Source organism: Mus caroli, unplaced genomic scaffold (assembly GCF_978045245.1).
Source record: "Mus caroli unplaced genomic scaffold, Mus_caroli_1 scaffold_1, whole genome shotgun sequence".
Taxonomy (NCBI): domain Eukaryota; kingdom Metazoa; phylum Chordata; class Mammalia; order Rodentia; family Muridae; genus Mus; species Mus caroli.
In genome coordinates, this window is record NW_028227256.1 from 130,830,688 (window position 1) to 130,965,131 (window position 134,444).

Genomic DNA, 134,444 nt, shown 5'->3' on the forward strand with positions numbered 1-134,444 from the left:
GTCTGAATTTCTAGGCATCGTCTTCAAGTCTGGGGAACTTAAGGTGAAAGAAAGTTGTGCTCTCCCAGAAAACAGCCTGGCCAGGTGTCATGATGCATGCTGATAACCCTAGCACTCAGGATGTAGAGAAAGGAATTCTAGGGCAGCCTGGGCTACCGAGTGATGCCGTTTCAGAATAGCAAAATAACAGGAAATTGGCAAGGAGGAAGGGTGGGGAAGAGAAGAGGAAGAAAAAGAAAGAGAAGGAGGAGGCACCTACTTTCCTAGAAGTTTAGAACGCACTGGATAAGTCCCAGAACCTGACCTCCATTGTTCTTGGGTCCACTTTTCTCTAGAGTGAAACCCACCCTGAGCACCGTCCTGGTGAGGGTCTGGAGGTGCTCTAAGCACACTCTCTGGGTTCCACTTGTTACATTGTTACACATATGTCCTCGTGGACTTCATAGATCGCTCTCTCTCTTTTTGTTTGTTTGTTTTGTTTTGTTTTTTTTGTTTTTTGTTTTTCGAGACAGGGTTTCTCTGTATCGCCCTGGCTGTCCTGGAACTCACTCTGTAGATCTCTTAAGTCCACCCACATCTAACCTGGATCTACAGGAAGGCCCTCTGTTTGCTGCTGCTGAATCCAGCTCTCTGGCATTGCTGCTAAGAGCCCAGATATTTGCTCAACCAGCTTCACAGCAGTTGTTAATTTTTAAAAGTTCCAGACATCAGTCCAGCAGGGTAGCAGAGTAGTTTATCGATTAATCCTCTCAGTAGAGACAACAACAAATACTGGGCAGAATATCTGAAGCCTCTTTTTAAATGCATCAATAAACCAGGACAGAATGAAGGATAAATTCCAAATCCTAAGGTTATGTGAAAGACAAGTGTTATACCAGCATGATACGCATTGATTTTTGGTTTTTACAAACTCTCAAGGCAGCAAGAGTTGGTCACTGATGGAGTCTCTGATGAGCAGCCCCATGCTTAGCATTGTAAGACCCCCGAAGCTGGGCCTCTGCTCAAGTCCTGGGACGAGCTGGCCAACATCCCAATGACTGGAGAGAAAACCACACCCGATGCAAACTGCAAGAGGTTTTATTATCAGCTAGCGAACCCCTCGCGCCTAGAAGGGCAGGGGAGTTCGACCCTGAGCGGTGACAGCAAGGGGCTTTTAACAGCTAGCTGAGGAGTTGGGAGGAGTTGGGAGGAGAGTTCTTCTCTTCCCGGTGTCCTTGGTGAAATTTACAAGGCAGGAGTGGGGAGTGAGTTCTTTCAGAATTTTTATCTCTGTGTCCTCAGCACAGGAAGGCAGGCATCTCTGGTTGTAAAGTATAGAAACAAAAAGGCTTTTTGCTGGCTATAGAGAACAAAGAGCTTCTTTCTAGATGTATTTCTATTTATTTATTTGTTTGTTTGTTTGTTTGTTTATTTTGGTTTTTCGAGACAGGGTTTCTCTGTATAGTCCTGGCTGTCCTGGAACTCACTTTGTAGACCAGGCTGGCCTCGAACTCAGAAATCCGCCTGCCTCTGCCTCCCAAGTGCTGGGATTAAAGGCGTGCGCCACCACGCCCGGCTAGATGTATTTTTAAAGAACAGGGAAAACAAGCTTGGGGAAATGTCTTAGGGGCTCTATCTTTCAGGGAGAAATACTTTAAGCCGGGGTCTCACAGCATAAACCAGGAAACCTGGAACCTAGAGGCTACAATTCAGTGTAAGAGCAAATTCAACCTGAACCAGCACCCTTTCTGCCAGCCTGGAGCCTGGAACTGCGCATACTCGTGAAGAGCCTCTGTGCCAAGAAATAGCTGCCTGATAACCTTGCATAGGCATGTGGTGGTCACAAGTATAAGTCAAGAATTCACATTCCTGTGATCCTGGGCTTGCAGCACCCATAGGTGTCTGACAATATCAACAAAAGACACTCAGGGAGCAAAAGAAAACCCCTTCAGATACAGTGCCAAGAACCATGAGGATGTGATCCAGCTGCCTGTCATTGTTACAACGTAAAAAGAGGAGGTGTTTATTTTCGCTCATGTTTTCAGAGATTTGAGGTTGTGTATGCTCAGCCTGCTCACTTTGGAGTTGCAACCTGGGACGAAGAGTGTGGTGCAGTGTGGTGCGGTGTGGTACAGTGTGGTACAGTGTGGTACAGTGTGCCGAGGCAAAGCTCTTTATCACATGGCAGCCTGGGAGCAAGGGAGAAAGGAGCCAGGATCTTAGGATCTTAATGGGTGTCTCTGTTAGGGGTATACCCCCAACAGTTTAACTTCTTCTATTAAGCCCTGCTCTAAAAGGTTCAACAACATCCCCCAAATCACCATCAGCCAGAGACCAAACCTTCAATATAGGAGCCTCTAGGGGAATCATTAAGATTACAACCACAATAAGGAGCTTACAGTTACTGAGTAAACAAACCAACCTCAGGGGCTTGCTGACATCCAGCCTCGCTCCAGGCTCAGTGAGAGACCCTTTCTCGAGGGGATAACACGGGAACTGATGGATCTGGACTTCTGAAGTTAGCCGCTGGCTGCTGCATATATGTGCCTGCACACACACACACACACACAATAATAATTATTATTAATATTATTGTTATTATAAAATGTTTTAAAATACAAGGAAACAAAACCATGGAAAACAAAGCAAACAAGCAAAATACAAATCTAGAACCTCTACAAAAGAAAAGCAGAGCACAAAGGTTCACAGCACACTAGTTCATAGCACAGTAGTTCACAGCCCAGGGCAGCTTGCACGCCATGCCTGGGAGAGTAGGGAGAAGTGCTGCTGGCATCTGGTGTATAAGGATAAGGCTGTTGTTAAACATCCCACAATGCACAGGAAAATCCTTCAACTATCCTGAGACAGTCATGTCCAGGTTGAGAAAAACCTAAGGCTATATATGATATACAGCCCAAAGATTCATTTATCAATTATAACTTAGAGGAACTCATGTACATTTGTTCAAATATAAAATAATGTTCAATGAATATACTGTCCTTCAAGAAAAGTAGAAAATTAACTCAAATATCAACCAGGATAAATAAGTTATCCTTCCTGGCTGTGGTCAACCAGACACATTATTGGTGATGGTCTTAGATCAGTCAGGGCAGAGCAGATGGCAGTCCTCTGTTCATCCTAGCTTGATGCCTGGCTTGGTGGCCAAAGCTATCTTATGCCTAAGACTCACAAAAAACCAAGTCAAATCAAATCCAGGCAACATAGTGCAGGAGAAGGAAGACAGAGACCTGTGGACCACTGTGCCACCCACAAACCTGCCCTCCAGTGCATGGCACAGGCAGCCCATAGACGCCCACTTGCCACCACATCACGCAGCACTGATAGAGGACATCAACCCAGGACCCACCAGCTGCTCGGCCAGCTTGCAGCAGGAGCCAATACAATGTATGAGTATACAGTTGACAGATGGGAGAGACAGAGAAGTGGGGAAGTTTCAGCATTATGAAGAGAGATGGAACTGGAGACTCAAGGAAGTAGCCTGTTCCACTGTTCCTCAGTGGCCAGCCCTGCCACCTGAGACTATGGTGAGGTCCCGCCCCAAGCTGCCTCTGAGAGCCATATCTGAGTTCACGGCTATGCGGCATGGCTCTGATATCCATGGCTCATATTACCAATAGAGAATACGGTGATATCTTTAGTCAGGGCAGCTACCAGGGGCCACATGGGTGACCAGGGTCTGTGCGTAACAGGCTCTTCTCCTCACTGGGTGCAGCATCTTGCAGAGCTTGCCCCATCTCTCAAAAGCAGCAGCACTCAGAAAACCAGGCCCTGCACCTTTCCCTGGCAGCACAGTGGAGCTGGTGTCGGGGCTGTGGGTGAGCTGGCCCTAAGGGTGTGAGTATAGGAGAACTAAACCCACTACTCATCTGCTTTGGGGTGGCATAGGCACAGAAGTGATGCCCCACACACACCTCCCACCACCGCCAGCAGTCAGGAAAGCTGCCCACAGGGTCTGCTTTTCTAAGGACTATACCTGGTGCAGGGCAGGGTTAGCCCTTCTGAGCTGCACCTCACCTGGACAACACAGCAGAGCTGACCCTGCTGGCAGGGGCACAGGTGAGCCAGCTCCATCCCCAACAGTGAGAGTATGGGAGAGCTGCCCCTGCCTCCCCTCTTGTGTAATGTGGCTTGGGAAGGAGGCAGAGGGGGAGATGCCCTCTGCCCTCATGTCCCTGGTCACTTGAAGCAATAGGGAGAGCTGACCCAGGGTCACAAGAGTGGGTGAGCTGGCCCTGGCCCTCACTGGCTGTAGCACTCAGGAGAGCAGGTCCCACACTTTGCTTGGGCAACACAGTGGAGGTGACCCCAATGGCAAAGCACAGGTGAGCCAGCCCCAAGTGCCAGACCTGGCATGGCCACAGAAGGGACAATGGGACATGGTTCCCACTCCTGGAAGAGAGCCTGTGGGACATGGGTCTTCACGAATGCTGACAGTTGCTATAGGCGTAAGGCTTATTTGCATAATAATGTACATATTTTACTTCCTGTTCCTTCTTTGAAGAATATTCTCCCTGCCAAGGTTAATGACTCCATGATAATCAGAGACAGCATGATTCCAGGAAGTGAGAATGTGTCTGATGTTCCTCAGTAAAATGGTAAATGCTGTGATCTTCAGGGCAGCCCTTCCTTAAGGCTGTGGGAAAGATCTCTGAAAACATGAGTTCAAGAATATAGAAGCAGGATTTCTCAACTATGCAAATAGAAAAATGCAATATGAATTGTACAAGGGGCTTCACAGACCTGAAAGAACAGAGGCAGCTACACTAATGAGTCAGTAAAGGAAAAGGAATAGTTAAATAATAAAGGGGCACCAGGAAGTAAGGGATTGATGATCTCAGGGTGGGATCCCACCCAGCTAAGCTTATTGTTTGTGTTTGCAAAGGCAGGACTATTTCTGAGTTCAAAGCCAGTCTGAGACAAAGCGAGTTTAGGTCCAGAGGTGGTGGTATACACCTTTTTTTGTTTGTTTGTTTGTTTTTTGTTTTTTCAAGACAGGGTTTCTCTGTGTAGCCTTGGCTGTCTTGGAACTCACTTTGTAGACCAAGCTGGCCTCGAACTCAGAAATCCACCTGCCTCTGCCTCCCAAGTACTGGGATTAAAGGCATGCACCACCACTGCCTGGCTTGGTATACACCTTTAATCCCAGCATTCAGGAGACAGAGTCATACAGATCTCTGAGCCCATGGTCTGTTTACAGAGCAAGTTCCAGGACAGCCAAGCTTAGGCAGTGAAGGAGTTGGGAAACAGAAAACTACATTTCTCACACTTTCTCATATAAAAATAGCTTCTATGTCTAGACTTAGCAACCACAGTGCTGTGCTCAGCAGAACCGCATAAGACTTGCTATGTTTTTGTTTTTGCTTTTATTTTTGTTTTTGTTTTAAGTGTACTTGCTATCTTTTTCTAAGCACCAAAGGGCTAAGGCCATAAAATGGTGATTTGTGGATAATCAAAAGGGATCCTAGTGTAAATGATTAAACTTATAAGGAAATAGTTTATGCAAATAAAAGACTAGGCTTTGGTCTGCAAGAAAGAGCTATCTAGAGGGCTCTCTGGAGAGCTACCTCAAGCAGAAGACAGAGCTGTCAGCTTGCATCCATCACTGACTCGAGCCATTTCTTCTGCCGGTCCTACTCACTCCTTCCTCAGGACTTTCTCCCAAGCCAAGGCTGGTTCTTGGCTCCCAAGTGTGTGAAGGCAGGATAGTTGACCCAGCCCCTCACAGGCTGCAACACTTGGAAGAGTGGGACCCACACCTTTATGAGGCAGCATAGTAGAACTGGCTCTGGAAGCACGGATGCTGGTGAGCTGGCCTCGAGGGCATGAGAGTAGGAGAGCTGACCCTGCCTCTTTCCAAGGCAGCATTGGGTGCCCTAACAGGGGCAGTGCTGGAGAACTCACCTTGGTAGTGTAGATAAGGGAGATCTGTGTAGATAGGTTGACCAACGTAGCTACCACCCAAGCTCAGATCCAGAGCTCTGAATTGGCCCACCTCAAAATCTATATAATCTGTGAATGGCTGGGACATATGAAAGGCCCAGTCTTGTTGTTCCAAAGTTGCAGGATCTCCATAACACAAGGCAACAACAGGATAACCAGCAGGAGTCCTGGTGAGGATCCAATATTGATGACATCACAAAAGCCAGAGACCCTGAACCAGACCAAATACAACGAACATTTGCAAGTGAAGATGTGTGGACAGAGGAGCATACTGTCATGCACTCTGACATGCTATAGCATCCACGGGGAGATGTTTTTCTACACTTTGTTGTTGTTTGTGTATGTTTTATTTTGGGGAGCGGGATGCAAGGGTGAAAGGCAGGTATGAGGTGACAAGGAGATGAGCAGGATTGAGGTGCATGATGTAAAACTTACAAAGAATCAATAAAAATGTTTTTTTAATAATAGTTATAATAATCACCCAACAAAATGCTTCATAGTAGTGAAAAAACAATGAAATATGGGTGCAAATGTGGATTAGCCTTTTAAAAAATAATGTTAAATGAAAGAAGCAAAACACAAAACACAGCCAAAATATAAGCAAAAACAATTGGAACACCTGGTTGAATTATGGTCAAAGAGGAAATAAATGAACTCCTGACCATTATTAGAGCAGTGATTCTCAGCCTGTGGGTCATGACCCCATCATGAGTCGATTGACCTTTTCACAGAGGTCACATAAGGCCATGGGAAACACAGATACTCACAACCATAACAATAGCAATACTGCAGTTATGAAGTAGCAACAAAAATAATTTTATGATTGGGGGGGTCACCACAACGTGAGGAACTGTATTAAAGGGTCACAGTATTATGAAGGTTAAAAATCACTGCATTAGGTCACCACAACGTGAGGAACTGTATTAAAGGGTCACAGTATTATGAAGGTTAAAAATCACTGCATTAGGGTTTCTCCCACTGAAGGAAGTATTAGGGGTTAAGAGGGGTTTTTTTTTTTGTTTTTGTTTGTTGTTTTGTTTTTTAACTATTCTTTTTCTCCTATCACAGGATTTTGAGTCTTCGTGGTTCATTGAAATCAGGAGATCCTTAGAGATCACTACTCCATTTGGACTTTCTGATTTAACTGGCTTGGAGTATAACCTGTCATGGTCTTCAGGGCTACTGGCGATTTTTTTATTACTCAGGTAGTGACTTGGGTATTTGCTTTATAATTATTTGTCAAGGCCTAGTGTAATGGTTCACACCTTTGATCCCAGCCTTTGGGAGGCAAAAGAAGATGGATTTCTGTGAGTTCAAGGCCAGTTTGGTCTAGATAGAGAAACTGGTTGGGGAAAAAACATTGAAGGAAGGATGGATGGACAGGTAGACAGATGGATGCACTGGCAGGCAGACAGACTGACAGAAGGCAGGCAGGCAGGCTGGAGGTACCTGGAGAGATGGCTCAGTAGTTAAGGCCCTTACTTTTGCTGAGACCCTGGTTTGGCTCCTAACACCAAGAGCAGCCTGGATGACCTAGCACAACCTTCTGTAGCTCCAGTTCCAGCGACCCAGCATCCTCTCCTGGCCTCCAGGGGCTCCTTCACACATGTAGTACAAACACATACACGCAGGCAGTACACACCCATACACACAAAATTAAAGTAAACAGATAATTAAACAAAAACATTGTCAAGCTGACATTTATGGTCTCATACTTTTCTGGATGTTGTTGTACTTCCCCATTAAAATATTTCCAAAATGAAGCGAGAAAAGCTAAATTGATCACTTTGTACTAGAAGACAGATCTAAATTACCCAGAATACAGCTCAGAGAAGCAAGGAGATAGGATAATGAAAGAAAGATCAAATTGGACTCTAGAAGACTAGAGATAGAGAAAGGGCAGAGGCGAGAGATGGAGAGTAAATGACAAAGTTTCTCAGAACAGAAAGGCAGGTAACTGGTGATGCGGTCTGCTAACCTGGGGGAGCGATGTAAATGAAACACAGTACCTAAAACTTCATAGTGAAATGTCCAGGATGTCTAACATGTTACACATCAAAAAGAGATCATACTAAAGTGCAGTCACAGAGAAAAGCACACAGTATGCATCACTCAGGTGGAGAGGCGTTTTGGAGGCTGTATCGCTAGGATGACGTCATCACTGTGGGACCTTCACAAAGCACCCAACCGGCATCACTCAGATGGGGATGTGCTCTAGAGGCTGGATCACTAGCATGATGTCATCATTGTGGGACCTTCACAGCATCCTTGTCTATGAACTAGACAGATATACAGGCCGATCACGTGGCATGGCCTCTTGATGCAAAATTTACTAGAGGATTTAATAGCAGATAAAACACAGGAAAAGAGAAGACTGGCAAACTAGAATATGAATCAATTGAAAATGTGCTGATTAAATTCTGTAGTAAGGGGCCTGGAGAAATAGCTCAGTTGGTAAAGAACCTGCTGCTCAAATGTGAGAACCTGAGTTCAAGGCCTGGGAATCAATGTTTTCAAAAAAGCCAAAGGGGGGGCACACATTTGTAGTCATTATGCTTTAGAAATGGAGGCAAGCAGGTTCCTGGGGCCCACAAGCTGGCCACCTAGCCTGCTCAGCAAGCTCTAAGCCAATGAGAAATAGTGTCTGAAAAACAAAAGAACACAAAAAGCTCCCAAGGGACAAAGCCCACACTTGTCCTCAGGCCTCCCCATGCCCTTTCACATGCACACATAGTGCCCATGCAACACATAGACACCAAAATCATAAACAGAATTCACAGTGAGACTATGTGAGAGACATGGGAAAAGCCCAGTGCACACACAGGGAACCAGAGTGTAAGAGAAGACGAAATACACGCAGGATCTAGAGATACCTAGATTGTTCCAAAATGAAACCCCAGGCTCTAGAATGTCTGTGACAGTCCCCTGCCCCCGAAATACCTAGGTACCGCATAGTAGGACTAGGAAGAACCCTAATGGAGGGGAATCCTTAAGAACAGAAAGTCAGATATTGTGACTGTCCGGTGACAGAAATAAAATGGCATCTTTAAAGTGTTCAACATGAACATAACGGGGGTTGGAGAACGCAGGGCTGGAGAATGGAGGTCTGGAGAGATGGCTCAGTAAAGACAACTTGCTCTTGCAGAAGGCCCAGGTATGGCTCATAGCTGCTTGTAACCCCAGCTGCGGGGTACCTGCCTCCATGGGCATGCGCAGACACATGGTACGCATACAGGCAAACACATGTAAAGTAAAATAAAATAAAATAAGATGAATCTTTAAAATGCTGACCACCAGTAGCCATAAACATAGAAGAGAATAAACGGCAAAATAATAATAATAACCTTAAAAGATACAGTTTAAAATTCTTCAAGCAAAGTAGAGTTTATCACTTACAGACCAACACTTAATGAATACTTGAGAATAAAAGCTAACCACCTAATTGGAAGCTGTCAGAGCAGGCAAAGACATCCAAGACCAAGAGGAATAAAGTATGACCACCTCACCAACAGTGCCCCTAAGAAAGTCATGTCTTGGAAGCTGTTACCATGGTGAGCTGGCCACAGGGCCTGTGGGTTTGGTCCTCAGTGAGCCCTCCTCCTTCCTCTTCCCAGAGCCTTGCAGTGCCAGAGCCATTCATTCACAGCCTGTTTATGCCACTGCTCCTGGGGCAGAGAGAAGCAGCTGTTCCACACAGCTCCCCCAGAGTGCTGGCTTTTAAAGGTCCCTGCCTGGTTCTGCTGCTGCTGGGGAAATCTCTGGGCCAGGCTTCCAGCTCCTGACAGTTTCCCACTACCTCAGGCCAAGATTTCCTAAGGTCTGTCTAAAAACAGTTATATCTTGTGTGGCTTTATGTATTAAGATACATGATTCATGTGTGTACGTGTAGCCCTAAGATATGTGATAATGGCATAAGAAGGCATGCGTAAAGTGGCAAGAGATCTTCATCACCTTGATGAAAAGCATCAAACCCACTGTGATGAGAATCTGAAATGCACACCCTCCCTGGAGGGGTGGGAGGTTGGGGGAGGTCTATGCTTTGGAGGCTTGTCCTCCAGTAAGTGGCAATGTAGAAAGGGGATAAGAATCTCTGGGGACCAGCTAGTGGGAGGAAGTGCATCTCCGGGCAGGCCTGTCAAGGCTGGGACCTGATCCCTGGATCTGGTCCCTACCCCAGTGAATAACCTGTCTGTCTAGTTGTGTAGGAATATGCTGTGTGATGTGAGGAGCCTCCAGCATGAGCCGTGAACTCCACCAGCCTTCCTTTCTATGATGGGCTAAGACTCTCCAAGGCCATGAATCAAAGACAAATGTTTCATTTTTAAGTAGGCATTCTATCACAGTGACACAAAGCAATGGACACAGACATTAGCTGAAGGTAAAATACAGTGAGCCAAAGCTGTGAGCACACCACAACCAAGAGAATAAAGTAATACAATATTGATAAGCCATACGCAGGAGAGAATGATGGAATACATTGACTAAAAAGAAAACAAGAAAATTTTGTACATACATCAGAAATAGAATACATATGTTAGCATACATATGTTAATATGATAGTTTAACTCCAGACCTGTAATTGTTTTGAGTAATAATGAACCAAATACTTAAGCAAAGTTCAACTTTTTAAATGCTGTGATATACTTTATAAGTTCAAAGAAAAAATTAAAAGGATGGGAAACCTATACCACACAAACACTAATCAAAAGAGAGTTGGGAGGTCAGACCCAGTGGTGCATGCCTCTAGTACAAGTTCTTAGGAGGCAAAGGTAGGGGGATCTCTGTGAGTTCAAGACCAGGCTGGTCTAAACAGTAAGATCTAAGCCAGTCAGCACTTCATAGTGAGACCCTGTCAAAGAGAGAGGGATAGGGAGGCAAGCTGTGTACTGATACTCATATCAGACAAAATAAGTCTTAAGACATCATAAAGAGGTGAACGGTAATTTAAAAGAAAGATAACAAGACATCTGTTTGTGTGTCAGCAATACAGCTGAAATGCATTTAGTATCCCTCCTCTCCAGTGAGCAGACAGACAACACAACTGTAGGTAGACAATTTTGCCATCGCTCTATCAGCAGGTGACTTTGCTGATTAATTTTTATGTCAACTTGGAACAGGCCAGAACCATTTGGGAAGAGAAAATGTCCCCACCAGACTGGCCTGTGGGCAAGCCTGTGGTACATTTTCTTGATTGGTGATAGACATGGGCATGCTTAGCTCACTGTGGGTGGTCCTGGCTTGTATAAGAAACAGACTGAGCAAGCCAGCAAGCAGCATGCCTTCATGGGCTCTGCCTTGTGTTTTTGCCCTGACTTCCCTGGATGACGGACAGTAAACTCTTTTTCAGATATCTATTTTATTATTTTTATTTATATGTGCACATGTGCTTTCACGAACATTACTACAGTGCCCAGAGGGTCAGAGGCCTTGGATACCCTGTGTGGATTCACGGGTGGATGTGAACCACCTGATGTAGATGCTGGGAACCAAACTCAGGTCCTTTGTAAGAGCAAAGTGTACTCCTAACTGCTGAGCCATCCCTCAAGCCCTCCTCCCCCAAATCTCATTTATAAAGTAAAATCACTGTAAAATGAGGCTAGAAAAGAATTCCATTAATTTGATTTTTTAAAGTCTCTCTATAAAAGCAACATCAAATGTCTTGCTTGGTAGTAAAATATACAGAGATTTCTCCTTTGAGATCAGGTATAAGTTAGAATGTCTGCTACTGGGACTACAACATTACACTAGAGCCAGAAGCGGTACAATAAAAAAATACAAAATTAAAATGGATACACAGTGTAATGAAATGTGGCATGTGCCTTTAATTCCAGCACTTGGGGAGCAGAGGCAGGTAGAGTTTTGTGGAGTTCTAGGCCAGCTTGACCTACACAGTGAGTCCTCGGCCAGCCAGGGTTACATAATGAGACCTTGTCTTGAGAGAGAGAGAGAGAGAGAGAGAGAGAGAGAGAGAGAGAGAGAAGGATCTAGACAGATGACTAAGCAGTTAATACTTGCTGTACAATCAGGTTCAGCTAGCAGTACCTCTGTAACTACAGCTTCAAGTGGGCAGAGACAGACTAGCTGGCTTTCAGCCTAGCAGAGACAATGAGAGCCTTGGACTCAGGGAGAGACCCTAACTCAAAGCAAAAGGCAGAGGGTGATAGAGAAGGACACCGATTGCCCTCTTCTGGCCTCCAATCATGCAGAGGCACACAAATGTCCCTGTCACCTGTATAGACACGCTCACTCACATATACACACTAATTAACTAGAAAAAGATTTTTAAATCAAAGGGGGGGGAAATGGAGTTAAAATGTAAAAGGAAAATCTTGGTATTAACCAATAACATGACTGTTAACATAATTTTTCTCAATAATGTATATGGGAACTATTAAAATTTTCAGGCTCATTTAGCACTCACATAAAATGATTATTAAAAACCGATTTTTTACCTCTATGTACAAGCAATAAACCCGCCATGAATACGGGCAGCATTATCCTGTGAACCTGGGTCCCAACCTAAATGAAAAGGACCTGGGCATTCAGCTCTCTCTGCTTCCTGTCTAGATGTAACGGGACCCCATCCTTCTCCGCCATGACAGACCTTCAAACTGTGAGCCAAAGTCACCCTTCCTTCCCTGAGTCTCCTTTGCCAGGAATTTTGTCATAGCTCTGAGAAAAGTAGGTAATCTACCATATTATAATGTTCTGCCTTGCTACAAGCACCCAAACAATGGAGCGCAAAGCCATGAAACCCCGAGTGTGTTGGCTAGTTGTTTTTGTCAACCCGAGACCCACAAATAGAGTCACCTTGATAGAGAGAACCTTAATGGAAGGATTGCCTCCGAGAGATAACCTGGAGGCAAGTCTGTAGGGCATTTCCTTGATTGGTGATTGATGTGAGAGGGCATAGTCTATTATGGGTGGTACCACCCTTGGGCAGGTAGTCCTAGGTGATATAAGAAAGCAGACTGAGCAAGCCAGGAAGAGCAAGCCAGGAAGCAGCCTTCCTCTGTGCTGTTTGCTGTTTGCTGTCTCTGTTACAGGTTGAGTCCAGGGCCTGACTTTCCTCAGTGCTGAACTAACACTGGGATAGGTAAGCCAATAAACCCTTTCCTTCCAGTGTTACCTTTGGTCATGGTGTTTGATCACAGCTACAGAAAGTGAACTAGGACAGGGAGCCAAAACAATGCTTTCCTTTTTTTAAAGTTCCGTTATCTTAGATATTCCGTACAGTGACAGAAAGTTCAGTCCAATAAAAATAAACAAAATATCTTAAAATGAGTTTCACAGAAAAATCTCCATGACCCATAAGCATCCATGCAAAAGCTTGGCTAGAAAACATTCAGACACTAGACAAGAAACTACCCTATTCCCTTTGGGGAATTAACGATAGCAAAAATGTAAGTCTAAGGACAGGAATGGCGAAACGTGCTTTTAATCCCAGTACTCTAAAGGCAGAGGCAGATGGATATCTCTGTGAGTTCAAAGCCAGCCTTGTGTAGATATTAAGTTCCAAGGTAGCCAGGGCTAAATAGAGAGACCCTGTCTCAAAGAAGCAACAAAAAATCAGAATATAAGTCTGACAACATCATTATCAGTCGATTTATCTGGCTGGGAGGTGGCTCAGCAGGTAAGAGATTTGCTAGGCAAGCTCGGGACTTGAGCTTGAGGTTGGAGTGATGTTTTTGTACATTGTGTGAAGACAGGTCTCTGTCCTTCCTTGGCCACCTAAGGCACCTTCTGATTGGTTAAAGTGAAAAACCTACAGCCTATAGTGAAAGGCAGAAGAGTAAACTAGTGATGGGGATGGCTCTGCCACTGCTTGTATTTTTATGTTAATTCTGCTCTCCAGGAAAGGGTTGTCTGGAATGAGGAATGAGTCACGTGACTTCTTGTGAACCAATCCCCTGATGGATAAAGGAGGCAATTACTGGGCGAGTAGGCAGGACATCCGGATTGGACGGAGAAAAAAAAGGAAGCAGGAGAGAGAGAGAGGGTCTTTTTGGATGGGAATAGGGTGAGGATTAGATGTAGCTACGAGTGTCTCCTGGTTCAGGATTCGCCACCAGAGGATTTAGATTTAATAAGGCTTACAAGATTAGGATTCAGTTGTTGTGCCCAGTGGTTGAGTTATCGTTGTTTCTGAACTAAGTTTCTGTTGCATTTTCCTTCACGTGGTGGCTCATCTGGGTTCAAGAGAGAAGGGTATGGTGGCAAAGTGTGGGTTTACCTGATGTGCACCACAAAGGTCATAGGGGTTTTGAAGCTGGCGTGGTAATGGCCTGCCAGTGGGAACCTAGTGAGCTGGGTGGAGAGATTTTGGAACACTGAGTCAGAGTTTCCTTGAGATAATAACAGGTCGGCCATTGCCAGCCAGTGCATGGCCGGCCAGGCCTCTGGGGCAGAGAGTTGCCGACTCAAGCACAGGGACAAGCCGGTTCAATTTTTAATAGTTCCCACAACAATGTGGAACTCCCAGATAGAGAGAGGACTCTGGGAAAGAGAGAGGCATGGGAGATTTGCCACCAAGACACGGGGAAAGTTGGGCATTTGAAATGGAGGAGAGGTAAGCAGCCATGAGACAGACACAGAATACTATAAATGAGTTAATGTGGATCATGAGCTAGTTGGGGAGCAAGCTAAGCCAAGGACAACAGTGTTGTTAACAAATATTAAGGTCATTAGTAAGAGCTGGGGTGGGCATAGAAAGGCCCATGGTTACAACTTGGATCCGCATTACCCATGAAGTCAGACATGGCTGCACACATCTATAACTCCAAAGCTGGGATGGGTGGAATCAAGATGTTAGGGGAGATGTGCGAGCTGCCAGCCTAGATTAAAAAAAAAAAAATGCTGAGCTCCAGTGAGAGAGCCTATGGCTCCAGAAGGCAAGGAGGGATAAAGGAAGACACCTTGTACCCTCCCTGGCTTCCAGGCATGGGTCTAGACACATACACGTGCACACACCTGAACACACCACACACATGAACACTCAAAATGCATGCATTATATAAACAGTAGGTACAATCACTTTGGGAAACAATCCCTACATAATTTAGCAACATTTCTGGGCCTCAGCACAGAGATTCTAGATAACTCTTCCACACAGAAAACCAGGCAGCTTGAAACTGAAGACTCACTGAAACATAGTGTCCAGTAGTCTAAAATTGGGGGGAAAAATTCAAAATTCAGTAACCGTGGTGTCAATCCCTTCCCAGAACTCATCACATAGCAAAGAAAACGGTTGTACCACACAGCACAGATGAAAGATGTTAGTCATAAAAGAAAACACACTTGATTCCATAATAAATTATTTAAAAATGCATCAACTGAAAAATGCACCATTTGGAGATAAAAATGGGACAATCTTATAAAAGAATCATAAGCACAAAATTAACCGAGTCACCCTCCCCCCTACTCACAGAGGGATCAGGAGAGAATCACTCGAGCAATGGTACCGGAGATAGACCCTTTCCCAAACCATATCAAAGGATGTGAGCTGTGATGCCCAGTCTGCGGGGTCAACTGAGCAAGGCCTAAGAGATCAGGAAAACATGTCTCTGGCCGTGTCTATCAGGGCATTTCCACAGACCACTGGATTCCTTGCTCTTACCAGACACCTGGGAGAAACACTGATGGCAGGAAGAGAAATGCAAATTCAGGTTTCCTGAGTCAGAGGGTCACTGATGGGTTCCAACTTTGATTATGTAGAGCGTGGGACCTCTCTGGAGAAAGTCCATCACCAGGGGAGGGTAGGTGTTGCCTGAGTCTGTCCTGCTTGGCTCTGCCTCCCATCCACCATCGCAGGAGCTACACCTGCCCCACCTTCTCTGCTCATGGATGGAAAGCTGAGCTTACAGCTCTTCCTGCTGACATTGTTTCTCTCAGGTATCTGGTGACAGCAAGGAAAAGGTTTAGTTAACCCACGATTATTATTGACTTGTTATTCTGTGTATCGTGATTTACAAATATCCTTCCCTCTTTTTAGTTAAGCTTTTAAACACTGGGATTTTTGCTTGTGTTGCTGAGCATGAGACAAAAGCATGGCTTCCTCTGCACTAGGCTTCACTAATGGAATGGTGACAGTCATCGGCACTGAGTCCAGGAAGCCCTTGGTAGTGTACTAAGGACACACAGTGACCTGACTTCTAGAGTTATTAGTTATCTAGAGTCATTAGTCATCCCAGGCTGCCATAACAAAATACCAGTGACTGGGAAGCTTACGCAACAGAAAGTATTTCTCTCACAGTGCTGCAGCCTGGAACTGGACATCGTTGCTCCTGCCTGCTGAGGTCATGGTGAGGCTTGGGAACTGCCTGCTTGCCTTTCCCGTGCGCACATGCAGAGAGAGCAAGCTCCCGGTGCCTCTACTTATTAGGGCACTAATCTCATTGTGAAGGACTCACCCACATAATCTTACATAACCATAATAGCCTCTCAAGCTTTTCCCTCAAATACCATCCCACTGGGTGATGCGTCAACAAGAGAATTAGAAGAGTAATGCTGTCAGTCCACAGCCTGCAGCCACTCACATCAACGGATTGTCCAAAGGGCCCAAACACACTTGCTTAGCATGAGAAATGATGAAGAAGAACAAGCCTAAGGGTTCCTATTAATTTACTTAGTTTTGTGTTATGTGCATTGGTTTTGCCTGCATGTGTGTTTGTGCTAGGGTGTCAGATCTCAGAGTTAACAGTTGTGAGCTGCCACGTGGGTACTGGGAATTGAACCCAGATCCTCTGGAAGAACATTTGGCATTCTTTTTTTTTTTTTTAAAGATTTATTTATTAGTATAAGTTCACTGTAGCTGTCTTCAAACGCACCAGAAGAGGGTATCAGATCTCATTATGGGTGGTTGTGAGCCACCATGTGGTTGCTGGGATTTGAACTCAGTACCTTTGGAAGAGCAGTCGGTGCTCTTACCCACTGAACCATCTCACCAGCCTCATTTGGCATTCTTAACTGCTATCTCTCCAGCCCTGGGCCCAAGGATTCTTATCTCCTCTCCCAGCAAGGTAGAGGAGGCACTCAGCGTTGGAGACTCACAAGGGCAGTCTCTGTGCCCTTTGCTGTGTGTGGTCTTTGCCTCACAGACCCTCATGTTTTCTGAGCACATTCCACCTACTTTACAGCTGCCACCCTGCCCGCCATGGGCTGAGGAGGGAGGGAGTACATCACTTCTATGTAATTTCTTTAAATGGGCACTTCCTTCCCAGAGAAGTGTTCCCGGGAGATTTCCTCCACATCTGCTGTGATGGAGCTTCTGCACACAGAAAGCAGCACAAACAAGAGCTTTTACATCTTAAAGCAGAGAAAAATAAAACTCCTGCCAGAATCAGATCAAGACGGGGACGGATGGCAGCAAAGATCTAGGAAACGTTTGCTTTGGGTCTAACTATGAGAGTTTCATAGACAGATGGCCTGCGGTTGTTTGAGTCCTAGCAGGAGAGATCTGTGAAGTGCAAGAGGCTTGGCTAACAATGGGCTGGTCCAGGGTAGGGCTGAGACCTCCACAAGGACCCTTAGATTGCAAGGTGTGTGTTTCAGGGGCAGTAGCAGGAGTGTGTGGTAGATACCTGCAGGCTGGGAAGTCCTGCAGAGAACCACTGCCCTCAGGAAAAATTACAGTTCTGTCAATAATAAATATTGGTTAACATTCTATTAGCTAGTGGTACACCAGGCACCAAGCCAAGTGCCGTATTATCCTTGCTTCCAAAATGAAAAAAGCTAAGGCTTAATGGGAATGAGTAACCAGTGTATGGCCTCATAGCTGTAAGGCTCTCTGCCTGTTCTGTATAGGGAGGAGAAGCAGCCAAGGGGAGGAGCCTAGACATCCTCCAGGTCTCACTTGTCTTTTGCCACCTAACAGGCAAGATCCTCTATGGTTTAATTGGAGAGATCTGGCTCTTTAAAAGGTACAGAAAGCCGGGCGTGGTGGTGCACGCCTTTAATCCCAGCACTCAGGAGGCAGAGGCAAGTGGATTTCTGAGTTCGAGGCCAACCTGGTCTACAAAGTGAGTTCCAGGACAGCCAGGGCTATACAGAGAAACCCTGTCTCGAAAAACCAAAAACAAAAAACAAAAAACAAAACAAAACAAAAAAAAAAACAAAACCAAAAAAAAAAACAAGGTACAGAAAAAGAGGGGGGAGAGACAGACAGACAGTCGACAGACAGACAGACACAGAGAAACAGAGAGTGAGAGAGGTGTTCATGTGCGACCATCATCCAGGTAAAGGCAGTATAATTTCTTGTGGAAGGCATGAGACATTTCCTGGCTCTTAAGGACAAGGCAGGCCAACTGCTGAAGTCCAATATGGCTCACACCACTCTGCCATCTGTCGCCTTAGGCAAGTCACTCCCTAGCCCGTTCTCAGTTTCTCCTTGTTAAAATGAGACCATCCATTTAAGATGTTCCCTGGCTCTGATGATTTATGCATCTATGATTTCAATGTGGTTAACAAGTGTGTGCGGGTGGGGTGGAGGGGTACCTCAAGGTGTCAAAGGTCAGAGGTTGGCTATCAACTGCCAGGGAGGGCCAGGAGCCAAGCCTTGGTGAGGCAGCCAAACAAGAGCCTAGCAAGACAGGCCATCTGCTATGGGCTGTGCTCGGAACAGCATGAGGCAGTAGTGAGGTTGCATCAGCTCTGGCCCCACCCATAGGACTGCAGCCTCCTCTCGTGGGAGGATGGAATGTTCAGAAATTCACTACTCTGGAGGACTATCTGCCTCAGAGCAAAGAAAGTCCCAGCAACCTGATCAGTTTCCCTGCCTTTGAGGTGGCACCTCCCCTAATGATCAAGGCACTGGTCCCTGACTCTCTTAGTCCACCATCCTGTGTCCCTCTGAATGACACCCTCAGTCTCTCTAGTTGGTGAGTGCCACCAAGTCCCAAAGAGCAGGAATTTAACCAAGGTTTGCGAGAGGAGGCTGCTGTGAGATGGGCCTGAAATTCTCTAAATAACATGGAAGGGACTTGTCCTGATACCATAGATCCTCGCTGAGCTTGGCTAACTAACAAGTGTGTATTGAATATCCACACTCTTGCAGGGTGCCTACTGCAAATACAGTTTTTTTTTTTTTTTTGAGACAGGGTTTCTCTGTGTAGCCCTGGCTGTCCTGGAACTCACTCTGTAGACCAGGCTGGCCTCGAACTCAGAAATCCGCCTGCCTCTGCCTCCCAAGTGCTGGGATTAAAGGCGTGCGCCACCACGCCCGGCTGCAAATACATTTTGAAGAACAAGCTGGTCACCAAAGTTGTCCAAGGTCTGAAGCAGAGTACTTTAATGAGGAACGCTGTCATTGCCTGGGGCAGTGATTCTCAACCTTCTGAATGCTGTGACCCTTCAATATAGTTCAACGTGTGCTGACCCCAAGCTATAAGATTATTTTCATTGCTACTTTATAACTGTAATTCGGCTACTGTTATGAATGATAATGTAAATTCTGTGTTTTCCAATGGTCTTAGACGGCCCTTGTAATAAGGCTGTTTGATGCCCCAAGTGGGTCGCGACTCACAGGTTGAGAACCACTGGGCTAGAGGAAGCCAGCCTGTGCTGAGCGGGGACTCAATCTTCCGTTAGCAAACTCCTAAGCCATGACTCTCAGTCTGAAAATGGTAATGAGACCCAGCTCGTTGGCTCACTGTGGGAAAGAGCCAATGTGTCTAAAGCATTTACTGTGGTGTCCAGTAAACAGGAAAGCCCTAAATGATGACATAGGTGTTGCTGATGATATGTGAAGATGGCACATCATCAGTGTCCCCTGCCCCCATGCACCCTATGCCCAGGGTACATTCCGGGACTCCCCAGCTCCTATCATGTGACAGCAGACGGAGAACACAATTGATTCTGGGTTGAAGAAAACATTGCTCTTTGCCCTTGCAGCAGGAAGTGTAAGCACCTCCCTTGCCAACAGAGGAGCAGCTCCTTCCAGCAGCCGACTTTCCGCTGGCTGGAGCACAGCAGACACCTGGTGTTGGAAGATTGGCAGTTCACAGGCTGAGGGTGCCAAAGCTCGGCCAAGAAGATGAAGTCAGGGTTTTCGGGAAGATGGGGAGAGAGTGTGAGCGTGTGAGTGAAGGAGTGAACGCCTGGCTGTGTGAACTCCTTCTGTAAGCCTAGAACTGCTTCTGTAAGCCTAGAAGCAAGCACAGCCAGTCACACACCCCCACACTCCACCCCAAATGCCAGGAGGCCATCTGTGCTTTCAGAGGCAGAGAGGGCCTTGACACCGGCCGCCTAAGTCCTATAGGAAGAGAATGCAGACAAGCAAGAGGCTTGGGGAAGAGACTTCAGACCTCAGGGTCAGGAGGGTGGAACGCAGTGTTCCCACAGCCAGCTATGCAGGGAACGCAGCAGATGGATGGCCCAGACTCCAGAGGAACATTTGGTCTCACACCGACTCACTGAAGAGGACCTGGGAAGAGACAAAGGGAAGACTTGGGAATCATAAGGAGGCTGAGCCAAGAACCAGAGGAGAAATTTCCAGAATTTTTTTTCCCCATAAGCCTGGTCAGAACCTTCTAGAACAGTGACTACAAACTTCTTATTCTACAGACCAGGAAACTGTGGTCCCACCCTGGAAAGAGGCTGTGGTGTCAGGGAGTGTTCCATGCAGTCCTTAGTAGCTGTGCGATCTGGTGCAAGTGCCTACACCTCTCTGATCCTTAGGTTTCTCCTTTGTAAGAGGGGGAGATGGCAGACTCCCCCACAGATAGATACATTGTGAGGCATGAATAAGCTAATACTGAATAATACTAAGCTAAGAACGTTTAACCTGGTGGTCAGCAAGCAACGAGGCTTAATAATACCAGCTTCCAATTCCCAAGGTCACATAGGGGGTTAATGACAGGGCTGGATCAGGAATTCAGACCCAGTGAGTTATGCCACATTCCCCATTCCAACTACAGAAGAGTCAAAGGAAAGACATGCCTGTCACTGACCGTGGGGGTGGTGGTGACGCTGGACGGGATTTTCTCATGACCAGAGCTCAGGAATGCATTACCAAGGGTTCCATTTTGGGAACTTATTTAAGTGTGTGCCTGGGATGGATTAAAGGCTGAGAATGAACTAAATGTCATGTTGGTGACCTGTCCCTCCCACAGACACTAGAACTTATCAGAGGCCAGTTAGACCACGCCCAAATTCCCCCCAAAGAAAGGAATCAAATATGGACTCTTCCACTCAGCCTGCATTCCCAGAGTACATGATACGCCAGAGAAACAACCGGTCCTCTAGTTAGCGTTTGGCCTGTGAGAAAATACGGTTCCAAGATATTAAATAAAAAGGTCACTCAGCTAGCAAGTGGCAGAGCCGGGCTCCACGGCATCTGGCATTGCTGTGCCCTTGCCTCTCAGCATGTTCTGTCTTCTGCAGAGGAGTAAGATGGATGTGAGGGACCAAAAGGGTCATGGTCATGGGAGAGTGCTCCAGCTTACCCTTCCTGGGGGAGAGCAGCCCCTGGTGCAGTTTTCTCTCTCAGCACAAGCTGCTTGGCGCACTCTACCCTACTTGCTGCCCTGGAGAGAAACCTCTGTCTAAGATCCCATGGCTCTTCTCCCAGGGTGGAACCTCCAGGATGCTTCCCTCAGCATCCCCACTATATTCCTGCCTGATCCCCAGGAAGTGCCAAGCAAGGTAAATTCAGAGCCCGATGAGAGAGACAGCCCCTGTCTTTGAGGAGACATGCCCTGCCATCCAGAACACCCACACTTCAGGAAAAACTTGGCCCGTCTCACCAGAAAGTCCCAAGAATGAAAAGATCTACTACTCTTGTTCTTTAGACTGTCCCATCTGACAGAGGGCAGGGCAGGAGGATTTGAACTCACTAATAAGGGAACTAACCAGGAAGGGTGGGACACACCTATTTTCTCAGCTCAAGCTAAACAGTCTGGCTCAAGAGTCTCTTGAGCCAGGCAGTGGTGGCGCACTCCTTTAATCCCAGCTCTTGGGAGGCAAAGGCAGGAGAATTTCTGAGTTTGAGGCCAGCCTGGTCTACAGAGTGAGTTCCAGGACAGCCAGGGCTACACAGAGAAACCCTGTCTCGAAAAACCAAAAAAAAAAAAAAAAAAAAAGTCTCTGGAGTGAAATGAGTGAAATAAAGATAAAGGGAGACCTGGACAGCGCTGACCAGAAGGCAGACATTCTGACTCCCAGTGGACTCTGGGTAACCAGGGGTAGTTTGGGCTGGAAAGGCTTACCTGACCTGAGTTGTTTGGTGTCTCAGGTCTTACTTGGAGCTCAAGGCCCAGGAATGAGGGTCCTCAGACCCTGTCTGGAAGAGCAAGCCTGCTGAGCTGATAAGAACGTCCAGCCAGGAACAAAGGCAGTGGGTGAGACCCTCAAGGATGAAGGAAGTGAAAGATCTGTATAATAAAAACTTCAAGTCTCTGAAGAAAGAAATTATAGAAGATCTCAGAAGATGGAAAGATCTCCCATGCTCATGGATTGGCAGGATCAACATTGTAAAAATGGCTATCTTGCCAAAAGCAATCTACAGATTCAATGCAATCCCCATCAAAATTCCAAATCAATTCTTCAACGAATTAGAAAGTGCAATCTGCAAATTCATCTGGAATAACAAAAAACCTAGGATAGCAAAAACTCTTCTCAAGGATAAAAGAACCTCTGGTGGAATCACCATGCCGGACCTAAAGCTCTACTACAGAGCAATTGTGATAAAAACTGCATGGTACTGGTATAGTGACAGACAAATAGACCGATGGAATAGAATTGAAGACCCAGAAATGAACCCACACACCTACGGTCACTTGATCTTCGACAAGGGAGCTAAAAACATCCAGTGGAAGAAAGACAGCATTTTCAACAAATGGTGCTGGCACAACTGGTTGTTAACATGTAGAAGAATGCGAATCGATCCATTCCTATCTCCTTGTACTAAGGTCAAGTCTAAGTGGATCAAGGAACTTCACATAAAACCAGAGACACTGAAACTTATAGAGGAGAAAGTGGGGAAAAGCCTTGAAGATATGGGCACAGGGGAAAAATTCCTGAATAGAACAGTAATGGCTTGTGCTGTAAGATCGAGAATTGACAAGTGGGACCTCATGAAACTACAAAGCTTCTGCAAGGCTAAAGACACCATCAATAAGACAAAAAAAACACCAACAGATTGGGAAAGGATCTTCACCTATCCTAAATCAGATAAGGGACTAATATCCAATATATATAAAGAACTCAAGAAGGTGGACTCCAGAAAGTCAAATAACCCCATTAAAAAATGGGGCTCAGAACTGAACAAAGAATTCTCACCTGAGGAATACTGAATGGCAGAGAAGCACCTGAAAAAATGTTCAACATCCTTAATCATCAGGGAAATGCAAATCAAAACAACCCTGAGATTCCACCTCACACCAGTCAGAATGGCTAAGATCAAAAATTCAGGTGACAGCAGATGCTGGCGAGGATGTGGAGAAAGAGGAACACTCCTCCATTGTTGGTGGGATTGCAAGCTTGTACAACCACTCTGGAAATCAGTCTGGCGGTTCCTCAGAAAATTGGACATAGTACTACCGGAGGATCCAGCAATACCTCTCCTGGGCATATATCCAGAAGATGTCCCAACCGGTAAAAAGGACACATGCTCCACTATGTTCATAGCAGCCCTATTTATAATAGCCAGAAGCTGGAAAGAACCCAGATGTCCCTCAACAGAGGAATGGATACAGAAATTATGGTACATTTACACAATGGAGTACTACTCAGCTATTAAAAAGAATGAATTTATGAAATTCCTAGCCAAATGGATGGACCTGGAGGGCATCATCTTGAGTGAAGTAACACAATCACAAAAGAACTCACACAATATGTATTCACTGATAAGTGGATATTAGCCCAAAACTTAGGATACCCAAGATATAAGATACAATTTGCTAAACGCATGAAACTCAAGAAGAATGAAGACCAAAGTGTGGACACTGTGCACCTTCTTAGAATTGGGAACAAAACACCCAGGGAAGGAGTTCAGAGACAAAGTTTGTAGCTGTGATGAAAGGATGGACCATTTAGAGACTGCCGTATCCAGGGATCCATCCCATAATCAGCTTCTAAACGCTGACACCATTGCATTCACTAGCAAGATTTTGCTGAAAGGACCCAAATATAGCTAGCTGTCTCTTGTGAGACGATGCCGGGGCCTAGCAAACACAGGAGTGGATGTTCACAGTCAGCTATTGGATGTATCACAGGGCTCCCAATGGAGAAGCTAGAGAAAGTACCCAAGGAGCTAAAGGGATCTGCAACCCTATTGTTGGAACAACATGATGTACTAACCAGAACCCCGGAGTTCTTGTCTCTAGCTGCATATGTATCGAAAGATGGCCTAGTCAGCCATCAATGGAAAGAGAGGCCCATTGGACTTGCAAACTTTATATGCCCCAATATAGGGGAATGCCAGGGCCAAAAGAATGGGAATGGGTGGGTAGGGAAGTGGGGGGGCTCTATGGGGGACTTTTGGGATAGCATCGGAAATGTAATTGAGGAAAATATGTAATAAAAATATTAAAAATTAAAAAAATTGAAACCATGAGATTTATAGGTCAATGGATGAAAGCCTAGTAAGATAAATACTGCATGGTTTCTCTCATATGTGGATCACAAAAAAAAAAAAAGATGAGAGAGAGGAAGTTGGATGAACCACTCAAGGAAATGAGTGAGAGATCAAGAGGAAGCTCGCTGAACAGACAGGCGTAGCTGTAGGGAGGACCCTAGGCACATCCACCAGGAGCCTTTCTTCCCTTGGCAGCAGGGTGAGGGTGGGGTGGGGGGCGAGGCTGCTAGAGTACAGGCTGCTGGAGTACAAGCCTGGGATGAGATGCAGCTAGGGACCTGGTAACAACACACCAGTCACTGGGATCCTGAGCTTAGGATGGGACGGTCCCCTCTCCACCACATTTGCTAACAACAGAGTCTCAGGAATCCCACTCTGAGCTTTGGCCTGAGACAAATGTGAGTTTCTGCTCCTACATAGACCACACCTATCACATTGCCTGGAGTCATCAGGACAAATCAGAATGAGACACGGTTTAGCACAATTCCTAGTCTACCCAACTGTAGTCAGGACGCAGGATCATTGCTATGAAGACCTGGGTTTTTGGTTGTTTGTTTGTTTGGTTGGTTGTTTGTTTGTTTGTTTGGTTGGTTGGTTTGGGGGGGTTTTGTTTTGTTTTGCTTTTTGTTTTTGTTTTTTTCAGCTTGGTGTACGATCTTGAAGAGTGTCGCATGTGCATTTGGAGGGAAAGAGTATTCTATTACTGTTGGGTGGAATATCATGCAAAAATCAATTGATAAAACAGACAGGCCTACATAAGCCCTTCTGTTTTCACACTTGCTTCAGCTACTTGCTCCATCAATTACTGGAGGAGTACAAGATCTGTAAATGTCTGTATTTGTCTATTTCTCCTTTCAGTTTTTGTTTGATGAGTATTGAAGGCATATTTTAGATACAGAACCATCACACTCTACGGATAAATGAGCCCTCCTATCGTTACACAATGTGCCTCTTTATCCCTAGTGACTGGAGAGAGTGTATTACTGTTTCCACAGCCAATAGTTCACAGGAGCAACTTAATGGAGGAGGGCTTTATTTTAGCTCGTGTTTCAGGAGGCATCAGTCCATTGTGCTGGGGTGAGGGTACCATGGGGTACACAGCAGTGAAGGAATGAAGCCAGGGCTCTGCAGGTCTTCAAGAGCTAGAGACAGAAACAAAGCAAAGCTATATGCTCAAGGCCCACCCCAGTGGCCTACAGAAAACAGCTTCAAAGGCTCCATAATTTCCCAACAGCATCACCACTGGGGATAAGTATTCAAATACTTGGACCCACGGTTGCATTCCACAGTCAACCACAACACCCGGCAGAATCCCTCACTCAAACCTCCTTTTATCTGATACTAATAACGCTGTTACTCTCTCTTCTGAATGGCATTTGCATTGTATATACCTCCTCATCCTTTGGCTCTCACCGTGTCTACATAGTTACCATAGTTTCTTATGGACAGCCCAAAGCTGGAGCATGCTCTTTCAAATCCACTCTCTTCATACTGGTGCGCTTACACTGAGGTTTGGGTTCAAGCCTACTATCTCACAAACTGCTTTTAACTTGTCCCATCTCTCCTCTTCTTCCTATTCTAGGTGCTCCGTGTTTAAGCATCCCTACACATCTTTCAGCACATGCTCCTTAGCTAGAACCCTGTGCGTTTTCCTTTTGAGCAGCTACTTTAGTGTTACAACACGCATTCTTAATGGTCTACTCTCACCATACGCACCATGTAGAACGGAGAGATGTGATCACAGTATGCCGCCATTTCCCACCTTCAGTTTTTGTACTATTGTTATTATATATTTTGTTGCTATAAACTTCTTAATGCATTATTATTTTGTTTTAAATATGTAACTATATTTTAAATGTATTTTGAAGTCAAGGTAATAATAGCTTTTTCATGTACTTATTTACTTACAGTTACCTTCATTCCTTTAGATACATTTAAGTCTCTGCTTTTTTTTTTTTAATCAATTTCTCCTTCTCAAGTTCCCTGCAACATTTCTTGTAGTAAAGGTCTGCTGGTGACAAATGCTGCCAACTTCTCTTGGCTGAACAATCCTTTAATCTCATCACCATTCTCGGAAGCAATTTTCACAGACACACATTGGTTGATGAGTTTTGGTTTTTTGTTTTCTTTCAACTTTTGAGCCTGTTCTGCCTCTCCTGGCCTTCCTAGTACTTAGTGAGAAATCAGCGGCCATTACTCATTTTCGTTCCTCCATATAGAATGCACTTTGTCTCTCCAGCTGTCTACATCCTTTACATCTCTGGGTCTTAGCAGTTTGGTTGTGACATGTCTCCGTGTGGTTTTCTTCCAGTTTATTCTTTTAGGGGTTGGTTGAATGCAATATATAAGTTTATAATTTTCATCAACTTTTAAAAATTCCATTTTTTTCTCCTAATTTTCTCTTCCCCTTTCTGGGACTCAGTTTCATAGATGTAAATCTACTAGATATGCTATTTCCCATGGACCACTGAAGCTCCTTTTTGATTTGGCTGATTCTTTTTAGCCTTTTTCCCTGTCTCATTTTATACAGGTTTGTGTTCTTTTTTTCTTTTCTTTTCTTTTTTGTTTTTGTTTTTTCCGCTTCACGAATTTATGTGTCATCTTTGTGCAGGGGCCATGCTAATCCTCTCTGTATGTTCCAGTTTTAGTATATGTGCTGCTGAAGCGAGCACAATGTTCCTTTTCAATAAACCTTATTTGCAGTGTCTAATCATATATTTGTCTATTATGGATTGAGTGATTCATATGTTTCCCCCTCCCCCAAATTCAACTTGAATCCTTAACCCCAGTATAATAGGATTTGTAGATGGAGCCTTTGAGACACAATTAGGTAATGATGGTGAAGCCTGTTCCAATGGGATTAGCGCTCTCAGAGAAGACGACTCCGGCCTGGTGTAGTGGTGCATGTACGTAACCCCACACGGAAGAGCCAGAAGCAAGAGAATCAGAGAGTTCAAGGTCATCTTGGACCACATAGAGACAGTGAGGAGGGAGAAAAGGAGGAGGAGGGATGAGTGGAGAAAGAGAGAGAGAGAAAGAAAGAACACTCCATGAACATGCCAAAAAACAGGCCACTAAAGCATGAAGGCAGTCATTTTATAAGATACCAAGAAAAAGAAAACCCCCACGGGAACTCAGCCATACTGGAACCCTACTTTCAAACTGAGCCTCCATGCTGTTGAATCCTTGAGTATATCGAGCATATTTACAGCAGCTCTTCTAAGGGCCTGAGTGCTACTCTGCCACTCTGTCATTCTTGATGTATTTGAATGAACTGGTTCTTCTAGGGAACCACATTTTCCCTTGTTTCTTAGTTTGGTTTAGTTTCATGTGTGTAAGCATTTTGCTGACTTGTCTGTATGTGCTCCACGCACACACCCATGCAATGCCCACAGACACCAGAAGAGGGCGTTGGATCCCCTGGAGCTGGAGTTACAGACAGTTGTGAGCCGCTGTATGGGTGGTGGGAGCATACTGGGGTCCTCTGCTGGAGCAGAAAGTGCTCTTAACTACTGAGACATCGCTCTAGCTCCTGTTGTCCACTAGTGTTGATAGAATGACCATTGATAACTTCATCCATCTGATTGCTAGACTTTATAACACCATGTCAAAGAGTACTGGGCATTATTTTGCAGGCAGTCACATGAAACTGGAGCCTTTGAGGCTTGTGGAGTCAAACCCAGGGCCTTATGCATATTAGTGCCCTATCACAGAGCCACACCAGTGCTTTTATACTTTTGAGGGAAGATGTGGGGTAGCCTTCACTTTACTAAGAAGGTGAATCCCTGCTGTGACTCTGCCAAATGTCCATGTCTTCAGTGAGACGTCTCATTCTGGTTGATTCCTGGTTCTATGTGAATCAAAAAAATTGCTAAGATGGAACTTACTGATTATAATTGGATTTAAAAAGTGAAGATAAATTATTGATGAATGGTGGCTTCAGTCAGCAATAAAGGTAATATCAGAACAGAGGAAATGTTTAACCTTAGAAGCCTGTAAGACATCTTCCAAAACCATGCATGTGTGACTTGTGACCCAGGGAAGTGGTAGCAGCAGAGAAGAGAAGTGGGAGTCACCAGCCCGTCACAGTTAGGCTCACAAGACGGTGTGCTCACATGGTCACTATAGCCTAGGAAGAGGGTGGGGTTGCCAAGAAACACAGTAGATAAGAACACAGGAATAGAGGCAGCCTTCTAAAACGTGGCCAGAAGGAAAGCAAAAAGAGAAAGAAGAGGCAGAAAAGAAGAGAGCAAGAGATCAGAGGAAGACCAATGCTGGAAGGCTTTAGGGGCACAAAGGGTTTCAAGTTTCAAGAATGGTACCGTCCACACCTCCAGAGGTCACAGGGCAATACAGTGAGATACAGACAGAACCTCTGAGGGTCTCTGTTCAGCCTAGGAAGAGTAGTCTCAGTGACCCAGGGGTGACAGGTGACAGTGGGCAGGCAGGTGAACGGGAGGTGAGAAAATATTAACTCCTCTTTCTAGAAATGTGGGAAGGCGGGGAAGGCTAGTGAGGAGACACGGTTGAGAGATCTTTATAACAGAAAGGATCCCAGCACACTTCTTAGCTTAGAAGAAAGGGCAGCAGAAAAAGACATCCTCAGATCAGACAAGAAGAATGGAAGACTTCCCTTAGTCTCTACAGAGGTAAATCAACAGGGAAGAGATTAGTCATAGCCTCCATCTCAAAGACAGGAGCATGAAACCTAGTGTGAAAGAAATTTGCAGCAAAACCACACAGCTCTGGAGTTGACAGAAAAGATCCCCCCCCCAACACACACACACACACACACACACACACACACACACACACGCACGCACTCACGCACGCACGCACACACTGAGTTTCTGTGCCACAAGACTCCCTTGAATGACTCTGGAGTCCTGGGCAGTCCTGCAGAAATCTAGAGAAAGCCAGTGTCGAGGCTGCCAAGAAGACAATGTAAGATGCATTCTGGGAAGGGGTTACTGTCAGCAGAGGGATGGGGCAGAGGGCAGAGCCAGGAAAAAGCAAAGACATCTCCACCCAGGCAGCAGCTGCTCTCAAATATGTCACAACTTGTCAAAGAGGCAGAAATAGAAGCAGTTTGGGGAGTGGAAGGGGGTGGGGTAGCATGTTATGGCTTCTGAAGCCATGTAGAGGGTGACCAGGAAGGAAGGGAGACAATCAGAGAGGTTGAGCCAGAGGTGAGTGTGTGAGGTTGAGCATGGGAGCAAAAATGAATTGGGGACAACGTTCCCTAAAGAAACCTGTCCTACCTTACCCTAGTGGTTCAGTCTTCCGGTCAAGACTGCTTCGAACAACCGACAGAGCAGGCCTCTAGCTGAGAGAGTGGAGCACTGGCTCAGCGGTGGAGCACTTACCTGGTGTGTGTGCCCAGGTCTTGGCTTCTGAGCCTAGTACCTCAAAACCAACTAATGAACAGCAGCCACCAAAAAACGTTGCCTTCCTCCCCCAAGTACATATTCCCCACAGAGAATGATCTATGCAGCCGATTTCCAGTTTTGAAAGAGTGTATCAGGTATGCACCAAACAAAAGTAAAAGAAGTTATCAAGCAGAGAGAAAAACATCATCAGACTGGGCACTTCCAGCATCCGCAGAAGTGACTGAGGAGGCCTTGGAGAAAGAATTGTGCTGAAGTTCCCGACTGAGAGATTTCCGGGCAAAGCAAGACATTCTGTCCATTTTGGATGTCTCTGGCCTCCTGTTCCCACTGCAGACATTTGTCTACCATGGGTTAGACAACAACAGCCCCAGTTGGAACTGGTTTACCTTTATCCAGTCTCCAGGGCACAGTATTCTTCTTAACCTTAGTCATTTGCTACACTCTTGGCTCCCTGTTTCAGATCCAGGGGGCCAGCCTGCCCTAGGACAGAGAGCCTTGAAGGACACTTGAAATCAACATGGAGTTTGAGGTGGAGTAGGAGAGGCTCCTCACTCCCAGAGTCTGCTCTTGACAAGTGCAAAGTGCACATGACGGTTCACCCATATGACTTCTCTTAAGCCCACCAGCACTTCCTCCAGGTCTACAGGTTGAGCTGAGGGGAAAGGGTAGTTGTTTAGATCATTGGTTCCAGCATCTTGGTTTCCAGGTGGGCAAACTGAGAACCAGAGGGGAACAAGACAGCATCATGCCCCATCTCGTATCTCTTTATCCATCCACTTCCCTTAAATTCCTAACAGCTTTTGCCCCAACCAGGAAGTAAAGAGCCTGTTGTGATGGGGGTTGGGAACGCTCATAGTCTTCACCCTTATTCCCAAAGGTCCCACAGTACCAGGCCCTGGGTTCCCATTGCTGTGTGCTCTGCTATGCCCTGTTCCAGTTATTTGGAACACCAGCTCTCTGCTTTGTCTCCAACAATCACCTCTCCTGACCCCAAGTCTCCTGGAACCCAACTTCTTCTGCCTCCAGACCTGCCCCTTTCCCCACCCCAAAGCCAAAGATTCTTGAAGGATGATCCTGGCTCTGAGCTCCAGATTCCAGGCAGGGCTGGGATTTCCCAGTGGTTACCTGATACTTAGCCCTTATGGAAACAATGTGGTCCAAGCAAGGCCAGGGTCCCTTCCCTGTCCCAGTTCTAAGCTCTGTTCCCATCTACCTCCAAACCTTGTCCCAAGGCCCCAGTCTCTCTTCTCATTTTCCTCTCTCCATAAGCGCTTCCCCTGAGGTCTCTCTGAATTCTCCTGATGTACACAGGCACATAGCCCTGCACTCTCCCAGAGGCTGTGTACACACCTGCTGCACCCCCTCCTCACTTGTAATGTCACAGAGGGAGAGGGGTCCAACCCCAAGGTCTAAGCTCAAGTCTTCAAATCAGAGACACCCCTGGTCCTCAGCATTCTTGAACAAGTCTCTTTTCTGAGCCTCCGTCTCCTTCTGTGTAGAAGGAGGATGGAGTAGTCAACCCTCAGCTGCCATGCAGCTTTGATGGCCTATGATGCTGTGATCTGGTTCCACCCTGTTAAAAAGCTCTGCCCTCAACTGTAGCTCTGATGGCCTGTGATGCTGTGATCTGTTGGGACCCTGCTAAAAAACTACTGCCTCATAAATAGTGTTGGTTTGCACATCGTATTTATGTATACTTACTGAAGCATATACGTACATATTACCAAGACCCAATCCCCACATAGTCCCAATAATAATTCTCTTGCCTGAGAAAACAAAAGGGGAGGGATGCTTGGAGAGGCCAGGGGCTCCCCTCTCTATACCTGCTTGCTCCTCCGTTCCGAAGCCCATGAGACTCCAGAGTGGCAAATGTGCCTTGATTTTAGTCAAGCAACCTGGCAACCCAGGTCAGCCTATCAGTAGAGACTAGAACGGGGTTGGAGGCCAGACCGCCATGTTGGTATGCAGCTGAAGGAGAAGGAAGAGGGAGCAGGTGAAGGGGATTTCTGAAACCTGATGCTACCATGCAAATGAGGTCAGCCCAGCATGCAAATGGACAAAGTCAAGTTGAGATGGTCAGGGTGGGAGGCCCACAGCCTGGGTCTGAAGCCTTTGTAGGGGCTGGGGGCTTCCTCTGGAGAAAGCATGACTGCCTGAGGAGGCTACAGTAGGGGCAGGGGACCCCTCTGTGCCCATGCAGCAGGGGTGGGGATTAAGCTTGGACGCCCTGCTGTCAGGTCAGAGCTGATGGATCACCACTGATGGTGGAACACAAAGGAGCTCTGTGCCTGGCACCAATGTGTTCCCGTCCATCAGAGGGCAGCTAGTGAGGTGTTGAGGTATACAGGGGAGGAAAACCAAGGACGAGGGAGGCATGTCTCACGGGTTAGTGAGGGAACAAGGTGTCCAAAAGGCCAGTACCCCCACCTCTATATTGAGATTTCGGAAGACTCTACCACTTCAGTTCCCAAAGTATCTTTGCCTTCAGTGGAACCTGGCATGATCGTCACCCCACATCATCCAGACATACACAAAGAAAGACATCGACAGATAAGGATTCACTGAGACCCAGAGACACAACTCCCAGCCCCACCCGCATCAAACAGGAACAAACACCACACTCACATCCTGGGGTGCTTCCTGCAGACCAGAGCTATGTCTAGTCACTGCCCTCGTGCCCACCCAGGGACCAACACGGAGCAGGGTTGAATAGAGGAAGGAGAAAAAGAAGCGATTTCTCTTCTGGGTTATATGTGTCCTTTTTCTAGCCCTCCCCCTTGTCGCGCAGCACCCTCTACCTTGGAAAGGTGAATTTTAGTACACAATTGTCACTCAACTGTGCGCACAGGGTAGCAGGTAGATAACATTCTGTTCATGTCACCTAGCACCCAGTGCACAGTACACAGTTTCTTGATTGAAATCATGGGGGGAGGCAGTGGGTAAGCAGGGTATGATAGTGTACAACTTTAATCCTAGCACTTGGGAGGCAAAGGTAGGGGGAATCTCTGTGAGTTTGAGGCCAGCCCTGTTCTACAGAGTGAGTTTAGGACAGAGGTACACAAAGAAACTGTGTCTCAAAAAAAAAAAAAAAAAAAAAAAGGGAGGGAGTTCCCTCCCCTGATCCTGACCCCGGTCCATAGGGTCAGTATAGACACTTGATTTGAGGAGCATGAGGCTAAGAATAGGTGAGAACACAGAAACAGATGGCCATACAGGGAATAAGTCTTGTATTCATTGGGTGTTTTGATGCGCTGGGTACACACAGGTGCACATGGGCGCACACACACACAAGTGCACATGTATACACACACACACACACACACACACACACACACACACACACACACACACACGGCATCTGCTGCCATTTTGAACCATGAGTTTTTTACCCAGTCAAATTCACCCTCCTCCCACCCGTGAGCCGATGATGGTTCATGCCTTTATCATCTCACTCCTGGATTACTGTCAATCGGGGTTGGATGGGGTGGGGTAATGAGGTTTTCTTGCCTCAGTTCTCAAGTCTCTCCGTACCCAGTCGAGCCTCTTACCCTCACAGACTCGTTTTCAGTCGTCACCACCCTGAGATCCACACACTCTGATCACCCACGCACCTTCCTCTTCTCACCTCTTCACAGCCTCATTCTGCTGATTCCCCAAGACCTGGTCCAGGACTTGCCTCCTCCATAGCCCTCCTCGGAGGCTTAGCCTCCAGTGACTTTGCCATTGGTTTGCAAGCGATCCTCGTTGTCCCTGTTAGGTTTTGTTTTTTATTTTGTCTGAGACAGAGTCTCCCAACTAGCCCAGACTAGCCTGGAACTGGCAATCTTCCTGCCTTGGCCCTTCCAAGTACGGAATTAAAGGTATGTGCCACCATGCCCACCCAGCTTTCAGCCAACTCATTGGCTGCAACATTAACAGCTTTGCAATGGGGCATTCGCTGCTAAGGGTCCAGGCTCTTGAACCAGGCAGCAGGAACCTGCAAGGCATCAAAGAACAAGTCCTTTCTGCTCCCACTTCAAAAGAACACAGATTGTTTAGGGTAAGTGGGATTGAGTCCCCCAAGAACAAAAGATACAATTTGGCAGTTTCCATAGCAGGTGTGACATCCCTCTCTTTTTAGGGCTCACAGGGCTGGAGTATAACCTAAAGCAAGGTAAATTTTTGTTTGTTTGCTTCTTCACTTTGAGGAGGTGGAAAGTGTGTTGTACATTTAGAACCCACAATAATGTGCTGTACTTTGTATCCCCTTTGTAAGTAAAGTCAAGAACTGACTTAAGGCCTCAGTGTGTCCCAATTTGCTTGGGGCTCTTTTATTGTCCAGTATGTCCCCTCTCACACACCTGTTTCCTCCTTTAAAAGACAGCACTTTCTTGGCTCGTCTATGGCTTAAGAGAGGAGAGAAGGCCAGTCCTTCAAACCCCACACAGCTCTCACAGCTGCTATGAAGGGAGCCCTCCCTGAGTCCCCCACCCCACCCCATCCCCCACAGGCAACTCCACCCTTCTCCTAGTGGCCTGACTGGTAGTTATAGTGTATCCACCTCCTCCTGCACTGGAGCAGGGATAGCAGAACAGATCACACCTGGTCTGCAGGGTCCGGGGAGGGGGGGGGGGTGGTGGTGGTGGGGGGGATTCTGAGCCATGGGTGAAAGTTTGTGGCTCAAAATCCAGAATTCCTGAAGCTTCGGGTCACGTGACAGCCACAGGCAAAGAGATTTGGGAATCAGAGGCTGGGTGAAAGGTGGCCAGAGGCCTGCACACCGCTCTTTAGAACTGGTCCTCCCTGGCTACCAATGCCTCTCCTGAGGTATCTTCTGGCTGACAGAGGCCAAGATTCGATGGGAATGACCCCTCCCCCACCTGACATTCTAGAGTTGTATGACGCAGGCAAAGGTGATGACTCAGGCAGGAAGGAATAGAAGAGGCCAGCCTGGTGGCCCAGGACAGACAAATGATGCAAAGGACTCTTTCTCCTTATCGACCCTTCTACAGAAAGGAAAGAGTCAAAATGGTTCTAGTGCCAGAAGGCATCATTGAGATGAAAGCACAGAAGAGATGATTAAAAGCGTCAGACAGGGTCCATCCCATAATCAGCCACCAAACGCAGACACTATTGCATATGCCAGCAAGATTTTGCTGAAAGGACCCTGATATAGCTGTCTCTTGTGAGGCTATGCCAGTGCCTGGCAAATACAGAAGTGGATGCTCACAGTCATCTATAGGATGGAACACAGGGCCCCCAATAGAGGAGCTAGAGAAAGTACCCAAGGAGCTGAAGGGGTCTGCAACCTTATAGGTGGAACAACAATATGAACTAACCAGTACCCCCAGAGCTCGTGTCTCTAGCTGCATATGTAGCAGAAGATGGCCTAGTCGGCCATCATTGGGAAGAGTGGCCCCTTGGTCTTGCAAACTTATATGCCCCAGTACAGGGGAACGCCAGGGCCAAGAAGTGGGAGTGAATAAGGGGAGCAGGGCGCGGGAGGGTATAGGGAACTTTCGGGATAGTATTTGAAATGTAAATAAAGAATATATCTAATAAAAAATAAAATAAAAAAAGAGCGTCAGACAGGGGACTGAACAGCTCTTGACTAGGGGAGAAGAAGGCAGTGTAGAGTAGTCTGTGAGTTCTAATCCTTGCTAAATACTGACTTCACCTGAGCCCTACTACTTAAGGCCCCCCCTTACTTAAGAAGTCCCTGTATTCTCTTACTTCAATCTACCCCCAACATCATGAGACCTGGTCAAAGAAGCTGTAGAAACCCAAAAGGTGAATCCATTTGCCCTTCTGGGTTTCTGTCTTTGCCTCCATGGACGCTAGGGATACACACACACACACACACACACACACACACACACACGCACACGCCCCAAATGTGGAGTGGTCCTGATGTGGTAGTGGTAGGTCTTTAGGGGTCTCATGGGACTGACATAGTACGGTTTAAGGTGCTGCTGAGCAGGAAAGAGAAGGCTAAGTGGATTCTCAAGACCCCTTCCCGTCCGTCCAAGACAACCCCTTTCTTGTTCCCTTCCTGCCCTGTCCACCAGCTGCCTTGGACCATGGAGGAGAGCAGGCAGGAGGCCCGGGTAGGAGTAATTGAAAGGAGCAGATGAGATGGGGGAATGCACCCACCCCCACCTTCCCTGCCCCACAGGGGCTGTGGAGAAATGAAAACTAATCAAATTACAGCCGACGGCCTCCCGACCCGTGCACAGGAGCCGCCTGGGCCAGGGGCAGGCCTGCAGGGTGGGGTGGGGGCAAAAGGAGAGGGAAGGGGAATCACATGTAATCCACTGGAAACGTCTTGATGTGCAGCAACAGCTTAGAGGGGGGCTCAGGTTTCTGTGGCGTTGGCTATATTTATCTCTGGGTTCATGCCAGCAGGGAGGGTTTAAATGGCACCCAGCAGTTGGCGTGAGGGGCTGCGGGAGCTTGGGGGCCAGTGGCAGGAACAAGCCTTTTCCGACCTGATGGAGCTGTATGAGACATCCCCCTATTTCTACCAGGAGCCCCACTTCTATGATGGGGAAAACTACCTTCCTGTCCACCTTCAGGGCTTCGAGCCCCCGGGCTATGAGCGGACTGAGCTCAGCTTAAGCCCGGAAGCCCGAGGACCCCTGGAAGAAAAGGGACTGGGGACCCCTGAGCATTGTCCAGGCCAGTGCCTGCCGTGGGCATGTAAGGTGTGTAAGAGGAAGTCTGTGTCGGTGGACCGGAGGAGGGCAGCCACACTGAGGGAGAAGCGCAGGCTCAAGAAAGTGAATGAGGCCTTCGAGGCCCTGAAGAGGAGCACCCTGCTCAACCCCAACCAGCGGCTGCCTAAAGTGGAGATCCTGCGCAGCGCCATCCAGTACATTGAGCGCCTACAGGCCTTGCTCAGCTCCCTCAACCAGGAGGAGCGTGATCTCCGCTACCGAGGAGGGGGCGGGCCCCAGCCCATGGTAAGTGGCTAGTACACCAGATCCAGGGATAGGGCCAGAGGGAGGTGCCTGGTCAGCCTCGGGCCACCAGAGCTAGAACAGGTGCAAAGCAGGGCCCTTGGGATCCCTGGACCCCTTTCCTTGTCGGCTAAACTGTCCAGTGGCCTTCTGGGCTCATACTGTTTCCAGACCAGACAAAGGTAGTGGGTATAAATACAGATGGGGTGGGATGGACTGGCACAGGAGAACAGAAGGGGCCCGGAAACAAGCCTGCTGTAAGGGCTTTGGTGAGCCTAGGCAAAAATGAGGGGAAAGTGGCCAAAGAAACTTGCTTTGTCCCAAGTCCACAGCCTTCATTTTTGACCTGACAAAACACATTAGAATGCCCACAGGCCTGCTCAGGAGCCACCGTAACAAAATACTCTGGTTTACCACCCTTACCGCCCAAATGAAGGCGAAATTCTCATCCTAGAAGCTAGGAAAGACCTAGAAGTAGGATGTCTATGATAACATTCTAGGGTAGGTAACTGACCCTGTAACCCAGGCAGAGAGAAATACCTGAGACTGGCAGTAGACTTGACCTTGGACCTTGGCCTTGTCTTGCATGCAGGTGCCCAGCGAATGCAACTCCCACAGCGCCTCCTGCAGTCCGGAGTGGGGCAATGCACTGGAGTTCGGTCCCAACCCAGGAGGTAAGTGAATCCTGACCCTGGTAACATGGCTCAAATCCCTTAGTCCCTAACTAGGCTGGGCTTGTACCCTTATCATAAGCCCTGTCCCAATCACCCTTCAGCAGCTTTTCTAGGAACTTGCTGCCCTGAGGGCCCCAAATGGTGGGCTGGAGACCCTGTGCCTCCCGGTAGCCTTGACCAGCTAGAGTAGTCAGAGCCTCCAGCAACTTCCCTGCTGGTCTCTGACCTCAGAGAGAAGAGCCTGCTCCTGCCCTAGGGGTCCCTGGGGATCGCTGAGTCAGTGTTGTAAAACTGTGCCCTGTGCCCCAGGATATCCTGGCTTCACCTAGGGATAGCCACTTCCAAAACCTAACTGTGTTAGGGGATTTCAGAAGCAGCCCACAAGCACACGCACAGCATGGGGAGTGCTAGTGTCCCGGGGTGGGGGGGGGGCACTCCTGAGTCTTCCTTACCCATTTTTTCCTGGAAAACCTGTGTCAAGGGTCCCATACCCATTGCCCAGGAAACATTCTCCCACCTTTTCTTACAGATCATTTGCTCGCAGCTGACCCTACAGATGCCCACAATCTGCACTCCCTTACATCCATCGTGGACAGCATCACAGTGGAGGATATGTCTGTTGCCTTCCCAGACGAAACCATGCCCAACTGAGATTGTCTGCCAGGCTGGGTGTGCATGTGAGCCCCCAAGTTGGGGCCAAACGCTATCACTTCTGTAGCAGGGGACTTTTAAGTGGGGCTGTCCTGATGTCCAAAACAGCCCTGGGCTGCCACAAGCCAGACTCCCCAGTCCCCATTCACATAAGGCTAACACCCAGCCCAGCGAGGGAAATTAGCTGACTCCTTAAAGCAGAGAGCATCCTCTTCTGAGGAGAGAAAGATGGAGTCCAGAGAGCCCCCTTGTTCATGTCCCTCAGTGGGACAAACTCAGGAGCTTCTTTTTTGTTTATCATAATATGCCTTGAATTCCACCCCCCTCCCCCACCCCCCACAAATGAGACCGTTTGAGAGACATGAGTGCCCTGACCGGGACAAGTGTGCACATTTGTTCTAGTCTCTTCCTGAAGCCAGTGGCTGGGCTGGGCCTGCCCTGAGTTGAGAGAGAAGGGGGAGGAGCTATCCGGTTCCAAAGCCTCTGGGGGGGCCAAGCATTTGCAGTGGATATTGGGAACCTTCCAGTGCTTTGTGTATTGTTTATTGTTTTGTGTGTTGTTTGTAAAGCTGCCATCTGACCAAGGTCTCCTGTGCTGATGATACCGGGGACAGGCAGGGAAGAGGGTGGGGCTCTTGGGGTGACTTCTTTTGTTAACTAAGCATTGTGTGGTTTTGCCATTTTTTTTCTTTTGTAATTCTTTTGCTAACTTATTTGGATTTCCTTTTTTAAAAAATGAATAAAGACTGGTTGCTATCAGAGCATCTGCAATGATATTCTCAAGAGGGGAGCCACCAAAACTCTGCACCTTTCCCTTGGAGGTCCGAATTGGGGGTGGGGGTGGATCATGTGAATGGAGCTGGAGTCCTGAGCTGGTTGTTAGATGCAGGAACCAAGTGGCGCACAGCTTGGGGAAAGACCGGATTCCTTAGAAACCCTGGGCCCACAGAGGCAGGCCTGTAAAATACTCTGTTGTACTTTAATTCAGTCAGACGTCATTCACAGTTCCAATTCACAGCCCAATAGGCCACTGCGCATGCTCACGTGCCTTGTGCCCAGCCCACACCTAGGGCTAGGGGTAAAGAGCTGGGTTTTCAGGGCGTTTCTTCTTCAGCTCCATCTCTCCCCTGGATCCATTGGTCACCTTAAGCTCCACGGAGAAGTAGGAAGTGACTATACAGAACAAATGGGGTCAGACGCTGTCATTTCTTCAAAGGACAAACAGCATGTCCCCTGACCACCTTCTGCCCTTCCCTGCAGGCACAGGGATATTCCTGTCCCCAACTACAGCTCAGAAATGAGGAGATTCTGCTAAGGGAGCCAGAGACAAAGAATAATCAGAGGAGAAGCCAGAGTTCTCCTCATTTGAGATTTTTTTTTTTCAGACTGGCTTCCTAAGGGGAGAAGGTGGGTGGGAAACTGAAAGCAAAGTGCACGGGTAGAGATTGTGTAAGGATTAACATGGGGTCTAAAAGAACTATAATCGGGAACAGGCCAAAACCACCAACTTCAAATTTGCTGTTGGGTCGTACTGTTTGTCTGTTTCCTGGAGATTATTTTCAAACCATTGCAGACAGGGATTCAGTATATGGTGCATCCTCGGTCCCCTTCAGTCCTCTCAGGCCCTTTGTCAACCGACCTGAGCCAGTTTAAGAGAGCAGGCATTGATGGCCATTCTGTGCTTGCTCAAGCTCAGCTGGGCCCCTCCCCACAACTGCCCTCCCTAAAGAAGATAGTATGAGAAAGGCTTGGCGGAGCCTCGGGAACTTGAGGGGGTAAGAAGCTACAGAGGGTGGGTCTCATCAAGGTCTGATTATCGTGAAAAAACAATCATGCATCCTGGTTTGTGGGATTTTCCTACCTTTTGAGTTTGTGTCATTGGATTTACAGTCTTTCAGATAGCCTGAAGGGGAATATTTAAGTCTAGCATTGAGCTTCTGACCGTGGGGCAAAGTAAGTGCCTGCATTACCAATTCCTACCTCTGGTCTAGTGTGCTCCCTTAGGTCCACCAAAATACCCACCTGTGCAACCAAATAGAGCTCTTCTCAGATTTGTGCCCTCTGCCCCAGTGCCTCCCAGTGTTCTTGAGTGGATTGTCCCTGACTACCTTCAGTTGTGACATGTCTGTCCCTTGTCCTCCTAGGTCCCTCCAAGGCTCTAGTGCTAGCCAAGAGCAAGGGTCCTCTGTGAATACCCTGCAGCTTATGGGCTCCAGTTGCTGGAAAATTGTGTTAAAGCCCATTCTTTTCACACTTGAAAAAGAGAACAAAGGTCACTGGAGTCAGTTGACCCTTGTGTAGCCACAGCTTGAAAGTCCTCACGCTATAATATGCCCGCACAGCTCAGATGTGGATGATAACCCTGCTTTCCAGGAGTCCAGAATATTTTCATAAAATAAATGTTATTAAGCATAAAGGTTTCCTTAAATTAACAAACTCTCAGCCTTCACAATTGAATTACAGGTAACAGTCAGGTTAATGAATAACGAGATGGAGTTCTTTAGGGAAATTAACTTAAATTATGTCATCTGTGGAAGTAACTACAATAAATCAAACTAGGCTATTTTGCAATAGCAGCAGCAATGGGAAAGTTGTGGTGGTTTAAATGTTTGGTCCAGGGAGTGTCAGTGTTTGGAGGTGTGGCCTTGTTGGAGTAGCTGTGGTCTTGTCCACTTGTGGTAAGTGTGTCACTGTGGGGGTAGACTTTGAGAGCTTCCTCCCAGCTGCCTGAAGATGCCAGTGTTTTCCTAGCAGCCTTCAGATGAAGATGTAGAACTCTCAGTTCCTCCAGTCCCATGCCTGCCTGGATGCTGCCATGCTCCCACCTTGATGATAATGAACTGAACCTCTGAACCTGTAAGTCAATCCCAATTAAATGTTGTCCTTATAAAAGGACACTGTGTCCGCTCACAGCAGTACAAACCTAACCAGACACAAGTATCTGCTTTTATTAATATTCATCAACAATTCTCCAGGATGAGATCAGTCAATCCGAGGTGATGTCACAGCCCAGCGCAGTAGACAGACAGTCAAGGAGACAGCACGTGTGCAACATGCTTAGAATGTTCAGGGAGCTGAAGCATGTTGGCTACCTAATTCTACTGCAGCACCAGCTACCATCTCCCTACTGCCTCCCAGGAAAGACTTGGAAAGACTTGGAAGGGTCAAAGCCACAGAGGCAAGGAAAAGAGTCATTGAGTGGCCTTCTACAAGGGACATTGGTGAACATAACATTTCTGAGCTATGTAAACTGGTGGCAAGAGGGGACCTGGGATCCAAGCTATGAATAATTTTTTAATTAATTAGTGTGTGTTTATTTTATTATTATTTACTTTACATCCCGCTGCCTCCCAGTAACCCCCTCCCACAACACTTTACCCACCTCCCCTCCCCTCCCCCCTCCAAGCTCCCCTGTGTATCCCCCTAACCACGGTACTTCAAGTCTGTGGGAGCATGAATAGCTTCGTAAAACTGCCCAGGGGAGGGGCTGGACCCTGAACTAAAGTAATGGAGACCTATGGTGGTGGTTTAAATAAGAATGGCTCCCAGTAGCTCACATATCTGAATGCTTGGTGTCTTAGGGTTTCTATTCCTGCACAAACATTATTACCAAGAAGCAAGTTGGGGAGGAAAGGGTTTATTCAGCTTACACTTCCACATTGCTGTTCATCACCAAAGGAAGTCAGGATTGGAACTCAAGCAGGTCAGGAAGCATGAGCTGATGCAGAGGCCATGGAGGGATGTTACTTACTGGCTTACTTCCCCTAGCTTGCTTAGCTTGCTCTCTTATAGAACCCAAGACTACCAGCCCAGGAATGGTCCCACCCACAAGGGGCCTTTCCTCCTTGATCACTAATTGAGAAAATGCCCCACAGCTGGATCTCATGGAGGCATCTCCCCCAACTAAGTTCCTTTCTCTGTGATAACCCCAGCCTGTGTCAAGTTGAAACATAAAATCAGTCAGTACACTTGTTCTCTGGTGGGTAGAACTGTTTGGGGAGGATTAGGAGGTGTGATCTTGTTGGGGGAAGTGTCAGTGGTTGGGCTTTCAGGTTTCAAAAGCTCACGCCATCCTAGTTAGCTCTCGCCATCCTAGTTAGCTCTCGCTGCCTCTTGGTTGTTGTCTCAACAAGTAAGTAACTTTCAGCTAGTTCTCCTGCCATCTTGCCTGCCTGCCTGCCCTGCTCCCCACCATAACGGTCATGGACTTTAACCCTCTGAAACTGTAAGCAAGTACTCAAGTAAATGATTTTTTTAAATAAGTCGCCTTGGACAGCTACTGAAATGCTGAGATATACAGAGGAAGCTGGGCGGCAGCGGCAGCAGGCTCAGCGTGAAAGGGTCCAAGTAGAGTAAGCCTGGACAGATGAGAAAGAAAACCAACCAAGCCTAACAGCAGCTTTCTCACACCCTCACCCCAGACTATAAGCCCTTAGCACAAGCCACCCAAACACTAACTTTCCCATCACGCCTGTGAGTGTGTAATAAACAGAAGGGTATTGCTACATGTTTCAAACCCAATACTTCCTTCTCAGAACATAGCAGTGCCAAGGGTCATGAAGTAAAGCTGGACACAGCAAATGAACTTAGTGTTCAAAAGAAAAAGAAAAAGAAAGAGAGAGAGAGAGAGAGAGAGAGAGAGAGAGAGAGAGAGAGAGAGAGAGAAAGAAAGAAAGAAAGAAAGAAAGAAAGAAAGAAAGAAAGAAAGAAAGAAAGAAAGAAAGAAAGAAAGAAAGTGGATTGGGGGCTGAGCAATTAAGAACACTGACTGCTCTTCCAGAGGTCCTGAGTTCAAACCCCAGCAACCACATGGTGGCTCACAACCATCTGTAATGAGATCAGATGCCGTCTTCTGGAGTGTCTGAAGACAATGACAGTGTACTAATAACATACCTAAAATAAATGAAATCTTTAAAGAAAATTTAAAAAGGATGGAAGGAAGGAAGGAAGGAAGGAAGGAAGGAAGGAAGGAAGGAAGGAAGGAAGGAAGAAACTGACACCATTTGTACATTGTCTTAAAACCAGGATGTTTATTGGTACGTACACACCTGCTCACGCCCCCACACACACTCACACACACACTCACACACTCACTCCTGAAAGCACTGAGCCAATACAGTACTGAGAAGGGACCTGGTTTGACACAGGAGACTGGCAGGGAGAGCTTGGGTCACTGGTGACTCTCCAGAGAAAACAGATATTGACAGTGAGGCAGGGCCACACCATGACAGCAGCCTTTCCTCACTGCACGTAGAGCCCCCTATTTTGTCCTCCCTACTGACCCTGAATGCACCTGGCTCCCCAAGTGCTACCTAGGACACTGCAAACTATGACAGGGTCACATGGGAGAGGAGGGGCAGGGCTGACTCTCCCACAAAGCTAGCCCCAGAGTCCCTAGAAGGAGTCAGGTTGTAGGGCTCCTTCCATCTTAGGACTGGCCCTTCTCTATAACTCCACTATTCAGGACCAAGCGTTCTCTCGCTCTAACTAGTTCATGTTCTACTCAGCTGCTTCTCTCTCCATTCCCAGAGGCCTGTCTGGTAGGGAGACAGAAACAGCGGGGTTGAGGACGGGTAGTTGCCTGCCCCAGCCCACGTTAGCTCATTCGATCAGCCCATTAGCCAAACTTCCCTCTGCTGAGCACAAGGCTCGGCATCCTTTTCAGATAGGGAGTTCTGGCTCATTTCTCCACCTGTTAGCTTGGCGCCTGTTCAGAATCCCAGTGATGAAATGGCAAAGCAGCTACTCCAGTCACCTCCAGGACAGCACTGTCCAGGCACTTTCCCGTCCTCTTCCATTTTGGGTTCTGTCACCCACCTGATCCTAGGCCCTGAGCTTTCCAAAGGTTAAGGAATTGGTCCAGAAGAGAGGGGCAATTGATACTCCTCATAAATCTGCCCTGTCCCCACCGTGCTGCCAGGAAAAGCAATTAAAATAATGGAGACAAGAGAGGGGATCAAGATTTTCTTGAGTAGTTAGCCCCTTACCCCCAAAAGAGCCCTAAAGGAGGGCTGGAGGGTATGGGGACACACAAGGGAGCCTCCCTCAGTCCACTTTAGATTTCCTAGACCTGGGACATGAGTCACTAAAGGGGAAGCATCCCCACTCCCGCACCCCCGCTTCAGGGCAGGGTTAACTGTTTACAATCTGATCCAGTAGCAGCACCATCTGGGGCTAGGGCTGGAGGCATCCCCACTGCCCTCTGGGGGGAAGCACAAAAGGCCATCAGGCCATCTCTCTAGGCAAGGGGCTGAAGAGTTCCCCTTGCCCTCACCCTGGGCCCAAAGCTCTGGGGTCCGTTCCTCCCACACATTTGGGGTTCTGTGTCAGCTTGGGCACAGAGTTTCTACCTTAGTCTTCCTCAGCTCCACTCCTGGCTTTGTCCTGGAAGAGGGTTCGGGGTATTCTACACCCCTCCTCACCCCACAAGCAAGACTTGCAGGCAAGAGCTACAGACACTGGTGATTGGGGTTTGGGGAGGAGGGAGTGATACTGAGAGAGGAGGTGGCAAAACCACTCAGACCATCGGGTTGGCCAGAGTGGAGGGGACCAGAAGGCCAATTAGTCCAAGCAGGACAGAGTCCGAAATGGCCTTTTATTGGAAGGGTCATCTCAGTCTTTGGTCCGGGATCCTGGGCCTGATGAGCCCATAGTCCAGACCAAAACAGATCCGGAAGAGGGAAGGTGGCCACACACTCAGTGCTGTCCTTCCCTCCCTCCTACAGAATCTCAAACACCTACAACCTGGGTGCCCGCCACTCACTCACGGGAGACCTTGGTCACATCCTCCAGAGACTTACAAACGGGGAACGAAGTAGGACTCGGATAGTGGGATGCTGAAGGAGTGGATGAGCATATTCTGAGATCCCGGGCAACTGGAAAGTCACAGAGGAGAGACTGGGAGCCAAGGGAGAAAGGGAACGAGCAGGAAGGGTCAGGGCCGGCTGAGCCTGTGAAACCAGGACACCCGCCCTGGGGGCCGTGGCTAGTCCCGGAAGGCGGAGAGCATGTGTCCGTAGAGATAGTGGGAGTGAGCTATGAGAGAAGAGAGAGACAGGCTCAGTGAGTGGAGGTGGTTCCCGGGGCGGGCAGCAGGTAGGTGCGGCATGCGGCCAAGCACGAAGCGAAGCGGGAAGGGCAAGCCGGGCGATGCTGCAGCGAGGGGGCGGCGGCAGGGCGGTCCGGAGCGGTGGCAGGACGGGGCGAGCGCAGCCACAGCCTGGGCCACTTACCCCGAGCCGGGGGCGCACCCCCGTCAGACCCGGGGCGGGAGGGTGGGGGGGTCAGCAGGAGTAGGTCCGGACCGTGGAGGGCTCCAGTCTCTGCGCCCCCGCCGTCCCGGCTGGCAGGAGTCGGCAGCGGCGGGAGAACACACAGAGCGCGGGTTAGTGCGCGCCCCACCGCAGCGTTAGTGCAGCTCAGCCTCGGCCTCGCCCCTCTCCAGCCCGCTCGGCTCCAGGGTGCGGGGAGGAACCCATTGCCAGCCTGGCACTCACCTTCCGGCATGATCTTCTTAGGCGGGGCGGGTGGAGGCTGCAGCGGACCCAGCGTGGACACACGGAAGCCCGCAGGGAGGGTCTCCGCTGAGGTGCCCAACATGCCACCGCTATGGTGATCCCGAGGCCGGAAGCGTTTCCTCCAGGACGGTGCTCGGCGGAACACCTTTTCTTCCCCCTGCACCAAGAGGCATATTGGAGTTGCCAGCCCAGTCCCTAAAGCTCTAAGGGGTACTACTTCTGAACTCCCCCTCTCTAGACCTTAGTGGTTTTGCGTGTAGGTTAGACAGAGGCTGAAGATGATTTCAAGGGATCTCAAAGATCCAGCAGGAGGTTCCTCTCTCCTATCAGGTCTGGGTCAGCAGTGAACTCCATTGCTCTACCCACCCCAACCTCCCCAAACTGAGCTCAGATAGCCCACTGCTTTCCTAACATGTTTTTCTTTCCAGACTCTCTCTGGAAAGTCATGGGTCAGCCCCAGCACTGCTCTCCTGTCCTGCTGGATCCTCGATATAAGATACTACCCAGGTCGCTAGAAAAACAGTACCTGGGATGAAGACTTCTGGGATGCCCTTCTTGGTTCTGCCACATTACTAGCAACATGACTGCTCAGGGCTTCAGTTTTCTTATCTTCAAAGTGGAAATTCCAACATCTGTCTAACCTATTTATTTCTCACGCTGCCTACCCCAGTAAGACCAGAACACGAGGACAATGATAAATCAGGTGGCCAGAGACAGGCTTCTCCAGAGGATACAGAGAGCAACCCCCACTATCTGCTCCCCATCAATGCCAAAATCACCTCCTCTGCAGTGGGCTCCCAGAGCCTGCATCCCACAGGCTGCCCAACACTCCCCAGAGCCGCAACTCACTGTCTTCCAGCCTGTGTTTTCAGAACTGCACAGGCCCCACGACACAGGTAGAGTGAGCAGGAACACAGCCACTGACCCCTGTTCTTGTCTCAATGACTCCTATCTCCAGTCCCTCAGACTTCTCCACAGCAGACCACTTCTACCCAACCACAGACCTCCTCCTCACAGCTTCCATTCTCCGTCTCTTCCGGCTCTCCTCCCTTAGGCCAGCCACCACTCAGCCCTGGGGCAGGAGCTCTCATGACCCTCTATCCAAGCAGCCAACAACAGCCAAGGCTCTGAATTCATATCCAGGTACTCACGTCATCCAATTTCCTGTCTGTGCCCAAGGCCAACAGGTTATTGAACTCTCTCTCCATCACTTGGCGGGCCTGAAACCCATAGGGTGAGAGGGAGAGAGAGGAGCTCTAGTTAACAATGCTATCTTACTCTTTTAAAACTTACATTAGTTCAGTTTTTATATTATCACACATTATTCAGTGTGTGTGTGTCTTTGCATGCATATCTGCAACTATGTACTTCATAGGTTGGAGAACAATCACAAAAGTTGCTTCTCTCTTTATGTAGGTCCCAGGGATCAAACTTACGTCATCAGGCTTGGTGGCAAGTGCTTTAACTTGTTAAGCCAGCTTACCAGCCTCATTTTTTCTTTTCTTTTCTATTTTACATGGGGAGGGGGTGTGAGGGGAGATACGTACACCACAGTAAATGCATGTGATCTGAGAATAACACAAAAGAATTGGTGCTCTCCTACCATGTGGATTCTGGGGACTGAACTCAGGTTGTGATTCATGGTGGCAAGCACCTTTATCACTGAGCCACCTCAGCATCCTCCTCATGGCATCTTTCAGCTGTTTCCCAGTGTCTAAGGGCAGAAACGGGGCAGGGGTCTAGTGTACTTAACCACTGGAAACCTCACACATCTGCTTCCCAAGGCTCCTGCTTCCAGCAAATCACTAAGAGTGCCCTACTAAAAGCCAAACTGCTAACCTTGGCATTCCTTCATAGAGGGCAAATTGGAGGGAAATATATTTTTAAAAATAGGATCATGGAGCACACGAAGAGACAGGCTTTAGGTATTGGGGGAAAAAACTATTTTCACTAACTGGACTCAGGGAGTTATCAATAACAAGAAAGAAATAGGACTGGAACGTGGGAGGGAGGCACTTGTGGAAACTGGAGAGAGGCTAAAGTAGACAAAAGTGTTCAAAATAAATTATACAAATATATGCAAATATATGAGCAAATAAAAATTATTATTTTAAAGCCGGGCGTGGTGGCGCATGCCTTTAATCCCAGCACTCGGGAGGCAGAGGCAGGTGGATTTCTGAGTTCGAGGCCAGCCTGGTCTACAAAGTGAGTTCCAGAACAGCCAGGGCTATATAGAGAAACCCTGTCTCGAAAACCCAAAAAAAAAAAAAATTATTATTTTAAAAGCCTACATTTTGTCTCTAAAGGAGAAGTCATGGCTTGCTACCCTTTGGTGAGGGCAGGAGCAAGAGAGGCAAGCATGCACAGCACAGGGAAGCAAGCCTTCCTAGAAGGAAGGAAACCAACTTATCTCTGTCAGGTGGGTCAATTACAAACTTGAACTAAAAGAAGCCCAGTGGAGGATAGCGGGAGCCCTGAGCTTTGAGGCATGCACACATTTTTCTAGACTCCTTAAAATTACTGATTAAGGAAACTTCCAGAGTGGGTAGAGGTGGCTCAGCGGTTAAGGGTACTTGCTGCTCTTGCAGAGGGCCTGGGTTCAGTTCCTATCACCTAAAGCAGTCGGCTGACAGTGGCCTATAACTCCAGTCCCAGGGAACCAGAAGCCTTCTTCTGGCCTCTGCAACACCAGTATACATATGATACACCTACGTACATACATGCAGGCACCCACACATACACACACATACACATACACATACATAAAATAAAAAAGAAAGCAAGAAAAAAATAGAGGTCTTCAAAACTTTCTGTCACCAGATATTCTCAAGGTTGTTCATGGAGGCTTCTATACTGGGTCAGCTGGGTGATGGAGGCGCATACCTCTAATCCCAGGACCCCAGGAGGCAGAGGCAGGTGGATCTCTGAGTTTGAGGCCAACCTGGTCTACAGAGTGAGTTCCAGGACAGCCAGAGCTACATAGAGAAACCCTGTCTCAAAAAACAAAGAAGAAGAAAGAGAGGAGGAAGAGGAGGAGAGACGAGGAAGGAAAGAAAAGAAAGAAGAAATATGCATTCTGATTTAGGAAGCAACGAAAAAGAAAGTCCACACTGGGGGAAAATATCAACCACAGAGTTCTAGAAAGTCCACACTGGGGGAAAATATCAACCACAGAGTTCTACAGGAATAGCGTTTGTCAGAAGTGGCAATGTTATGTCTTACAAATGATCTAAAAGAAAAATATTTCAAATATCTTCTGAATAGTGAGGGTTAAATAGTTAGATCTCAACTGCAGAAGCCCTTCTGAGGGAGCTGGCAGGCAGGAAACCTGCAAATGGAGTTAGAGGTAGGCAAGTGTAGGGAAATTGCATTTGGAAGAAATCCAAACTTTTACTGGAAAAGAAAGGGTCCAAGCTATGCATTCTGACTGGCAATAGGGGTCACAGCAAACAGTCTGCAAACACGTTGGCCCCGTGGGCTGCCACTGTCCCCGAAGGCCAACATACCATCCAGAACTAAGAGACAACACAGCCCCGCCCTCCCTCAAGCCAAAAAGTGTCTGCTCCCAGAATAGCCAGCACAGCTAGTGGCTGAGTTTCAAAAGCGATCTGACAGCTGCAAACAGTTCAGACAAGGGCAGCTAAAATGATCAGGGGCAGCAGCGAGACTGCACTAGGGAAGCCTAAAGGAATTAAGACCGTTCTGTCTGGAGAGACAAAGGCTTGGGCCCAGAGCAATATAATCAGAGTTTATGAAATTCACAGTTCTTACAAAAGGGGAAGCTGGTCAAATACAGAAAACCTCATCAACCGGAACTGTAGGGAAGAGGCGGGCCTTTCCCCAGGGGAAGCCTGCCAGAGGCATATTTAGGACAACTAAAATCAGGAAGTACTTAACACAACTGTGAGTACAGCTAGGATCCATTACCCACAGGAAGTCAGAAGGGCCAAAAATATAAATAGGGTCAAGAGAATTCAGATCTATCCTTGGGTAGCAGTTACAACAATAATTACGAAATGTAATTGAAGGAGATGTCTAATCTTCTGAGCTGCTGACAGGGAGACAAAGGCCTGCTGCGGAGTCTCTGGGCTGTACTTACTGGTACTATTTAGTCTGCTGAAGCCTAGGGGCCCAGAAGCAGATCCCCAGGCTAGCAAACAAAAGAGATACAGGCTCGCAGGTCCCTGTGAGGCCTGAGGCTGGTTTTTCCCTGTGGAACGTTGGGCCGGAGAAGCAATTTAAGGAAAAGGAAAGTCACAAGCTTTGGCTATGAAACTGGCTTGGGAAGAGCTGAAGCAAACCCAGAGCTGGGTAAAGAAAAATATCTCACAAGGACCTCTAAGGACACAGCTCGTCCTGGAGACACACACACACACACACACACACACACACACACACACACACACACACGAGGGGTGGGGAAGGTGGTGACTGACTGAAGGGCTACCTGGGTGTTCTGTGTGGGGATCTGCAGAACCAAGGCCAGTGTGTTGTGGTCGAAGTTCTCATCCAGGGCCAGCAGGGCGCCATGCACACCACTCTCGTGTAGGTTTCCTGCATAGTCCCTTAGCCCTATAGACTGGACCCAGTGAACCACCTGGTCATTGGTCCAGACCAGCACATCTGGAGGACGGAGGAAGAAACAGACAAAAAGGAAGCATGCTGGCCCAGGCTCTTCAAGGTGTAGAAATAAAGTTTCCTAGACGCAGAGCCTCAGCCCATCCCTCACTTCCTACATCTTTCTGTCCTCCATGGCATCTGGGCTCCTCGAGCCAGCTCCACCTCACTGCATCTCCCAGAAGTCCCCGCATGGGCCATCCCCACCCCACCTCCACCCCCACCCCCACTCCCCAACCCAAGGCCAAAGTGGCCTTGTTTTTTCAATTTTCAGAGTCTTATGTAAAACCTGCCTCTTTCTCACTCAATTCTCCCTCTTCCCCCAGATCATCAGTTTTACGAGCACACCAGTCCACAGCACCAGCAGAGGGGTCGCATCTGTCTGCTTGGTGGCCCGTCTGAGGGAAGGGGAGCCACATGTGAGCACACATGGAATACATCTACTGTGTCACACAGGCTAACGTGAGTCTTCCCTGAGGCTCGCTGGACCCCAGGCTGAGGGTGAAAGCAACCTTACCCTTGATCTCATGCTGGCTCTCTTCCCGCCTCTTCTCCAGCTCCTTCCGGTCATAATTCAGCCTCTTCAGACACATGATGCCATACTGAAGACTGGTTCTGCAGACACACAGCACCTGAGCCAGGGCTTCAGTGTGGCTGCACTCCTGCCCACAGGGCCCCCAATTCTGTACCAGCCATGGTAGGTACAGTGCACGCAGGCCCACTGCATGCAGCACAGCGGATACTCCAGTCCCCCACTTCCCCCGTGCTCCTGCTGCCATGGCTTGCACGTGATCTGAGGTCTGCTTGCATCTCCCACTTCAGCCAGGAAGGGCCTGTGCAGGCTAATTTTGACAGTCACCTTGGTAACCTAGGTTAGTCAAAGGCACCTCTGCATTGTCTTCAAGGGCATTTCCAGGGGTGGTTAAGGGAGGTGGCGAGACCCATCCCGAGTATGGACGGCTCCATCCCACAGAGACCAGATGGAATTAAAGGGGAGGGCACAGCCTAAGGGCCTGGACATTCTCTCCACTTTCCCCTTCACAATGAAGGGCTCAAAGAAGACGCAAAAATAAATGCTTCCTCCTAAGCTGTGTCAGGTATTCTGTTACAGCAAGAAGACACTAACAAAGGGCCTGACTGGTGGGAGGGCTTTGGATGACACAGACATGTCCCTTCTTCTCAGGCGCTGAAGTAATAAAAATCATTGCCACTCACAAGTCAAAGGAAAGAGAAAGCCAAGACCCTCTCTGTATTACCGTTTCCCTCAGTCTTTTCTATAGCCTGCAGATTGTCAACAGACTTGTTCCCTTACCTGCCCAACTTGTTCTCTCTGCTGCCACCATGCTGCCACCATGCTGTCCCTCAAACATGGAAAGCTTCTGAGACCTGGGTGTCCCAGGTCTTTGCACTGGTTGCTATGTCTGCCCAGAACATCCCACCCCCAATTTTCCAAATGGTTGGCTCTTTCTTCACCTTTAAGTCTTTGCTCGGTCAGCAGACTCACACTACACCACCACCTCCGCGCCACACTCCCACAGTAACTTGGTCTCATTTTTTCCTAGTTCCTTAACTGTCTTGTCTCACCAAGTCAGAATGTACCCTTCCTGGGGACGGGACTGTTTGACTCACGGTCACAGATCTCTAGAGAGTCCTAGGTGGTCTGTAAGTGCTTAATGAGAAAATGAGGCAATTCTCCTAACGTATTAACTATACTAAGAGAGCAGCAGGCCATGATAAGCACAGAATGTACAGTAAGTCAGACAGAGGACCTTGGGTTAGAAGGGGACCCATGGCCCTTAGTCCAAGCCTCTCCAAATCTAGGACTCACCCTACAGCAATTCCACAGTGCTGGCTGAGCAACAGTGTAACCCCTCCATGGCTGGGCAGGGGGACAAATGTAAGGGTCCTGCCTTGAAAGGACCTCTTTCACCTTCTGGACTTGTCCCTCACACTGAGAAACGAAACAGAAGTCTCCTCCTAACTCCAACCACTCTGAGATTATACAGGCTACTCACAAAGCTCTTCTGCCTGGAACACTCACAGCTCAGAGATACGTTTCTCGGCTGCCTGTCTTAAGCTCTGGATGTCAAAGGCACATACAGCCCCTGGTGGGAAATGCCCCATACATTAGTCTCACTGTAATCTTTTACACAGTTCCTATGACTTTCACAGCTATTGGACAACATAGCAAAGCTATAAAGCCCTTGAAGTTAGGTCAAGATGGGTTTGAAAGCCAGCCCCAGCACAGCCTACCAGAGGGCAGCCGGCATCTGTAAGATGGAGCCCCACCTCTCCTTAAGGGTTGTACTGGGGATTAAAACTGACAATGAATGGAAGGGCCCAGGACGTCTTAGGGACCCAAAAGGAGGACCACTGTTAGGAGGGTGGGTGTGACTGACGTGGAGCAGGGATCTATAACAGTAGAACCCCACTCAATGGAGTATCCCGATCCAAGAAGCACTGGGTGAGACGTGAAAAGATGAAAAAGATTAGCTGTCCAGCTGAGTGAGCAGACAGAAACAACCTCTCCTGGATTTGCTACCTCCATTAGTAAACGCCCCTTCCTTGTCATAAAAATAACGGCTCCAAACGTGCCTTGGTGCAAGCCTGTAATCCAAGCTATTCCGTAGGCTAATGCAAGAGGACTCCCAAGTTCAAGCATGATTACAGAATCAGTTCAAGACCAGACAACTTAGTGAGACCCTGTCTCAAAATACAAAACTGGCAGGGAGGCCAGGCGCATGGAGGCAGGAGGATTACGGTTATTGTTACTACATAGAAAGTTTAAGGCCATCCTATGCTATATGAGACCTTGTTTCAAAAAAAAGGGAGGGGTACCTGGGATTATAACTCAGTGTTGGCATCTGTGATGGTTTGAATATTCTTGGGCCAGGGAGTGGCACCATTTGGAGGTGTGACCTGGTTGGAATGGGTGTGTCACTGTGGGTGTGGCTTAAGATCTTCACCCTAGTTGCTTAGGAGTAAGTCTTCCAGTAGCAGCCTTTGGATGAAGATGTAGAACTCTCAGCTCTGCCTGCGCCATGCCTGCCTGGATGCTGCCATGCTCCCACCTTGATGATAATGGACTGAACCTCTGAACCTGTAAGCCAGCCCCAATTAAATGTTGTTTTTATAAGACTTGCCTTGGTCATGGTGTCTGTTCACAGCAGTAAAATCCTAACCAAGACAGCATGCCTGATGTCTGTGTAAAGACCCTACACTAAATCCCAACAAAGGGGGGGGGGATCTAAGCCAGTGGTGGCACATGCTTTAGACCCAGCACTAAGAAGCAGAGGCAGGAGGGTCTCTGAGTTCAAGGCCTGGTCTACAGAGTGAGTTCCAGAATAGCCAGAGGCTACACAGAGAAACCCTATTTCAAAAAGAAAGGACAAACTCCAGACCCACAGGTATCCTTCTGAGGTCCTGCATGAGGGCTCACACCTGTGATGCCAGTACCTGGAGGATGAGATGGGAAGAGAGCTGTGAGTTTGAGGCCAGCCTGGGCTATAGAGTAAGAGTCCTTGTCGTCAGGCTACAACAGGAAACAAAAACTGTGGTACTAGAATGGCAGGTGGAATGGCAGCAGAGTGACTGGCAAGGGCAGGCTGTGTGGTGATACCTCAGAAGCCTGAAGCAGCAAAGCTGCTCTATGGCCCTATGGCAGGCTCGGGGCTAGGAGGGCTCCCACCATGCCTGGGAGGGCATTCTCCAGCAGTTCAGGCACGTGGCAGACTGGCAGAGGAGTAGCATATCTCTCAGCTGTCAATCACCCAGGAGAAGACAGGTGCAGCTGGGGCTGGCAGCTGCCCAGGCAAAGACAAAGACTCCCTTTTAGCCTCAGTGAGGGGCGAAGGGCAGAGGAGACATAGCTTCGCTTCCCTGCAGCCCTCACAAGTCCCTGCGGGGTCACAAAGGCTAGAGGCCCAGGACTGAACTTGAGTCTGCAGAATTAGTTCCGCCTGTGCTCGGCCATCATCCCTAAGCTGCTGCTTCCCGTGCCTCTTTCTCCTCGGTCATGAAGGGGTTAACTAGATCCTGCCCAGATTTAAATTTCTATGGTGTAAGCCAGGCAGTGGTGGTGCATGCCTTTAATCCCAGCACTCAGAAAACTGAGGCAGGCGGATCTCTGTGAGTTCAAGGCCAACCTGATCTACAGAGGGAGAGTTTCAGGACAGCCAAGGTTACACAGAGAAACCCTGTCTTGAAAAACTTTAAAAAACAAAACAAAACTATGGTGTATCAACTGGAAGATAACTACCAAGCCTTGAAGGAACTAGAAAAGCCACACACACCCAATGCCACCTGCCATCTTACCATTGACTTGAGGCAAGGGAGGGCTTAAGTAGGAAGTGGGGCTCTATAAAGCTGATTAAGAACATCTAACAGTCGACTCTGAGAGCTGGGACCAGGCAGTGATGCTGGCTGTTGCTAAGGAGCTAGTTGAGAAGCAGGCTGGAGAGGCTGTGGTGCACAGTCTGCACTGTGCCCACAGAGCTTTCCATCTTTCAAAAGAAGCCACAATACCAGCTACTCAGATACAAACTACTGCTAAAACATTGACAACGGAAGCTGGGGAGATGGCTCAGTGGTTAAGAGTGCTTGCTGCTCTTCCAGAGGACCTTGCTTCAAATTCCAGCACACACAAGATAGCTCACACAGGTCTGTGACCCCAGTTCCAGAGGATCCAATGTCCTCTTCTGGCCTCCACAGGCAAAAGGCACATGTGCAGTTCACAGACATACATGCAGGTAAACAACCATACACATAAATAATAAAAATTAGAACAAAAGCAAAATACTGGCAACCATGTGAGTCAAACAAAATATATCTATAGGTCACCTACTCACAAGCTGCCAGTGTGGGACCTCTACCATGACATGTTTGGACAGATCTTTTCATCAAAAGAAGAAAAGGATTAGGTGACATTCTGCATAAAGGAATAGAGGTCCCAAGCAGAGGAACTCCCACTAAGGATTCAAAGCACAGCAGGCCCATTGCCCCTGGGATGGTGTGGTGGTCACTCGCGTGTTTAAACACTTGGTGACCAGACGGCAGTACTGCTTGGAAAGGTAACAGAACTCTTAGAGCCTCATTAGGTGAAGTAAGCCATGGGGTTGGCTCTGGAGTTTTACAGCCTTGAGGTATGAAGGTCCTTCCTATAAGCACCAGTCCCTGCTGGGGTCCTAGACTATATGTAAAAGAGAAAGCTGGCCGAGCACAAGCTTCTGTCCCCCTCTTCTTCCTGACTACTAATGCAAAGTGGCCAGCTGCCTCACGCTTCTGCGCCGTCTTCACTTGTCCATCATGATGGACTGTACCCTGCAACCAACCGTGAGCCAAAATAAGCCCTGCCTTCTTACGTTGCATTTCACAAGGTATTCTATTACAATGATGACACGACCTAGAAGAAATGCAGTGCCTAAACTCAAAGCCTGATTCACTGTGAGCCTTCTTGGTTAACACAGAGAATTCAGCAAGCCCAGAGACAGCCAAGGAAATTCAGAATGAGCGGAAACGCTCAAAGATGATGCTATTGAAAACAACGACCTGTGTGTGTCCTAAGGGTTAAAGGTGACAGGATCAAATCCACAACCTGTAGAATACTAGAATATGAGGGAGTTTCATAACAGAGAAAGTTATTACCACCCAAAACAGGCCCCGGAAAGAGACAGGGGCCCCCTCCATTTCTGAAGACAGAGCCCCAGGGCTGGGGGAGACATCACACCACCAGGGAGGCGGCCCTGGCTCCAGCCTGGCTCACCTATGGAAACTGTCCACCATCTTGAGGTGGACACGCAGGTCCTTCTTGGTGAGGTGATCCAGCATGCGAGCATCCACCAGGCACTCCATGAAGTAACTACGGTACTGAGGGAGCCCCAGGCTGGGCAGCCATTCATTTCCAATCCACTCGTGATTCATGTCTCCATAGGCCAGGGTCTGGGGACATGAGAGGAAAGAGGATGGGGGAAGTGGGGGTTGGGAGGCAGGCAGTGCCAGCAGGTTACAGGTAGCATATCTATTAGGGAGAAATACCAATCACCCCTTCACCCATGCTGTTCAATAACATTTCAGTTTATTTGTACTAAGGAGCTGATAGTGATCGGAGGTAACAGAAGTATTTCAGGATCTCAGAATGACCCAAGTCTACTCAGGTATCAGCTGTCTACACCAGGGGTCCTCAGGCATCCTAATGCAGCGACCGTTTGCAGTTCTTCACCTTGTGGTGACTCCCAACCATAAAATAACTTCATTGCTATTTCATAACTGTAATTTGCTATTGTTATGAATCATAATGTAACCATCTGATATCTGACCCCCAAAGCAACTGTGACCCACGGGTCAAGAACTTCTGGCCTACATCAATGAACAAGAGCAATTGTCCAAGGAGTAAGAAAAACAGAGCCCTTCCTGCCACCTCTGGAAGGCGGTGTGTAGTGATGTATAGACAACTTGCCAACTTATGTCAACCTCAAGCCTGCTGAGCCAGAGGAGAGGCAGCCAGGGTATAGTGGATCTGCCAAGGATGCCAGCCCGACTCTGGGGAATGGCTAGCTTCGAAGTCCAGAGAATGACTGAATGTTGGCTGAAGGCAAGGGGGGGGAAGCACAGAGTAGCCTGTGCTTGAATAGCCAGTGTGCTTCCCCAAAGGCCAGGTCATCACTTGGGCAATTCTCCAGGTCCTTTATTAATGTTCCCACTCATGATGTCACTTGCCTCAAGAAGCCTGCACTACAAGGCATTACCTCTACAGAGAGCAAACAGGGACAGTTCAGTTTTCAGTTGAGCAACCCTCAAACACCTTTCCCATACCCTGCTAGATGTTTTCACAGTGAGCTGTTCTGTTTTAAAGGGAAACTGCACGTGCTAATATATGTAAAATTGTACACCGAATAGAATATGTTTGTTACCAAGCAGACAAATGAAGTTATCCTCTGTAGTCTGCATCCAAGTGCAGAACTAGGAGAGCCTCTGCCCTTTCCCCTGCGTCCTGTTCCCCACTGCCCTGCCCACACACAGTTGCTATACCCAACTGTCTACCACCCTTCTACTATAAGAACGAAGGCGTTAGCCTGGTGGTGGTGGCTCATGCCTTTAATCCCAACACTTAATGGGAAGAGGCAGGTGGATCTCTGAGTTCAAAGGACAGCCTGATCTATGGAGTGAATTCTGTGTAGGCCGATAGCGTGGTCAGGGAGAGCAAGCATGACTGCCCTGCCTCACTCTCCACCACAGCAGCCACTGTCCCACACTGTCACTGTGTTTGAAAACATCATCCTTCCTTTTATTCCATCAAACCTCTCATTAATGTCATCCCTTCACTCATTGAGAAACTTTAGACCGGCCAATCCTAATAGATGCTCACGAAAGTGACCTTTGGAAGGATAAGGACTGGAAGAGGACTGTCTGAATCTAAGACTCATCGCTCATGAACAGAGAGTCCAATTGTGAAGGCTCCAGCATGCTGGGGGCTCAGCCCCCCAGAACTCCTCACCTGTCATCCTAGGAAAGCAGAAAAAGAATGAAAAAGGGAGTTTGGGGGTAGGGAGGGGAAGGAACTTTGTTCAGGGCTCCGCGTGTGACAAGGACATGCACACACTGGACTTGGCCAGCTGTGTCATTTAGTGGCTGGTGTGGGGATGCTGCCTTGACCTTCACAGAGTAGCAGTTCTGATGCGGGAGGAGGGGTCTTACCTGGGCCCAGCTGCCCTCCTCACTGTCCTAGCCGGAACCAGTGCCGCATGTCAGGGGAGACATGAAAGTCAAGAAACCTGGAGCCTCCACCCAGGCTTCCCCAAAAGAGGAGGAGAGACATCCCAGTAGCTAGTGGGTGACCAGAATAGCTAGTTGGGTCCATTGAGAAAGCTGGTGTATACATGCATAATTGTGGTGAGGGAAACATGTTTATGTAGCAAAAACATGTTTCCTGGTTCCCGGGTTTGATTGCTCCCTAAGACCAGGCCATGAACATGGGGTTTGTGACTCAGGCCCATAACAGGGAAGAGCTTTCTGTAGCCCAATGCCACTAAGGGACTGCTGGAACGGAGCCTGCAACATATGATTCCCAATCTCATCTTGCTACGCACAATCCTCCACCCTGAGAACAGAACCAGGCAACATCAGGGATACTAGATCTCTGCCAGCCCCTCTGGCTTCCCACACCTTCCACTTAATCTTCATGGGTGTCACTGGTCCTCGGGCCAAGGGGCAGACTCACTGTTTTGGTAGATGTTGCCAGAGTTTCCATCTCTTCGTGGGTCACCCAGACATTCCCTGAAGACTGTAGGCAGAGAGGAAGGCATCCTAGTCCCTGATGCCCCAACCCCACCCCTCAAGACCCCCAGAGGAGGCCCCAAGTACAACTTTCCCTTCCCTGACTCCTCCCATGTGCCGAGCCTATAGCTCCCCACAGGCTAGCTCTACACAATCTATCCTAGAAACTGTCCCCAGATCTGTAGTTATTGTCAGGTAGGCATGGGGAAAGGGAGCCTATGGGTGACCCATGGGAGGCAGAGAACCAGATCTCCAAGGATCCTCCCAGAATCAACAGTGTACCCCCCTGAAGACCGGGGAGACTGGTAGAGATGGGAGGTTAAAGCAGGGCTCAGTGCTCCCGCCTTCCTAAAGACCAGTGGGAGACTGTGCAAATACTATGTCAGGGCCTTTGTGGACCTGAGGATGAAGGAGGCTACTCACAGTCCTGGAGGTAGGTGGAGCTGAAGGGCTCGTCAGTGACACCATCTCCTGGATGGCCAGGCGGAGCTTGAGCCTGTGCAGGGCATTGCTGATGCCGATCTCCCGCTGGATCTCCGTGTCCGACAGGGCGGACATGATGGCGCCACTCTTGACATTGGCCCGGCAGGCCGCCACATACCAGGCAGGCATCCCCACCCAGAGCTACAGACATCGGGCACAGGGGAACAACTCAGCATCATTTGGGTGGTTACTCCTGGGGCAGCCTGGTGGGAGAGCGAGTCTGCCTGTGAAAGACTGATGTCTCTGTAACTTGCTCCCTCGTTCTTGGTATGGCACACACGTGGGAGAAATACTCTGGTGAAGTTACAGAGACATCACACCTGCTGCTTAGGAGTCCTCATCCCACCAAACCTGTGTGCAAAGCAAACCCCAAGAGCAGACACAAGTGACTTGGGTTCACAGAGGACTGTCCTCTCAGGTAGGAATGGGGAAACCCGCCCTCACATGGTCCTCCCTCCAGATCCCAGAGCATCTCCATTGCCCAGGCTCACCTCCAGCCAGGAGACCACCGTGGGGCCATCCCATTGGGCAAAGGGCATTCCTTTTCGGCGAGCATCTTCAAGCAGCTGGTGTCTTGGGGGAGGAACAACAGGCTCACTAGTGTTTTGTTCTCTCAACCAGGCTGAGTCCTGGGGACCACTCCAGGCTGGGCCAAGAGCTGCCGTTTCACTCTTCCCCCGATCCCCACCCTTGAATTCTTCTGCTCTATGCCTGAAGCAATATGAAACTTCAAAGTGGGAAACACCCTGCATGCCCACAGTGTCCTCACACCTCACACACAGTGACTTAGGCATCTCCATGTGCCCTGCAAGAGAACCATGGGCCCCGGATTACTCTCCCACAGCCTTCCTGATTCCTGTTCCCTGGGATCATCCTGAGGCCTCGTTCTCAACTCGGGACTGCTCAGGTGTGCCCGCATGGACCAAGTCTTGCTGGACTCTATCTCTCTGAGCTCAAAATGGGAGGAGGAAAAGCAGCTGGGGGCCCGGGCCACCCTAGTAGCACCTTAGTCCGAGGCTCTTACTTCTTTTTCAGTCGCCGGTCCTTCTCTGCCTGGGTCCCCAACTTGGCAGGTACCATTGGTTCCTGCAGACTGAGCTCTGAGTCTGTGAGCAGAACTGGAAAGGAAGACATGAATATGTCAGCAGCCCTTCTGCTTCTGCCTTGGCCTGGACCTAGAAAACGAAGCAGCAGCAGAAGGCGCCTTCTACACACACACACACACACACACACAGAGAGAGAGAGAGAGAGAGAGAGAGAGAGAGAGCAACCCAAGAGAGAGAGAGAGAGAGAGAGCACAACCCAAGCAAAGCTGACAGGTCCTCACACACACACACACACACACACAGAGCAACCCAAGCAAAGCTGACAGGTCCTCTCACACACACACACACACACACACAGAGCAACCCAAGCAAAGCTGACAGGTCCTCACACACACACACACACACACACACACACAGAGCAACCCAAGCAAAGCTGACAGGTCCTCACACACACACACACACACACAGAGCAACCCAAGCAAAGCTGACAGGTCCACACACACACACACACACACACACAGAGCAACCCAAGCAAAGCTGACAGGTCCTCACACACACACACACACACACAGAGCAACCCAAGCAAAGCTGACAGGTCCACACACACACACACACACACACACACACACACACACACACAGAGCAACCCAAGCAAAGCTAACAGGTCCTCACACACACACACACACACACACAGAGCAACCCAAGCAAAGCTGACAGGTCCTCACACACACACACACACACACACACAGAGCAACCCAAGCAAAGCTGACAGGTCCTCACACACACACACACACACACACACAGAGCAACCCAAGCAAAGCTGACAGGTCCACACACACACACACACACACACACAGAGCAACCCAAGCAAAGCTGACAGGTCCACACACACACACACACACACACACACAGAGAGCAACCCAAGGAAAGCTGACAGGTCCTCACACACACACACACACACAGAGCAACCCAAGCAAAGCTGACAGGTCCTCACACACACACATACACACACACACACACACACAGAGCAACCCAAGCAAAGCTGACAGGTCCCCGTCTCATTCCCGGGGCTACCCCCGAAGTCTCCGCATTCCAGGCAGCCCCAGAGTGCCACTGGTTGATTCATCCCTGGGGGATCCTGAGCCCTGGGAGTGTTTCCAGCAAGATGGACCAGAGTTGGTCCACTCTAGATCCCTAGGCAGAGCCCATTACGCCTCTAAGCCAAGGTGCAAAGCAAACCCCAAGTGAAAATATGAATGGACAGAGCAAAGAATTCAGAAAGGACTATCCTGACTTGATAAAGAAACTACTGAGAGATCAATCTCTTGGGCAATCTCTCTGGCTACACTCTGTCTATCATACACTGTGTGTGTGTATGTGTGTGTGTGTGTGTGTGTGTGTGTGTGTGTGTAAGAGAGACCTGTCTATCTGTCTGTCTGTCTCTCCCTCTCTTTCTCTCCCTCTACTTTTCTGTCTCACTCTTTGTGTATATGCATGTACACGCGCACACACACACACACACATGCATGCACCATCTCTGGGTGCCTCTCTTGCACACCAGCCTCTCCCCAGGTGCATTCACTTGCACAGACCACAAAGGGGAACTCCCCTTCACTCTCTCCTACTGACAATCTCCCAGATTCAGGATGAAACCCTGGAGAATTCCTGGGAGAGGGCATTGTCACTGAAGTCACTGTAGGCCTGGCCACTCTATCCACACGGCAGCAGCAGTGCAAGACGGACAAGCTTAGCTGTCAGCGCTGGGTGAGGAACGAGAAATCACACCTCTTGCAGGTTGCCTCTGCCACCGAGCAGACCTTTCTGTCGCTGGCTCCACTCCCTTCCTGCCTGCTCTGCCCCGCTTCCAGGCTGAGTGAGATTCCTACCCTCCTCGTCCTCTTCTTTTCTCAGATTGCTGTGTTCTGATTCACACCTTTCCAGGGATGTGAAGTCAAAGAAGGTCTAATTATGCATTTAGGTCCATAGGTTCCTTTCTTCCGGCTGATCAAGTTCTTGCCCTGAGAGATTCTTCAATGCTCCAGTCACTGGGGGATTTCTGACTCTCCTCTCAGGCTCAGGAGATGGGCTAGGCCAGCCATCCATACCTCTGCCCCAATCTTCCTGCCTCTTCCTCCTCTACAGTGGACAGTGGCACACACTGGTCTTTTCCCCATGTCTTTCCCTTCCTCAAGCTGTACCCTCTCCCCCGCCCCAACCCCACCTTTCTTGTCTTGGCCAAATTCTGTCACCCTACAGGCTTCAGCTCAGAGCTGTCTGGGAGAGGATACCTGTCCCCTTCTCCAGCCCTTCCATGGCTACTGCTGGGTCCTGCAACACCTGGGCCATCTCTACAACACAGTGTTTTGGGATAATTTCATTGTTTTTCCTTTTTTAATCAGCTGCCAGGCCCCCTGAGTTATGGCGCCACCCCCTTATATTGTGCTGAAATGGGGTTACTTAATGTGTAGATAATGACTGGGGAAATGGTGGACAGACGAGAGAGGAAGAGAGAGGGAGGGGGAAGTAGAGCAAGGGTGGAGGGCGAGGGTTTAGTGTGTGCCTCTCACAGGCCAGGCAGAAGCACAGCTTTCCACCGCGCATGGTGTCAGAAGGGCCACGCCTGCCCAACCATCTTCTCCAGCAACAAAAGGCCACAGAATCTGTAATCTCAGCACTCAGGAGGCAGAGACAGGGGGATTACTATGAGTTTAAGCCTATCATAGGATATACAGCAAGTACCAGACCAATCAAGGGCACATAGCAAGGCTCTATCTCAAACTCTCACGCACATGCATACGCACGTGTGCACACACACACGCACACACACACAAATAATAATAATAAATAAACATTAAATTATAATTAGAACCCAGCCTGGTAACCCAGGCCTATAATCCCAGCAACTAAGAAACTGAGGCAGAAGGATCATAAGTTCAAGGCCAGCATTGACAACAGAGTGAATTTCAAGGCCATAATGAAACCCAATCTTAAACAGAGGCCTAGGGATATCGCCCAGTGGTAGAGCACTTTTCTAGTATGTAGGAGGCCCCAAGTTCAATCCCTGATAATGGAACAAACAAACAAAGCAGAAGATTTCATCCTGTGAAAACTCAGATGCACTTAGGAGTCAGAGCTAGTGGCAATCCAACTCTTCAGAGCTGGGCCCATGACACAAGGGGGAGCCCACATGTGACACTGCCCGGAGGGGCAGGAAACAGAGGCTGGATGGCCCAGAGACCTAGGACAGAACCAAACACGACCAACAAAAATAAATAAATAGATAAGATAAATGCATGCATGCATACACACACACACACACACACACACACACACACACACACGGAAGTTATTTAATTAGTTAATTAAATGAAAGAGAGCCAGGATGGTTGCCCTCAGGTCCTAGAATGCCCAACAGAAATGCTCCACAGAGGAAGCAGCTACAGGGAGCCATCTTTGCCTCCACAGAGATTCGCCTCTGCAGCACGTCAGGTCAGTGAACAGCAGCCACCGCCTGGCACTCTTAGGCACAGGAGCCTAGCACCTCATGAGGTAACCCAGTCCAGCATGACACAACTCTATGAAAACCTCCCTCTCTCCAGAGCTGGAAGCTGTTGGCATCTGGTTCCTACCCACAAGCCCCAGGACAGGCAAACAAAGCAGGCCCTCCGGAAGCTGACTCCCCAGTACCCGCCCAGCTCTCTGGGTGAAAGGCAGAGACCATGGCCCGTGGCATCCCGACTCAGCTGGATCAGCCTGCCCTTCTCCTTCTTCCCAAACAGGCGGCCAATGGATGACTTGATGCCCTTGCGCTTGGCGCCCTTGTGCAGGGAGTCCTGGCTGCTGTTGCTGCTGCTGGGGTTGCTGTCCTGACCCTCCAAGGCACTACAGGATGACAGCCAGGAAGGGGTGAATAAGAAGAAACACACTTCAATTGCAGCAAGAGAGATGGAAGTTAGACTTCAGGAAGGCAGTAACTATCATTGTTACTGATAGGGAGTGGGTGGATGGGAGTGGGTGGAGCCAAAGCAGGTGACTGAGGGAGATGTGGGGACATCAATCTCTGATGGTGTCCCAAGCAGAAATGAAGCAGTCAGGCACCTATGGCAGGTGAGATGCAGCCCCTCCAAGGCTGCGGGACAGAGACCAGAGGTAGTGCCTGCCCTGCTCACTCACCTCTTGCCCTCCTCTTGACTCAGGCCAGGGTGGCCAAGCTTCTCTAGCCGCAGCGTCCTGGGTGAGGAAGGAGGAGAAGTCTCACATTTTATGGTGGCTTTATCCTCTCGGTTCTCTTCCCGAGACACTGGCGACTGAACAGACAGTGGGGTTGTCAGGGGGTAGAGGGAGAGAGCTGGGGCCTGCCTACCCAGCCCAGACAAGGCGGGGATCAGAGAACCAGAGAAGGCTTCAGGGAGGCCCTGTGGCCTCTCAAGGTAAACTCAGACCCCAGGGCCAGGGGCAGAAGGCCAGAGGAAAGGGTCTGGACGCTGGTAACCCTGTAACCCACTAGTACCTGGTGTAAGCTAGTACCTGGTGTGGGAAGCACTCACCAGCAGCTTCCTCCTATGCTTTCTTAAGTCGCTGGGCTGAAAGAGAGAAAGAGGACAGGGCGAGCCTGCTTAGGATGGGAGCAGAGGAGCCATGGACGCACACCAGCCTGGAAAAAGTACCACAGCGGAAGGAACGGAAGGAACGGAGCACCTGGAAAGATAAATCCCCTCCCGAGAAGAGAGAGCAGCCAGACAGTGGGGTGTGGCTTTAAGCCTACTGTGATCATCCAAAGCAGGGAGCAGGGAGGATGTTACAAAGCCCTTCCTACCCAGAAGGGCATGCTGGTGACCTGGCATGTCATGTCACAGGCAAAAGATGCCAGAATGGCATCCACGGGCCTAAGGGTCTCAGGGCCTCTCAACCACCACCCAGACTCACCAGGGTCATGACCCCCATTCGGTCCAGATCCTGGGCAGCGCTTCGGGAAGTGAGCTTGGGTGTGGAGCGGCCACTGAGCGGTGGAGATGCACTGGCCAGGGAAAGGGCGGTCAGAGAGGTGGGGATAGAGCCGCGCTTGCGCAGCTGGGTCAGGTTGAGGGCCTCCATGCTGCCGCTGGTTACACGGGTCTCAATCTCCTCAGCTCGAAGCTCAGTGGACTCCTTCTCCTCCTGGATCATCCTGCTCAGAAAACCAGGGTGCTGCTAGGTACAGCCTTGCACTAAGCACCCTAGCACCAAAGGTGGGCAACACCCGTAGGCACCACCAGGGCTCCCAGGTCACTTTGGCCAGTCACCTTCCCAGTTTAACAAAAGCCAATTTCTGGAAGGAGGTACTTGGTCCATGAACTATGACCCATCTCAGCGGGAATCTCTGAGGTGCACTAACTACAGGAGTGACCTTGAGCGGCCTTTGCTCCCAGTACACGCCTCTATTGGGATCATGTTTATGCCCAAACAGGGCATTTGTAAATTCATGCCAGCCTCTAATTAGGTACCTCTGTTTCATTGTGAATGAGAAACACGGGAGATGGTGTGTTGTGCCCAAGGGGCACTCAGGGAAAGCTGTGCATATGCTTTCCATCACACCCACTGATGGAAAGATGCCAACTGGGCTTCAGAGAGGGGCATGTCCTTATTCTGAGACGATACCTTCCCCACTCTGAAGCCATTCAAATGTCTTTTCTCTTGAAAATCTGCTGGGACAGTAAATGGTAGCTATGGCTACTGGGATACTCTACAGAGGTCCACACTGGAGTCTTGTATTTGCATGTGTGTCTTGATGCTGATTTCTCAAATTTCAAAGTCTGACGTCAACAAGCTTGTCAGTTTCACCTCGCTGCATGGACAGTACCATAAATAAGCTGGCTAGAGACACAGGATGAAGTAAAGGTTTTGACAACTTTCCCTGTCTCCGGTTCCATTTGATGTGGCCTTATAGACTGAGAGGCATGAGAGGCACTGGAGAGCTTCTACCTGTACTTACCTTTACCCTGTCTAGGCTCAGCCACTTAGCAACTGTAAGTAAATCGCTAAACCCCTCTTGACTAACCATAACACTGACAAAGCTCCCACCCTGAGCTGGCTTCTTCACGGGCATACTGAATACCAGGAACACAGACAACTCCATCTTCCCAAGCCCAGCCACCTCCCAGCCCAGAGGGGACAGATGACACCTAGAGTCATCTGTAGCCCTGCCCCTCTGGGGTCAATATAAGGCCCGAATCCTTGCCTGGTACCCACAGAGTGTCCCTGGACAGGAGTCAATACTTCTCCTGCAGTGCCCCACCCAAAGGGCCCATCCTCCCAGGCAGCTTCACTCCCACCCCACCTGATCTCCTGGTTGATGGCATCTAGCTGCTCCTGTAGCATCATGGCCAGGGTCTGGGCATCCGAATGGCCACTGGGTGAGATGACATCGACCTGAGTGCCCACCTCATCCACATCAGAGATCTCAGGGTCACTGTCAAAGGCAGGCGTGGTGGCGCCCAACACCCCTGGCAGTGGCGATGGCTTCCAGTCCTTAGCGAAGGAAAGGAGCGGCAGTAAGAACCCTGGAAAGCTAGGGGCTAGAACCCTGCACCTCCTCCGGAAGCCTGATGAAGATGTGACCAGAGAAGGGCTCTGACACAGCCTCTTTGACCCAGGGCTCAAGTGTCCTGTGTCCCCATCCCTATGCCCCACTCCCCATCCCCCACCCCACCCCAGTGCTGCATTTCAGCCTCTGCCTCTTTTGCATGGAGCATCTAAGCAGCTGCTGTGTTCTTATAAACAGTGGAGTAAAGAGTCAGGAGAGGTAGGAAAGAAGAGGCCTTCAGACTGTGACCAGATTCACCTGCATCCCAGCCTGCTTGCCTCTCTGCCTGCCTGCCTCTCCACATAGCTTTCTGCATGCCTGCATGCCTCCCTGCCTAGCTTCCTGCATGCCTGCCTGCCTCCCTGCCTAGCTTCCTGTATGTATGTATGCCTCCCTGCCTAGCTTCCTGCATGCATGCATGCCTCCCTGCCTAGCTTCCTGCGTGCATGCATGCATGCATGCATGCCTCTTGTCTGCCTGCCTCTCTCTGCTTTCCTGCTTCCCTGCTTGCCTGCCTGGTTCCCAATGCCTGCCTGCCTGCCTCTCTACCTGGCTGCCCTCATGCATGCTACCTCCCTGTGTGTATGGTTGTTTATTTGCTTCTTCCTTTCTTTTGTTCATTCTTCTTTCCTTCCTTTCTTCCTTCCTTCCTTCTTTCCTTCTTTCCTTCCTCCTCCCCACTTCTTTCAATGGGTTCTAGTCATGTTGCCCCACCTGGCTCACAAGCCACCTGCCTCAGCCTTCCAAGTATGCTAACGCACCTACACACCAAGCTCAGATTAGGTGAAGATGACTTTCTCCCCATCCGACTAGGTGTTCCCTCTTTCTCTGTGCTCATACTCTAGGGCCCCAGAACAGATGAGGACTGGCAATTGGCGGACAGCTGGCCCTCTTCTGCCCCTTCTCTTTCCCTGCCCCCCACCCCATCTTCCTGTACAACAGTGTAAACTCCCAGCTGATTCTCAGGTGCCATTGCCTGGGGGGTCAGTTAATCTGCCATCTCTCCCTCCTCGACACTATAAGCCATGCTTTTGTTCCAGGAAGCTCATTAATTCCACTTTACCCTTCCAGTCCCCTCTCTGGCCACCAGAAATGAATGGTGCACAGCCAGGCACACACTCACATGCTGTAGTGGGGCCTCAGAGACCACTGGCCGCCTTCCACTCCTTACCTCTTGCCCACTGGGAGGCTGAGGTAAGGGGGGTGGGCATGTCACAGCTGTTGCAGCTGACAAGAGTCCCAACCCCAAGGCTGCAGCTGTCATTGACAGGGGAGAAGGCTGGGCGAGGCTTTGCACCACACGCCAGTCGTCTGTAACTGGAGCCAGACACACGGCTGAACTGACCCCACATTCCCCAGGGAGACCCCCACACATATCCCTCTACCCCTTACCTTGGCAGATTCATCCCTCAGCGCCGAATAGAGTCGATGCAGACCTGGGGGCGCGTGTGTGGCTGTACTCAGTGAGAACCTCACATCTGCTGCGCTGCCCACGTGTGACCTTGAGTGGCAGGAGAGAAAGACGGGCCCTGAAGACTGATAGCCCCAGCCTATACTCACGGGGCCCAACGACTGGGGAATGGCCAGTTTGGAGAGAAGCAGTCTGGGATACAGCTGTTTCAAACATCAGAAGAGCTGCCACGGAGGCACGAGGCTCCACTTAAGCCCTGGTACTGGGGGGGGTAGGTCAAATGGACCCAAGGGAGGATGCTGTAGGGAGCGGTGGACCATTCTGCGTGAGCAGGATCGTCTCCTGACAAGTGTTAGGATGCTTTTGAAGAAGTTGAGCCCCCTGTCAGAGAGGCATTCAAGTGGAAGGCCTTGGGCTTTTGCGATCACAGCCATGCAGGAGGGCTCCTGGCCCAGGGGACAAAGATGAATCTAAAGACAGGAGCTCTAAGGGCCGTTCAAGTCTGGAGGTCTTCGCATCTTGGTTTTCTCTCTAGCCGCTCTCTGCAGGTTTCCTGATAACCTGAACTGAACACCTGGCTCAGATTCACACAGGTGTGTCCTCTACACCACTAGGGAGCTTTGAAGACCCCCAAAGCTAAATCACAGATACAAGTTAGAGAGTCCACTCTGGCTGCCCAACAAGTCTGTCCCAAGTGCAAGACCTTAGGGCACCTGGAACAATGTCTGGTATTGAGAAGCCTTCTCTGGGATTCTTCCACAATGGCTACTCAGTTCAGAAGCCTTGATGGAGCCTCATACAGAGAGGCAAAGGAGCCTACAATCTATACCATGCACCCGGGAAGAGGGCGCTCCAACCTAGCTTCCCCACTTCAATTCTGTGACTCAACATGTGAGGCCAAGAGTTCCCAGTCAGCAAGGAAAGCAAGCAGCAGCAAAGGACTTTGGTGTGCTCTGGGTCAGTTCTCATTCACCAAGAGCTTGTTCCTTCTGGTCAACCAATGGGGAAGGAGAGGTCAGAAAGGTCCCTGCCACCTCCTCTTCACCTCCTCACTATACAAGAGCATAATTTCTAGTGAGCTTGAAGATGAGACTTGCATGTCTACCACCTCAGAGCTCCAGAGGCCTCTCACCTCCAGCCCAGCATCCTTTGCCCTCATACAAGCACCTCCTATGCACACATACATGTGTGTTTCTCGTAACCACCTTCCTAACAGCTAATGTCCATGTCCTGGTGCAGCAAGAACACCAACTGAAGGCATCAGCACATCTCAGAAGGAGTCAAGAACCCTAGGCAGTAGCATCCAGTCATCTTCCTCTTCACCCTACCTTGATGCTCTGAGAACTGAGTTCAATGCCAACTGCTTCACCAAGTATGGCTACAAGCGCCACTGGCCATGTCTTACAATGCTTTCAGGTAAAGGGATATGGCGGCCACGGAGAAACGTGGCTTCTCCACTTCCAACAGGAGGAGGGTTACTGCCTTGTTTCACTTGTTTCCCTGGTGTCTCTCTGTCCGCTGGCTCCTACTTGAACTTGGGTGGTCCTTGACTCTCACAAGAACTTCAGTGAGTGGTGAACTCTACGGAGGGTCTTGCAGGATAACGGAGAGCATGTAATGCAGTGGACCCTGCAAGGGCGTGCCCTCTGGCAAGGATCTAGGAAGCATGGCCTCCTCCCACAGCAGAGAAGGACCACTATTGATTCCTGGCCTCTCAGCACCCCCTAGAGGAGGTATGCTCCCTTCCTAAGTGCCCAGATGAGCTGAAGGGCTGGCCAAGCTCGCGGAGCCCCAGTGTCCCCTCCTGACAGGACGGAAGACCCTGAGGTTCTGGGCAGTGTTTTGATGGGGGAGTCTCCTTTCTTAAGATCCACTCAGGACCATAACCCAGCATGCACTGAGTCCCACACTCTAGTACCTGGAGTGGATGCCATCCACAAACGGCCCCCCTCGACCCTTCAGCTGGTCCACCTCTTGGCGCAGCTTCTCAATCTCTTCGGACAGGCGGCCCTGTGCCAGGCAGACCCAGGGTGGGATGGGGCCAGGGAGGGGCAGAGAGGGGAGAGTGGAAGTCAGAGAGGGGCAAAGAGGAGAACAGAGGTGGGGCAAAGGAGAAGAACATACTGCAAGGTCTGAAGCCAAGGGCCCCAAGCTAGGGCCATGGATGACACCAAGGAAGAGGTGTGACGGGGAAAGGAGCAGAAGATTGACAGAGGGGCCGGGCCAGAAACCGTGCGACCCTGCCTAGAGAAGAGTTCTGCAGGCCAGTTGGCGCCTCACCACCAGACAAATGCAAGGCAAATGAAGCCAGGCGGCAAAGAGGACCAGGTCTTTGCGGCACACACCGCTAAAGACAGCGGCTGCTAACCCCCAGCAGGTAGGACTCTTTCCTCACACAAGTTAGAGGCTCCCACCAGATCCTTCAGTGGGCCCAGAGTCTGAGCTAACCCTATGGCCTATGTCCATGGCCTCTGCCCCTCTGGCCTCTGTATGGATACAGCATATATACAGTCTATAGCTACTGTGTCAGGCGGGCGATGGCATAGTGTGCGCGTGACCTAGCAACGTGGCTAGCAGAGCAGCTTCGTGAACACCAGGCACTGTGCCTGAGGCCTCCCACATGAGCAGGGCTAGCCAGCAGCTGGGTACCTGTAGCTCTTCTATGTTATACCAGGAGTTCTCCAACTCCTGGGTCAGCGTTTTCTGAGGGAGAGCAGCTGTGAGCCAGGGGTCCTGACTCTGATCTTGGAGTGACCCCGATCTCAGGTGTCTTCTTCTTCCAGCCCTACCTCTCCAGACCAGCACGGTCCTTCCTGGCCAGGGATGCTCCTCCCTTCCCTGGTTGTGGCTCAGGTGGCTTTACCAATATGCTTATTTTTATATGCCCTTCCCCCCACCACCACACACTAACTCCTCACAATCCCACTCCTCCAGTCCACTGGGCTCCACCCATGCCCACCCTGCCCACTGTGCTCACCCCAGCTTCCTCACCTTCTCCTCCAGGGCAGCCATTCGCTCCTTGAGGTGGAGCTGCAGGCGTTCGTTGGACTCACTAAGCAACCGGTCCACGGTGTCTGACAGCCGCTTATTGTGGTCTTCATTCATCTTCTCCCGCTGGCGCACCTGCACATCCCACCATCTTGTACTTGGTCTCCACAAGGCCTTGTCACCACCCTCTTCCAAAACCATCCATTTCCACCGGGGTTCTGTGCCTCTCACTTGTCCACTCGTCTGTCCTCTAGGACATTTCTCTCCAGCTCTTCCAACCCACTCCTCCCTGTCTGAGAGCCTCCTCTTACCCCCATGTGAGCTCTGTCCCTAGCCTAGCCTTTCCTCTGGACACCCCCCCCCCGACGGACCACCCTATAAGCCTGCCCTGGGGGAGGGGGGACGGAGAAGAGGCCAATGGCTAACTGGTGCCCTCACCCTTGCCAGCTCCTGGTTCTTCTCTTCCAGCTGCCCTTCCAGCTGCCGCAGATGTTCCTCAATGTTGCCATGACGTTCCTCAGCCTAGGTGCAGGGACAGTCAGCCACCTTGGAGATCTTTGTTCCCTATGCTCAGGCCCCATATGCCACAAACCCTGGTGTCAAGGTGGTCTTGGAGATGGGAGTCTCGGGATCAGAAACCCAGCTCTCTCCCATCATCTTGGAGCAGAACTCTTACTACCTTTTCCCCTCTTCTTCTTGCCCAGGGCTAACCTTAAAGTGTATGCCCACTGGACCAACAAGGACTAAAGGGAATAATCCACAGTAAATGTCCAAGTGCGGTAAGCATGCCAGAATGCTAGCCTCCCCATGGCTATTACCTCTACTACTAAACCAGCTAGCCAGTCCTGGCCATTATCCAGTCATAGGGACCCTGTTGTATCTGTACCCAGAACATTACATCCCTTACAGTCAGGAAACCCTTTCTTTACGTCCTCCTGCTATGACTCACTTGAACACACCAATCACTTGAGCCCATCCCTTCGAGACAGATTTTGCTCAGCCTTCCACCCCCACAACATCCTCTACTGTAACTTAAGTCTCGGGCCTCATTCCAGGTCTGCCAGGACCATAGTGGCTACCCCGGCGACTCCACCATCATAGAAGGAAACTGAGGTGCGGTTAAGGGAGAGGCTCTGTGACCTAACCAATAGACTCTGGAAGAGAGGAGGAAGTGTATGCACCTAGAATTAACCAGAGATGAATTCTGTCGTTATGACGGGAAACTGTGTAGAGGTGTGAATTGCGATCACCATAGCTCTCCCTAAACCCTCGGGTAAAAGGAACCACTGTCACATGAGCACTTGACCCAGAGCCTGATGCTTACAGACTTCCAGTGTGGCAGATGGGTCCTCCAAGGACTGAACTTACCGTGCCTCTGAAGACCAGGGCCATATCTGCTTTGGCCGCTGAGTCTACTGGTGTCTGGCCTGCACACCGCTCAGGAATTATTACTGCAGTTACCTCTCCATTAGGTAAATTTGTATACACCTTTACTTCATTCTAAAGCTGCAGCCTTCAAGCAACCAGGGATGCTCTCCAGGGCTAGAATGCTTCCGTTGGGTAAAGAAAGATATGCTCAGTCTAAAACTCTCCCTGCTCCTGCCTTGATGGTAGAGTCCCCCGAATCCTACAGCCTCAAACAAGAAGAAGTTTCAGCTGGAATGGCCCAGATGATGATAAAAGTGTCCTGTGTCCCTGTAGCGGCTTCTCCTTAAAGGACTCTGCCTTAAGCCTGGAAAGATGGCGCACGCCTTTGATCCTAGAACTCAGGAAGCAAAGGCAGGTGGATCTCTGAGTTCAAGGCCAGCCTGGTCTACAGAGTGAGTTCCAGGACAGAGAGATGGCTACACAGAGAAACTCTTGTCTCAAAAAAACCAAACCAAAACAAAACAAAAAGTAATGAAGACCAGCATTACCTTCCCAACTGAGAGACTGGAGGACTCAAGGCACTGTGCTGAACGGTGTCTCACTGTGGGGAGCAACTCCCCGGCCCCCAGCCTGCTGTGCCTCCCTGGCTCCAAAAGAGCCTAGGACACAGGAGGTGATAGAAGATCTCAGGCCCCTGGCCCACTTGCCTTGGTGAGGGCTGCGATTCTCTGAGACAGCTCAGCCTCCACCTCGGGCAGAGTCTCTGCCTTGCGCATGGTCTGCTGCAGCTTCTGCTCTGCCACTTCTAGCAGCTCCTGCAGATGCCGGGCTTTCTCCTCACACTAGCAGTACAAAGAAGAGAGCAAGTCAAGATGGAGCACTAGGTCCCCATCTCCATCCCAGCCACAACAGGGAAGCAAGCAGGTGACAGGCCAGAAGAGTCTTGGCTCTTTCCTATGGCCACCAAAGAATAGTTTCCACATGATCATCGAGACCCCTAGAGTCAGGTACAATGTCACCCCGCTCCATCTAGCCGCGTTACCTGGCGGTGCAGGGATTCCTTGTTGGCCAGCTCATTCTCCAGTTTGTCATTGAGGTCATGGATGGATGTGGCCTCTCGCTGAGCAGCCAAGTAGCGCTTCTCCAGTGTGGTGATTCTCTCTTCCATGTCCTCCTTCTGAGCCAGAGCCTGGGTGGAGCAGAGAGTCGGAGAGGAAAGGTCACTAGCCTTTCCCTGCCCTTCTCACAGCTGCCCCCTCCCACTAACACCTGACTGCGCATGCCCAGAAAGGCCTGCGCTCTTGCTTCCCTTGTCAGTGTCTGGCCTTGACCCAACCCTCCCATCTCCCCCGTCACAGTGGACCCTGCCAAGGGTTGAGTCTTACCCTCCCTGGCTGGACACCTGTTCATATCCTCCCAAGAGCCGATGCCTGTAGCCAGCAAGACACAGTTGCCTAGTGCAGGCCTGGGCCTCCCTCACCTACCTCTCGGAGGTCCCGCTGATGCTTGCTGCTCAGCTCCTCTGACTTGATGAGGTCTCGGCGGGCCGTGCCCAGGTCCTCCTCCAGCTCAGTCACAGTGGCACTCAGGGTGACCAGCCGCTCACGGGCCTGGCTCAACTCATAGTTTTGCTTCTCCAAGAGTCCTTGCAGCTCTTCCACGCGGCCAGTGTCATCCTCCAGGGACAGAGAACCATCACCCAAGGAGCCAGAGATGCCCATACCCCACCCTGCTCCATCCCAGGGAGGATGGGAGGAAGGAACCCATGCCCACAGCTCATAGCTCTACCCCACATTAGAGCTTAGGGCCACTGAGCCTAGTAGCTCACTCCTGATAATGGCCAAATACCCATGGTCTCCTGTGTATCGTATATCTTTAAAAACAAACAAACAAACAAAAACCATGTTTCTAGTTTTTCCTTCTGGCTCCACCTCTTGTATCCCAGGAAGGGGCAGATAAGGGTCAGAAAGGCTCGGAGACCAGAGGAAGCTTGTCAGATGCTTGCCCACAGGAAGATGTGTGCATAGGCCTATCATGTACAGTAGCACAAAACTGAAAACCTACAGATTCCCTTGCCGAGGAGCGAGGAGGGAAAAGAGGAGTGGGAAGAGGATAGAACGCCCCAAGCTTAATTAAAGCCATAGCCAGCTGAGCCCAGGCAGGCAGGACCTCCCACTCCTGTCCTATGGGATGCAGGCTCCTGACAAATAGTTCCCCATTACCCACTTTCCACAGGCGTTTTGGTCCCAGATCCACAGTCCCTTCCTCTTCTGCTACTCCATCCCGAATTCCTGCACCCTGCTGCAGGGCAGATACCTGTAAGACACAACCCCAACACACACACACACGCACACGCACACGCACACGCACACGCACACGCACACGCACACGCACACGCACACACACACACACAAAATAAATAAATAAATAAATAGATAAATAAATAAATAAATAAAAACCATGAGTCACAAAAGAGTCCTCCTAGAAAAACACTCTTCAGCTACCTGTCCCCAACCACCGCAGGCAGATATCTGATAAAGAACACACGGTGATCAAGAGTTACTGGCACGCCGGGCGTGGTGGCGCACGCCTTTAATCCCAGCACTCGGGAGGCAGAGGCAGGCGGATTTCTGAGTTCGAGGCCAGCCTGGTCTACAAAGTGAGTTCCAGGACAGCCAGGGCTACACAGAGAAACCCTGTCTCGAAAAACCAAAAAAAAAAAAAAAAAAGAGTTACTGGCTGGCTTTCTCAGAGGGACAGTGCAGCTTACCTGCTGGTGAGCTCCTGCCAACTGCTCCTCCAAGGTAGTAACGCGCTCTAGAGCTGCCCGGAGCCGCTCTCGCACCTGCCCAGGGTAAGGAAAGATGTGGGGAAGAAAGCCATCCTACAGAACTCAGGGCTGGGGCAGTGCAGGCTTGGTCTGCCACATGGGAGAATGTGAAGGGCCTGTGGAGATGCAACGGCCCAGCAGGGAACCTACTAGGATTGGCAACCAGACCAATAGCAGGAGGGGTCCTACAGCTGGAAGACAGGTTCCCTAACAGCAGGGGTAGATAAACCCAGGAAAGAGGATAGGAGACTCAGGGAGGCCTGGATGGGAAAGGGTGAGGCAGGTGGGTACCTTCTCATCCAGGGCCTTGTGGTGCTCAAATAGTGACTTGAGGGCCTTCAGCACCTCCACCTCACTGGAGACACCTGAAGGTGACTGGGCCTGCCGTTTTACCACTGTCATCCGCAATGACCGCTCATGGCGGGACACGAGGCATTCCAGATGTTCCAGAAGCAGCTGGGAGAGAGCAGGGGAGGAAAGGAGAGAGGGCCATGGGCATGCGCCCTAAGGGCTACAAAGCAGGGCCCACAGGATCACCAAGCACGATGTCCATAAACAGCTGCTCCTCCATTAAACAGCTGACCCCAGCGTGGCTCCCCTGGCCTCTCCCCCAGAACTTCAACCAACCCCACTGTGACCCAGGAACCACAAGCAAGAACCCAGTGCTAGGGACTAGGTGTCCTTGTCTGCCCGTAACCCCAGGATGGGAGGCAGAACCTGCTCAGCCAAGCTGCCGCCTGCTCCTGTGGCAGGGTGCACATGCGCACACACACAAGGCCACCCCTTACTTACCCTTGTGTTATTCCGCTCTGCTTTCAGCTCAGATATCTCTTCCTCCCGCTCCAGAAGCTGCTCCCGACACATGCTTAGCTCCCGAGTTAAAGTGGCAAATTCCTGAAAGCCCCCAGAAGCCCTCAGTGCTTGGGATTCACCTCCAACTGGTGCCCTGCATACCCAAATCCACGGGAGGCTTCTCTTATCCACCCTCTTATCAGCCCACCTCCCTCACATCCCAGCCTGGCCCCCTGGCAGTGCAGGAAGCCTGCAGCTATCGGGAACTACTGGAGGTGAAGAACATATTAGGATTCCAAGAAACAGGACTGCTTACAGAAACTGGTTAAGTCTGCCCTGAAAGGCCTGCCTCTCCAGTCACCAGTGACCAGACTACACTCACCCTCTAGATTGATGCTATAAAGCTCATGTGTGCATGATTCCCAGGAAGCTTTCTTCCATCACCACACACACACACACACACACACACACACACATACATACACACACACAGGCTTTGCAAGCTGCAGATAGCTAGTACAACAAATAGGTTGAAAGACCCACCTACATGAGAGGGGAGGAACACAGCCCTGTGGTGCCTGCCCTGGCTTCTGGGAGCCCTATTCAATTAAGCCAAGGCTATAGCTCAGCACCTGATGGCATATACCGACTGTCCCTTCCAAGGGGAAACTCCCCCACACTGCCATGTAGAGGTCTTTCCAAGCCCCACTCTACTATTAAACAAACTACAAGGGAAGAGTGCTCTCCTTGAAGTTCCAGGCCCACCACATCCCACCAGCCTAATGACACCACACGGTCCCAAAAAACATTCTCAGATGGATGAGTGGCTGCATCCTGTGGCCATGAAGTCTTCGCAGACTGCAGAGGCTGGGGCCTCGCCCTTCCTCTGTGGCCCCCTGTAAATACCAAGAATTCATAACCACAGGCAGCACTGTCACTGCAGACCAGGCAAAGGGGATGGAAGAGTTGTGGGGAATGGCAAGGGACCAGAGAGCCAGACGGAGAGAAACTGAGGACTTGTCACCCTAGTCCTGATTACTCCCTTTCTATCTAGGTCTGCAGCCAAAGTGAAGGAGAGTTCAATATTTCATTATCTGGAAGCTGAGGCCTGAGCCTGACACTGCTCTAACCCCCAGCTTGCACACATATACCTATACGGGGACACAGACACCCCTAGAGAAAGGACTTGAAGGGGTGCCCACACCTCATAATACTATCCATCCCTAATGGTCTCTCTCTAACACTCTCCTCTCCTCTGGCCCCACGCTGGGCAGCTGCCCCGTCTCCCTACCCAGCATGCTGTGCCCTCCCTCTCCAGCTCTAACTCATGTGATAGCCTGCTGCCAGGAGAATCCCCCAACGGACAAGCCTGTCCATAAAGTTAAGGACTAGTTTTCAGACTTTTCTCTGGTGGCTTTTTTCTGAGTACCCCAAGACCTTGATCACCTTGGTGGCTTACTGTTTCCAAACATCAACAAACCATCTATGGAGCACGCCTTCACAGGGCAAGACTGTCTCCCCTTACACAGCCTCTGTCACCCCTTGATGAGCTCACATTCCACTTCCAAAGGCCATCTCCAAAGGGTTCGGCCTCCTCAGGGGCTTTCCAGACTCTGGAATGGAAGGAAGTATCCGACCCTTGCCAGTCACTGCCTCCCCCCAATGAAGCTTTGACTATAAACCATTGGGAAGACCAGAAGTCAAATCTCAGCTCTCCCCAGTTAGCTATGTAATCTTGCATATATTACCCAGGGCTTGTGATGGGCAAGGTAGCCAGGGCCCACCTGGCCACGCCTCCTCTCCACCAGGGTCCATATTCTTTTTTTTTAAGATTTATTTATTTATTATATGCAAGTACACTGTAGCTGACTTCAGACATTCCAAAAGAGGGAGTCAGATCTCGTTACGGATGGTTGTGAGCCACCATATGGTTGCTGGGATTTGAACTCTGGACCTTCGGAAGAGCAGTCGGGTGCTCTTACCCACTGAGCCATCTCACCAGCCCCAGGGTCCATATTCTTAAGACATAAACCACCACAAGACTCTAGGCCACTGGACTGAAGCTCACCACTCCAGGCTCAGCCCTGGATCTCCCTAGATTTGGAGAAGGGACCTGCAGCCAAGGCTTGGGTTATTTGACTTCTCTGGGCTGCTTCTCCCCCACTGGTTCAGGGTGGTCCTGCAGTGCACACAAACCCATTTCTCTCCTAGGAAGAGGTGGAAAAGGCAAGCTGGCCAAGTAGACTCTGTACTCTACGTATAGACAGACAAACTCCAGCCTCCCTGGACTTGGTGACCTGGCAGACCACACCTTCTCGGAGAAGCTGTAGGATAACTTGGGTTCCTATGCAAGTCTCTAGCCTCTAACCACGCATCCCCATCCCCAGAATATCTATTAGTATAAGTAAGTATACAAGGTACTGGTATAAGTGGGTACTCAGATTTCCAGAACCCATGTGAAAAGAGGAAATAAAGCAGAGAACAGACACTGTCTTGGGGGGAGGGGAAGGGGGTACACAGCCCTCCTGCTGCTATTTACCACCTGGAGGGCAATATGCCACTGACTGATTCCCCTAAGCGCCCGTTTCACCACTGACAGAACAGGGTGACGGCCCTAACTGTACGAGCTTCATTGTGGGAAATCTACTGAGATGATGGATAAAGAAAACCTAGCCCACAGAATGTACACAATAAATGAAAGATAACTATGTTTTAGCTGTTGGAGATGTTATTGAGGACCATGAAATAGGACACCAAGACACCTGGCCCTGAGGTTCAGCTCAGCCTATGGTTATCTGTGTGAGGTCTCTTATCTTCATCTTGCTGTAGGGAAACTGGAAACGAAGGCTGATCTCTGCTGCTTCTCCCAACTCTACTTTCCTTGATTCCCTCTTCCTGTCAACTCAGAAAGGAGGTTTCTTTCCAGTCTAGGGCGCCACCTACTGGTAGTCTGGCCTCCCTACTGTTGGCAGTCATGGCTGGATTTTCTTTCTGAGTTCACTTCTCCAGGTGAAGCCAATCCAGGCAGCTGCACTTAGGAGGGAACATGAAGGCCAAATACTCTGTGAACTCCAGTATGCGAGGTGCAAAGAGATGCAGAGACTGAAGGGCCAAAGGCGACAACGTCAAAGGACCCAGGAGAGTCTGGAACCTTACCTGGGGAAGGGCGGAGTTCAGGTGGCGCTGGAGCTGATCTCGTTCATGGAGGGCATCCTGGAGCCGGCTCTGTGTGGCTACCAAAGTTTCCTGACTCTCCCGAAGGGACTCCAGCAACTTCTCTCGCTCATCCAGCATGTTCACCATCAGTTGCTCAAAGTTGGCCTCAGCATCGGCACCGTGGGGGGGCCCCAGGGGGTCCCCCTCATTGATTGTGGGCATCACCTCACACATGATGGGAATGGAGAGAGCCTTCTCAGCGTCGGGTCAGGGGGTGGGAGGGAGCTCACGGGGTTGGCACCTGCAGAAGGACCCAGGGCGTGGGTCTCAGAACAGGCAGTGCCAGGCAAGTGGACAGTTGGGTAGGGGCTTCTCCCATGACATCAGTTGCTCTTGCTCTGAAGGGATCCTCGGGCCTGCAGTGTCCCTGTGGAATGGAGCCAGAAGGCCTGGCTTAACCTTTCAGGGTTGGGGCTGGGTGCCCTGTGTCCCCACACAAGCGGGAGGCATCGGTGTGTGGCCATGACAGGCTGGGCGAACAGGGCTGGAACGCAGCCCTTGTCTTAGACTGAGCACCAGAGCTTGGCAGAATCCCAGCTGGGTCTAGCAACACCCATGGTTTCTGGAGGGCGGTGTGGTCTGTGGGAGAAGAGAGTGCCGTGAGGACCAGCTGAAGAGAGCATGGCATCGGGGGAGGAGCAAAGGAGGAGGGCCCTGAACCAGAGTGGGAGAGGATTGGGGGTTGGCACATGCCCTTCTCGGGGCTTACTCGAGTTGGTGGCACCTTGTTAGTTTGCCCACGGAATGCACATGTCTCCTGCCTAGCCTCTGTGCCTGCAGCCCCTGCCCCCCACCTCCTGCAGCTGTCAGAAGTGCAGCCACAGTGGTTCCCACCCACGTGGCTTGCTGGCCAAATATAGAAATGATTCAGTCAGCGGTAGGGGAGCAGCCGGCAGGCTGCCCAGAGTCCTCCTGAGACCTGAAGGTGGAAGTAGAGGAAATGGGGTATCTCCCCGCTTCCCCCCTCTCCCACATTCAAGCCTCCTCTCCCACATTCAAGCAAAGGTGGGCACAGAAGGGGTTAAAAGGCTTAGTGGATGGGAGAAACACCACCCCCCCAGGCTGGACTCCCATAACATGGCTGAGGTCTTAGCAAGGCTCAGGCTGGGCAGTGGGGCAGGCAGAGCCCTGACCTGCTAGGATGCCCATAAGTCAGGGATGAGGCTGGCTTGTCATTTCCCACTTCTGAAGTCTGCTGAGGAGAATGCACGCAGACCAGTATGTCCGCAGCCTCCACCTCTTTGTTGGAGACTGGATGACAAAGACTCCCCATGTCCTTATGGAAGTGGGAATGAAAAGGGATGCTTCCAGAGGGAGACCTTGTGTGAGGCAGCTTACTCATGGCTGGCAATCTGCTCCCTTGGTCTAGGTAATTACCCACTGCTGGTGCTACCAAAAGTTACCAGTCAGACCATGACCATTCATAAGCACAGCCCAGGAGCCCAGAGGTCACAGGGGCACAGGAAGGTTGGACATGGAAGTTAGAAGTTCTCAGCTGCAAAGTTCTCTGGCCACCGTCAGTGTTCCACCTCCTGGCCAGGGCTAGGCCACTGGCTTCATCGGCTCTCACAGGGAATGTCCTCAGGTCATCCACTGGAGAACTCCAAAACTGCAGAAAGGTCCCAATACAATGGTTGCTACTCTGGAGACCATAAGTAGTGCTGTCCTTCCCACCTCACCCACCCCGTTTCTAAAGATGTAGGGCAGCCTATGTACACTTCAGCAGGTGAAGCAAGCAGCCAAGGAGGGGCAAGAGCCTATATGAGTGAGAGGTCAGATGTGGGCTTCTGGCAGGGCTGAGCTCAACAGAGAAAACCAGTCTGCTGATAAAACAGGCAAAACTGGGGGACAAGCAAGGGAGGAGACAGAGAAGCAGCTAGAAAACCCCAGAACTCACAGCCATACCCAGAGGTGCCATGGCTCAAGCCAGTACCACACACACACACACACATATACACACACACATACACACACACATTCACACACACACACATACACACACACATATACACACACATACACACACATATACACACACATATACACACACATACGCACACACATACACACACACAAACAGACACATATACACACATATACATATACATACACACACATACACACACACATATACACACACACACACATACACACACACACACATACACACACACATACACACACACACACATACACACACAAACACACACATATACACACACATACACACACAAACACACACATATACACACACATACACACACACACATACACACACACACATACACACACACATGTGCACACACACACACACAAGGCTGGCAGGGGGCAGACAAGGGAACAAGGAAAGAGCTAGGGCAAACACACACGCTCCCAGACAGAGAAATAAATATGAACGTTTCTCGTGGGGATCCTTCCCACCAGCTGAACAATGGTGGAAAGTTGTGGTCAGACAGCCCATGCTCCCTCCCCACCTCAGAGCAGCTGGGAACACAGGATAGATGGCTACTCCAGTCTGATAAACTGCCCTAGGGGATACTGACAGCAGCAATTTCTCCAAAATATCTCCCGCCCAGTGATTCCGAGCCCCTTCATCCTGAGTGCTCCAGGCTGAGAGACTGAAAGGCCCCGGGGCCCCACCTTCCCTCTCCAAACTCATCAACAGTGCGCTTACATTCTCTCTGTAGCCCCCCACAACCACTTAGGTTTTGGGGGTGTCTGTCTGTCTGTTTGTTGAAAGCTTGTGCAAGACCCTGGTCTTGGTCACTAGATGGGGGAGGGGTGGAGGGAAAGGGGAGATGGAGACTATTCTCGGCCCCCTGCAGATGGCTTCAATGCCAGACCCCTAGGGACCCTGTGGTCTAGCACAAATGAAGAAGGCTAGAGCCAGGTCTTAGGAAATCTTGGGTGCAGTTCTACCAGAGTCTAGCTGGGTGAGCCTGAGCATGGTACCCTTCACGAAGCCTGGGCTGTAAGATGGAGCCTGGCTTTAAGGAGAAAGCACCCCTACCATGGCAGAGAAGGAACTGCCTTCATCTTGGGTAAAGGAGAGCCCAGGAGTGGTATCTGAGAAGCTCCTTCTGTCCTAGGCCACGTCTCCACATGGCAACGCCCTCTCATCTTCCAAGAACGATGCTAGAGTCCGCAGGTGAGACAGAGATAACTGTGAGCTGCTCGCCATGCGGCCCGGCCCAGCCTCCCCACGTCTTCCCGGCCACTCTGACAACTGAGAAGCTGGCTCTGCAGCCAAAAACCTTTCCCCAGCCTCCCTGCAAACCAGGTGCCAGGTGGCAACTCCACTTCCTCTGGTGAGATGGCACACAGAGCTGGCTGGAGATGAGGCCAGAGAAAGGTGCCAGGCAGAAACCCCTAGAGGTCCGTGTAGGACCTCCTGCCCACCCCAACCACTACCCGAGTGGGTAAGCAAAAGAAACTTTAGATTGGCGGCCACATGGGGACACCTGGCTTCCCTGGCTCCGGGGCCTGCTTTAAATAGTGCAATTATCATCTCAGCTTAGCAGAAGTTGCAACTCCCAAACTCACAGGTCCTGATTCAGAGGCGAAAGTGCCAGGCCCCAGAGCCAGCATTTGCAAGGGGCTCTGCCAGGAAGGGTGTGGGGTAGGCTGTGAACAGCAGAAGGCTCAAGAGTAGGTGGGTGTGAGTGTGTGTTACGGAGGGAGGGCGGCCTGAAATGTAGGCCTTCTGGCTCTATAAACATCAAAGGCAGTCTCTGAGGCGTCTCTGGCTTCCCCAAAGTCACTCCCACTCCCCCTCATCCCCATTTCCCCCTAACAAACAGGAGGGGTAGACACTCCAGTCTGATGCTCTCTGGCTGGCTATACATTCACACAGGCCTGGCTCCCTACTGCCCTACCAGATGGCAAGCCCCACCACTTGCCCAGCTCAGCAAAGGATACAGGGCCCCAGCAAAGCTGCTGGAAACTGAGCTCATGCCATGATCTGGGCAAAGATGGCGCATCAAGTAGGAGCCTCTTTAAAGCTAGCAGAACAAGAAGAGGCTCTTACATACCTCAGACTAAGGGAGAGAGGTCTGAGGAAATGGCGGTGGTGACCCAGAAAGATGAAGATGATGGCCACCACTATGATGTGTAAGTGCTCCTCCCCTGCCAGGATGGTGCTCCTTTAATCCTCAAAGTTCCTCACAAGGAAACACCACCCTTCTTGCCATGTCTCAGATATGAGAACCAGGACTCGGGATAACATAAGCAAGCCCTCCCACAGAGTCACAGTAAAAGGGAAAATCAGGAGTCGTGGTGTACCTAACACCAAGAGGGGTGTGTTTCAGACATCTTGTCTTCCCTGAGAATGCCCCATGTCACACCCATAGTGGCCTCTGGAGAACCCTTCTACTCATCTCCTCAAGCCTTCGAGGGTGTGTGCCTTCCCACTCACAGCCCCACCCACTTCACTGGCCCCTCCCTCAGCTGGCTCCGCCCTCCTCCAGCTCACCTGGACTCCAGCCCACACTTTTCTCTGACTCAAGGCATCCTTAGTCCTCCAGTGGTACCCACAACCATCTGGAGCACCATCCTTGCTTGACCACAGCTTCTCCTGCTCCTGGATGGAGGATGATGACCAGTTCATCTCCCTCAAGACCTCGTCTGGACCACCTCTTCCCACACATCACCCATAGAACCTTGTCTGATCCCCTGCCAACCGTGAGGGGTGACCTTTACAGATCTATACTTAGACCTCTCCCGGTCACTGGCCTTCCTTTACACCATCTGTATCTGTAGACCCTACATAAGAACTCCAGGCAGCTTTGGAAGCTCTAACACCAGAACTTCATGTAAAAAAACTGAGCACACGTGTGATTCTACAAGCTCGTACCTAATAAGACTTTCAAGAAACTCCAAGGAGGAAATCCTGGCCTAGGATTAGGGTCATTTAACTTGCCCTCTGAAAGCCACAGCCCCTCACTACAACCTGGGGCCACTCCTCTCTTGAAAGGTGGCAGACTCTGGAGTAGGCTGGTCATGTGACCCTGGGAAGGCTTTTATCCTCTCTTGAGATAGGAGTGACAGCTAGCACGCACGCACACACACACACACACACACACACACACCACTGTCAGGCAGCTGGCAGTGAATTACAAGTCCCCACACATGGAAGGAAGCACAGACACCACTTCCTAGCAATACAAACTCTGTGACAGCTCAGCACCCATGGCTCCTGAAGCCCTCAAGGCTGGGCCCACCCGAAATACTGTCAGAAAATCAAAAGCTGACTTCTAGAAGCCATGCCCAGAGCATAACGTCTTGCGTGAGATTTACTAGGGCTAGCAGCCTGCCACAAACCCTTCAGAGGGGTCCGGTTCTCTCTGCACCTTTAGTAGGACCAGCAGTGAGATTTTGCCTCTGCAATTTCGGGTTTCTACATCTGACAGAGAAAGGACATAACACCCATCACTTCAGGGAGATCACAGGTTGTCAAGGGACTCACAGGAGACAACAGACAGAAAGGGGGTTCTGAAAAGGTATCAAATATGTTCCAAGTACAAGCAGACACCAGCATCCAGCCTTAGCACTCAGCTCCCCTAGTACCTAGCACACCCCGCTGGGCACAGGAGGAGGGAGGCACTGGCTCACCCAACAAGCTCTCTGGGCCAGCGTCACTGAAGCTCAACTTTCCAGCTACTCCCCAAGAAGACAGTGATGGGTCTCTCCTTCCCAGTGCACCTCATATCACCTCTGTGAGCGCACCATGGACAGTCCACACGAAATCCTTCTTCACAGTGGAGAGAAGTATTGTGGACAGTCACACCAGGACACTGGTAGAAACCAGTCAGTTTAGCTCCTCCTCTGTGACACCCAATTCCAGTGATCACGACTTCCTCTCTAATTCCAAAGGCTGTAAATTGGACTTTCTGACATAGTTCTCTCTCTCTCTCTCTCTCTCTCTCTCTCTCTCTCTCTCTCTCTCTCTCTCTCCTCTCTCCTCTCTCCTCTCCCCTAACTCCCGCTCTTTCTTTCTTCTTTTTTAGTTTTTTGAGACAGGGTTTCTCTGTGTAGCCCTGGCTGTCCCAGAACTTGCTCTGTAGACCAGGTTGGCCTTGAACTCAAGAGATCCACTTGCTTCGGCCTCCTGAGTGTTGCGATTGTACTTTCGAGGACAGCCAGGGTGGAACCAACTCAAAGGGTTCTAAACTCTCTTATTTATCTTTTGAAATTCTAGTTGTATGTGTGTGAGGCCTGGTGAGTGTAGACCATAGTATGCTTGTGGAGGTAACTCTCAGAAGTCAGTTCTCGCCTTCCACTGTAGGATCTGGGGGTCAATCTCAGGCTGTCAAGTCTTCATGGATGGCACTTTCAACCACTGAGCCATCTCAGCAACCCACAGCTCAGCGTCAGTCTCATGGATTATAAATCTGCTTCATAGGACACTTGATTAAGGTTTCATTTGTATTAAAGGGATGCTGGTCTAACGTGTGTTTAGCAAGTGCTGATTTAAGTACTGTCTATTAAGATACTAAGTACACAAGCTGGGCGGTGGTGGCGCACGCCTTTAATCCCAGCACTTGGGAGGCAGAGGCAGGCGGATTTCTGAGTTTGAGGCCAGCCTGGTCTACAAAGTGAGTTCCAGGACAGCCAGGACTATACAAAGAAACCCTGTCTCGAAAAAAAAAAAATACTAAGTACAATTCTTCTGTTTTGCTAAAATGAAAAGTCTCAACCAGAAAGCCAGAACATCAGTGCAACAGAGCAGCAGACCTGGGACAGCCAGAGCTAACACTGGGGCCTGTCAACCACTGCCCACATTCCAGACATCTCAGATACTGAACACAGCCCTCAGCTTCTCCATCTCTCATTACTGAGCGCAACCATCCCAGGCATCTCATACTGACCGGAGCCGTCAACTGAAACAAGTGTCCCCAAATAGTTTTCAAAAGAAGAAGCAAAGCAACGTGGATGGTATATTTGGAAAATAAAAATCTTTCAAAGCCAGGGATCTGTGTGGGACAAATGTTCAACAGACTTCTCTGGCATGTGGAAAAAAGGTGCTCAGAGGTCAGTGCATTAGTGAGTCAGGGCTAAGCTTAAGGAGCTATCACATTGCAGCAAGCAGTCCTGGTCGGAGTGCTGACAGCTGTGTGAAGCATCAGAGTATAGGAACCACTGAGAAATGCAAGCACTGTAAAAGGGGTGCGAGTGGGCGTGGGCGTGTGCGTATGCATGTGTGAGTGTGCATGTGTGTGCGTGTGGGTGTGTGTTCAAAACCAACATGTGTATGTGTTTATGAAACAGATGAGGAGGAGGTCATGCATACATCTTTACATAGTCAAATATGTGAGTATGTGGTCGTGAGAATGCTTGGTATGTGCATGTATGTGTGTGTAGCCCTGTAAGAGTTAGGAAGAGAAGGAATATGTGGCAAGAGTACAGCCGTGACAATCGGGGCCTGTGCGTGTGCATGAAAGCTGTTGACTGTGTAAACACGCTGTGAACAGTGAGTCATAAACACATGTGGTTACAGTTCTTCGTCAGGGTGCGTGACCGCACAGGATGGTGTGTGAGCATGTGCACGGTACGAGCGGTAACGGCAGGCACATGCACGTAGGAGGAAAGAACTCTGTACGCATGCTCCTAAAAGGACAGTGGGCCATGAAAGCTCGTGCACATGTGTGTGATCATAAAGGTGCTTCACCCCCCCACCCCCCCTACCCCCCCTACCCCCCCCAAGGCTTGCTTTTTTTGCTTATTTTATGTATGAGCGCTTTGCTGCATATACACCTACATGCCAGAAGAGGGCACCAGATTCCCTTATAGATGGTCATGAACCACCGTACGGGTGCTGGAAACTTATAACAATGAGTGCTCTTAACCACTGTGCCATCTCTCCAGCCCTGTCATGAAAGAGTCTAAGTGAACCCAGGTGGGGATACCTGCGAGGAATGGAGAGAGCGGTGGGGTTGCAAGAATAAAACCTCCCTTCTGATCCCAGCGCTCTGACCCTTTTAGGGCCAAAGGATTTAGACAAACCACTCTGGTCATATGTGAGCTCAGGTCCCAGGAATGGGCCCAACCCTCCCTTTGATGACCTCAACCTAAGAGGGATATGCTGCATGCTCCAAGCCCAGGTCTTTATGGCCATGAGAGAAGGCTGAGTCCACGCCATGTTATATCTCAGAATATAAATTAGCATGGACCAGTCCCAGCCAGTCCCAGCCAGTCCCAGACAGCCAGGCTTCCTGCTGCGCACTCTCAGTCCAACTCCTCTGAGTAAGCATGGAAACGCATTCTTCTGAAGCAATCACCAAGGTCCACTGTACCACGATCATCGTCCGCCCAACACACACACACACACACACACACACACACACACACACACACACCTGTAGCTGCTTAAAATGAAGGGAAACCTGTTTCCCCTCAGAAAAGAGAATTATCTATCTGAAAACAGTGGTCATCGTGGAGCACAGCAGCCATGCACAGAACCACACATCTGTAACTCTAGCCCGAGTGTGGGGACAGAAAGATCGGAAATTTAAGGCCATCCTCAAATAAGCAGCAAGTCTGACGACAGCCTGTGCTATGGGAGACCCTTTGAACACATATGCATGCACACGTACTCATAACTTAATGAGACTTCAACTCATTGGCTGGGCAAGATAGCAACAAAGGCCTCTAAATGCAAACTAACTTCTTCATATGACAAAAATATTATTTTAGAGCAGGGCATACTGGCACACACTTTTGATCCCAGCACTCAGGATACACATATATATATATATATGTGTGTGTGTGTGTGTGTGTGTGTGTATACACACACACACATACATACATACACACACGTCTATATATATATGTGTGCGCACACACACATGTACATGCACATGTGTATGGTGTATGTATGTTTGTATACATGTATTTCAGGGGCAGGGGAGATAGCTCAGTAGTTAAGAACATTGGCTGCTTTTCCAGAAGACCCAGGTTCAAGACCCAGCAGTCACATGGCAGCAACTATCTATAACTCCAAAGTTCCAGGGGACCTAATGTCCTCTTCTGGCTTCTATAGGCACCAGAAACACATATGGTACACAGCCATACTTACAGAGCACCCTTATACATTAAATTTAAATCTTTTTTTTAAGATTTATTTATTTATTTTATGAGTGTGAGTACACTGTTGCTGTCTTCAGGCACACCAGAAGAGGGCATTGGATCCCCTTTACAGATGGTTGTGAGCCACCATGTGGTTGCTGGGAATTGAACTCAGGACCTTTGGAAGAAGAGTCAGTGCTCTTAATGGCTGAACCATCTCTCCAGCCCAAATTAAAATCTTTTTAAACTTTTAAAAATGATGAGTACTTTTTAAATTGCCATATAGTACCATGTTAAATATTTCTATAAGTAACTAAAAATATGTAAGATATACCAAATCTATGCATTCTATAGATATACAAATCTATAGATATACAAATCTATACATTCAAGGTCATAAACCTAAACCCAAATGCTCTGCTTTCTGACAGGCTTAGGGAGTTTCATGTTATCTACTGCCAATTCCCCCAGTGGAATGTAATAGTATGACACTGGGTCCCCAGGCACAACTCTGCTGCAGGTTAACTATCTTAATTTCGAGGAGAACCTGCTTCATATAACCCAAGGGACCAGAAGACAGACCACTTCAATTCAATTCGATCCTCTCTCAAATAGTCCTGTTACAGATACAGAAAACTTATAAGATACATAATAGGCTTCTTGGGAGAATACAGACATACTGAGACTTGTTTCAGGGCAATACAGAGCTGGGTTTGACCAGCCTCTGCTCTACACTGGGGTCCATGCTAAGCACCATCTGGAGTACAAACAACTGAAACTCTCAGAAAAAGTGACCCTGAGCCAAGGCCTCTCAGTCCCTAACTCTCTCAGGCATGCAGCTGCCCTGTGCTAGAACTGTCTTCTGGGACAGCTAGAAAAGATGGGAAGGAAGACCCCATGTGACAGCCTTGGCCTGTCCACAGTTGGAGTACTAAGCCAGGTTGCAACCATGTTTGTGTTGTAAGGGAGGCAGCAGCCAGGGGTGGATAAAAGTGGATCCTTAGGGTCTGGTGGCCTCAAGTCTCATGTAACCCTCTCTTAGAGCCCCTTGTCCCACTGCTGCCTGCCTCACCAGCTAACTCTACCTTATTAATGTTCTCAGGTCCCTAGGGTCCCTTCCCTCTTCAGTAATACAGAGCCCTTCTCAGACTGGAGAATTCACAGGGGTCGTGGTCCTGGGATATGGTCCTCAGCATAGGACCACAGCCTCTCTGTGTGTTCTTGACTCTTCTGGACACCCAAAGTGCCACACTCCAGTGAGCCAGCACCATATGCCCTCCAGAGCTAATTATAGGTCAGTGAGCTAGCAGGCCAGAGAGGGGACAGATGGTGACTTATGTAGTTGCAATACACACTTGTCTCTCCCTCTGACCCCAGTCCCTCCCTTCATTTCTTCCAATTCCTTAAGTGGGACCCAGACTCTGGGGCTGGTTTTGCTCTCTCAGTCTTTCTCAATCACTCCCAGTGCACACATTTGCACAAGCACACATATGCACACTATGAATGTATTGTACACACACACACACACACACACACACACACACACACACACTATACTGCTCAGCCAGTATAGCCCACCATGTTCTTAGAACAAATCCTTTACCAACTTAACATAATACAGCTCTTGGAGGCCCACGGAGAGTATTTCAGGTGTAACAAAGCCTCAGTTAACTTCCCTGTACCTTGAAACCCCTTTGGCAACCGGTTCCCTGGCCCTCCTGAGCCTCACCCCTGCCTCATCATCGGCCCAGCTCAACTAATCATCTTCTACCCAGCTCTTGCTCTGCTCTCCTCAGAGGCTCAGAAAGGACCCACAGCAAATCCTCCTAACTCTCCAATTCTAAGGTTTCAGTCACCACTCAGAGAGGACCCACGAGCCTGACTGCCGGCCCTACTCTGTTCCTCCAATCCTTCCTTCCCAGGCCAGTTGCTGGGGCAGAGCTCATATACTGACATCATATACATGCTCAACATGACATGCCCAACAGCACAGGCCCAAAACATCCGATGAAAACTCCCCCGATGAAAACCAAGCTCCTATAGCCACTCATTTCTGGAGAGGGTGTCTTTACTGCACAGTGTCTAGGGCCCCCCAAAACCCCCAAGCCCAATGTGCTATCCCTTGCCTCATTACTTTGGGACATCATTTATCTTGAGAAACCTCCTCAGATCTTAGCCCTAAATCTAAGAAAATAGCCAATATAAATCATTCAAGCTGTCATTTTTACTAAAGACTATCTATCTGGCCAGTTAACAGAGGTGTGGATTCTGTGGGTTAAGATCCGGTTGGCTTTTTTGTTTTGTTTTGTTTCTGCCATTCCACTAACAGGATAACTAAAATGTATATAGGGGAATGTGTGTCTATTTCGGGTACCATCTACTTGCTCCATGGCCTTTAACTGCTTTTGGATGAGCAAGTATCTATCTCTCTAGCATGGTGTCTGGCATGTAGTAGGTGCCCAATAAATGTTTACTCAATATTGAATAAAGTACTAAGAGCCAATTCCAACAAGTCTGGAAAGGACTGCAGGGAGTCCCTGAAACCTGGCTCCTGGAACAGCCTTCTTAAGCTCACACCAGGAGGGACTCATCAGGCTAAGCACAGCCCCCTTAACCACTTGCTCTCCACGAACAAGTACTGAGGAGCTGCCTCAACTCTCCTCTCCAGCACATCTCTCCTCAAAGGTGACATCAGCACCTAGTGGCACTTAGTGCTAGATCCCTCCTCCTTCTCAAAGAAACCACCTACAACGTATTTCCAAGTCCTCCAGGCCAACCTCCCTTCCTACCAATCATAAAACCCTCAACACCCGTGCTGGGAAATACCCCTACTGTGTTCACTAATCAACCCTATCATTCCCACCCCCACCCCAGTTCAGTAATCTCTATTACGAACCTCTTTTCCTGTTGCGCCCACCCTCATCCCCACCCCCAACCAGGCCTTCGGCTGGCCATTCCTTCCACCCCACCGCCCCAGCACTGCGGAGATGGGGGCATCTCTGGTACAGCCTGACAGTTGAAGGAATGCAGAGCTGGCGATAGTAACCAAGGGCGAAAAGAGGCACGCGGGAAGGATGAAGACCCCCGGGAAGAACGAAGACTTCAGCTCTCACCAGCGCTCGCCCAAAGAAGCAGAGTTGGCCCCCAAGCCCAGAGGCGCTTTTGCTCTGACTCTCCTGGAGAGGATGAGGGGGCGCAGTCCACCCGGCTGCCCCCTCCCAGAGAAAGGATGGAGCTGAGGGCAAACTCCACGCCCTCCCTGCAAAACGGGCATCGACCCCCATCCTCATCCCCAAGGGCACAGGGCACAGCAAAGGCGAGGGGCAACGAATCCCGCGCCCCGCAGAGATACATCCAGACCAGAAGAGGCTGTTTCCAAGGCGCACTAACAGAGACTCCTCCTCAAACTGTTCAGGGGAGCTGGAGCTGGGAAAAGGGGTATCTTTACCCGCGGAGTGGGCTGTGGGTGCTCACCTGCGTGGAATCGCCGAAGGCCCAGCGGTAGCAGGGCGCCGCCCCCGACCTCGGCAGCGCGAGGCGTCCTAGAGGCAAGCCCGCAAAGGTAGCTGCAGCCTCCACCGCCCAGTACCGTGGCCTCAAGGACCCGCCCCCTTCCTCCGCGGATACCCTGGCCCCACCCCTAAGGGCGGGGCCTGGCCTTATCCCCGAGGCCACGCCCCCACGCCCGGGCGCTCCCCAGCCCTGGTTCACACGTGACAAGGGCGCTGCTTTGATGCTGTGCGCCATCTTGGTCGAGCCTGAGAGGGCAGGGCAAGCATTTAATCTGGTAGATGTTCTGGCCCCAGAACTTGGAATGCAGAGCACATCCCTCTTTTCCCCTCTTGAACTCACCTTCCCAAGCCTAGCCTGTTCCCTAAATGGCCAGTCGTCTGTCGCCCTTCACACCTGTTCTCGCTCACATATTTTTAAGTGGAGAAACTGGAAACCCAGATACTCTTGTAGTATGTGCCTCAGTGAATTGTGACTTGCTTTTAGGCATGTGACTGCCCTAACGCTGTTACTACAAAATGAAGTGTTTGTCTGATACATACATCCTATGAAAACATGCTCAAATGCCAAAATTCTGACAAATTTTAGCTAAACCGATTTTCCTGAATTGCTCCCTTTCCCTGCCCCCGTGGCTATTAATGTATCTTTTCCATCTGGTTTGTGAAATTTCATTTCAGTGCCTACTCAAATCCTTCACAGATACCCCATAAGCACTGTTATGAGTGTGAAGAACTGTTTTGGGTTTGGTTTTTTTTTTCTCTCCCTTTTTAGGTTTTTCAAGAGAGAGTTTCTCTGTGCAGCCCTGGCTGTTCTGGAACTATGTAGACCAGGCTGGCCTTGAACTCCTAGATTCACCTGCTTCTGCAGGCTGCCTGTGCTGCCACCACCCAGCAGCAGTGAACTGTTCTATATACCATGTGCATATAGGCAGTTACAGATATATACACATCTTGCAACACAGTGTCCTATAAAGGCTGAAGCTGAAGTTAGTTAACACAGCCTTTCATTCCCTCTCTCCCAATATATCCAATTTTCCTTTCATCTTTAGAAAATGGCAAGGAAATTAATTCTGATAGGGGTTGAGAGAAGCTGAATCTGTCATTTGTCTGACACTCTGAACAAGAATATATACATCAAGAAGTGAAAAATATTAGTCAGTTTTTAAACCCAGAGCCTACCAAGTTCCAGTCGTTCTCTAGGTGGACTAGTTTTTACAAAAAGGCAATCCTTGACTCTTCACACCCTTCCATTAACAAAACATGAATAATGCCAGAAAAGGCAACTCAGCCAATGCTGAGGAGACTGTGAAGCCATGGTAACCATGAAGAACCATTTTACCAAGTGTTGGCAATGTGCTAAGACCACAGCAGAGGCAGCAGGAACTTCAAAGGGAGACTATAGCATCTATCATCATACCATGGAGTTTGACATAAAAACTCACAAGTTGAGCCAGAAAACAATTAAGCCACATTTATTTCACCCACTCAGGGTAAACCTAAATGGGAGACACACAATCCACAAGGACAACTTCCCCTGCTCCATGGCATCTTTTGTTCAGGGAACTCCAGACTCTGTGCTTCTTTTCTTCTGCCTCTAGGCAGCTTCTGATTGCAGAGATCTGTGGAGGCTTACTGTCCTTGGGTTGTTTGCTTTGTTAATTAAGTACCCAAATTCTGATGGTTCTTTTTATTGACCCAGGCTCACTTTCTGTTCAACCAGTGACAGCATGCCCCTCAGTGTGGGTACGGCTGCTGTCAGCAGCAGCATTAAACAGATGCTTAAGAATGGTCTTTAAATAGCATGGGGTGGGGAAAGATAAAAACCAACATACTCATTTAGCAATTTAGCTCACAATAGTATCCACCCCACAATATTTTTATGTTTAAAGAACATTTTCTGTCTTTGTCCTGTCTGGTGACTCACCCAACAACTCCAGGCAGCTAGAGTAAGAGGATTAAGTTCAAGGCCAGCCTGGGCTACATAGCAAGACCCTGTCTCCAAAGGACTATTTTTGTGGGGCAGGGAGGCTGGACTGCAGCGCTACAGGATGAACTCAAGATCTTGAGTAGGAGAGTATTGTCTTAATGAGCATCTCCTGCCACATCCAGGTGGGAAAGGAAGCAGTAAGACTTTCTTCTTAGCAAAAGAAATAAACAAAACCCCACCCACATCCTTTTCTCAGAGCATGCCAGTGACAGTAAGAACTGTGACTAAGGAGGGTGTCAACGTCTCTGTATGAAGACCAGGATCCTGAATGCACACAGGATGATATAAAAAGGAAAAACAAAGATATCAAAGGACAGGACAGGGCAGAGAAAAGCCACTAATTGCTCTAGTTGAAGGCTGCTTTCAACATGCAATGTATTTTTTAAAGACGACCTTTAGCATTATAAAGCCTAACAATTTAATGTAAACACCACAATTCTTCCTAAACTCGGCCTTACCTTTCAGTTAATGCATAGCTGTCTGAAAGATTCAAATAACTCATTGTTTTACTTTTTCCTCACACTCTGCCTCCTCTTTGTACCACTACGTACCACACAAAAAATGAAACTGGCCTTTGAAGTTGTGGTGGAGCAAAAGACAGGGGTCAGAATCCTGGCTCTGCGTGGACCTGCAGTTCTGGCCTTGGGTAAACCAATGATTCAGCTTCTCAACCATAAAGTGGGGAGGGTTTCAACTCCCTTGCAAGACACAAGGATTAGAGACACAATCTATAAAGTTCTTAGAACAGTACCAGGGGCACATAATTATTACCATCACTATTAAGTCTCATGCAATAAAACAAAACCCCAAAATACAAAATCATCAAAACAATCAATATTCATGTAATAAATATCCAAAAAGCATTTTTTTAAAAGATGCACAAATCAATCTTATAAGATTCTGACAACCCTGTCACCTGCTTTATTTCTGGAGAAGGGTAAAGGGAAAAGAAAAAAATATTCACTTGAATTTGAGGAGCAGCAACATTGGAGCAACCATTTTAAGCCTCTGGGTTCCTCTAATCTGTAAGGGAAAACGTTCTTCCTTGAGTTTAACTTTCCCCTAACGAAAGATCATCCATTTGCTGAGATAAAAGAACGAAGAACAAACTCAACAGCACCAATTGAGGTTTAACACAGAAAATGAGGCCAGGTTTCTCCTTTCAAATATGCAAATTTCACATGAAAATGTTTATAAATCATAGTTGGTTTTCCTCTTGATTCAACCTTTCCACCTCCTGTAACAGGAGCCCCAGGAACCCAAACAGCCTGTGCATCACTAATCAGCTACACAATACAGCTGCCCCTTCCAAACAGAATCTGATTACTAATGGACTAGACTGGAAGCTATCCCGAGGGACAGGAAGCAGGAACTATGCTCTCAGGGAGAATGGATACTGCGGATGCCACCAGTCAAAGAGCCGAACACTGTGCACCGGGTCCAGGACGACTTGCACACCCTGTTCACTGCGCAGATTCTGACCACCACGGACAGGAGAATCCTGGAACACCAATCTCACTCGATGATGCCGCATGTCTGTACTCACATTAATGGTAAACTAGAAGAGAAAGGCACATTTAGCATGTAATTTAAATGTTTAGTAGTTAATTTAACCTTGGATTCTTTGGGCTCTCCTTGAGATGGTCTACACATACTATACCTTGGTTCAGCCTCAAGGTTTGTTTTGTAAGTTATAACACCAACACATTTACAAAAACACTAAAGTGATATTTGTTAAGATTTTCTCTGCTTTGTGTATCTAAGATGTTAAAGGGTCTTAGAGATAAATAATTTAGGATATATGCACACACCCCACCACAAAAGCCATCTAATTGCTACACATATAGGATAAAGATAGAATTCTGATAATGTGCTGATGAACAAGTCAGGCAAGATCTGTAAAACCTAAGCCTGATCCATTTTTGTGTAAAAATTTCCAAGTATTTAGATGGAGGTTCCTACAGAATTGATATGGCATCTATGGAATAAGAGTCACAGTGAGGTCATTAAAGCAGCTTAACCTCAATGGAGAGAGAAGGATCCATGATAAAAATAGAATCATGACACACTTCAGCTACAGGAAACTACCTACAGAGGATGTATGTTAACCTGTTAACAGACAGACTTTACAAACAGTGCCCAGAAAGGTAACTGGAATTACAGGACAATGGCAGTCTATATTACCTCTACTTTCTGAATAAATGTATGCATTATTTAAATTCTTCATGATATACACATTATCTATCATTAAAAACTAAACTTTTTCATCATAGAGAAGAACTCCAAACATCTCTGAACATAAGCCTAAAACACAGAGAAGACAAATGACAAATTACCAACTTTCTGGCTGCCTATCCAATTAAATATTTTTCAACCATTAAAAATTACAAGCTAAAAGATACATATATGATTTACTCACCTCACACAAGGACAGAGCTAGTTATCTATTCTAACATTCCATTATGGCAGCCTATGAATGCCTAAGGTCCTAACAGTGCTCATGTGTATGTTTAGCCATACCCCCTTCAGTACATACAGGAAGATACAGGAGCCTTCCTTTTCTTACTAGAAAAGACAGACAAAACATTCTCAGCTATAATTAGCTTCTCTCCATTATCTGTCTTTCTAATATGCAAATCTAACTTTAGACTTGTCTTCTTGTTTTTATTTTACCTGGGGAGATGTTTAGGGTTTTTATTACTATTGGTGTTGCCATTATCATCATCATCAACTTTGTGGGTTCTTTTTAGTTATGGTGTGTGTGCAGTCACTTGATGGGAGAAAAGGAGTATACCATGTGTTGACATGGTTTTAAGTTTGAACTTTATTATACTTCACAGATTTCTTCCCAGTAGTTAAGTCTGCAAATCCTTTTTCAAACCATAGATAGAGTGAAATTCTACCAAAGAGCTGAATCCTCACTTACCAAGGTAAATATCATCCCCATGACAATAGGAATAAAGATGAAGTTGAGGGTGGTGACCTGCAGTAGGCAGCAGTCCTGGTCAGGGTTGGTATGGACATCTTGATATTGAACGGGCGGTTGCAACCGTTCCATACACTTGCTCTTTAATCTAGGGGACTAAGCAGAGCTAAGCATTAATCTAGTGGCCTAGAGGAAATATGTATGCTCTTTAAGATGTTGTGAAGGAAAACCCAACAGGCAAATTTTAATGAGATAAAATTTTCTATCATCTGCTCTTTGTATACATATTGGTTTCCATGCAGAGAATCTACCAGTTAAAAGAGAGAGGGTGTTTAGATTAGCAAATATAGCAGTGAGTTTTTATTTAGATAGTATTTCCACTATCTGACATGAAATGGCTCTATCAGCCACTCTCCAATTTCCACGTGCTGTATCAGACTTCAGGGTATCTGCTGCACAAGAGGGCAGATTCAGAAGTAACCTCCGAATTCCAAAAACCAGAAAACAGGATTCACAAGTCTCAGGCTAAAGGTCTCTCAGCATTCAATTTCCTGCAGTAATTCTGGTCTCCTGTCCCATTTCTCCATTGCTAGGGAGACTCCTCAGTGGAAAAAGGTGTCTTGTTGATAGCACAGACTGTGGATTTCTTACAAAGACATGAAAGCCAAATTTCTTCACCAGAACCATGTTTTAAAAATAAATGAATAGGAAAGTATGATGTAGAACTCTCAGCTCCTTTTCCACCACTGTGACAGCCTGCGTGCCACCATCCTTCCCAGCATGACGCTAATGGATAAACCTCTCAATTTGTAAGCGAGATCCAATTAAATACTTTCTTCTATAAAAACTGCTGATGTCATGGTGTCTCTTCACAGCAATAGACACCAACATTCCACAAATACTGAATTTTTCTCAGCTGCCCATGAAATCTGTGTGAGGTGGAGGAGAGAGGGTAGGCATGTGTGTGCAAATGTACACAGCAGCCAGAGGTCAATGCCAAGCATCTCTCCCCCTCCCCCTTCCCCTCCACTTTATTTTTCAAATGTCTCTTCCTGAACCTGGAGCTGTTCAACTAGTTTAACTGGCTGGCCAGGGAGCTCCAGAATTCTGCCCATGTTCACTTGCTCGTACTAGTTTTACAGAAGTGTGCCACCACATCGGTTTTCACATGGGTTTTGGGTAGCCAAATTCATATCCTCATGCTACACACACACACACACACACACACACACACACACACACACAGTCTTATAAAGCTCTGTTTTCTGGTCTGGTAATCTGTCTAAGTTTACCTTGGATAACAACCTGAAGATGCTATCTTTCTTCCTCCAATATAAAACAGTTCCCACCAAATGTTATTTGGAAATTTAATCTAATGTTATGTAAGAGATGGAGCCTTTAGAAGATAAAGACTTCTCTTTCATGACATGGGATGAAGGTTCTTATTACAATAAGGGCTTTAAAGTGGATTCAGCTCCTTTCAGCCTTCTACTACAGCTATGTGAGAATACACAGGGTACAGTAAGGAACCATCTTGAAAGTGGGATGAGTCTCATGAGACACAGAGTCTCATGAGACACAGAACCTGCATGGATCTCCTGGCCTCCAGAACTATGAGGAAATTAATTTTCGTTCTTTATAAATAATCCAATCTCTGGTACTTCGGTATGGCAGCACAAAGGGATTAAGACATGGTGAAATTCATTAAATAAGATATCTGAAAGATGCAGAAATGGCTTGCCAGTTAAAAGCCCTTGCTACTCTTACAGAAGACAAAGGTTTGATTCCCAGCACCTATATAGGGGTTAACAACTGTCCACAACTCCAATTCCAGGGAATCTGACACCTTCTTCTGGGCAACACAAGCACCAGGCATACACATAGTGCACGTGCATATGTGCAGGCAACCACGTAATAGTCAAGCCAGATATGGTGGTGCAGGTCTTTAATCCAAGGACTTGAGAGACAGAAGCAGGTAGATCTCTATTAGTTTGAGGCCAGCCTGGTCTATGTGGCAAGTTTCAGGACAGCCAGGGATCTGTAGAAACACAGACTGTCTCAAAAACAAAACAAAAACAAAAACCTCATACAGAATAAAAAGGCTCTTGGTTTTAAGGTGGGTATGGGTGTGGGAGTGGTTTGTACATGAGTGTGATGTCTGAAAGGTCAGAAGAGGTTATTATTAAATGTCCTAGAACTCCTCTGACAAATGCAGTATTCACTCTCATCCTCTGAACCATCCAACCACCCAAATAAACAAACCTTTAAAAATAATATCTATAAAACTATGAGACAAAGAGAAGGACACATGCCTGTTTTTTGAACTTGAAGTTGAACTCCCACATTGGTTCTTGTCTGTTCCCAACAATCTTTCTGCACCAGAAAAGTAAGCACTGTAAGAAAGAAAAAGTAAACTAAGAAAGTGACATTGATATGTATTATAAAGTAACAAAAAAAATTAATTAGCAAAAATATCTGAGCGCTCTAAAGCCAACTACAGTCCTGATGTGGAGGATTTCCTTTGGCACACACAGATCCCCAACTCGACACTGGTGCAACATGAAGACAGTCACAGTGCTACTCAGGAAGGAGAGGAGGGACCGATACAAGTCAACCTCTGAGCTTATGAAGATCAACCCCTAATGCTCTCATCTGTAAAGACAGAAATATATATCCACAGTGTGGGGCGTTTTCTCTGATTCAGCAGCCACTGCTCTACATTAAAATATAAAGGCAGCAAGTAGCCATCAGGCAAGAAGGTAACAAGGCCACAAAGCAGGCAAGGAGGGCTAGCCCTATAACAGGAACGAGCCACTCAGGACCTTCTGGGAACAGCTACTATGGAAACCAATGAGCTAAGCTGAATTCAGTCTAAAGCAAGCCCCTCAATGAAGTCAGGCTATAGCTAGGGTTAAGCACAAGAAGTGAAGTACCTCCCAGGGGACAAGGGGTGGGTCGTCCGCCGTGCCAGCTGTCCTGCCTTCAGACATGCCCTGTACGTCCTGCTGCTCCATCAAAAATAATGGGCTTGGCTTTTAGGGGAAAACACTTCTGCTGCCATCACAACGGCTCCAGTGTCCCACACAAGCTATGCTACTGAAAAGAGAGAGAGGGGATCAAATACGAAAAGCTGGAGTCCGGGGAATCGGAAACTTCCTTTAGGCATGCTGGCAACTAGTGCCATGCGATTACAGGCATGTAAGTGGTGAGGCCATGCACCAGGCACTGCCACAACACCACCCACATCCTCTTCAGAGGATCTCTAACAACACAAAAAGAGGCTGCCAGGTAGCCTGCCTTTACTACCTGGATTAAGAGCTTATTTTTTCAATCTACTTTGGCTTTCTAATCTATTTTTTAAAAGACATAGTAATGCAATTATAAAGATATGGGTATTTTAGACTTTGCAGTAGCCCTTGCATTGTGCACTGGAGCCGCTAAGATGTGTCAAGCATGAGGAGTTTGCCCAATCGATGCTGTCCTGCTCCATTGCCTGGCATGGTTAACTTTGTAATGATTACCACCCTCCTTGTAGTTAATGGGATAGGATTAAATGCTTCTAGGGAGGAAGACACTGTAAATGTCCACTCACATTACAAGCAGAAGCAGCTTCAGGGTGAGACTCTACTCATGTAACACACTGCTCCTGCCCTAAACCCATCAGCCAGCACTATAACCCGTTTCATGACCTACATTTGTATGTGCTGGAAGTGGAATCTTGATTACTTTCAAACAACAGTACCTTTTAATTCCTGGAATTAATACAACCTTAGAGCTCAACTAGGAGAGAAGACCACATCACATCTATGAGCATAAAGGAAAAAGAACAGGAAGTGCTACAGAATGGATTAGAGTGGGTAGAACAGAGGTGTAAAAATGACCTACAAATTCAAAGGTAAGAGATTTACACAGTAGCCTTGGGTGAGGAAGGTAAAGGTCAAGACATCACCTGGCCTAAATAATTAAAATAGACCTACTTATTATTCAGAATACCAGAAGCTTGAATACAGTGTAGGGATATAAACTATGCAGAGAATCCTAAGATAAAGGGAGCTAAAAACATAGGAAGATCTTGGAATCCTAACATCTATGAATAGACTATAGCACCTTATAGTCTCTGAGACAAATGATCAGAGCCTGGCACAGTAAAGATGTCTATACTTGTCTTTAGCACGTAAAGATGTCTATACTTGAATCCTTAAAGCAAGATGCCGAGGTTACATTAGAAACAATCAATTGAGTTCCTTGTGTTATTTGTGTCATGACTAAGCATTTTGTGAAAATTGTAGTATACACCTACCATTCAAGTATTTTTCCTAGCCCAAGCTATCAAAACCATTCTATCTACAGTGATCAAATGTACAGTGCATAGAAATAAATTAGAGACTTAAGAAATACACTATAAGCATAAGAAAGCTTTAAGGAAGGATAACATAAAGCAGTCCAGCACAGCAGGAATGTGTCAGAGAAATAACACTTCTGAACCTACAAGTGTACATGAGCCCCCTAATGGTTGAGACCTACAGCCCTCCCCACTAAGAAGCTACAAACAAGACTCAAGAACAAGCCCACCATACAAGAATCCATTAGCCAAACCCCAACAGCAAGTTTCACTTACTTTGGAATTCTTCAGTGTGCTGGGAGTGCTTTCCGGAATGGCTGGATTCTTGGAGATTCGAGCAGCAAATGGTTCATACATATGATACAGAGATCGGATCACACATGCCCGGAGACAGCGCAGCTTCTCCATGGATTCTGGTCGCAGCCGCAAAGGCAGAGACGCATCCAGCGTGTAGTGCCTGAAACATGACACATGACTCCTACCAATATGTGACCTGCCTGCCTGCTCTTATTCAGCCTCCCAGGACCCCCAACTTCCATGTGAACTTTACTCCACTATTGCACTGGTGGATACTAGCTTGCCCAGTTCTCACCAATACCATCACCATCTCCTGACATTATCCATGACTTTTGCTTCTTCATCTTGGTAACCCTGTAGTTTTCCATTTAAATTTGGACTATTTCAGGTTCTACAGAATTACAAGTCTATGATTTGGATATCATGTAATATGCTTTAGTTGCTCAAAAAGAATCTGTCACAGGGAAGAGCCACTTGGTTTCCCTGTCAGATATGTTAACAAGTTCTCTATCCACCCTACCACATCCTACAGTTCATAAAGTCCACTAGACCTCTGTACCCCACATGAAAATCTAGCATGTTTATTGATCACGTAATAAGATACGCCTCTATAGGAAGTCTTTAAGTTCTTCCAGAAGTAATACCATTTGCAAAAAGAAAAAAAGATACTAGAAGGGGTAGGGTGGCAGCCATAGGAAAGACAATCACCTGCATAGATCAATAACATAAGATTTAGAGAGATATCAACAAGTCCAAAGCTAGGGTTATGCCAAGGCATGCTAGGGAGAAAAAGTAGAAAGAGCCCATCACGTAGAGCAGAGCTCCAAATCACAAACAGCAACAAAATCAGCTACAGAGAAAACACTGGCACTCGGAGGTCGCACCTTCGGTACAACCTGGTCCAAAAGGCAGCAGTGCAAGTGACAGTCCAAGCATTTTTACAAATCAGGGAAAAATTCACAATGTCCTCAGGACGGATATAGGAAGCCAGCAGCAGCCAAATATCCATAGGATACTCTTCTCCAGTGCCATCCAGGTCTTCTGAAACAAGAACAAAATTCTGTGTTCTATTTATTACACACACACCAAAAGTGTTCATTCCAATTCTCAGCTAGCTGTACATGGAAGAAAAGGGCTTTCGTTGTCTTGGTGGTTTTGTTATTGTTTGTTTAAGACAGGGTTTCTCTGTGTAGCCCTGGCTGTCCTAGAACTCACTCTGTAGACCAGGCTGGCCTCAAAACCTGCCTCTGCCTCCCGAGTGCTGGGATTAAAGGTATGTGCCAGCATGCCCAGCTAAGTATAGGGTTTTAAAACAGTTCCAAGGAAGCCCCTCAAGCTGATGGTTTCCTGGTAATTCCAGCTGCTAAAATCTTTGCTGCCCAAGTGAAGAGTTACTGTCCTTGATGCCTTTGTTGTATGTACATGCATATGTACATACATTTTCTTGTATGGCCACATGTGTTGGCAGGTACATGTGTGTAGAGTCCAGAGGTCGATATCCAGCATGTTATTCCATCATTTTTCTACCTCATATTTTGAGACAAGGTCTCTCATTGAACTTGGAGCTCACCAGCCAGCTAAAGAAGGTGGCCGTTGAGCTCCAGGCACCATTTGCCAGGATTATAGACCACACAGTTGGACCTGTCTTTTTACATGACCTATCTCTCCAGCCCCACACTAGTCACGTTCTTTAAAAAAAAAAAAAAAAAAAAAAGAGTGTGTATGCGCACGCATGCACCCATGGAAATACATGTGCATAAAAGAATCCATGGATTCCAAAATGAATGTCAAGTTCCTTGAAGCTGGAGTTTTAGGCATTTGTCAGTTGCCTGATGTGGGTGCTAATATCATACAGGTCCCCTGAAAGAACAGGGTCCTGGTTGGTTTGGGGGTTTTGTTTTGTTTTGTTCAGCACAAACACAAGGTAGAGTTGTGTGGTAAGAGAGCAGCCCAGGTGACTACTGGGGATCTGATTTCATACCTTCAAGTTTTTGCAGTAAGTGCTTTACCAATTAAGCCTACCTAATGAAAACCTTTAAAAAATACTATTTGTGTATTAAGTTTTTAAAGTTCCTTTGTGTATATTTTCTTTTTCTGTTTCTTTCTTTTTTTTTTTTTTTTTTTCTTTTTTTGGTTTTTTTCAAGACAGGGTTTCTCTGTGTAGCCCTGGCTGTCTTGAAACTCACTCTGTAGACCAGGCTGAACTTGAACTCAGAAATCTGCCTGCCTCTGCCTCCCAAGTGCTGGGATTAAAGGCGTGTGCCACCACTGCCCAGCACCTTTGTGTATATTTTAACAATCAACAATAATTCAATTGAATTAAGAAAACTATTATTAAACGTGATGTCATAATAAGAAAACAGACACTGGGGCTGAAGAGATGGCTCAAAAACTAAGAACACTGTTTGTCTCAGTTAAGGTTTCTATTGCTGTTTAAGGTAAGCACGGGAGCAGAGCAGCTCGTAGAGAAAAGGGTTTCCTTCTTACAATTCTCAAGTCACAGTTCATCACTGAAGGAAGTCAGGGCAGGAGGTGAAACAGCAGCCATGGAGAAGTGCTGCTTACTGGTGTGCTCTTCATGGCTTGCTCAGTCTGATTTTTATTGTCACATTTTAATTATTTAGGCCACAAGTGCCACAGCATGAGCATGGAGGCCAGAGACAAGCTGTGGGTGTCACCTCTCCCTTCCCTGATGTGGATCCTGGGAACTGAACTCAGAGAGTCAGGCATGGGGGCAAGTATTAGCAGCAGAGCGGTCTCATCCGTCAGACCGTCTGATAGGGTGGTGCCACTTGCAGTGGGCTGGGCCCTCCCATATTAATCATTAACCAAGAAAACACAGCACACACTTGCCCGCAGAACAATCTGGTAGGGGCATTTTCTCAACTGGGATTCTCTCTTGCCAGATAACTCTACCTGTGTCAAGCTGAACAAAAAAACAAATAAAACAAAACAAACAAACAAAAACCCAGGACACTACTTACACGTGATACACAAACACATATGCAGGCAAAACACCCACACACACAAAATAAAAATAAATAAATCTCAAAACCCATCTTTTTAGTTCTTTAAAAAAGAAGGTATATTAAAAGGAACAATGAAACTAAATAACCTAACAGAAAAGGTAAATTATAGCATATATTCACAATCAACACTCTGCACATGTTCTAGTTTTCATTTTTATTATTTGTTTGTTTGTTTTGAGGCAGAGTCTCAGGTAGGCCAGGCTTGCTTCCAACTTGATAGCACACCTTGAACATCTTATCCTCCTGTCTCTACCTACTAAATTCTGGGGTTATAGGTGTATGACACCATGTTGGCTTTATGTAGTTGGGGATCAAACCTATGTCTCACCCGAGCTACACAAGCATCAACCTGAGCCACATTCTAGCCACCTTGTTATCTTGTCCTTCAGTCCCTACTTGATAATGTATCCTTCCTGTCTCTTCTTCCTGCTTCAGACCTAATTACTGTTTATTGTCTTGATTCCTAAGGTTCACTATATATCTCAGATTTGAATAACAACACATACACCAGAAAGACACCATCTTAAATAATCATTTCTCTCTGAGACAGATCTCACCTTGTAGCCAGGGCTATCTTGAAACTTACTATGTAGACCATGCTGGCCTTAAACTGCCTACCTTTGTCTCCCAAGTGCTAGGGTTAAAGTCAAGCACCACCACATCTGGCTCATTCATGACTTTTACAAAGCTGACTAAAGCTAAAGGTTGTATGTCTCAGGGATAGGGAGATGGCTCAACACTAAAAAACTTGAAAAAGGCAGGCATGTGTGTCTCTGCATCACTTGCATAGTTGCTCCCAAGAACAGGAGAGAGCACTGGATCCACTGGAAGGAAAGGTACAGATGACTATAACCTCCATGTGGGTGATGGGTACATAAGGGTCCTCTGAAGGGCAGCCAGTGCTCTTAACCATGGAGGGATCTCTGGAACATTCCAGGTCTGTTGGGTTTTTAGCTCTTCAGACAGGGTCTAGTGTAACTCAGATTAGCCTCTAACATGTAGCTAACCTTGGCCCTGGACTCCTGATCCACCTCCAACTCCTGAGATTACTTGCTGGCTAACAATAGTATTTTTGAAAACTACCTCTCTTTTGAGGGTATGACACTAAAACATTAGAGATAATGGTATATAGGAATTGCTCAAAATTGAAACATAAATAGTAATGAATTTATAGCTGTTGCATAGTGGTTATAACGACTTCATTAGAAACTAAAGGATAGGGATAACCAGACGGCTTTGCAGATAACAGAGCTTGCAGCCAAACCTGACAGAGTTTACTCCCTGGAACTCCAATGATGGAAGGAGATAACTGACTATCAAACTGTCCTCTGATCTCCACCTCTACACCCAGGTATGCTCAACTCTGTTATCCTACCCCCTATACACACAGTCAAAATAAACAGATAGACAAAGAAATTTTAAAATTATTTTTAAGAGAAAATAATCAAAGTAGAATAGAAGTACCTTAATAGAGATAAAATAAAGCAAAATAAAAGAGAAATGATGTTCAAGAGTGTACATGCCACAAATCACTTGTCTAGTAAGTGATTAGATCCTGACTACGTGAAGGGAGTCTTATAATGCAATATTTTAATTTAAAATGAAGAAGCAAAGAAAAGCCAGGCATAGTGACACACTCCTTTAATCCTAGAACTCAGGAGGCAGAGGCAGGCAGATCCCTGAGTTCAAGGCCAGCCTGGTCAGTTCCAGGACAACCAGGGCTACACAGAGAAACCCTGTCTCGGAGGGAAAAATGTTCCTATGCTATTGTGAGAAACACCAAATGGCACAATCACTTCACTGATTCCTCAAACACTTACACACAGATTGCCATACAATCCAGAAATTTCATGCACTCATTACCTACTAGAAATGAAAGCATTTACCCAGGCAAGACTTATCCCTGAAGTCGTAACACAAAGTAGTCAAGTAAAAGGCAATGAAAGCTGGTACACATTCCATATGGATGAACCTTAAATACTTTTAAGCCATATGAAAGAAATTAGACCAGAAAGAGTATGTTAGCATTGCATTTGTATGAAATGTCAGAGCAGGCCTATCTGCAGAGAATGAAATTAGGGCAGGCCAGGGGTGCTGTCCATCAGAGACAGTGACACTAATGGGTTGGTAATTCTTTTTGGACTGATACTCAGTTCACAACGACAGCAAAACAACTGGGAAAATAGTAAAACCACTCAATTATATACTTTAAAACTGCCTTGCCAGGAAGGTGAGTCCTAGCAGTGTAGAGACAGAGGCCTGGGGATTGCCATGAGTTGAAGAACAGCTTTCCCTACACAGTGAGACCCCATTTCAAAAAATAAGAAAAAAAAAAAGAGAGGAAAAAAAACTATCTTGAGACCCAGCATTTGGGAGGCAAAGGCAGGCATATCTCTGTGGATTTGAGACCTACAAACCAGACTGGTCTACAAAGCAGTTCCAGGATAGCCAGGGCTGTTACATGAAGAAACCCTATCTCAAGAGGAAAAAAAAGAAAGAAAAGAAAAGAAAGAGAAAAGAAGTAAAGAGAATATTGTCTTGAAAAGCCAAGATGGTTTAGAAGTTGTTGCCCTTGCAAAAGACCTGGGTGTGGGTCCCAGAACCCAAATCAGAGTTCACAACCATTCATCCAACCATCCAACTCACAGCTCCAGTGACAGATCTAATGCCCCCTTCTGACCTCTGAGGGTGCCAGGCATACAAGTGAAGCACACACATACATGCAGACAAACACTCATATTCAGTTCCTCAAAAAAAAAAAAAAAAAAAAGTAAATAAACAAATAAAACTTAAAACGTTAAGTCGGAAATTTTCTGGAAAATGTGTACACATACTCACACACATGTATATATGTATGTATACATCCCTAACAGAATTTTAAAAAGTGTAACTAATGTTGCTGTTAATTTCTGGATCATGGAAAGGAAGGTTATGGGGCTGGAGAGAAGGCTCAGCAATTAAGAGCACTGATTGCTCTTCCAGAGGTCCTGAGTTCAATTCCCAGCAACCACATGGTGGCTCACGACCATCTGTAATGGGATCTGATGACCTCTTCTGGTGTGTCTGAAGACAGCAATGGTGTACTCACATACACAGAATAAATAAATCTTTAAAAAAAAAAAAAAAAAAAGGTTACCACTGACAACCACTAGTATAAGAGCAAAGTCTCCTCTTAGATCTCGCCTCACATTGAAGAGCGACAGCATCCATCACCACAGACAGAGCTCAGTGCTCAGGAAAGCAGCCCGTACCTTTGTGTCTCTTGCTTTTCTTTTTTCTGGAGACTGATCTTTCCTGAGTGTTTTCTTCCTGGGCATCCATCTCATCACTGCTGTCCAGGATGTCACAGGGCTCACCCACCCCGGAAAGAGCCTCCTCCGAAGGAACCTGAGACGCTTCCAAGCCACACAGAGATTTTACTAGGAGAAAACAAGGAGAGAATGAAACGCACTTGGTCCCATCTGCAAAAATCTTGAAAGCAAGACAAACATAACAAAATAAACAATATGCCAAAGAAATGGAAGTCAGCTGCATGGTAAAATATGCACAAATTACAACAAAAAGGGGGGGGGGACTGGTATCAAGGAGTGACAGTGGAAATTAATGAGTACAAAAAAGTTGTGTGGGATTTTGTTCTTGTTTTGGTTTGGTGGTTCTTCTGAGACAGGACCTCACACTTGCTAGGTAAACCAAGCTAGCCTTAAACTCATAGAAATCCACCTGCCTCTGCCTCCCCAATGCTGAGATTAAAGGAATGCCCACCGCAGCTGATCACAAAGTTGGTTTTAACTCAAAGAGGAAACAGCCATTTCGGCTCCGGAACCTGCAGATCCTGGCTACACACACCCATCCCATCCACGATACCATACGAGAAAGTAAACAGTGGAAGAGCAAACATGTTCATGACCCAAAGGGCGGTAGGAAAAACACCGGGACGCAATTCCAGGTAAATACAACACCTAATGCTGTCTCTTAAAAGCTTGGGCATAAAAAGACCCACGAAAGCCTACCTTCCTGCTGAATAGCGTTGGCCACGGCTTTCTTGACCCGTCCAGACCTCACCACCGCCGGATCCGAGTTGGCATAGTCCGCCACGGTCACTGAAACAGAGCAAAGCGCCAAGGCCTCCTCAGACTCGGGGCAAAGTCTCCGCCGCTCCGCGCCGGGTCCCGCCGCGCCCGCCCCGGCCGCCCAGCCCCCCTCGGCCGCCCGGCCCGGCCCCGCCCCTCGCCCACCTCGGCCCGAGCAGGCGTCGTGGGCCCGGAACTTGAGCCGCTTTCCTCTCTTGGGCATGGTGACGGTGTCCCGATGAGGCCCGCCTAGCTGGCCGGGGCCCCGGGCCATGTCTCGGCCCCGAGAGCCGGCTCCCGGAGCCGCAGAGCACCTCCACCCGGCTCTGCGGCCATCCCCGCACCGAGGCCGCGGCTATCGCGAGGACTTCGGCGAGGGCTCTGGGTCCCGTTGATTGCCGACGCCCCTCTCCGGGAGCCAATCGCCTCCGGGGCCCGGTGACGTCATCACCCGGCGCCCTCAGCCGAAGCGGAGGCCAGGTTCCCAAAGCGGAGCAGGCTGTAGGACGGGGTGTACGTTGTCACCGTCTTCATCACCGTCTTCTCTGGGGCGTTTGGTCCTCCAGACCGCGTTCTTCAGAACTAATAGTTTACATCCTGGTCCACTTCAGCATTTAGATTGCATATATCTTGTTTTCGTCATTCTCTCTTTCCCACTTACGTCAAGTAACCTGAACGTAAATATCAAAGCGGTCGCTATAATTTTGCTTACAAAGGCTTTGAAATTCTCTCTGCAGATCAGTGACTAACGCCTGTAATCCCAACACAGAGAAAGGATCAGAAAGTGAGAGTCATCCTCGGTTTGTAGCCAGCTGGGCTACAAGAGATGCTGCCTGAAAAATGAGTAAATAAATGTCTGAATTCTCAAAGGAGAAGAGATTCTTAAAAGGTTTTCCATCACCATCATCCGAGCAAATTCTAGAAGGATAGATGAGAACATATAATTCCTTTCTATTAAAAGAGAAGTCCCGAGTTGTGTCTCTTTTTTTCTTCTAATTCCCTTTCAGCTCCCAAAGTGTTAACAGTCCCTGGCTTAAGAAACAGTCCTTTTGACCCAGGCAATCCAACTGGCTAGATCTATTCAGAGAGTGCCCTATAAGACACCTCAAAGGGGTCTCCATTTTATTCTACCTAGTACTGTACACAGAAGTTCATAAAGAGCAAACCACATAACTTACTAGAATTATGAAACAGTCTACCACCAGGGATCATGGAATAAGGCTTGGATCACTTGGGAATGATAACTGAAACAACATAATTGGTTATAATCATGCTCTAATTTATCTAGAATTATAACAGGAAGCAAAGGTCTAACAGCCTATAATTGTTCTAAATAATCTTCCATGTATACATAATTAATGTCTGTAGTTGAGTTCAAAATACAGCTGGTCAGCACAGAGCCTTCTCATCTCACGTTACCAGTAAAAATTTAATGAGGCTCTCATGCGTGCAGATCTCTGCTCATGTGACACTTTTGAATACTCACACCCGGGAGTCCAGAGGGAATCAAAGATGCAAGAGACTCAAGCCCTATTAATAAACCACTAACTGCTTTAAAAACATAAGGATTTTAGCTGAAATGTTCTCTCATTTTAATCCTTTGGAGTGAAAAATATGCTAGTTACACCAAAAATTTTCTCTTTCAATTTTTTATTTAAAAAAATCTTAAACAAGATTGGAGTATTTAGCCACTTTAGAGGAACAAAGAACCCATATGTCTTTTATTCCTCATTTCAATAAAAAGCAACAAGTGGAGGCCGAGGAAATGCTTACTCTAGAAAGTGCTTGCCAAAAAAAAAAAAAAAAAATGCTTGGCAAGACTTTATCATCTCTCAACCTCCACATAAAAGTCAAGAGTTGTGGGGTTAGGGTGGTGGCGATGGGGACTCACTGAGGATGTGGGCACAGGCTAATCCCTAGGGCTTACTGGTCAGCACACACACACACACACACACACACACACTTGAGCAACGAACTTTCAATTGGTTGCATTAATGATCAGACCCAATTTTACGGGTTCTTTCTCAAACGATAAACAGAAAAGCTACCTAATTTACCATTGTATTTAAATAGAAGTTGTTTAACCTAGCTAACGGGAGAAATTGGTCTTTCTCAAACAACTGGGAAATGTAAGGACAATATGTGAATAGTGAAAGAATTAATATGTCCACTATACTCCTGCATTACATTGTAACTTTACTTTGTGCTAATAGTAAATATTAACGTGTGTGTGTTTTAAGAGCCTTTCTTTAAAGCCTATCCTGGTTTTTATGGAATCTTTGGTCAGTGCAACATCCCATTGGAGACAGCCCAGTAACATGAAAATTAAAAGAAGTACAGATTGTTCTCTTCAGCGTCCTACTTTTCAAGAGAAGGAGTATAGCCAGGAGTGGTGGCACAGGCCTTCAATCCTAGCACTCAGCAGGCAGAGGCAAGGGACGTCTGTGAGTTTGAGGAAACCTGGCCTACCACAGCAAGTCTCAAGCTAGAACTTAAGAAGAGCTTTCTCAAAAGTAAAAATGCATTTAAACAGAGTATAGATTGTGACGTTAAACTTGCATGGGTACAAATCTATAGGTGCAGTACACGTTTGTCAGCCCAGCACTTCTGAGGCAGAGGCAGAAGGCCATGGGCTTAAGGCCAGTCTGGATGAGACCTTGTCTCAAAAAGCCAAGGGCTGGGTCAGGAGAGCACTTGCTTAGCATATGACCCTGGGGTTGAGCCTCAGAACTGAAAATACAAGGTCTAGCCACTTACTATATGTAAATTAAGCCTTTACCTAAAAAGTTTGGCCTGCTTGACAGGATTATCAAATGATCACATTCACTCATTAAAATCATTTAAAATAGCATACAGCAAGCACCCAGTAAACATCAGCTATGGTGGTGGTGGTGATAATGAGAGTTGAGTTGTGGCTGCTGTTATTTTGTTTTGTTTTGTTTTTGAGACAGGGTTTCTCTGTATAGTCCTGGCTGTCCTGGCACTCACTTTGTAGACCAGGCTGGCCTCGAACTCAGAAATCCTCCTGCCTCTGCCTCCCGAGTTCTGGGATTAAAGGTGTGTGCCACCACGCCCGGCTGTTTTGTTTTTTCAAGACAGTCTGTGTAGCCCTGGCTCAGTGTAGCCCTGGCTGTCACTCTGTAGACCAGGCTGACCTCAAACTCAGCCCCTCCTTCTGGTGTGCTAGGATTGAAGGCATGTGCCACCACTATCCAGCCTGTGGCTGCTGTTATTTGCAGGCACGTGAGTAGGATGAGATGCCTCAGTGGGTGTTTTCCACACAACCTACAGACCTTTTTGTCTCTTCTTCAGGAAGACAGAATACAGTGCAGAGTCACAGTCAAGGCAGGCCATCCCAGTAGAGTAAACTGATAGCAGACTAGCCTGCAAGTGACAAGATGAGATTTCAGACAGAAGACTATCTCCCAAGCTCATATCTAAAACCAGTATACTATGTCACCCTTAAAATTAACATTAATAACCTAAAAAAATCAATGTACCAAGCAAATATCGAGCCAAACAACGGCATCTTGGAGAAACTCTGTAAGACAGAAAGCAAATGGGAAAAAAGGTTACTTAATACATTTCCATGATGTGTCAAAGCTATGGGCAGAATCTGAGAAGAATTTAACCCTTTCTGAGAATCTAGTGGCATCAGAAAAGTATATTAATTAAATCTAGCTAAACATGATTGTGACTGGCTTTGTTAGCCTTATTAAACTATACAATTTTTTTAAAAATTAGTTCATTTAGTTTAATTTCATGTGCTGAATATTACAATCAGTATGGGCATAGAACCCCCCAAGACTAAGTTCTAAGAACAAAGGAAAGAAAATTTTTGGCCCCAGAGGAACAGAGGGCAGGGAATAAGAGACAAAAATAGGAGATAGAGGATAAGGGAGAAGGGGAAGGGAACAAGGGAGAGAGGACAAGGATATTTGTCCCAGAGGGGAAGAAGGACTGGCTCTGGATACAGATATAGACAAGACTCTCAGCTAAAATGGCAGTTTATAAAGGTACAAGGGGAAACCCTGGGTGAGGGTGAGGTGTTCCATTTTAACTGGGCATGTTAATTAGATGAGCTAAAGGGGACTTACAGTTGCTGGACTTCATTTGATACTTTGATAGCTGGACCTTGGTAGTAAGCCTCAGGAGAAGGAAGTGGCCAGTGAGAAGCTAGACCTCAGTGACTAACTTTAGGAATGTAATCAAACAGGTCTTAGCAAGGCAGAGGGAATCAGGGAGAAGGGCAAGGCCTGCCAGAGCCATGTTTGTCATGCTCAAGCTGTCCAGAGTCTTCACTGAAGCGTTTCCAGTTAAAATAAGAACAAGAAGAGTCGCCTAGTGATGGGGCCTTGGGGCTGTTGTCTGGGTTTGGACCATTTTCCTTCCTGTAACAAGGACATACCTTGAGTACATTACTTCATCTTACCCTCTAAATATGTGAAATGGACAGAATCATGGTGCCCACTTCATAGAGTCAGGTACGTGAGAAAGTATCTGGGAAGCGTTTAGCTTAGTATTGGTATATTGTATGTACTCAATAAACATCAGCTACAATTACAAGCAGAAGTTTCTTATAGTATCTGAACTACACTCTCATAAGAGAATCCTTGGTGAAGTTTTATAACAGATAATTGATCTGGCCCCATAACAAAGATTGGAAGCACCTAAGATTTTAAAGTCTTGTCTCTGGGAGATGAAGAGATAGCCAAGTATTTAGGAGCAGGTTCCATTCTCAGCACCCACATGGCGATTCACAACTATCTGCAACTCCAATTTCAGGGGATCTGACCCTCTAACCTCTACCAGACGTCAGGAGTACACATGATGTTCAGACCTGCCTGTAGACAAAACATCTGTACACATTAAATACATCTTTTTTTTTTTTTCATTTAAAATCCCAAATCAAGGAAGGGCTGCAACTCAAATCTGATGTCTAACTGTATAAAGTTTCATTTGGACACATCTGTTTGACTTATGATTACTTTCTCCATATGTAACTGACCCAGAGAGAGATGATCAGGACGGGGAGAGCCAGCCAGCCGCTGGTTAATCTGCCTCTTCCTCAGTTTTCTGTGGCTACTTTAACTCTACAAGAGCACAGAGCAATAGCAGATGCTGCCGAGGATGTGGAGCAAGGGGAACACTCCTCCACTGCTGGTGGGAGTGCAAACTTGTACAACCACTCTGGAAATCAATTTGGTGTTTTCTAGAAAATTGGATGTCGAAGGCCAGCTTCAACAGCACAAGGCAAACTTATGAGAGCCAAGGGTGGAGCTAGGCTTGAGGTCATGCTAATGACAGGGGCCAGCACTGTTAGAGATAAGGAGAAGAATAATCATAATCTCCATTTTGTAGCTTAAATATTTGAGACTTTAAGGTTTAATGTACTCTCTCCATAATAGCCTGACCCTGGAGGTTGTAGGGAATGCCAGTAGAGTACCTTCTCTTTACAGAAGTGTCTGGGCAGTCTGTACCACGTGGGGGCAGCAGAGCGTTATAAGAAAATCAAAACATTAGTCCTTCATGAAACCTGTGTACACCAACAACTACAGACACATATTTTTGCCCCTAACAAGTCAAGGTTAGGATAAGTGAACCCCCACTCCCCGACTCCTCCCCCTTCTCCTCGGCAGTGCTGGAGTGTGAAGTCCTTCACGTGAGTTGCCAGTGGTTGACTCTGGGTAGGATTGGCGGTGCTGGGCTATCTTGAAGGAGCAACTCAGGAACCCTCAGCCCACTTTGTACAGAGCAGAGCCCTTCAGCTCCTGTGTTTGTTTCCTTTTTAGTTTCAGGAGAACCATTGCTTTCTGCGGGACTTCAGATGTCTTTTGGGGGTGAAACCAGAGAACTGCCAGAAAGACCACGTGACTCCAATGGTCTTATTGTTCCAGCTGCTCAGAGAATTTCCATAGGCAAGAAACACCAGAGGTCTTTCCATTTTTCTCCCATGGTGGTGTGAGACCCCGACTTAAAGCGTTTTTCCCAAGCTTGTTTTCCCTGATCTCTAAAAATACAGCTAGAAAGAAGCTCTTTGTTCTCTATAGCCAGCAAAAAGCCTTTTTGTTTCTATACCTTACAACCAGAGATGCGATAATTGTAAAAAGACCTAGCCAGGCGCTTGCCTGGCTCCCTGTGCCAAGGACACAGAGATAAACTCCACAAAGAAGAGCTACAACTCACTCCCCACTCCTCATGCCTTGTAATTTTACCAAGGACACCCGCCAGAGATGAGCTGTAGCCAAATTCCTCCCAAACTCCTCCCAACTCCTCCTAATTCCTCACTTTTTCCTTTAAAAGCCTCCTACTGTTATTGCTCCAGGTCGAACTCCCCTGCCCTGTGAGGCAAAAGGAGTTCATTCTCAGCTAACTGACAATAAAGCCTCTTGCAGTTTTGCATCAGGTGTGGTTTTCTCTCAAGTTATTGGGGTACCAGCTCATCCCGGGACTTGAGTGGAGGTCTCCCCAGTTTCGGGGGTCTTACAGTGGACATGTGGCACGTGTGACAAAGGCTTTTGCTCTGCTGCCTTTCTGAGACTCTGAGATTTGGAAGGAGACATGTGAGTGCATGCCTGTAATCCTAGCACTCAAGACACCTGAGGCAGAGGAGTGCCATGAAGTAGAGGCCAACCTGGGCTACATTGCAAGACCCTACCTCAAGCAAACAAAGAAACAATCAAGATGGGGGTGGTGCAGACCTTTAGTCTCAGCATGTGGGAGGCAGAGCCAGGCAGAGAGGCCAGCCTGGTCTACAGAGTGAGTTCCAGGACACAAGGCTAAACAGAGAAACCCAGTCTTGTGATGAGAGAGAGAGAGAGAGAGAGAGAGAGAGAGAGAGAGAGAGAGAGAGAGAGAGAGACAGAGACAGAGACAGAGAGACAGAGAGACAGAGACAGAGAGACAGAGACAGAGAGAGAGGTGAGGGATTCCTAAACATTGTGTCTTTTCATCTTATGTTCCTTGTGATGTCTTTTTAAATAAATTAGTAAATTTAAGTAAAGTGTTTCTCTGTATTCTCTGAACTGTTGGAGAAATTAAGAAAAATGAGGAAGGAATGGTAGGACAGACTTCAGCAAATTAATCAGACATTCAGACTCAAGATCAGCTTGGATCTCACTGGCATTAGAGGCAGAGCTGAAACCCTGTAATGTATATAAAGGTATACCATACGCTTTGAGAGGCAGAGAACCAAAGAGTTCTGTGTATTTGAGGTCAGCCTGGTCTACATAATTAATTCTAGGCCAGCCAGGGCTACATAGTGAGAACCTGCCTCAAAAGAAATAAGATATATCATATGTATATATGATACATATTTATTGTACACACACACACACACACACACACACACACACAGTAAGGGAGCTTGAATGTTTGTGGCAAATCAAATCCAATTGGTGTTACTATCATCTCATCTCATCTCATCTTCATTTTATAACTATTTGATCTCTGGCTTCCACATATGTCTATTTGATTATGAATATTTAAATCTAAATCATATTTGTGGTATAGCAATTCCCTCTGAGTTAAAAATCATCTCATCCTGGAGAGCAACTTGTTAGATTCAAGAAGGTCTAAAGGGAAAGACTTACAACTCAGGAAATGGACAAGTCAGAAGGCTTAGGAAGTCCCTGAAACATATCAGATACACTAGGCCCTTTCATCCCCAAAGTTATATAAGCAGTAAGGTCTGAGAGACTGCTGAGAGAGACATTCTCACACCAGCCAATCTGCCTACAAGATAGAGAAGAGCTCAGCTACCTGGAAGAGGCTCAGACCAACTAGCTACCCTGTAGACTCTTTAGTCTATCAGCCTTTTGGTGAGTTGTACAGTGAGCTTTCATGGTTTCCCATTTTCCTGGGATGTTACCCTGTTGGGGTAGACTTTTGATGCTCTAGCTGCTTTTGAGTCATCTCTACTCCTATAAGTAACCCTCAATCCTAGTTACTCCTAGCAGTAACCCCAATAAAAACTCATGGATTCACACTCATGGACTTTGATGGTATCCTTGTTTTCCGTCAGTTCCCTATCAAAGATGGTAAAACATCTCTCCAGGAATAATGTCACACAATATTAGAACTTCATCTGCTAGAAAATCTTGAAATATTTGTTTTATTCTTCTTTTTGTTTGCTTGCTTACTTTTTAGACAGGGTTTCTGTACATATCCCTGGCTGTCCTGAAACTCTCCATGTAAACCAGGCTGGCCCAGATCTCAGAGACCAGCCTGTCTCTGTCTCTTGAGTGCTGACATTAGAGATAGGCACCACCATGCCTAGACCTGGTCTCCTGATTAATCTGGTAGCATAACCTGGTGTTACAAGACCCCCGAAGCTGGACCTCCGCTCAAGTCCAGGGATGAGCTGGCTGCAACCCCAGTGACTCAAGAGAAAACCACACCTGATGCAAACTGCAAGAGGTTTTATTATCAGCTAGCTAAGGACAAACTCCTTCCGCAGCCCAGGGCAGGGGAGTTTGACCCCAAGCAGTAACAGTAGGGGGCTTTTAACAGCTAGCTGAGGAGTTGGGAGGAGTTGGGAGGAGTTGGGAAGAGTTGGGCTACAGCTCTTCTCTGCCAGGTGTCCTTGGAAAAAAATTACAAGGCATGAGGAGTGGGGAGTGAGTTCTTTGTGAATTTTTATCTCCATGTCCTTGGCACAGGGAGCCAGGCAAGCATGGTTGTAAGGTATAGAAACAAAAAGGCTTTTTGCTGGCTATAGAGAACAAAGAGCTTCTTTCTAGCTGTATTTTTAGAGATCAGGGGAAACAAGCTTGGGGGAATGTTTTAGGGGCTTTACCTCCCAGGGAGAAACACTCTAAGTTGGGGTCTCACAGTGTCATCCACCATACTGAGTTTGCAGACAAACAGAATGTATGAGTTACAGGATCATGGAGGCTTCCACAAAGAGTTCAAAGTCTAAGAGATCAGATAATGTGTAGCATGGTCAAGATTTCTGCAGGTATTCACTAAAAGGATTTTTTTTTCATATTAAGATTTGTCAACTTTATGTGTATGGGTATTTTGCCTGGATTTTTATCTTTGTACTATGTGTGCAAAATGCCTGAGGAGGCCAGAAGAGGCATCAGATCTCCTGAAACTGGAGATACAGATGGTTGTAGGCCACCATGAAGGTACTGGGCATTGAACTGGATCCTCTGGAAGAGCAGCTAGAGCTCATAACCATTGAGACATCTGTCCAGTGCCTTAAAAGGAGATTTTCGAAGCTGGAACAGTAAAGTGTAAGCTTCAGTAGTATCTCTAGGATGTTGGAGATGCCTGAAATGTGGGCCATAAATGCTGAAGAGAGTCCCCAGCAATGAGTAGAACCAGGCCTCATGCACTGCAAGAAGTAAAGTAACAGTGGTAAGTGTCCACACCACAGAGGCTCCGGTGATGCCACCATGTGCCCCAGATGCCAGACAGAGCTATAGGATTTCACGCTTGCCCTGCTGGGTTTCCTTCCTTTGATACCATCCTAGGTCTTCAATGCCCCTTTTTGGAATGGGACTGTTTACTCTGTACCACTGGATGCTGGAATTACATGATTTGTTACTTGACTGTTTGCTTGTTTGTTTGTTTAAGACAGGGTTTCTCTGGGTTGCTCTGACTGTCCTGAAACTCACTCTATAGACCAGGTTGGCCCCAAACTCACAGAGATCCACCTGTCTCTGCCTCTTGAGTGCTGAGATGAAAGGCATGTACCACTACCCCCACCTGTGTTTCATGATTTTTTAAAAACATGAACTTGGCATTGGCCTTGAGTTATTCTATTATATTAATTTGGGAGGTGGGGGGCTTTTGCTCCCCTCTATCCTGTTTAGCTCTCAAGTAAATTACAGAGACATCAGATTTTTTTTTTTTTTTTTTTTTTGGTTTTTCGAGACAGGGTTTCTCTGTGTAGCCCTGGCTGTCCTGGAACTCACTTTGTAGACCAGGCTGGCCTCGAACTCAGAAAACCACCTGCCTCTGCCTCCCGAGTGCTGGGATTAAAGGCGTGCGCCACCACACCCGGCGACATCAGATTTTTTAACAAGCTACTGGCACTACACTGGGCAGGTTCTGAGCTATTCTAACCCAACTATAATAACCAAATAAATGGCCTGTTACTTGCCAGCTGAGTCTTGCTCTGTTCTATGTGTATCCTCAGGGTGAGCTTCTCCTGGCCACATACTCATGGTTTGTCTTCATGGTGTATCCTGCCTCGTTTCAACCTCCTTGTTCTTCTCTCCTGCCCTTCTCCACATGGTCCCTACCAGAGATTCCCTCACTTGATCTGAAGTTCTGTCTTCCCCTTTCCCCTGTCCAGTCACAGGCTCTAGCTTTTCATTTACCAATCAGAGATTATTAGGGAGTGTTCTTTACAGCACATTGGTGAATACAATGCCTATGTTCAAACTGCATCCTGATCTTAGGTACAGAACTCAGCATCTGAATGCACAGTGCACAAAACCAATCCCAACATATCTCTCTGTCTCTCTGTCTGTTTCTCTCTCTCTCTCTCTCTCTCTCTCTCTCTCTCTCTCTCTCTCTCTCTCTCTCTCTCTCTGTGTGTGTGTGTGTGTGTGTGTGTGTTTAAGACAGGGTTTCTATGTGGAGCCCTGATTGTCCTGGAACTCATTAACCCAGACTGGCCTCCACATGGGCCACCACCTCTAGACTGCTTTGAGTCTCAAAGAGATGTTGAACTTATTTTTTGTTTGTTTGTTTGTTTGTTTGTTGTTGTTGTTGTTTGAGACAGGGTTTTTCTGTGTGGCCCTGGCTGTTCTGGAACTCACTCTGTAGACCAGGCTGGCCTTGAACTCAGAAATTCGCCTGTCTCTGCCTCCCAAGTGCTGGGATTAAAGGCATACGCCACTACGCCCAGAATTTAAAAACTTAAATATTGGAATTATTTAAGACTTCAAAGACTCTTAGAGATAAACTAAATGTGTGAAATTTTTTTTTCATTATAAGATGGTCATGAGCCATTTCAGGGACAAATGCAGAATGTTTTGATTTTGAATATGAAATGTCCCCACAGGTTCATTCAAGCTTTAGTTGCCAGAGGGTTTGGTGAAGTCGCTGACTCCTGAGAGATCTGGATAATGGCCTAGCCATTATCACTTGTATAATTAATAAAAATGATGTTATTGCCAAGAGGTGGTGGGAAGTAAGCATGCCCTGGCTGCTTCTTATAGTCCCTTTCTCTGCTTCCTTTCAGCCATGCAGTGAGTATCCTCTACCATGTGAACCCAGAGCATGAGGCTCTGTAATCACCATAGGCCCAAATCAACAGAGCCAACTGCCATGAGTAGACTCTCTGAATCTGTAGCCCCAAATAAAATTTTCCTCCTTAAGTTGTTTATATCAGGTATTTGGTATATCAGCTATATTTACAGCAATGTAAATATAATTATTATACCAAGTGACATCATTGGATAAAATATCATATCTTGTTTATGAATTTATTAGTTGATGGAAATTTGAATTGGTTTGGGGGGCTGTTTTTATTGTCAATTATTTTTTGAGACAAGTTTCACATAGCCCAGGATGACCTCAAATTTGCTATGTAGCTGAGGATGGTCTTGAACTCCTGACCCTCCTGCCTCCACTTTCAAGTATAGGAATTACAGGTCTGCGCCACCATTCTGAGCTGGGCATTGGGCTATTTTGCATAATATTGCCTGAATATTCATGGAAAATTTGGGGTGATCATACAGTTCAGTTCTCTTGAAGTAAAACTGATGTGGTAATACTAACATTTGTCTTTGATCTTGGAGACGGTCTCCCCTGGAGCCCTGGCTGACCTTTAACTCACAAGCACCCTGCCTCAGCCTCCCCAGAGCTGGAATTTCAGTCCTGTGCCGTGACATCTGACTTTGTTTTTAACTTTTTTGAGTAATTGCCACACTAACTGTCACAGCTGCTGCATCATTTCAAATTCCTCCCAACCAGGGAGGCATCAGATTTCCTCCAATCCCCTCCAACTCCTGTTACTATCTGTCTTTCTCATCTTAGCTAATGGGTGTAAAATCATGTCTCGCTGTGGTTTGTCCAAGAGGGTCTGGTATGGGTATTTGTTTGTGTCTGTGTACATATGTACATGGGAGGAGTGTGCATTTATGTATGGCGGCCAAAGTCAACTTTGCATGTTTTGTTTTTTTTTTCAATCCGTGTTTACCTAGATCTCTCACTGAACCTAGAACTTACTGACTCCACTAGACTGACTGGCAATGAACTTCAGAACTATGACACCGCCTCCACCCTCCCTAGCACTGGGTTCAAGAATCTTGAGTTTGATGTGGGTCCTGGGGATTTGAACCCAGATCCTCAGGATTGCATGGCACGTGCTTTGCTGAGTCAGCGACTGCGAGTCTGGTTTGCACTCTCCCCCAGACAACTGGTGATGCTCGGCTATGGAGGATGTAGCCCACCAGGTTAAGTCCAAGAAGCCTCCAGCAGCTGCTTCTCCATACATTCTTCTGTCAAGGAAATATATTCTGTTTAGCATTATTACACCATGTGTGGGATGGAGAAAGGATCACTGTCTACTCTTAAGCACTTGCTACTCTTCCCGAAGACCCTGCCCGGTTCCCAGCACCGACCACCAACCATCCCAGCAACAAACAGCTCACCAGCACCTGTAGCTTCAGTTCCAGGGGATTCACCACTCTCTTCTGGCCTCCATAGCTACCAGGTACACTCCCGACACACATTCACATCAAATCAAATAAAATCAATCTGGTTTAAAAAAAAATAGGTTATAGCCCAATAGTGATGGCACATGCCTTTGATCCTAGCAGTAGGGAGGCAGAGGCAGATGGATCTTTATGAGTTCTAGGCCAGCGTGGTCTACAGAGTGAGTTCCAGAGCATTCAAAGGTACACAAAGGAACCCTGTCTCAAAAATAAATAAATAAATAAATAAATAAATAAATAAATAAATAAATATTAAAATTAGACCGTGCAAGGCCAGCAAGATGCCTCAGCAAGTTAAGGCCCTTGCTGCCAACACTAATGACATGAATTCCCCTCCCCAGAATCCATGTGACTGCCCTCTGATCTCCAAACCCAGCTTGGCTGTCAGAACACAACATGACCATTGCAACCATGCACAAAAATCACAGTGAAGAGAACATACTGGCTCGCTCACAGGCTGATTGTGGAGAGGTTGGACTGTTAGGTCTAGGGTCTAATTACAAATTATCCAGAGCTGTCCTGGCCTCTTGTTTTGTTTTGTTTTGTTTTGTTTTTGTTTTTGTTTTTTTCGTGACAGGGTTTCTCTGTGTAGCCCTAGCTGTCCTGGAACTCACTCTATAGACCAGGCTGGCCTCGAACTCAGAAATCTGCCTGCCTCTGCCTCCCAAGTGCTGGGATTAAAGGCATGTGCCACCACTCCCGGCCTTGTCCTGGCCTCTTAATGGCCCCTTTACTAACTACCTGAGTATAACCTAGATCTTTTTAACTGTTAAGTAAATCCTTTGGAATATACAAAGAGACCTCTAGCTTCCACTAATCAAAAGGCTAGGGATGGCATCAGATATCATCCGAGGCCTAGGACAGAGATGGCCCTGCTTTGCGTGTGACCTTCCTATCTGATGTTTCCTCCATGTATTTTAAAGGTGTCTTGAATTATGGTTTCTTTGTGTTACTATGAAAATATCAAGAAACTGTTACTATGTAGGAACATGGAATTTGGAGTAGCCTGAACCTGTGTTTCTGAGCCTTGGTCATTCATATTTGGCTCCAGAATAAACACCTTTGAAATGAGAGCTGTGCTCTCAGATTGCAACTACCTGTGATTCCTGGGATGCCTCTCCACACAAATGAGGTATCACAGTACTTTAAACTCTAGCCAGTGGTTTTACATTCACCCTGAAAACTCCTTCCCACTCTCCAAGGCTCATCTATAGCCCTTGTCTACCCCAAATAAAGTGTCTGCACACCAGCTGTTTCAGGGAAGATCGTGTAAGAGCTGTTGCAGAGCCCACCTGGTCCAGACTCCCACTGCATCCTTCCAGCCTGGTGTGCAGCTGTGCCTGGATAGGCTGAGGGGTTGACGAAGGAAACTGAGGAAGCAGAATCACAGCTGGCCTCCAATCTGCATACCACACTCCAAGGCAAAGGCCTCTGAGTTTAAGGCCAGCCTGGTCTACAGAGTGAGTTCCAGGGTAGCAAAGGCTACAGAGTGATCCTATCTTGAAAAACAAAACAAAACAAACATTTTAAATGGGCAGTGTGAACAATTGTATTGTCTTCCACAACTTCAAATTCCTCCTAGTTCTTGTCTGAGCAACACTCCTGTACTGGTTGACTCTTCATTCATGTTGTCTTGGATAGCCACGGCATTGAATACTGTAGCAGACAGACAAGAGCGCAAACAAATGCCCAGGTTCCTCAAAGCAACCATCCCACCAGGAGTGGCCCCATCAACCTGCCTGCTTGCAGTAGGTGCCCAGCCTTGCTCCGCCTAGGAAAGCCCCTCCCACCACTGAAGGCAAGTGCAAGAGGCCTTTACATTGTCCCCCCAGCAGCTGGCACGATCATCCTCTCCAAGCAAACTGGACCCACCCAGCTCCATGAGAAGCCTAAACCCAAGTGCCAAGTCTCCAGTGCCCTGGAGCTGAGGCTAAACCAACCCCTCTCAACAGGAAGCCTAGGGATCGATAATAGGGACCAAGAAGGGGAAGAAGAAAGGAGAGGGAACGTGCAATCACATAGAAAGAACAGAGAGGGGGGAACTAACCTTCTGAGCAAATGACTTTAGAAAAGCAGTATCAACCGCTGAAAGAGGACTCATTGCAGAATTAGTTCTTTAAGGGAGATTGCTACAGGGGACACTACAACTCTAGATCCATTAAAGTGACAGGAATTTAGCAACATCATGCTTTCTTTTCCATTTATTTGTTTGTTGTTTGTTGAGACAGAGTCTCACCATGTAGCCCTGGCTGGCCTGGAATTCACCATGTAGATCAAGCTGGCCTCAAACTCACAGAGACCTGCCAGCATCTGCCTCCCAAATACTAGAAGTAAAGGTGTGAGCCAACATGTCCAGCATCCATTGTTCTTTAGTTGGCAACTAAATGCACATGCTATCCAGAGCAGTCCATGACCACTGTGTGTGTGTCTATGTGTGTGTTGGGGGGGGGGGGAGCTACTAATTATTTAAAATGGCATGGAAGATATCAAGGTAATGATGAGTATTTTTAGGGGAAAGAGATAGCATATCTGGGATACAGATGGAGGAGTCAGAGGTTGCCCTAGGATACTGAAAATGACTTATTTGTGGAAACAGGCTTATTTCCCCTTTACTCCTGAGAACTGTCATATTTCAGGAATTTTGTTCCCATCTGACCGAGAGCCTCTTAGTGATGTGACCTCTCTTACCATAAACCTGGATGTCAATCCACCCTTTTCACTGTGACTCAAGCTGTTCAGCCAGATCTTAGCAAGAAGCTATCTCTTACTGTTCAGACTTTGAGCCACCTTTGCTATTCTTTTTTATTTGTTTCAAAGTTTACAGTAAGTGTATACCATAGTTTAGAGATGATAAAGGGTGCTAGAAAGATGGTTTGGTGGCTAAGAACATGTATGGTCCTCTCAGAGGACCACAGTTCCAAATCCAGCACCCACTTGAGACAGTTCAGGACTGTTGTGGGAATCTTTCTGGAACAGGCAATCTGAGACAAATGAGAGGTGATGTCACTGATGGACCAAAGCCAGGACAGCTCCTGAAAGGCTTCCATCTGGGTCCAGTTCCGATTCTCACTTTACTCTAAAACCATAGGGGTGGGTTACTGAACTATACTTATGCCATCTCATAAAAGTATTCCTAGGAACTATTTTGGATAAACTGGTCTCTGGTCAGGTAGACTAGCTATAAATTACTAGAGTAAATTCTTATACAATGGAAAAACAAAAACAAAAAAAAAATTCTTATACAATGTATCCCTGACCTAGGGGTTATAACAACTGGCTGACCACTTAACTGTTGTTCTCCACTTCTGTAAACAAAGCGTGCTTGCTGCAGATGCTGCCTTTCTGTATACATTGTTACTACAGGTTTTGCCTTTGAAAACTCCAACAAATGAAAGATCCCCCTTCTCTGCCTGGGACAGCCCCACCAGTGGTGAATCAAAAGGCCACATAGTTTGACTGATTCGGGATTCACGTGACATTTTGTTTTTCAGGTACCCCATAACACTACGGGGGTGGGGGGGCAAGCGAGCAAGATTTCACAAAAGCAGAAGTGGCAGTCAGCAGGTTGTTAAGGGCAACCACCCATGGCTTTAGCTATTTCTCCAGGTCATCCTGGACCAGGTAGTAAGTGAGATTATGGTTGGCAAATAAGCAAGTACCAACAGTGTTTTAAGTAAATCACTAAACACCAGTGTCTAATCATTGGTCTTTGTTCTGCGACAACAACCACCTCTAAGTCAAGCTCTGTGGAGATCCTATGCCTCTGGCCCCCCTAAGGTAACCAAACTCATGGACACATGCCCACATGCAGTACCCTCTAGCCCCTCTCACACACATAATTAGAGATCATAAAAGAAAAAAACCCCACATAGAGATCATAAAAGAAAAAAATTGAACTTGATAGCACATACCTTCCTTCACAGGACTAAGGGCCTCTCCTACCATTGATGACCAACTAGGCCATCCTCTGCTACATAAGCCTGACTTCTCACAGAGGTGATTCCTAGTCACTGTCTAGTGTAGGAAGGGGTGTGTCCGAGTCTCCTTTTATCATCCTTTGATGGATCCCCAGACAACCAAGGAGCAGAGGAGGAGCAGACATGGAAGTCAAGCATGCAGCATACTTCTGTAAACACAGCCCTCCGGAGCAGAAGGAGGCTCTCAAGTTCCAGGCTTCGTAGCAAAACTCTGTCTCAAGGAGAAAAATGCAGGGGAAAGAGAATGGAGAGGGGGAAGGGGGAGAGAGAAAAAAAACCTAAAAAAACGTAGAAAAGGAAGGAAAGAAATACAGAAGGCCAAGAGTAGGCGTTGAGCTTTATCGAGTTTCATCAGATGTTTACTTCAGCATCTGTTCAGTTCATCACATGCATTTCCTGTTGTGTTGGAATGTCGGCCAAAGTAGTTCCTCCTGGCAGAGGTTTACTGGGAGAGGGATAGAGACAAAGAGGGGAAAGAGAGAAAGACAAGGGGGAAAAGGGTCGAAGGTGAGGAAGGGTCTGCCTTTTATTTAGGCTGTGATGTAACCTGCTTGCAGGTAACTTTGGGAAGTGGACTCGGAATGTATGCGGTTGCCATGGCAACAGACGCCCAGGTCCCTGTCGCCTATGTGTGACATTCCTGAGTTTGGAGAAGATCTGCCAAACTTTCTCTCATTCTTCTGTTTTGTCCTCTAAGTTGAGCTGCTGAAAAAGCAAAGCAAAGCAAAACAAAACAAAAAGTCATAGGTCTGAGTGGGAGGGAGCAGAGTGCAGAGGAGCACTCTCTGCCTTCCCAGCAGGAGCCTTTGGGTGACCCAGAGCTTCAGACAGGGAAGGGCATGAGAAGAAACAATTGCAGCCCTATAGGAGGAACAACAATATGAACTAACCAGTACCCCCAGAGCTCCATGGGACTAAACCATCAGTCAAGGAAAACACATGGTGGGACTCATGGCTCCAGCCATATGTAGCAGAGGATGACCTAGTTGGTCATCAATGGGAGGAGAGGCTCTTGGTCCTGTGAAGGCTCTATGCCCCAGTATAGGGGAATGCCAGGGTCAGGAAGTGGGAATGGGTGGGTTGGGGAGCAGGGGAAGCGGGGAAGGAGATAGGGAATTTTCGGAGGGGAAACTAGGAAAGGGGATAATATTCGAAATGTAAATAAAGAAAATATCTAATAAAGAGAGAGAGAGAGAGAGAGAGAGAGACAGACAGACAGACAGACAGACAGACAAAAAAGTAGGAGAATGCCAGGGCAGTGAGGTGGGAGTGGGTGGGTGGGGGATCACCCTCATAGATGCAGGAAGGGGGGGGATGAGATTGAGATAGGGGTTTTGCCATGGGGAAAGTGAGAAAGAGGATAACATTTGACATGTAAATAAATAAAATATACAACAAAACAAACAAACAAAAAAGATGAAACAATTGATAGTTTTCCTTTTGAGTGTCAACCACAGCAAGTGACTGTCCACAGCTTCCCTGGAGCTCGGTTCCCACTTAGTTGAACACTAACAAGCTCTTTCCAACGATAAGAAGAAAATATAGTCCTTGGTAAGCCTGAGGCAGGCCAGAAGAATGTGAGTCCCAGAGGCAAGGCCAAGTGTCATCACTCTCAGGTCTTCCACCCCAGCCCTGACACCATTGCTCACACTGAATGGAGGCTGTTCCTTAGCCCGCCTCACTCCGGCTCCAGGGAAGAGGAGATGGAAAGGAAGGGGGTCAGAAACCTCCTGGGATTCTGTCTCAGAGATGTGAGCTGGAAGTTGGTCACATTTTTTCCCCTCCAAAGAGAATTTTTATTTAAATTTTTCTCAAAACAATTTTTTTTGAAACAAAGTCTTCTTTGGTAGCCCAGGCTGGCCTGGCCTGGAACTTTGTTAACTAATTTTGTTCCAGAAGCATGTAAGATAACTAATACAGCCATCTCCATGGAAAATAAATAGGCTTAGAACCTTACAGTGTCTTCTATATAAAAATTCATCCTACACTTCTGTTAGAAAAATACAGAAAGCAAACACAGAAGTGAATGCTTACAGTCAGCTATTGGATGGATCACAGGGCCTCCCAATGGAGGAGCTAGAGAAAGTACCCAAGGAGCTAAAGGGATCTGCAACCCTATAGGTGGAACAACATTATGAACTAACCAGTACCCCCCAGAGCTCGTGTCTCTAGCTGCATATGTATCAAAAGATGGCCTAGTCTGCCATTACTGGAAAGAGAGGCACATTGGACATGCAAACTTTATATGCTCCAGTACAGGGGAACACCAGGGCCAAAAAGTGGGAGTGGGGGGGTAGGGGAGTAGGGGGGAGGGTATGGGGGACTTTTGGGATAGCATTGGAAATGTAAATGAGGAAAATACCTAATAATAAAAAAAGAAAAAAAGAAAAGAAAAATACAGAGAAACCAACCACCATGACAACCATAGAGGAAGGAACAAAAAGAGTCTGTATAATAGTAAAGATATCAAATAGTTCAGGGAAACTGAAAGAGACACAAACATACTCAGTTAATAGGTATTACACGAATTTAAAAAGAGTCTTTCCACAGTGGTACTGGAAGAATGGGATATCAGTTATTTAAAAAAAAAAAAAAAAAAAAGAACTTCGGCACCTACTTCATTCTATACATATAAAGTATTTTGAGATGAATTATAAGACTGAAGGTAAAAATGAATCTTTTGAGGAAGACCAGGAGGAGAAGAGGAAGAGGATGAGGTAGAAGAAAAGGAAAAGGAGGAAGAGAAAGAGGATGAAGTAGAAGAGGAAGGCAGGAGGAGGAGGATAAGGAGTGTCTTAGCTACTTCTCTATTGCTGTCGTAAGACACCATGACCAAGGCAACTGATAGAAGAAAGAGTTTGTTGGCTTACCACTGAAATGGCTTATTATTTTAGAGGGTTAGAGTCCATGACCATCATGGTGGGGAGCGTGGCAACAGGTCTCCAGGCATGGCACTGGTGCAGTAGCTGTGTGCCCACATCTTGAGACACAACCACAAAGCAGAGACAATGAGGATGGCACCAGTGTTTTGAAACCTCAAAGCCAACCCCCCAGTGACACACCTCCTCCATCAAGGCCACACCCCCTGATCCTTCCCAAACAGTTTCACCAACAGGGGACTAAGTACTTGAACACAAACCTATGGAGGAAATATTTTCATTCAGATTCCCACCAGGGAGAAGGAGCAATGCTACTAGAAATACAATCTCAGCAGTGATAAAGAACAGATTAAAAAAGCAGGGGGGGGGGACTTCAGAAGGTCACTGGACACTTCTAAGCACAAAAAACAACTGGCTATTTGAGAACAATTTTGTGGTGATCTCCCAGGCTGCACAGAGCAGCAACTGAGGACACAGATGGCAGTGAATAGCCCATGGGCCCTCTGATAAAAAAGGGACAACTCAGAATCCATACTTGTTGACTCAAACTAGCAAGACTGAAGGCTGGTTTTGAAACTCTGTTTCCTCCTCACCTCATCAAGGAGGTGCTTGATGTAAGGCTGGTTGACACATGGCCCCATTCAGGCTGAACAATGGTTGTCAGGTGGGGCTTCCTGGGAGGGGTGACTAGCCTTAGCAGCCTCAGAGAAGCCACTCTGGGACTGCATCCCTCAACATTAAGTTGTTTTCTTCTTGTTTTCAGAGAAAATCCTTATTCCAGTTAAGCTTCAAGCAGCATTTTCTACTAGCCAGAAAGACTTCTATGGGTATTGCACTCAAAACATAATGACGATGTGGTTCTGATTAAGAATTTCTGGTTTCTTTCAGGTTTCTATGGATCCTAGCAGTTCACAATGAAGGAAGCGTACCAAGTCCTTCTGTATTTATTCAAAACCTTCTCTATCTACCTAACAAAATCCCGGAAAGGAAAATGCCCAAAAGTAAGTATGGGTTTGAGAGATGAGATCTACTTCATGTATCACTAACCCCCTACCAGAAGGTGTTGGTTTGAATTTAATACTTAACCCTAAATTTCCTCTTCATTAAAAACAAATTATTATGGGGACTAGACAGGCTTAGTGGTTAGGAGAGCTGGATGTTCTTCCAGGGGACCCAGGTTTCATTCCCAGCACCCACCCAGTGGCTCACAATATGTATATATGGGCCGGGCGTGGCGCACGCCTTTAATCCCAGCACTCGGGAGGCAGAGGCAGGCGGATTTCTGAGTTCGAGGCCAGCCTGGTCTACAGAGTGAGCTCCAGGACAGCCAGGGCTATAAAGAGAAACCCTGTCTCGAAAAACCAAAAAAAAAAAAGAAAAAAGAAAAAGAAATATGTATATATGGTCTATAACTACAGTTCCAGAGGATTCAACACCCTCTTCTGGCCTCTGCATGCACCAGACACATGTGTAGTCCACAGACTTACATGCATGTAAAATACCTATACATATATATATATAAGAATTCTCTATCACAACCTGCCAGTGGCCTTTGCCAAGGAATTGAAGTTGAATTGGAGAGTCAGCAGAACTAGTGTTGTAGTAATTATTTCAATCCTGCCCCAAGGTTTCTACCCAGCCTTGGCTATTAAAGTTCCCAGACAAAAGACATACACAACCTTTTTATTTATAATTAGCCTTAAACAGCACAATAGCTGGGGGAATACCTACCCTCCATGCTATTAGAATCTACTTTCCTACCGATAACCCCGAGTCATTACTTACTATGTTTCATCTGGGCTGTTCTTAACTCCAGTAGGCCAGCCCTCAGGGTCTTGTTCTTATGGCTCACGTAACCCATGGTGGCTTCTCCTTCCTCCACCTGCACTCTCTTTCCTCATGGTCCTCCTCAGACCCCAAGCCCCAAACCCTAAACTCTACCCATGTCTCTTCTGCCCAGCTATTGACTGTTGGCATCTTTATTTACCAATTAGAAATAACTTGGGGGCAGGGTTACTCAGCATCTTACATGAAGACTCTCTCTAGGGGCAGACAGTCTTGGGGACCCCAAATTAGCAGTAGAATACAAGCAGCACTAGGCTACCCACTACAGTAGAGGACTCCAAGCTAGTGCCTTTCCTGGCATTCTGTGAAGCTTTTGTTCCAGATCTCTCACAGAGAAACAAAGACAAACATACTGAGTGCTTCTCATTGCTATCACAGATATGCTCAGGATCCAGAAGGCCTCATAGAAAAATGGGGTTTACATAATGTCTTGGGCACACTAAGCTGCATTGCTGAGGAGGGAGGGAACATCTTGCTCAGGGCATTCCTCCCAGGGGAGTAAACAAAGATATCTGGGAACAGAATTCACATCGTAGGATAGTGTAGGGAAGTCTGTCATGTTACATGTCACCCAGATTTGTTTAAGTCTGTGTATAAACATATATGGCCACATGCACAGAATGGAATTGGTTCTCTCCTTCCACCATACAGGTCCCAGGGATGGGGCTGGGTAGCAAGAGCTGTTATCTACTGTGCCATCTCTACAGCCTCCATATTGTCTTCTTGGCAACATATCCCTTCCAGTTCACCTGGGAGCATACAGAAAGCAGGAGCGTCACAGAGTCAAGCCCTTGTTGGTTGTCTTTCCTGAGATGGCTACAAGCAGGGGCAGGAGAAAAATTGGGAGGAAAAGGTTAAGACAATAATCAGGCATTGGGAAAGCTCAGTCCAGAAAGGGTGGGCTCGGGATGTGGCATGCCAGCCGGAAGGGCACCCATGCTCTCTGAGGAGGAAGCCCTCAGGATCTGCTGCTGCTCACGTTCCTTCCACAGCTGCTCCTGGTGCCATGCGAGGCTGCCTGTGGAGGTGCGTCCAAGTCCTGGCATCCCTAGTCATCCTGGGGTTCTTTCTTCAAGAGAATATTGCAGCAGTACGTGTGAAGCAGCAACATAACACATTGCTGGTGAGGACCAGGGATAGAGGCTTCTCCACCCATCACAGGAAAGGGGTCGTCCCACTTGTGTGAAAGCCTCTAGGCTTGTCACATGAACCCTAAAGGAGAGTGGCTGAGGAATCCAGTCAGTGTCAGAGAAGATGTTACCTTTGAGTTGACTTGAGAGAAATAGGATTTGGGGAGGGCAGGAAGAGGAGCAGGCAGTCCAGGCCTAGAGAGAGGGTGAAACACAGCTACCTATAGAGGAGGTGCTGACCAGCAGGACATGAGCCACCTCTTCACTGCACCTACAAATGATATTCCTGCCCTTTCTCAGATGAGGAAACCAGAAGTAACATTCCCCAGTGTGGGGAAGACCTTAAAGGCAGGGCCAGGTTCTGTCTTTCGGAACCCAGCAGAGGCCTGAGCCTAGTTAGACCACATTTGCTAGCTTGGCCTTGATGAAGCCCTGCCAGGTGGGTAGTGGCTTGGCAGGCAGGTCCTCCCTCCCTCTACAGGACTCCGGGGCCATGTGCCTGTGGCAGGAAGGCTCTGTGGAGGCTCGTGACCAGGTAGGGAGAGCAGCAAGCTAAGCTCTGAGAGATTGTACATGATGGATCCTCGTGACCAGCCAGTCTCCCCTAAGGAGCGCGTGCCCCCAGTTGTCTCCAGGGGATCAAAGAGTCACCCCTGGGGCTGATAATGTTGTAACTTGTACTCAGAGTGAGAAGAAGAAAATGATTCAGCAGATAGCGCAGGAGGAAATCAGCTCCAAAATCAAGAACCATTTGAAACACTTCACAGAGATGCAGCAAAGTTCCCATGTTCTCCGGCATGTCACCTACACAGTTCTGGCTGGAGCCTCTTACCAGCCAAAGAGTGAGTATGTGGGAGGGGCCATTAGACTTGGCAAGGACAACGAAAGGTCTTCCTTCCTTCCTTCCTTCCTTCCTTCCTTCCTTCCTTCCTTCCTTCCTTCCTCCCTTTCCCTGCCTCCCTCCCTCTCTCCTTTCTTTCTTTCTTTTTCTTTCTTTCGTTCTTTCTTTCTTTCTTTCTTTCTTTCTTTCTTTCTTTCTTCCTTCCTTCCTTCCTTCCTTCCTTCCTTCCTTCCTTCCGTCCTCTCTCTCTTTCTCTCTCTCTCTCTCTTTCTTTCTTTCTTTCTTTCTTTCTTTCTTTCTTTCTTTCTTTCTTTCTTTAGATGACAGGGTTTCTCTGAGTAGCCCTGCCTGTCCTGGAACTCACTTTGTACACCAGGCTGTCCTTGAACTCAGAGACCAGCCTGCCTCTGCCTCCCGGGTGTTTGGCTTAAAGGCACCAGCCACCACCTAAGGTCTTTGATCTAGAAAAAGAGAATGGGTTCAGAAGGACTAGGCTGGCAGCTATCAAGAAACAAGCTCTTTGAATGAGGGCCAGCAGGTACAGGTTTCCACCGAGGTTCATTTTTCTTCCCACCTGACCCCCCCTTGAATGTCCAGCAGGATCAAAAGGCCAGAGTAACTCTGTGAGAGAGTCTGGGGTGATACTCATTCATGCCAGGCATCCAGGGATGGGAAAATAGATAGAAGAGGAGCCATGGGTATCTGGGGCAGAAGTGGGTAGACAGAAAAGAAGATCGTGGAAAGTTATGGGCCACTGAACTGCACAGTCCAGTGAACTGGACTAGCCAACCATGAGGTTTCAAAGGGATTTAGAGATCTTCTAGTCTGGGGCTGGGTAGTCCTTAGTAATTGAGATAACTCCAGAGGCCAAGGCCAGGCTAAGATAATTTGGGTACATGGCAATAGCTACATAGTTCCATTCTAAAGAGAGCCTTACTCTCATGAAGCCTCTCCCACCGAGCCTTTTCAAAGTATTAAACAAGTGAGACTTAATAGCTTTGAGAAAGGTATTCAACTCCCACAACCCCAGGAGATGTGAGCTTGGCTTGGGAAGTTGCATTAGGTGAGGGTCTGGGAAGAAAGCCCTGGGATCCATCTGCCAGTACTTGCTGAAGTACTGAGGGTGTCTCTGTGCTCCTTAGGGCTGCTGACGGTGGGCATCTTCTCAGTGCCGCATAGTCACAGGACTCACCTCTTGGACACCATGTCATCCTTGTTCCAAGCTTCCTCAGAACAGGACCTGGAGTATATGCTGGTCTTGGTCCTCCTGTCAGACACTGACCCCACATGGCTCAACCAAACAGTTGCCAACATTTCAGGTCTTTTCATGCCTCACATTGAATCTGGGAGGCTGCTGGTGGTCCATGGTCTGCTTGGTGGCTCCAGAGCAAAGAGCAGAAATGATACCTCTCCCTGTGGAAAACTATATTCTAGGCAAAAAACAAGTCTTGCCCTTCTCATGAATTTTGCCCTCAACCTCTCTGAATACTTCCTGTTGCTAGGAGATAATGTGAAGACTGCCCCCAAGTTTCTGGCTAACGTCTTCTGGGCCTTGCCGGCCTGGAAGCAGCTCCATTGGGTGAGCCTAGACTTCTCCAGCATGCCGCTCTCCGGAAAGGTTTTCCATACTGAGGATCTTTCCCGCTTCGTCTCCTTCTTGCTCCTCTTCCCCAAGGACATTCCCACTCACTTGCTTCTCTCTGAGTTCAGGCTTCTCTTGTCTCAAAATGTTCCTATCCGCTTCAGTCCCTCCGTCTTCTACCGAATGGACAAGGACTCTGAGTTTAAAGACACATGCTTTCCTGCGGAGCAAGACAAAGACTTGGGCAGACCAGACAATCCTGCTGGGACTGTCTTTACAAACATGATCTCATTTTGGAATACAAATCCACAGTTTGCCTACTTTCTCAATGATGACTACTTCTGGACCTTGGACCCTCTAGAAGGCAACTACTTGCTGGTGGTTCTAGATAAGCCACAAAAAGTCATCAAGGTAGCAGTGGAGACAGGCTCTACTAAGAATAGGTTGAACTTATTAAAACACGGGCAACTATTACTGGGCTACAGCCCCATGGAATACCCCCAACGCTGTGCTCATTATAACTTGGTAGGACCATTGGTGAGAGGTCAGTTGGAGCAGATGGTATTTTATGAAGAAGATGCTGTGACAGAGATTAGTTGTATAAAATTGCTGGTGACATCATCTCATGACTACCCCGTCAGGATCATGCAGATCAAAGTCTGGACAGAAGTGGAGGACGAGGAGAGTTGGAGGCTACTGTAAGATTTCTCTAAGACAGGGTCGGGGAAGGGAAAAATAAAGCCATCGAATGACCAAAAATGTCTTCTCCTTGTGAATACAGTGATCATGGAATTTATTCTCCAAAAAGGACACTATGCTGGCTGGTTCCTGTCGACTGACACAAAGCTAGATAAAATCGAGAGGAGGGAACCTCTGTAAGATCGGCCTGTGGGTCAGGAGAGCTGTGTAGGTCAGGAGAGCTGTGTGGGTCAGGAGAGATGTGTGGGTCAGGAGAGATGTGTGGGTCAGGAGAGATGTGTGGGTCAGGAGAGATGTGTGGGTCAGGAGAGCTGTGTAGGTCAGGA

At 47.8% G+C, this 134,444-nt stretch overlaps 4 protein-coding genes and 1 non-coding gene across 8 annotated transcripts; 2 read left to right on the forward strand and 3 right to left on the reverse strand.

Annotated features, from left to right (window-relative positions):
• Nucleotides 1-27,077: 27,077 nt before the first annotated feature.
• LOC115032364 (U6 spliceosomal RNA) lies at nucleotides 27,078-27,183 on the reverse strand. Its single transcript, XR_003838044.1, has one exon. It is a non-coding gene; the product is annotated as a U6 spliceosomal RNA (small nuclear RNA).
• Nucleotides 27,184-36,296: 9,113 nt separating this feature from the next.
• Myog (myogenin) lies at nucleotides 36,297-38,164 on the forward strand. Its single transcript, XM_021174610.3, has 3 exons — nucleotides 36,297-36,842; nucleotides 37,432-37,513; nucleotides 38,043-38,164. Exons 1-3 carry the CDS (start codon nucleotides 36,297-36,299, stop codon nucleotides 38,162-38,164), a joined length of 750 nt encoding a protein of 249 aa, XP_021030269.2.
• Nucleotides 38,165-43,191: 5,027 nt separating this feature from the next.
• Nucleotides 43,192-91,929, reverse strand: Ppfia4 (PPFI scaffold protein A4). 3 transcript variants are annotated; one of them, XM_029480637.2, is made up of 29 exons: nucleotides 91,803-91,929; nucleotides 79,206-79,844; nucleotides 76,050-76,151; nucleotides 75,549-75,713; nucleotides 75,198-75,272; nucleotides 74,654-74,743; nucleotides 73,912-74,103; nucleotides 73,470-73,616; nucleotides 73,135-73,269; nucleotides 71,498-71,581; nucleotides 71,063-71,194; nucleotides 69,990-70,081; nucleotides 68,053-68,161; nucleotides 66,415-66,605; nucleotides 65,025-65,265; nucleotides 64,646-64,681; nucleotides 64,272-64,405; nucleotides 63,817-63,980; nucleotides 60,077-60,170; nucleotides 59,544-59,625; nucleotides 58,993-59,193; nucleotides 58,514-58,576; nucleotides 57,991-58,017; nucleotides 56,060-56,235; nucleotides 50,816-50,913; nucleotides 50,129-50,304; nucleotides 46,833-46,901; nucleotides 45,661-45,838; nucleotides 43,192-45,199 (listed from the first exon to the last, which is right to left on the reverse strand). In XM_029480637.2, exons 2-29 carry the CDS (start codon nucleotides 79,437-79,439, stop codon nucleotides 45,150-45,152), a joined length of 3,537 nt encoding a protein of 1,178 aa, XP_029336497.1. In that variant the 5' UTR covers nucleotides 79,440-79,844; nucleotides 91,803-91,929; the 3' UTR covers nucleotides 43,192-45,149. The 3 variants fall into 3 exon arrangements, with proteins under 3 accessions (XP_029336497.1, XP_085697398.1, XP_085697400.1); XM_085841272.1 differs by lacking the exon at nucleotides 43,192-45,199 and adding an exon at nucleotides 45,432-45,506; XM_085841274.1 differs by lacking the exon at nucleotides 43,192-45,199 and adding an exon at nucleotides 45,432-45,506 and having other exon boundaries at nucleotides 79,206-79,632; nucleotides 91,803-91,904.
• Nucleotides 91,930-93,293: 1,364 nt separating this feature from the next.
• On the reverse strand, nucleotides 93,294-108,880 carry Tmem183a (transmembrane protein 183A). 2 transcript variants are annotated; one of them, XM_021165709.3, is made up of 8 exons: nucleotides 108,654-108,880; nucleotides 108,429-108,518; nucleotides 107,670-107,837; nucleotides 102,274-102,427; nucleotides 101,369-101,549; nucleotides 99,063-99,143; nucleotides 96,751-96,906; nucleotides 93,294-95,382 (listed from the first exon to the last, which is right to left on the reverse strand). In XM_021165709.3, exons 1-8 carry the CDS (start codon nucleotides 108,760-108,762, stop codon nucleotides 95,197-95,199), a joined length of 1,125 nt encoding a protein of 374 aa, XP_021021368.1. In that variant the 5' UTR covers nucleotides 108,763-108,880; the 3' UTR covers nucleotides 93,294-95,196. The 2 variants fall into 2 exon arrangements, with proteins under 2 accessions (XP_021021368.1, XP_021021359.1); XM_021165700.3 differs by having other exon boundaries at nucleotides 102,274-102,430; nucleotides 108,654-108,879.
• A 19,866-nt stretch (nucleotides 108,881-128,746) lies between these two features.
• Nucleotides 128,747-134,168, forward strand: LOC110298112 (alpha-1,3-mannosyl-glycoprotein 4-beta-N-acetylglucosaminyltransferase-like protein MGAT4E). The gene is made up of 5 exons (XM_021167131.2): nucleotides 128,747-128,801; nucleotides 128,910-129,022; nucleotides 130,859-130,989; nucleotides 131,682-131,838; nucleotides 132,980-134,168. Exons 2-5 carry the CDS (start codon nucleotides 129,013-129,015, stop codon nucleotides 134,119-134,121), a joined length of 1,440 nt encoding a protein of 479 aa, XP_021022790.1. The 5' UTR covers nucleotides 128,747-128,801; nucleotides 128,910-129,012; the 3' UTR covers nucleotides 134,122-134,168.
• Nucleotides 134,169-134,444: the final 276 nt, after the last annotated feature.

Coding starts and splice junctions, on each gene's coding strand:
- Myog (XM_021174610.3), top strand. CDS start 36,297: ATGGCACCCAGCAGTTGGCGTGAGGGGCTGCGGGAGCTTGGGGGCCAG. Junction 36,843..37,431: donor GGGGCGGGCCCCAGCCCATG/GTAAGTGGCTAG, acceptor TCTTGCATGCAG/GTGCCCAGCGAATGCAACTC. Junction 37,514..38,042: donor GTTCGGTCCCAACCCAGGAG/GTAAGTGAATCC, acceptor CTTTTCTTACAG/ATCATTTGCTCGCAGCTGAC.
- Ppfia4 (XM_085841272.1), bottom strand. CDS start 79,439: ATGTGTGAGGTGATGCCCACAATCAATGAGGGGGACCCCCTGGGGCCC. Junction 75,714..76,049: donor CAGAGCGGAATAACACAAGG/GTAAGTAAGGGG, acceptor GCTCTCTCCCAG/CTGCTTCTGGAACATCTGGA. Junction 64,682..65,024: donor GAATGGGGGTCATGACCCTG/GTGAGTCTGGGT, acceptor TCTCTCTTTCAG/CCCAGCGACTTAAGAAAGCA.
- Tmem183a (XM_021165700.3), bottom strand. CDS start 108,762: ATGGCCCGGGGCCCCGGCCAGCTAGGCGGGCCTCATCGGGACACCGTC. Junction 107,838..108,428: donor CAACGCTATTCAGCAGGAAG/GTAGGCTTTCGT, acceptor GTTTTCTCCTAG/TAAAATCTCTGTGTGGCTTG. Junction 99,144..101,368: donor GCACACTGAAGAATTCCAAA/GTAAGTGAAACT, acceptor TCTTTCTTACAG/TGCTTACTTTTCTGGTGCAG.
- LOC110298112 (XM_021167131.2), top strand. Junction 130,990..131,681: donor AGCAACATAACACATTGCTG/GTGAGGACCAGG, acceptor ACTTGTACTCAG/AGTGAGAAGAAGAAAATGAT. Junction 131,839..132,979: donor AGCCTCTTACCAGCCAAAGA/GTGAGTATGTGG, acceptor TGTGCTCCTTAG/GGCTGCTGACGGTGGGCATC.